This window comes from Carcharhinus amblyrhynchos, chromosome 15 (assembly GCF_965287045.1).
Source record: "Carcharhinus amblyrhynchos chromosome 15, sCarAmb.v2.hapA, whole genome shotgun sequence".
Lineage (NCBI taxonomy): Eukaryota > Metazoa > Chordata > Chondrichthyes > Carcharhiniformes > Carcharhinidae > Carcharhinus > Carcharhinus amblyrhynchos.
In genome coordinates this window covers 66,927,893-67,047,144 of record NC_137338.1, presented here as the reverse complement: position 1 = coordinate 67,047,144, position 119,252 = coordinate 66,927,893, and the positions used below count along the sequence as shown (strand labels likewise).

General features: G+C 43.2%; 2 protein-coding genes and 1 non-coding gene across 7 annotated transcripts; 2 read left to right on the top strand and 1 right to left on the bottom strand.

Annotated features, from left to right (window-relative positions):
- The first annotated feature begins 2,264 nt into the window (after positions 1–2,264).
- trnar-ccg (transfer RNA arginine (anticodon CCG)) lies at positions 2,265–2,337 on the top strand. Its single transcript has one exon. It is a non-coding gene; the product is annotated as a tRNA-Arg (tRNA).
- Positions 2,338–6,353: 4,016 nt separating this feature from the next.
- Positions 6,354–57,727, top strand: LOC145353385 (AP-1 complex subunit sigma-2). Of its 5 annotated transcripts, XR_013888693.1 has the most exons (7): positions 6,354–6,434; positions 12,140–12,318; positions 14,378–14,486; positions 15,409–15,546; positions 36,023–36,123; positions 45,644–47,477; positions 56,337–57,727. XR_013888693.1 is itself a non-coding variant. In XM_080204112.1 (6 exons), the coding sequence occupies exons 1-5, from the start codon at positions 6,375–6,377 to the stop codon at positions 47,433–47,435; spliced, it is 495 nt and encodes a 164-aa protein (XP_080060238.1). In that variant the 5' UTR covers positions 6,354–6,374; the 3' UTR covers positions 47,436–47,477; positions 56,337–57,727. The 5 variants fall into 5 exon arrangements, 3 of the variants coding, with proteins under 3 accessions (XP_080060238.1, XP_080060236.1, XP_080060237.1); XR_013888692.1 differs by lacking the exon at positions 45,644–47,477; XM_080204112.1 differs by lacking the exon at positions 36,023–36,123 and having other exon boundaries at positions 47,427–47,477.
- A 2,904-nt stretch (positions 57,728–60,631) lies between these two features.
- On the bottom strand, positions 60,632–91,745 carry zrsr2 (zinc finger (CCCH type), RNA-binding motif and serine/arginine rich 2). Its single transcript, XM_080204109.1, has 12 exons — positions 91,664–91,745; positions 91,425–91,504; positions 86,637–86,703; positions 85,929–86,037; positions 84,191–84,277; positions 81,945–81,983; positions 78,769–78,884; positions 74,393–74,606; positions 66,163–66,218; positions 65,188–65,297; positions 62,285–63,206; positions 60,632–60,901 (listed from the first exon to the last, which is right to left on the bottom strand). The coding sequence occupies exons 1-11, from the start codon at positions 91,705–91,707 to the stop codon at positions 62,287–62,289; spliced, it is 1,842 nt and encodes a 613-aa protein (XP_080060235.1). The 5' UTR covers positions 91,708–91,745; the 3' UTR covers positions 60,632–60,901; positions 62,285–62,286.
- Positions 91,746–119,252: the final 27,507 nt, after the last annotated feature.

The window sequence follows — 119,252 nt, the reverse complement described above, 5'->3', positions numbered from 1 at the left end:
AAAAAAGATTTATTCATCAGAAAAAAAAACTTACGCACAGATAAAACAGTCTTAAAAAACAACCAGCTTCCCCCCACCCCTCCCAGAACTAATTTTGGTCAAAAGTTTTAGTGATAATCCCGTATAGTTTTTAACCATAAAAATCCAGCAAATATTAACCAAGTCAAGGATTTGTCACTTTAATATGGTACACAACTTGTCAGACACTCCTACTTTGATGTGGAATTCCAAAAGGAGGTTCAGAAACAAACAAAGACTCTTCTGGCTTCTCAGGCATCCCACACAAATGAGCTGTACTTCAGGACTCTCCTCCTCAAAGAACAAAGAACAATACAGCGCAGGAAACAGGCCCTCCGGCCCTCCAAGCCTGTGCCACACATTGGTCCAACTAGACCATTCGTTTGTATCCCTCCATTCCCAGGCTGCTCATGTGACTATCCAGGTAATTCTTAAACAATGCCAACGCGTCTGCCTCCACCACTCTACTTGGCTGCGCATTCCAGGCCTCGACCACCCTCTGTGTAAAAAATGTCCCTCAGATTTCGGAGTTATACCTCGCCCCTCTCACCTTGAGCCTGTAACCCCTCGTGATCCACTCCCCCCCCCCTCCCCCACCCCCCAAACATTCCTTTCCTCTTTCACCTTAGGTTTCATTGCCTTTAATCATGGCTTGGAACTCAACTTTTTCAAATATAAAATTTTTCATAGTTTTTGTTTTGCCTCTGCTTTTGGGTCAATAATATTTAAAATACCTTCCTCTGTTTACTCATAGAACCTTGTCATCTCTGAACTCCCCTTTGAAATTCAACACTGAAAGCTAATTTCTCCACTTATCTCACAATAGAAATTTCAAATCCAACCTATTTACTTGTAACTCAAACTCACGATAACCTCTCATTACAAATGCAAAAATCTAACACCTTTAATCTTTCATCTCTTTGATCTCACAGACATTCTCTCGTAAAATTCTCCCTGGTTAATGAACCCTGGTCCATGCAGGCATGCAGACGCACACAAAGTTTTCTTTACCTACCCAGAAAACATAAGAACAAAAATATACAAATATTAATTTTTCATCACAATGGTCAGTCTCTGCCTATTATAAATTGTCAAAGGGATGTGCTATATGATAAATCCAACAATTGTTGAGACATATTTGGCATCACAATGTACTGAAATTCAGACACCACATTACTCATTTGTGTGGGAGGTAGAATACCTTTTTGCTTTGACATCAGCGCCCTAATGGTGGAAAATACCACTGGTGTTACTACTACATAGTAGCATGAAAAGGTTAGCTTCGCTTCTGCTTGAATTTTCGGAATACCATACCCCTCCTGGGAATTTGAATGATGTGCTTGATGAGGATGGGCATCATTGCTGTATATTTTTCAACTCTTACAAATGAACAAGCAGCTGTGATGCAGTCTCAAGATAGAACAATTGTGAATCAAAAATCATGATTCATTATAAATCAGAGCACATAACCTGCAATAGAAAACTTATCAACAGAGCAGTGCTTCTCAAGATGATAGACTTCATGATTAAGGAAAGCTTTCTCAATATTCTTCCTGATGATAGCTCGTGACACTTCCAAAAATAATATCATTGGACAAGCAGCTTGAGGAAATCAAGTGTGTTCATGGCTGCTTGTTCAATATGATTTTTGGAAAATAATATCATTGAACATTTGGAAAACCAGTTTGTGGAACTGGTAGAAACAGTGATCGTCATAAGGAGGAGATATTCAGAGTCAACATAAAGTATTGATCAAGCGTATCGCCATTATACATATCTATAGTTCAATTAGAGTAATTTAGAATGTGTTGATTTCTCTTGTGTCATCAAATCCGACATAAGATGATTCAATAGCCTTTGTTTTGACAAGGATCATCTTTAATCTTTATTGCTGAAATACACAGAAATCAATTAGCTTCAGTCAGGCAACTGCCTTCTAAAATCAGCACAATTTAAGAACTGCAAGGAATCAACTGTACCAATTGTTTTTGCACACGAGCCTGTCAGATCCAATCACACGTTAACTCTATTTCTCCACAGATGCTGCCAGAACTAATAAGTATTTCCAACATTTTCACTTTTATTATAAAGGAGTGAATCAGATCCAATCACACAATCATTATTGGGACCTTTGGAATTGATCCACTGAGTTCTGTGTGAAAAGAATGGGCTGATTCACAAACACATCAAATCTTCCACTGGAGACAAAGGAGCAAATTGCAAGCTCCAAGCTTCCACCTTGTACAGCCCTAGTGGCCTAATGGATAAGGCACTGGCCTCCGGAGCCAGGGATTGTGGGTTCAAGTCCCATCTGGGGTGTAAATTTTAGGCCAATTTCCAAGCATCTTCTACAAACATTGTCACAGTTACTTCCTATGAAACTGAGTGACTACGATGCCTTCTGATTCCCATATGATATAAAGTCATTTTTAGATTCATAATGCTGGAGCTTCATTAGGTGTATTTCTTACAGCTCTTCATGTGATGTTTAGATGGGCATTTGAAATGCCACAGCATACAAGGCTACGGACCAAGTGCTGGAAAATGGGATTACAATAGATCGCTGTTTGATGGTCAGCACTGACATGATGGGCCAAATGGCCTCTTTCTGTGCTGTAAAAGTCTATGACTTTATGGCTGATGGACTGATTAACGGATTGTTACTGAGCACATGGCAGCAGCGCAACAGTGAATATAGCACCCCGAGTTCATATTCACATACCAATTAGCTTCTAACTCTTCATATATTGTAGCATTCCTCCTTCTTTTAAAATCTTTATATCAATACAGCTGTTCCAATCATTGACTGTTTTTATAGCAAGAAAGATAATGGGTGGCACAATGGTTAGTACTGCTACCTCACAATGCCAGGGACCTAGGTTCGATTCCTGGCTTTGGTCACTGTTTATGTGGAGTTTGCACATTTTTCCTGTGTCTGTGCGGGTTTCCTCCAGGTGCTCCAGTTTCATCCAACAGTCCAAAGATGTGTGAACCTGCTCCTGGGCCTGGCGAAACGCGCCATCAACAGGTCCAGGCAGCGGGCGATCGACGGGGCTGTCCGTCCCGACTGCCTGCCCCTCTACCGCGGCTACGTTCGCGGCCGGGTGTCCCTGGAGAGGGAGCACGCGGTGTCCGCAGGTGCAGTCGAGGCCTTCCGTGCCCGTTGGGCACCGCAGGGGCTGAGGTGCCTTATAGACCCCGACAATCACATTTTGATTTGACTTGTTTTAAGTTTCCTTTGTACTTTTTGTTTCTGTTTGGGCCGTTCCCCCTCCTTTTACTACACACACACACTTGATCTTAGCCAAAAGGCGGGGAGCTGCCCCCTTTTTCTTTGTCCGAATGTAATTTAAGTTTGTTTACTTGGTTCGACCCGCAAGAACGTCCAAAGATGTGTGGGTTAGGTGGATTGGCCATGCTAAATTGCTCTTTAGTGTCAAGGGGACTAGCTGGGATTATGGGGATTGGGCTTGTGTGGGATTGCAGTTGGTGCAATCTTGATGGGCCGAATGGTCTCCTTCTGCACTGTATGACTCTATGATAAACAATTGACTTTTATAAATAAAGAGCCACGTGAGTCCTTTATAGTTTTTTTTCATTTCTAACAATATTATTTATGCTTTCATTTAGGAGGTAGAGTATTGTAGATTTGTTATTCATTGCTCAATAGTCGGTTGGCATGCTGCACAGGTGATGTATGTGTTGATCCTGGTGTTGTAGGAGTGGTGCTGTATGTTTTAATGCTCTGTCACCTGCTGGTGACGTTGATAGTGCACCTTTTGTTGGTGATGTTGACAGTGTTGCCTCGCTGGTTAGTCAAGTTGCTGGTATTATTGATGATCTTTCTGGCTTTTCCAGTGAGGGTGTAGGTTGAATATGGACCATGTTCCTTCTCTTTTGCTTTCTTGTTTCAGTTTCAATGATGTATGACTTTGGAGTCTCAGCTTTGCCAACATTTGCTGGGTTCCAGGTTTTCATGATAGGATCCTGTACAGTTTGTCCTGCTAACAACTCAGGCAAGAATTTGGCACACTTATTGAAGTATACTTCCTTCTACTTGTGCCTTAATGATTTGCTGCCTTACTCTCTCCTGATCCCTTAGTGGGAGTATGTTGTTTGGTGGGGTTGTCCTAAACTTTCTTCCATTCAGCAGTTCTTGCAGGCGATTTCAGGTCAGCCTTGAGAGGTGCAATTGCAGTGACAATAAGGTAAGGTTTGATGTTCTTCCTTAGATTCCCTCCAGTGGAGGAGGCCATTCAGTCCATCAAGTCTGCTGTCCAATAGTGCATTCCACCTGGGCCCTATCCTCGTAACCCCACATATTTACCCCATTGAGTCCCCTAACTGACACATCTTTGGACACCAAGGGGAAATTTTAGCATGGCCAATCCACCTAATCTGCACATCTGTGGGAGGAAACCAGAGCACCCAGAGGATACCCATGTGCAAATTCCACATAGACAGTCACCCAAAGCTGGAATTGAACCTTGTCCCTGATGCTATGAGGCAGCAGTGCTAATCACTGTGCCACCATGCCTTTTCTTTTTCTCCCAGAATTTTGTATTTTTGGCCATCTGGTGATGTCTTTTTAGAAACCCTTGTCCCCCTTGGGTAATTTAACACAGCTATATGTGCCAAAGCTTTACACACATTCCCCACAATAACAGGCCCCGTCCTCAGTTCTCCCTGTCATATGCTCCCCACAATCACAGTAATTGGGGAGTTGTGATTGTGGGGAGCATGTGGCTGGAGAAATTGAGGGCTGTGGTTGTGGGGAGCATATAGCTGGGGGAATTGAGGGGGCTGTGTTTGTGGGGAGCATGTGGCTGGGGGAATTGGGGGCTGTGACTATAGGGAGCATGTGGCTGGGACAAATGAAATTTATCATGCAGCCAAATAAAAAACTAGTGAGAGATATAATCAAAAGCTAGATCAACGAGGAAGGCTTTAAGCAATGTCTTAAAGAGGAAGAGAGAGACAACAAGGTTTGGAGAGAGAGGGAATGGAGAGAGTTTAGAGCCCTGGCACCTGAAGGCATGGCCACCAGTGGTAGAGTGATTAAAATCAGGGATATACAATTAGTTATACGTGATGGTGATGGGTGAAATGGGTGAAAATTGCTGCAAGTTAAGACAAGGACTTTTGGATGATCTCAAGTTTATGAAGGGTAGAAAGTGGGAGGGCTGCCAGGAGTGCATTGAAATAGGCAAGCATTGAGGTAACAAAGGTATGGAAGAGGCTTTCAGCAGCAGATGTATAAGACGGATGAATCAGGTGATGCCACGGAGATAGATAGACAGTCTGATTGATGGCTGAATGTAAGATCAGAAGCTTATAGAATCCCTACAGTGCAGCAGGAGGCCATACGTCCATCGGGTCGGCATCAACTCTCCGAAAGAGCATATTACCTAAGTCTACCTACCCCCTCCACCCCATCCCCATCCCATTCTCGTAACCCTGTACATTTAGCATGGACACCTTTGGAGTTTGGAGCAGCTGGAGGAAACACTATGCAGACATGCAAACTCAACACTGACATCTTGTAATCAAATATGCAGAAGATTTCTGAACAGTTCAGCTTAATCTTAGACTATTGCCAGGGAGAGGGCTGGGGTCAGTTATTGGTCAGTGATGGAGTGAGTGGTCAATTATTGGGTGAGTGGCCAGTTATTGGTCAGGGATGGGTATGTGCAGTGAGTTATTGGTCGGGAATAGAGTGGTCAATTATTGGCCAGGGATGGAATGAATGGTCAGTTATTCGTCAGTGATAGAGTGAGTGCACAGTTATGGGTCAAGATGACACATCAAATATCATCTACAGGAGCTACAGCAAGTTTTTCAACCTCCAGAAGGAACTCCAGGACAAGTTTCCTGTTGAAGGAGGACAGAAAGATCCTAAATTGTGCTGTGTCCCTTTCTTGCCTGGCAAAAATAATATTCAGAAGAAGTCATGTCAGAGATGTGGCCATGAAGAGATTGAATCCCACTGATGGAATAAGTGATCAGTTATTGGTCAGGGATGGAGTGACTGGTCAGTTATTGGTCAGAGAGTGAGTGGTCAGTTATTGGCCACTCATGGCCTCTCTCTTACCCACATTCAGTTGAATCTTCTTCACACTAAGCCCCGCCCCGGATATTACGTATGATTGACAGCTTCTCCACCAATCAGTGCTTCAGGAAGGGGCCGGAAACGCTGATGGATAGGGCGAATGTCCAATCAGCTGGCGGAGCGGAAGCCCGCCTGCAGCAGATCATTGATGGACAGGCGGCTGAACCAATGGGTTTTCAGAGCTCCGCGAGCTGTGTCTGTGAGCGCTCCAATGAGGTGAGGGGAGGCGGTGCTGGAGGTGGGTCTAATGAGGAGTCAGGAGCGTGGAGAGAAGCGGCTGTTGAGGAACTGTTATCCGGACAGTACGGTGAGCGGGGGCGGGGGGGACAGAAACCCGCCGGTACGGGAGGCGCGGCCCTGGGTGTGGGGGAAGAAGCAGCCGGAGATGCGCCCCCGGGCGTGGGAGAAGCAGCGACCCGGTTTCCGGGGCCTGTGTGTCTGAGATATGGGACAGAGAGAGTCACAGCGGCGGCGACACAACCTCACCTTCCCTCCTATTATGCGTACCGCCGCCCCCCCCCACCTCAGCCACCTGCCCCCCTCCCCCCAGCCACCCCCGCCCCCGCCCCCCTCCCTCCTCTCTCTCCTCTCTCCTCTCAGTCGCCGCCCCCCCCCGCTTGCCCCTCCCCCCACTTCGCCCCTCCCCCACCCCGTCCCTTGCTTCAACCCACCGCCCCAGTTGACCATCACATGATCCCAAACAAGAATATTCATTCATTCATTTTGCTGTGAAATCATAGACTTGCCAGTGAAAAATTAAAGCTTCATTCTCCCCATGTTTTATTAACAAGTGGGAGTTCCTATGAAATCTAAATGTAATGTAGTGAAATTTATTCATCTTCCTTAGCTGTTTGTTTTCCTGTGTTTCTATTTGATACAAAACTTGTGACTTGTTCATATGCTGCCAGGATTGCTGGGGTTTATAAGTTTTGTTTTAACAGTAAACTGGTGGAAAGCCAAGTTTAAAAATGATCTTGGGTCTGCAAAATGGTTTACATCGGCAGAGTGGATTGTTTAGGGTGGTTTTAAAAGTCTTGTGAGATCTCGTGGACCGTTGTGTCTGATGATTAAATTTATCATCACCCCTGGTGTACCAGCTCAGCTTGTGGCTGACTGAAGAAAAGATTATTTGAGGACCAGGAGGGTCTGAGACTTTTTAAATATTTGGGTGAACAACCCCCTCCATGTTGCTTGCCACTGGTTTGATTTTATTTTGCCTTAACTGCAGCATGGAATTAGTTATACAAGTGAGAATGTTAATTGTGTTTTGTGTCTCAGCAAGAGCACAAGTTCAATAACATGTCGGGGTACTTGTGACTGATTTTTTTTTAAGCAGTGATTTTCTTTCGGCTGGAAGGCGACCTTTGGTAGACAGTATTGAGTCTGGTTGAGATTTTCCTCTTACTGCTGCCCTCCTTTGCTACATTCCATAGACCAAAACGTGAGCTGATATACATGGCTGATGCTCAGGTATGGAGGCTGGGTACCAGGTTCGGTTGCGAATGGGTGTTATCTGTGCCTTCACATGAGTCACTGCCAATAGATGAGGTTTGATAAGGTATGTTTTGATTAATCACGTAGTTCTGGAACTTTATTAGTTATTGTACATGACTTGGAACCAACTAGGGGCCATAAATACAAAATGATCATGTATTAAGGACAAGCTTGTTTACCCAGAGAATGGTTAGAACTTGGTATTATGTCAAACAGCTGAATTAAATGGGACTTCAGGAAACGTAGTGGAGGGCATGCCCGTGTCTACATCATGAGAGCTTTAAGCTCTTAGGTGTTCAGGTCACCAACAACCTGCGCTGGTCCCTCCACACTGACGCTATAGTTAAGAAAGCCCATCAATGCCTCTACTTTCTCAGGAGGCTTGTAAAGCTTGGAAAGGGAGAAAATACAGTTGAACATGTGGATAAAGAGCTGCTGTAGGAGGGATGGTCAGGGAGTGGGGGGCTTTAGATCTGTGGATCAGTGGGTTGTCTTCTGGGGAAGGTGGGACCTATACTAGAATGACAGGTTGCACCTGAACTGGAGGAGTACCAATATCCTGGGCAGGAGGTTTGTCACTGCTTTTTGGGGGATTTAAATTAGTGTGGCAGGGGGTGGGAACTTTAACAGTAGGCCAGTAACTGTAGGGACTGGGGAAGAAAGTGAGACTGTGATAAATGTAGTGTGGAGTAAGAGCAGGCACTGAAAAGCCAGGGGGCTTGGTGGGACTGGAGATTTGGAGTATGTTTGCTTCAATGCAAAAAAGTACAACAGGTAAGACATGAACTGAGAGCCTGGATTACTGCATAGAATTATGATGTTGCAATTACAGAGACATGGTTAAAGGAGGGACAGGACTGGCAGCTTAACATTCTGGGATATTCTTGTTTTAGACAGGACAAGAAGGGGAAACAAAAGGGGTGGGGGAGTTGTCCCAGGAGGTAGAAAGCATGTCACAGCTGTGTTGAGGGAGGACACATTAGAGAGATCTTGTAGCAAGGTATTATGGATGGAGCTCAGGAATAGAAGGGGTGAAATCATAATGTTGGGAGTATACTACAGACCTCCCAGCTGTCCACAGGAGACAGAGGATACTGTACTGATACTGAAAAGGTGTGAAAAAAGCAGGGTAGTTGTGGAGGGTGACTTTAACTTCCCCCATATTGACTGGGACTCTATTTAAAAACCAGGGCTGAGACTATAGAAGTCATTGAGTCCCTACAGTGCAGAAGGAGGCCATTCGGCCCATCGAGTCTGCACCAACAACAATCCCACCCAGGCTCTATCCCTGTAATCCCACGTATTTACCCCACTAATCCCTCTAACCTACGCACCCTGGGACATTACTGGGCAATTTAACAGCACTGCTAACCACTGCCACCATGCCATCCAGGGGAGAAAAAGCTGGGGACTTGACAGATATCTTTGCTGCATATTTGACCACAGATGGAGAGCAATTTGTTAGATGTATCCTTTGTGGGGGGGGGGCGCTGCATTTTGATACAGTATGTTGACAATGCAACGAGAGAGGGGGCAATAGTAGACTTGGTATTGGGGAATAAACCAGGCCAGCTGATGATGATTGTGAGGGAGCATTTTGGACCTAACCATAATTCCATCAGATTTCAAGTGATCATGTTTAAAGACATTGTGGCCCTTGGATGAGGGTGCTTAATTGGGCAATTACATCCAGATGAGATTGGAACTGGGAAGGTGGATTGAGGATAAATGTCCATATAGGACACTTTTAAAGGCCAGTTGATTTAAGTGCAGGGCAGCCATGTCCCTGCAAAAATGAAGGATAGCAATGGCAGGATTCAGGAACCATAGCTGATGAGGGAAATTGTAAGCTTAATCAAAAGGAAAAAGGAAGTCTATGCATCTAAGAACTGACAAAGCCCTTGAGTATCATGAAAGTAGGAAGGAACTTAGACATGGAATTAGGAGGGCTGAAATGGACCATGAAACGTCTTTAGCAAATAGGGTCAAGGAGAATGCCAAGGCTGCTTATGCGTATATATGAGGAGCAAGAAAGTAGCAGGAGAAAGAGTAGGCCCACTCAAGGACAATGGAGGGAAGTTATGCGTGGAGCCACAGGAAGTGGCTGAGATCTTTAATGAGTACTTTGTGTCAGTATTCATCAAGGAGAAGAACATAGAACACTACAGCACAAACAGGCCCTTCGGCCCACAAGTTGCACCGAACACATCTATACCTACTAAGCCATAGACCTATCTATAACCCCCAATCCCATTAGATCCCATATACTCATCCAGAAGTCTTTTAAAAGACCCCAGCGAGTTCGCCTCTACCACCACCGACGGCAGCTGATTCCATTCACTCACCACCCTCTGAGTGAAAAACTTACCCCTAACATCTCCTCTGTACTTGCTTCCCTGCACCTTAAATCTGTGTCCTCTCGTAGCGACCATTTCAGCCCGGGGAAATAGCCTCTGAGAATCCACCCTATCTATTCCTCTCAACATCTTGAAAACCTCTATCAGGTCGCCTCAGATGCACCTAACCCGTGCATCTTTGGACTGTGGGAGGGAATGGGAGCATGCAGAGGAAACCCATGCAGACACGGGGAAAATGTGCAAGCTGCACTCAGACAGTGACCCAAGGCGGGAATCTAATCTGGGTCTCTGAAGATGTGAAGCCTAACCCTAACCAAAACATCCATCAGGACATGATGGATGTTGAGGTCAGGGATAGGTGTGTGAATGCACTAGACAATGTCAATATATCAAAGGAAGAAGTGTTGAGTATCCTAAATTTCATAAAGGTAGACAAGTCCCCGGGGCCGGATCTTTCCCAGGTTATTGTGGGAGGCAAGGGGAGAAATAGCTGGGCCCTGAACAGATATCTCCATATCCTCTCTGACCACAGGTGAGGTTCCAGAGGACTGGAGAATAGCCAATGTTGTTCCCTTGTTTAATAAAGGAAGCAGAGATAATTCAGGAAATTAATGAGCTTGATGTCAGTGTGGGGAAGCTTTTGGAGAAAATACTGAAGGACAAGATGCATGCACATTTGGAAGAAAATGGACTAGTTAGTGACAGCATGGTTTTGTACAGGGAAGGTCATCTCTGACCAACTTGATTGAGGTTTTTGAAGAGATGACAAAGATAATTGAGGGAAGGGCTATGGATGTAGTTTATGCTGGTGTTCTGCAGGGATCAGTGCTGGGACCTCTGTTGTTTGTCATATATATTAATGATCTGGAGGAAAATATATGTGGTCTGATTAGTAAGTTTGCAGATGGCACCATGATTGGTGGAGTTGTTGATAGTGCTGGGCATTGTCAGAGGATACAACAGGATATAGAACATAGAACATTACAGCGCGGAACAGGCCCTTCAGCCCACAATGTTGCGCCGACCAGTCTTATTTTTAAAAAAAAACATTGACCCACTAATCTAAACCAATCCCTTTTCATCCATAAACCTATCCACCAATCTCTTAAACGCCCCCAAACTAGGCGCATTTACAACTGCAGCAGGCAGGGCATTCCAGTCCCTCACCACCCTCTGGGTAAAGAACCTGCCCCTGACATCCGTCCTATAACTACCCCCCCTTAATTTAAAGCCATGCCCCCTCGTGCTAGATTTCTCCATCCGAGGAAACAGAAATAGATTGGAGACTTGGGCACAGGAATGTCAGAAGTTTAATCTGGACAAATGCGAGGTGATGCATTTTGGAGGATCAAAATTTATGTGTGAATTATACTGTAAATGGCAGAACCCTTAGGAACATTCACATACAGAGGGATCTGAGCAAGCGAGTCCATAGATCCCTAGAAGTGGCAACACAGGTAGCCATGGTGATTAAGAATGCATATGGCCTGCTTGCTACTAACCAATTTTTAAAGATGCACTATAGAGAGCATCCTTTCTGGGTGAATCACAGCTTCATATGACTCCTGTTCTGTCTGAGACCGCAAGAAACTACAAAGGGTTGTGAATGAAGCCCAGTTCATGCAAACCAGTCTCCCATCCATTAATTCCATCTACACTTCCTGCTGCCTCAGAATACTCTCTTCCACCTTCCTGTATTGGGGAAAAAGATACAAAAGCCCTTACTTACTAACTGACTTGAGAACAGCTTCTTCCCTGCTGTCATCAGACTTTTGAATGGACCTACCATGTATTAAGCTGATCTTTCTCTATACCCTATCTGTAACTGCAACACTTTATTCTGCACTCTCTCCTTTCTTTCACCCCATACTACTCTATGAAAGGTATGTTCTGTCTGTATAGAGTGCAAGAAACAATACTTGTCGTTGTGTATACTAATACATGTGACAGTAAATCAAATAAGAGGAAGTTATATAAAGCTAAAGGAGAGAGGGATCCTAGACTTTATTGATTGGGTGAGCTGGAATAAAGTGGATGGAGGCTAGTTTTGAGTAAGAACACTGGCTTAGAGTTGGTTCAAATGTCAATATGGTAAATTCAATTTCATAGTGAAAAGAATCAAAGGTACTACCTTTTAACATTTGAATTTTCATTTCAACAGATGCAGTTTATGCTGCTTTTTAGTCGTCAGGGGAAACTTCGACTGCAAAAATGGTATGTTCCCCTATCAGACAAAGAGAAGAAAAAGATTACAAGAGAGCTAGTCCAGACAGTCTTGGCTCGCAAACCCAAGATGTGCAGCTTCCTGGAATGGAGAGACCTGAAGATTGTATATAAAAGGTTGGAATCCATTCTCTTTTAGCTCTCAAGTGTATATTTGGAAGAAAATGGACTAGTTAGTGACAGGCAGCATGGTTTTGTACAGGGAATGTCATGTCTGACCAACTTGATTGAGATTTTTGAAGAGATGACAAAGATAATTGAGGAAGGGGCTATGGATATAGTTTATGCTGGTGTTCTGCAGGGATCAGTGCTGGGACCTCTGTTGTTTGTCATATATATTAATGATCTGGAGGAAAATATGGGTGGTCTGATTAGTAAGTTTACTGTTATTGGAATAATCATTAACACAGGTAATATCAGTGAAGTTGTTGACTGTTAGTGTAACTAAGTGTGTGGACGAAGGTAGAGCAGTTTGATGTCATATACATGGATTTTAGTAAGGCATTTGATAAGGTTCCCCATGGTAGGCTCATGAAGAAGATAAGGAGGTGTGGGACAGAAGGAAATTTGGCCAATTGGATAAGTAACTGGCTGTATCATAGAAGACAGAGGGTGGTGGTGGAGGGAAAATTTTCAGACTGGAGGCCAGTTACCAGCGGTGTAACACAGGGGTCAGTGCTGGGTCCTCTGCTTTTTGTGATTTTTATCAATGACTTGGAAGAAGGGGCTGAAGGGTGCGTTAGTAAATTTGCTGACGACACCAAGATTGGTGGAGTAGTGAATGAGGTGGAGGGCTCTTGCAGGCTGCAAAGAGACACTGATAGGATGCAGAGCTGGGCCAAAAAGTGGCAGATGGAGTTTAACCCTGATAAGTGTGAGATGATTCATTTTGCTAGGACAAACCTGAATGCAGATTACAGGGTCAATGGCAGGGTTCTAAGGAATGTGGAGGAACAGAGAGATCTTGGGGTTCATATCCACAGATCTCTGAAGGTTGCCACTCAAGTGGATAGAGCTGTGAAGAAGGCTTATAGTGTGTTAGTGTTTATTAGCAGGGGGTTTGAGTATGAGCCGTGGGGTTATGCTGCAACTATACTGGACGTTGGTGAGACCACATTTGGGATATTGTGTTCAGTTCAGGTCACCTCACTATAAGAAGGATGTGGAAGCATTGGAAAGAGCGCAGAGGAGATTTACCAGGCTGCTGCCCCGTTTGGAAGGTAGGCCTTATGAGAAAAGGTTGAGGGAGCTGGGGCTTTTCCCTTTGGAATGGAGGAGGATGAGAAGCGACTTAATAGAGGTTCTGTAAGATGATGAGAGGAATTGATAGAGTGGACGTGCAGAGACTATTTCTTCGGGTGGATGTAGCTGTTACTAGGGGGCATAACTATAAAGTTCATGATGGAAGATGTAGGAGGGATGTCCGAGGTAGATTCTTTACTCAGAGGGTGGTTGGAGTGTGGAACAGACTGCCTACTGTGATAGTGGAGTTGGACACTAAGAACTTTCAAGCGGTTATTGGATAGGCACATGGAGCACTCCAGAATTATAGGGAGGGGATAGCTTGATCTTGGGATTGGACATACCTCGGCACAACATTGAGAGCTGAAGGGCCTGTACTGTGCTGTTATGTTCTATAGTGAGGGGTGTGGGGGAGGTGCCTGGATGTGTATGTTAATGATTGGGAGATGGGTCAGGGTGGGACAGGGGTGCAGGGGGAAAGGGGTGCAGGAGCTTGGGGAGGTGGCACAGGGGAATCGGTGGGGAGGGACGCATAGGGGGAAAGCGGGCATGCCGGGGTGATGGGGGGCCGTGCCGAGGTGATGGGGGGGGTGGGTGTTGCACCGGGGGATGGAGGGTGGGTGAGAGGGGCATGCTGGGGGTGCGTGTGGGAGTGGGCAAGAGGGTAGTGAGTGGAAGAGCATTATGATGGCGGTGGGCATGTTGGAGGCATGCCGAAGTGGGTGGGGATGGAGGTCAGGGTGCTGGAGGGTTTGAGGATGAGGAAGGAGCGCTCTGTCGGAGTGGGCAAGGTAAGATGTTGAATCTGTTGGCAAGAGATGAGGGTGTATGTTGGGGAGGCGAGGGGGCGTCAGTCATCAGTCTTTTGGGTTGATGTGTTCAGATAGGTTGTGGTTGTTTTAATAACTTTTGTGACTGAAACATGTTAATGTAGGTATGCAAGTCTTTATTTCTGCTGTGCCATTGAGGACCAGGACAATGAGCTCATAACCCTTGAGATCATCCATCGTTATGTTGAACTTCTTGACAAGTATTTTGGAAGTGTGAGTTAACAAATCTAGATTTATTGCACGTTTCACCTCTGCCTTCGTAAACAGCAAATGTGGCTAATATTTAAAATTGGATGGTGTGATAGATAGATTATGAAGTCGTGCACCATTTAGTCAGTCCATTTCATACACAATTGAACAGATTTATCTGCTTGAGTGCTGTTTATTCTTGTGTATATAAGTCGACCCAATCAGCTATGACCTTATTTAATGGTGGCGTAGTCTCGATGGACCGAATACCCTACTGCCCTTATTTCTGATGTTCCTTTGTAGCAAAATTTTATAATTGATCTGAGATCTTTAGCACATGGTATAAATCGATTCAGAGAAACATTATAACTGATATTCTGTAAAAGGGGTGATATAAATTTAAACCCACTTATTACGAGATTAATTGAAAGGCTGGAATTATTATTGCCATGCAACATTGAACCTTAATTCTCACCTATCCGAATCTGGAAATATGTAGCTATTGCAATTGGCAAAAAAAGGATATAAAATGGTGAGGGAAATGAATCAAAATATACCCTACAATAATTGTAGTTTATAAAGTAAGCTTTAATGTGTACTATACAGTAGCAAATCAGCAACTTGCACAATTATTTAAGTCTCCAAACCTGAGGTTCCATGTCACAATAGCAACATCTGTTAATGTTATGGCAATTGAATACAGATAAACACTTACTAAATATTATATCTGTTAGTGAAGACAAATGCTGACATGAAGCTACTCACTTCATGGTTGGTGTTGGAATTCCTGCATGCCTTGTGTTTGCAGATTAAAAACTTATTGGGCCTATTTGTGACAAAAAAATTAGTTACTCAAGTTACAAAATGTTATTTGTGCTTTTATTTGGTGAGATCTAAACCAAGCGTGTAGTGTAATCACCATATTTTTGTTTTCTTTCTCTTGAAGGTCTGTGAACTTGACATTATCTTTAACTTTGAGAAAGCTTATTTTATTCTGGATGAGTTCTTGTTAGGAGGGGAGGTGCAGGAGACCTCAAAGAAGAATGTACTGAAAGCAATCGAGCAAGCTGATCTGCTGCAGGAGGTATGAGTTGAGAAATGTACTTGCCACAGCATGAGCATGTTTAGTTATGGCAGAAGCAATTATCCTTGTACTAATTTTAACTGGAAAGTTCTGCTTTGATTGCAAAGCAATTTCCTTCCTTCGTGTTTGCGATATGTTGTGTGTACATTGAAGTTGCTTGTTTTGATAGAAGTAGAATTTGTAACTAAAATCATTTGCATAGTTGTAAATTTTTTTTAAAAACGACCTTTGTTCTACCTTTATTGACTTGGTCATTTAAAGCAACCATGATCCCTCAGATATGACCATTTCTGTCTTTTTAACACTCTCCACTTTACCTTTTGTTCTATAATGTGCTACTTTTCCCCTCTTCCTCCATAAATTCTCCTTTTTTTTAAAAGAGTGTTTGGTTTGAAACAGGCTACAGCCATATGAGTTTAGCTCCTTCCTTGTTACTTACCTGTGCTCCTTTACTGTTCCATTGCTGGAACTCAAAAGGTTGACTCACTTTTATGATAATTTTCAGGTATAGTTGTGTGTTACTACAGAGAGCCAAATGTACAGTATTGTGCAAAGTTCAATTGTAGAACAAGCAGCATGTTGGAATAACTTGGTGACTGAGCATTACTGTGTTCTTTGCTCAGAATAACTATACACCGACTCTGCAGAATTGCATCTCACTAAATTTAATTATTACCAGGAGGTATTTGTATAAAAATATTCAAATGGATTGAAGTATGCCATTATTTCTCAGGTTGCACAATTGTGCAGTCTGTTATGTTTCACCCTGGCCTGAGCTTCAAGCTCCATGGCCATCATTTATTCTACCTCTGCAACTTTTTGTTTTTACTGAAACCTTCACTTCCGACTTTGGGCTTGATAACTTTTCCTGACGTCTGCTTACTTTCTTACTGGATTCAATGCAATGTAAAGTCCCAACTTGTTTACAGTCCTCCTGATGGCATCCTCTCCAGCCCTTTGTTCATTGACATATTGATATCTTTCGGATTTCTGCTCTTTATCGATGACTGTCAAGATTCTGTGGTACTGTTCAAAGAAGCAATGTAGAGATCTCCCAGAGTCCTGACCAATATTTATCACCATCCCTTATGTTAAAAATATATCCTATCATGGGTCACCGTGCAGTTTGTGGGACCTTACTGGGAAAATAGGCTGCAGTGCTTTGTCACATCACACCAGTAACTGCACTTTGACTGTAAATGTTTTGGGATGTGCTGAGGATGTAAAAGCTGCTCTAGAAATACCCATCCTTTTGTTTTCATTGTGATCAGTTTGGTAAACTTCTGTCCAAGGAATCAGCTACTTTGTAGGTCATCAATCTGATTTAAATCTGACCAGTAATTACACACCAATATTCTAACATGTTGATTTGCAAAAGTTTATGGAAATTATCATGGTTGAGTACCACTCCAATCTCAAACTATCATCCGTTTATTCATTTGGCTTCATGCTATGTTCATTTCCTTGTGACAGTCTCACTTTCTGAGTCCATGAATGGAGAATTTTGCTGCCAGATGTATGCAAGACTCAAAGTTATTATCAAGGTATTAGCATTGCTACCTCATCAAGGAGCTGACCTCATGTTAGCAAATGCTGAAATAGATGTACAACTTCCTCAGAACACACACGTAAGGTTCATAGAATCGTGGAATCTACAAAGCAGAAGGAGACCATCTGGCCCATCGAGCCTGCACCAACAACAATCCCACCCAGGTCCTATCCCCGTAACCCCACATATTTACCCGCCTAATTTCTGACACTGAGGCAATTTATCATGGCCAGTCAATGATAGTTGGAAGCTCAGTTGAATTACTAACACAAAACTCCTTTTCTTGATGGTTTGCACTGGGACAACTGACAGCAAAATGGCTTGGAGTACTGAAGTCAGAATGGGAATGTGGAAGGCTACCTACCCTTCAATCTGCCACTGCTTGCGTATATACACGATAAGGGAATGTTGAAAGGAAAACTACTTCCAGATTTGTGTATCGAGTCAGCTAGTGGGCTACTTGCCTCTAACAATGCAAACATACCAGAGCACTTCACAAAAACAAAAGGAAATCAAGCAGTGTAGAAGAATGAAGATGATGGATAAAGACATAATCAATGATTCTAAATTATATCCAAGTAAAATAGTAGCCTTTTATGGGACAAGTTGTAACATTCGTGCCACAGAAATGCCAGGCAATGACCATCACCAATAAGAGACACTATAACCACCGCCCTTTGACATTCAATGGTGTGACCATCACTGAATCTCCCACTATCAACATCCTTGGGGTTACCATTGACCAGAAACTCAACTGGACTCACCACAGTGGCTACAAGAGCAAGTCAGAGGCTAGGAATACTATGGCAAGTAACTCAACTCCTGAATCCCCAAAGCCTATCCAGCATCTACAAGGCACAAATCAGGAGTGTAATGGGATACTCCCCACTTGCCTGAATGGCTGCAGCTCCAAGAACGCTTAAGAAGCTTGACACCATCTAGGACAAAGCAACCTGCTTGATTGACACCACATCTACAAACATTCAATCCGTCCACTTCCAATGCTCAGTAGCAGCAGTGTGTACTATCTACAAGGGCACTGCAGCAATTCACCAAAGATCCTTAGACAGCACCTTTCAGACCCACGACCACTTCCATCTGGAAGGACAAGGGCAGCAGATAAATGGGAACACCGGCACCTGCAAGTTCCTCTGCAAGCCACTCACCATCCTGACTTGGAAATATATCAGTGTTCCTTCGCTGTCTCTTGGTCAAAATCCTGGAATTCCCTTCCTAACGGCATTGTGGGTCAACCCACAGAACGTGGACTGCAGTGATTCAAGAAGGCAATTCTCCACCATCACCACCTGAAGGGTAGTTAGGGATGGGCAATAAATGCTGGCCAGCCAGCCAGCGATGCCCATGTCCCTCAAATGAATAAAAGAAAGTTGTGTCTATAGTAGACACTAATTTAGCTTCCCTTTCTCTATTTCCTGGGAGTCAAAATTGTTGGTTGTTTTAGACATTGAGAGATTTAAGTTGATTAAAGGGTTTGATGGAGTAGCAGAAAGAGAGAAGCAATTTCTTTTAGGGTGTGCAGAACAAAGGGGCTCAACATTAAACTTAGAGTAAGATGTTCAGGGTGATGTTAGAAAGCACTTCTTCATAGAAAGTAATAGAAATCTTATGCTGTCCTGCAGACTGCATATGAGGTTTGGGATCAATAGAAAGCTTCAAAACTTGGGCTGGATAAATTTTTGTAAGGTCACTATTGTCTGTGTGGGTTCCCTCTGGGTGCTCCAGTTTCCTCCCACAGTCCAAAGATGTGTGAGGTAGATTGACCATGCTAAATTGCTGCCTTACTGCCAGAAGGATTACTGGGGTTACAGGGATAAGGCTTTGGGTGGGATTGTTGTCAGTGCAGACTTGGTGGGCTGAATAGCCTCCCTCTTCGCTGATTTTATGAGTATTATTGAGGGTGAGTAAAAGGAATTGAGACATAGATCAGCCATCATTGAGTTGAATTGCAGACCAGCAGTAAGGGGCTGAATGGCCTCTGCTTGTTAGAAGTAACTTCAGCTAAAAGAAAATGAAATGGCTTACCAAAAATCTTGTGGCTACCTGGGCTGTATTGTTAAATCTTTGATAACCTTCCAGTGTACAGAAAGAAGAAAATAAAGGAATTACATTTCTGAAAGGTACCCAATTTCAAATCCAAATGGTACAGCAATTCTGATTTTTTTTTTTGCATCTATCTATAATTTTACAAATTCTTTTAGTATAACTTCCTGATGAATGTTACTACACCAGGTTAAAATCCAACAGGTTTATTTGTTAGCACAAGCCACAAGATTTCAGAGCGCTGCCCCTTCATCAGGTGAGTGGGAGTTCTGTTCACAAACAGGGCATATGAAGACACAAACTCAATTTACAGAATAATTTAATTTAATGGGATTGAGGGTTATAGATAGGCCTGGTAGGTAGGGATATGATTGGCGCAACTTGTGGGCCAAAGGGCCTGTTTGTGCTGTCGTGTTCTATGTTTTATGTTCTATGTAATGTTTGGAATGCGAGACTTTACAGCTAATCAAGTCTTAAAGGTACAGACAATGTGAGTGGAAAGAGAGTTAAGCACAGGTTAAAAAGATGTGTATTGTCTCCAGCCACGGCAGTTAGTGAGATTTTGCAAGCCCAGGCAAGTCGTGGGGGTTACAGATAGTGTGACATGAACCCAAAATCCCGGTTGAGATGTGCGGAACTTGGCTATCCATCTCTGCTCAGCGACTCTGCGTTGTGTGTTGTGAAGGCCACCTTGGAGAACGGTTATCCGAAGATCAGAGGCCAAATGCTTGTGACTGCTGAAGTGTTCCCCAACAAGAAGAGAACACTCTTGCCTGGTGATTGTAGAGCTGTGTTCATTCATCCGTTGTCGAAGCATCTGCGTGGTCTCCCCAGTGTACCATGCCTCAAGACATCCTTTCCTGCAGCATATCAGGTAGACAACGTTGTCTGAGTACACGTGTATGTACAGTATACCTAGTGGATGGTGTCCACACGTGAGATGATGGCATCCGTGCCAATGATCTGGCATGTCTTGCAGAATTTGCTTTGGCAGGGTTGTGTGGTGTTGTGGTCACTGTTCTCTGAAGACTGGGTAGTTTGGTGTGGACAATGATCTGTTTGAAGTTATGTGGTTGTTTGAAGACAAGAAGTTGGGGTGTGGGGATGGCCTTGGTGAGATGTTTGTATTCATCGATGACATGTTGAAGGCTCTGGAGAAGATGTCGTAGCTTCTCTGCTCCGGGAAGTACTTGACGATGAAGGGTATTCTGTCTGCCATGTCCCGTGTTTGTCTTCTGAGGAGATCAGTGCGGTTTTTCGCTGTGGCGCATCGGAACTGTCGATCGATGAGTCAAGTGCCATATCCTGTTCTTATGAGGGCAGCTTTCAGCATCTGGAGGTGTCTGTTGTGATCCTCCTCATCTGAGCAAATCCTGTGTTCATAGGGGATGGCTTCTTTAAAGTGTTTAGGGTGGAAGCTGGAGAAGTGGAGCATCATGAGGTTATCCGTGGGCTTGCGGTACAGTGAGGTGCTGAAGTGATAATCCTTGATGGAAATGTGTGTGTCCAAGAATGCAGCTGATTCTGGAGGGCAGTTCAAGGTGAGTTTGATGGTGGGATGAAACTTGTTGATATCATATAGTTGTTTGTGATTGTTCACCATGAGTCCAAAGGAAGAAAATGTCATCGATGTATCGAGCGTGTAGCATGAGTTGAAGGTCCTGTGTGATGAAGAGGTCTTGTTTGAACCTGTGCATGAAGATGTTGGCATATTGAGGTGTGAATTTGGTCCCCGTGGCTGTTCCGTGTGTCTGGATGAAGAACTGGTTGGTGAAGGTGATGACATTGTGGTCCAGGATGAAGCAGATGTGTTGTAAAATTGCATCTGGAGGTTAGCAGTTGTCAGCTTTGAGTACTGACGCAGTTGCAGCAATGCCATCGTCGTGGGGGATGCTGGTGTCAAGTGCCAAGATATCCATTGTGACAAGAACTGCTCTTGGTTCAACTGCTCCACGTGTGCTTAGTTTCTGTAGGTAGTCCATACTGTCACAACAAAAGCTGGGGGTTCCTTGTACAATGGGTTTCAGGGTACCCTCGACGTAGCTGGAGAGATTCCCGCACAGGGTCCCATTGCCTGATACAATGGGACGGCCGGGTGTGTTGGCACTGTGTGTCTTCGGGAGGCAGTCGAGATCTTCAACACAACAGAGACTGATGGCCAAGTTCTGCACACATGAGGATGGCCTCAATTGGGATTTTGGGTTCATGTCACACTATTCTATTTTCAAGAAAGGGAACAGGGATAGTCCGGGAAATTACCGACCAGTTTGTCTGACCTCATTGTTGGTAAGTTGATGGAGAGGATACTGAGGGACAGGATTTATGAATATTTAGAGAAGTTTAATATGATCAAAAGTAGTCAGCACGGCTTTGTCAAGGGCAGGCCGTGCCTTACGAGCCTAGTTGAGTTATTTGAAAATGTGACTAAACACATTGATGAAGGAAGAGCAGTGGATGTGGTTTATATAGACTTCAGCAAGGCGTTTGATAAGGTCCCCCATGCAAGACTTCTTGAAAAAGTGAGAGGGCATGGGATCCAAGGGACTGTTGCCTTGTGGATCCAGAACTGGCTTGCCTGCAGTAGGTAGAGAGTGGTTGTGGATAGGTCTTTTTCTGCATGGAGGTCAGTCACCAGTGGAGTGCCCCAGGGACCTGGAGGGATGTCAATTTGCAGCGAGACATAGATAGGATGCAAGACTGGGCGGAGAAGTGGCAGATGGACTTCAACACGGATAAATGTGTAGTGGTCCGTTTTGACAGGCCCAATGGGATGAAGGTGTATAATATCAAGGGTAGGACAAGGGAATGGGATGCTGGCCTTCATAGCGAGGGGGATAGAATATAAAAGCAGGGAGGTCTTGCTGCAACTGTACAGGGCACTGGTGAGGCCATAGCTGGAGTACTATGTGCAGTTTTGGTTGCCGCACTTGCGCAAGGATATTTTGGCCTTGGAGGGAGTGCAGAGGAGGTTCATAGAACATAGAACATTACAGCACAGAACAGGCCCTTCGGCCCACGATGTTGCGCCGACTAGTTAAAAAACAATGACCCTCTAACCTAAACCAAACGCTTACCATCCATAAACCTATCCACGGATCTCTTAAACGCCCCCAAACTAGGCGCATTTACAACTGCAGCAGGCAGGGCATTCCAATCCCTCACCACCCTCTGGGTAAAGAACCTACCCCTGACATCCGTCCTATAACTACCACCCCTTAATTTAAAGCTATGCCCCCTCGTGCTTGCTTTCTCCATCCGAGGGAAAAGGCTATCACTGTCCACCCTATCTAAACCTCTAATCATCTTATATGTTTCAATAAGGTCCCCTTGTAGCCGCCTTCTTTCTAACGAAAACAACCTCAAATCCCTCAGTCTCTCCTCATAGGACCTCCCCTCCATACCAGGCAACATCCTGGTAAACCTCCTCTGCACCCTCTCCAAAGCCTCCACATCCTTCCTATAATGTGGGGACCAGAACTGCACACAATACTCCAAGTGCGGCCGCACCAGAGTTTTGTACAGTTGCAACATGACGCTGCGGATTGTTGTTATTATTATTATTATTATTATTATTATTATTATTATTATTATTATTATTCACTAGGCTGATAACAGAGATGAGGGGGTTAGACTATGAGGAGAGACTGAATAGACTGGGTCTGTACTCGTTGCAGTTTAGAAGGTTGAGGGGGGATCTTATAGAGACATGTAAGATATTGAAAGGGATGGATAGGGTAGGGGTAGAGAGATTCTTCCCGCTCAGAAAGGGCAGCAGGACTAGAGGGCACAGCCTCAAGATAAGGTGGGGGAGGGGGGGCAGTTTAGAACGGAGTTGAGGAGGAACTTCTTCACTCAAAGGGTGGTGAATCTCTAAAATTCTCTGCCTGTTGAAGTGGTGGAGGCTACCTCACTAAATATATTTAAGTTACGGTTAGATAGGTTTTTGACAGACAAAAGAATTAAGGGTTATGGGGAGAAAGCGGGAAAGTGGAACTGATCCACTTCAGATCAGCCATGATCTTATTGAATGGCAGGGCAGGCTCGAAGGGCTAGCTGGCCTACTCCTGCTTCTATTTCTTATGTTCTTATTTCTTATGACTCAGCAGTGTAGAAGATCAGAAGGACCTTGGGGTCCGGGTCCACAGGACTCTTAAATTGGCCTCGCAGGTGGAGGATGTGGTCAAGAAGGCGTATGGTGTACTGGCCTTCATGAATCGAGGGATTGAGTTTAGGAGCCGGGAGGTAATGCTGCAACTTTATAAGACCCTTGTCAGACCCCACTTGGAGTACTGTGCAGCAGTTATGGTCACCTCACTACAAGAAGGATGTGGAAGCTATTGAAAGGGTGCAAAGGAGATTAACGAGGATGTTATGTGGATTGGGTAGCATGCCTTGTGAGGATAGGTTGAGGGAGCTAGGTCTTTTCTCCCTGGAGAGACGAAGGATAAGAGGCGACCTGATAGAGGTTTATAAGATGTTGAGAGGTATAGATAAGGTGGATTCTCGGAGGCTATTTCCCAGGGCTGAAATGGTTGCTATGAGAGGACACAGGTTTCAGGTGCTGGGGAGTAGGTACAGAGGAGATGTCAGGGGTACGTTTTTCACTCAGAGGATGGTGTGAGTGGAATCGGCTGCCGTCGGTGGTGGTGGAGGCGAACTCGTTGGGGTCTTTTAAGAGACTTCTGGATGAGTATATGGGATTTAATGGGATTGAGGGTTATAGATGGACCTGGTAGGTAGAGATATGATCACGCACCTTGTGGGCCGAAGGGCCTGTTTGTGCTGTAGTGTTCTATGTTCTATCCCACGACTTGCCTGGGCTTGTAAAATCTCACTAACTGTCCTGGCTGGAGACAATACACATCTCTTTAAGCTGTGCTTAACGCTGTCTCCACTCACATTGTCTGTAACTTTAAGACTTGATTACCTGTTAAAAACTCGCATTCCAACCATTATTTTGTAAATTGAGTCTGTGTCTCCCACTCACCTGATGAAGGGGCAGTGTTCTGAAAGCTTATGCTACCAATAAACCTGTTGGACTTTAACCTGGTGTTGTGAGACTTCTTACTGTGCTTACCCCAGTCCAATGCAGGCATCTGCACATCATGAATATTACTACCACATAGACTGCAACAGTTCAAGAAGGAAGCTCACCATCACCTTCTTGAGGGCAATTAGGGATGGACGGTAAATGTTGGTCTTGTCAGTGATGTGCTCATTCTGTGAACGTTTTTTGTAAACCTCTTTTAATGGTTTCTGCTGGAACCTCTCTTGGCTTTTGACTCTCCTAACATTATATACTTTGGTTATGTAAAAATACTCAAATCCCTGGATTGTATGAAACAGCTTTCTGGCCATTGAATTTAGTTTCTGCGCAATTGTCATCTTGTGTGTTAATCTGAATATGCCATTTTGGTGGCTTCTGTTGAGTGTTTTAATGGAATTTATTCTGAATAGACATTTGAAACTACTCATGTTTCATGTTGAATGTCTTCTGTAATAGAATATATGCAAGCCTGATTACTCACTTCTGGAGAGTCTGATCCATACTGCAGCTATTATGATCTCTACTGCCTATTGCTGTACATTTGGATGCTGTGTAGTTAAAAATAAAATGACAGTTTAATTTTTTGATATTTCTGTATCATTGATATAGTTCCCTGTCGATTTGCTTTCTTTCCCCCTCTCTTCCTCTCCCCCCCGCCCCCCACCACCCCACAACCACCCGCTGCACATTCCTGCTAACATGCTACTATTCATAAGGTGGCCTATTCATGTGCCTGTAATCAGTGTGCTAGATGTGTTTAAGAGTGTCCTTGGCCTGTGTAGATTACTTTGGCTGCTGGCTTAAAGTTAGATGAGGAAGCTGCTGTGTGGTTTCTGGGTTGTCACCCGGTACATGATGTATCTGTGCACTGGCAAACCCCCCACCAGCCCCCTCCTGAACCAAATGTCATGTTCATCTGGTAGGTTTTGATAATCCTCTGGACTTTTGAATATGCATTTGTGTTGTATCAAAATGAGAGTCTAGCTCTTTAACTGTGACTGATAAATACTTCATCCACACAGCTATTTATTTGCAGATTTCTATTACAGGAACCTGCTTCATGTTACAGATGTGCTGATTAAAATGATTATTTAACCTTTTTAACAGTTATGGCAATTTTCAAAAATGTATGGTGTACCTTGTAGCCTCCAATTTGATGCTAGTATTCATACAGATGGACAACCTCAGAATCCAAATTGCCAACTATTGGTGTAATGTATATAAATCAAGGCTGTGTAGGCTATACACAGGTGAGTGTGAATGATAATGAGCATATTGCACTGCAGCTGCCCAAACGTAGGACATTTTGATCTGTTTTTATAGAAATTATGATGTGGGCAGTTGGAGGAATTAATGTATGGTGGGGCGGAAGAGTTTAGATAGTGAAGTGAATGTTACCTGTCTAATTTACCTAACTTATCCTGTCACCATCTGCATTAGTGTCGAGTTCATTTGACTGGAATAGATCAGTGGATCAAATGTAATTAATTTCCTTGTGTTTTAAAATCTCTTACCTAGCCAAATAATTCCAACTTTCATTTTATGGATCATTTCTGTTCTAACAAATACAGTTAATATGTAGTTTCATATTTCTTGATAATCACAATGCATCTTCCCTAGAGTAGATGAATAATCAATGTTTTTAACACAAGCCTAATTACCTTTAGTGTTTGCTGTGAATTCCAGGGCTCGAAAAAATGTAATCACGGTTATCAATCTTAATGAACTGAAACCTTGTGTGTACACGTGGGGACCAATGTAGTGGACCTTTTCGTGATGAATGCCATCTTGTGGTCTGTCTTGGAATAAACTCAAAAGATCACTGCTAGCTTTGTCAGTAGGGTAAATTATCTCAGTTGACATTTCAATCACTGTCACTTCAAAGGGCAGCTCAGAGATGAGAAATGATAAAGGAAACAAAAGGTAAGATGAAATTTGTGCTTTATGAAGAATTTGGTGGATAAACACACTGCCCTAATGTAACAGTGAACATCATAAGTTACCTGTCTAATTTACCTAACTTATCCTGTGACCAGTTGCTGATCTTATCTGAGCTCCTGGGAAATGGCTGGTCCTTGTTTTGGCCGACGTGAGGTTTACAGGTCACCTCTTCTAGCTCCCTTTTGTGAGGCTTCTGAACCAGTTCTAGTTTTCAATACATTTGAATTGTCAATAACTCTAAAGTAATTTTCTCCACACATTCCTATATGTTTTTTAAGAGGGGTGAACTGAGATGGGCTGAATCAGTTTTTTGTGGTAGCACAAATCCATTCGCTTTGAGCACAAGCACACCAGCAGTGTGTGAATAGACACCAGGCTGTGATTATGTAGAGAGAGAGATAGAAAGCAAGAAAACAAACAAAGGGATTAGATTCAGTTCTTTCCCCATGTTGCTTTCTTCCTGGCTTATCCTGAGATTGAGCTAAGAGAACCTCTCCAGACAGTTAATAATTACGGGCCTCCCGTGGGTTCTATTCACGTTGGCTTTCTAAAAGCAACCTGCCTTCCTTTCAGTAACTTCCTATGACAGTGTAGTTGGTAAGTGATTCACAATACGGAGCTTTACAGCTGTCGGGCTGCATCTCTTCACTATGTCACTACTCACTTCAACACCCCAGGGGTGATGACAGAGTATTTGTGAGATATAGGGCAGAGTGGGTGTGTTCAAAACTAAATTTAGACGATAATCCCTCAATCAGTGACCACTTCTGTTATTGACACACAGCAGAATTTTTTGATGATGTTTGTCTAATTTGCTTAGTGGTGCAATGGTTAACAACCTTTCCACCATTTTCACATATAGTAATTTTGAAAAACCTAACTTAGATATCTGAATCATGGCTAATTATCCCAATTCTGTATCTTCTTATGCCACCATGTGTGTCTGAACCATTCAACACAATGGAATGTTTGTTCAGGTTAAATTTGTCTTGACAATATATTTACTGAGAACTGGCAAGACATAATCACCTGAAATTTACATTAATTTCAGCATTGGTTTTTTATTTGTATGCTTTCACATTTAGCCCTATTCAAATTCCTGGTGAAGATGAATATTGATTGTGATACTTCCCAAAAATAGCACTATAATTTAGTAATTTTTTTCTCACTGCTTGCTTACAAAATAGCTGTAGAATCATAGAATGGTTACAGTACAGAGGAGGCCAATTGATTCATTATGTCTGTGCTGGCTCTCTGTAGGTATGATGGGCCGAATAGCCTTCTGTACTATAACCATTGTATCTATGATTCAGTTGTAGATCTCCTTGCTATTGAGAGCATAGAATATTCAGTCCAGGAGTCCAGTATATGCAATCAACATTAAATGCTCATAGGCCATGTGTCGTGATGGCATACAACTGCCTAGCCTCTAGTTACCTTGTTTCCTTTGAGCTTCATAGTAACATTGGGGAATTTTTGTGCCAGGAGCTCTTGACTCTTAAGCCTGCACAGGCCTAGATGTGCAGCATAGACTGCTTTCTGAAAGGTTCAGTTAAACCAATGAATCAATTAGAAAACAGCCTCAAAATGGCAGAAGTGGTCACTGCAGCTCCAATAGCACAAGCAACAGGGAATGAATGAATGGTTTGCCAGGCAGGCCACCAAGGAAGGAAAGGATAGTAGGGCAGCTAAACAAATGAAAGCATCCACAAGGTACAGTCTTGGGAAAACAGGATGTGAAAGAATTCCATTGTACAGTATGTGTGGATTTTTAGTTTGAGAGTTTATGATTTAATCCTGTGTGGATCTGGTCCCCTTCTCCAAAAGGGTACATACAGCCTGCTGGTTGAAAGCATGGTTACATGAAGAATGAATCTCTGCACTTTTGTTTCAACGTCATAGTTCTATGCCTATTTCTACTTCCACATCCAGTTTGTGCCATCTCTGGCAGAACCTCCCAATTTCTCAGTTCATTCATTTAACAGTTACAACTGATTTCTGTGTGGGTTGGAGGGTTCTATCACAGAGGGGTGATCTTTGACAAGGTTCCGCATGTTAGATTGTTGCATAACGTTAAATCCCTCAGAATTCAGGATAAGGTAGCCAATTGGATACAAAATTGGATTGATGATTGAAGACAGGGTGGTTATAGCAGATTTTTTTTTTAAACTGGAGGCCTGTGATCTGCAGTGTGCCTCATAGATCAGTGCTGGGCCCACTGCTGTTTGTCACTGATAGTAATGATTTGGGTGGAATTTAGGAGGCGTGGTTATTAAGTTTGCAGATGGCACCAAGACTGGTGGCATATGGACAGTGAAGATGATTATCTAGGATTGCAACGGGATCTTGATCAATTGGGCCAGTGAACTGATGAATGGCAGATGGAGTTTAATTTAGATAAATGTGAAATGATGCATTTTGGTAGATTGAACTAGGGCAGGACTTAGTTAATGGTAGGACGTTGGGGAGAGTCAGAGAACTAAGAAATCTAGGGATACAGGTTTATAGCTCCTTGGAAGTGGAGTCACAGGTGGACAGAGTGGTGAAGAAGGCATTCAGCATGCTTGGTTTCGTTGGTCAGAACATTGAATGCAGGAGCTGGGACGTCTTGTTAAAGCTGTACAAAACATTAGTATGGCTACACTTGGAGTACTGTGTACAGTTCTGGTCATCTTATTATAGAAAGGATATTATTAAACTGGAAAGAGTGCAAAAAGGTTTCTGACAGAGTAGTTAGAACATAGAAAAACTACAGCACAAACAGGCCCTTTGGCCCACAAGTTGCGCCGAACATATCTCTACCTGCTAGGCTACCTACAACCCTCAATCTTATTAAGTCCCATGTACTCATCCAGAAGTCTCTTAAAAGACCCTATCGAATCCACCTCCACTACCACTGCCGGCAGCCGATTCCATGCACCAACCACTCTGAGTGAAAAACTTACCCCTGACATCTCCTCTGTACCTACTCCCCTAAACCTGTGTCCTCTTGTGGCAGCCCTTTCAGCCCTGGGAAAAAACCTCTGAGAATCTACCTGATCAATACCTGTCAACATCTTATACATCTAGTCAGTCAAAAGCTTTTTCCCAGGGTGAAAGAGTCAATTACTAGGTGGCATGTAGGTTTAAGGGGCAAGGTTTAAATGAGATATATGAAGCAAGGTTTTTACAGAGTGATGACTCGGTGCCTGGAACTCAGTGTCAAGGAAAGTAGTGGAAGCAGATATAAGACTGACTTTTAAGGGATGTCTTGACAAATACATGAGTGGGATGGGAATAGTGAGATATGGTCCCCAGAAGGTTAGGGAATTTTAATTCAGATGGGCAACGTGGTCAGTGCAGGCTTGGAGGGCCGAAGACCCTGTTCTTGTGTTGTAATTTTCTTTTGTTCTTTGTTCTGAAAGATTTACTAGGATGCTAACGGGACTTGATGGTTTGAATTAAAAGGAGAAGGTGGATAGACTTGGACTTTTTTCCCTGCAGCATAGGAGGTTTATAGAGGTCTATAAAATGGGGGTATAGATCAGATAGAAAGTCAACATCTTTTTCTGAAGGTGTAGAGGAGTCCAGAACTAGAGGGCATAGGTTTAAGATGCGATGGGAGAGATGCAAAAGGGTCCAGAGGGGCAATTATTTCTCACAGGGTGGTGAACGTCTGGAATGAGCTGCCAGAGGTAATAATAGAGATCTTTTTGTCAATTTTGTCTTTTAAAAGGCATTTAAACAGTTACATGGGTAAGGTGGTTATAGAGGGATATGTGCCAAACGTGGGCAATTGGAAATAGCTTAGTGGTTAAAAACTGGGTGGCATGGACAAAGTGAGCCATCAGAGACTCTTACTAATGCAACATGCAGAAAGCTAGAGCTAGTACAATTTATGGACCAACTGATATTGCCTGGACACCACCATCTAGCTCTTATCCTATTGATTAAAGAACAAAGAAAATTACAGCATAGGAACAGGCCCTTTGGCCCTCCAAGCCTGTACCGACCAAGCTGTCTGAATTAACTAAAACTCTCTACCCTTCCAAGGACAATATCCCCCTCTTCCCATCCTATTCGTGGATTTGTCAAGACACTCCTTAAAAGTCACTAGCTTATCTGCTTCCATTACCTCCCCTAACAATGAGTTCCAGCACCCGCCACCCTCTGTTTTAAAAAATAATCTGCCTCGTAGATCTCATTTAAACCTTGACCCTCGCACTTTAAACCTGTGCCCCTTAGTAATTGACTCTTCCACCCTGGGAAAAAGCTTCTGACCCTCCACTCTGTCCATGCCTCTCATAATCTTGTAGACTTCTATCAGGTTGCCCCTCAACCTCCGTCGTTCCAGTGAGGACAAACCAAGTTTCTCCAACCTCTCCACATAGCTAATGCCCTCCATACCAGGCAACATCCTGATAAATATTTTCTGTACCCTCTCCAAAACCTCCACATCCTGATGGTAGTGTGGCGACCAGAATTGAACACGATGTTCCAAGTGTGGCCTAACTAAAGTTCTATAAAGCTGCAACATGACTTGCCAATTTTTAAACTGAGTGCCCTGGCCAGTGAAGGCAAGCATGCCATATGCTTTCTTGACTACCTTCTCCACCTGCGTTGTCACTTTGTGACCTGTGTACATAGAACACTACAGCACAAACAGGCCCTTCGGCCCACGAGTTGCGCCGATCACATCAACACCTACCAATCTATAGACCTATCTATAACCCCCAATCCCATTAAACCCCATATACTCATCCAGAAGTCTTTTAAAAGACCCCAGCGAGTTCGCCTCCACCACCACTGACGGCAGCCTATTCCATTCACTCACCACCCTCTGAGTGAAAAACTTACCCCTAACATCGCTTCTGTACTTTCCTCCCCGCACCTTAAATCTGTGTCCTCTCGTAGCGACCATTTCAACCCGGGGAAATAGCCTCTGAGAATCCATCCTATCTATTCCTCTCAACATTTTATAAACTTCTATCAGGTCGCCTCTCAACCTTCGTCTCTCCAGGGAGAAGAGTCCCAGCTCCCTCAACCTAACTTCATAAGGCATGCCTCCCAGTCCAGGCAACATCCTTGTAAATCTCCTCTGTACCCTTTCAATAGCTTCTACGTCTTTCCTATAGTGAGGCGACCAGAACTGCGCACAGTACTCCAAATGAGGCCTGACTAGGGTCATATAAAGTTGCAGCATTACCTCCCTATTCCTAAACTCAATCCCTCGATTAATGAAGGCCAGTACACCATACGCCTTCTTGACCACATCCTCCACCTGCGAGGCCAATTTAAGAGTCCTGTGGACCCGGACCCCAAGATCCTTCTGCTCTTCAACACTACTAAGACTCCTGCCCTTGATAGTGTACTCGTTCATCCCGTTGGTTCTGCCAAAATGGACGACTACACATTTATCCGCGTTGAAGTCCATCTGCCACTTCTCCGCCCAGTCCTGCATCCTATTTATGTCCTGCTGCAACTTTTGACATCCTTCCAGACCATCCACAACACCACTGACCTTCGTGTCATCAGCGAACTTACTTACCCATCCCTCCACTTCCTCATCCAGGTCATTTATGAAAATGACAAACAGCAAGGGTCCTAGAACAGATCCCTGGGGCACTTCACTGGTGACTGACCTCCATGCTGAAAAAGACCCATCCACAACCACTCTCTGCCTTCTGCAGGCAAGCCAGTTCTGGATCCACAAGGCCAAAGGCCCTTGGATCCCATGCCCTCTCACCTTCTCAAGAAGTCTTGCATGGGGGACCTTATCAAACGCCTTGCTGAAGTCCATGTACACCACGTCCACTGCACTTCCTTCGTCAATGTGTTCAGTCACATTATCGAAGAACTCAACTAGGCTCGTAAGGCACGACCTGCCCTTGACAAATCCATGCTGACTATTCCTGATCATGTCAAACCTCTCCAAATGCTCGTAAATCTTGTCCCTCAGTAGCGTCTCCATCAGCTTACCAACCACTGAGGTCAGACTCACCGGTCGGTAATTTCCCGGGCTATCTCTGTTCCCTTTCTTGAAAATAGGAACTACTGGGTGTACCTGTACACCCAGATCCCTTTGCTTATCAGTACTCTTAAAGGTTCAGCCATTTACTGTGTACTTCCTATCTGTATTAGACCTTCAAAATGCATTACCTCACATTTGTCCATCTGCTATTTCTCTGCCCAAGTCTGATCTATATCCTGCTGTATCCTGTGATGGTCCTCACCACTACCAGCAAATTCACCAATCTTTGAGGAAAATGTAACTGGTTTGATTAGTAAGTTTGTGGACAACACAAGCATGTTTAGATATGTATAAAGAAACAAATGCACTTCAGTCCCAGACCCTCTTTGATCAACAACCTCACTCTGCTTGCTTTTTGAATTTTATTGGCCCTACTCTGGTTCCCCGTCAGCTAATCCACCTTTGCATTGGTTCGCACTCCTCTGCCAAACTAGTTTAAATCCTCCCGTGTGACACCAGCAAACCTCCCAGCCGGAATATTTATGCCCTTCCAGTTTAGATGCAATCTGTTCTTCTTGTTCTTCAGGTCCCACCTGCTCCGGAAGAGATCCCAGTGGTCCAGATATCTGAAACCCTCCCTCCTACACCAGCTGTTTAGCCACGTGTTGAGCTGCACTATGTTCCTATTCCTAGCCTCACTAACATGTGGCACAAGGAGTAATCCTGAGATTATAACCCTAGAGGTCCTGCTTTTTAACTTTCTACTTAACTCCCTAAACTGCTGCTGCAGGACCTCATCACTCTTCTTATCTATATTGTTAGCACCGATATGTACCACAACCTCTGGCTATTCACCCTCTTTCTTCAGAATACTTTCTGCTGTTCGGAGACATCCTGGACCCTGGCACCAGGGAAACAACATACCATTTTAGTTTTTCACGTCCACAGAAGCACCTATCTGCACCCCTAACTATAGAGTCCCCTATAACTATTGCTCTAGATCTCTTTGTCCCTCAGTGCTTAACAACAGAGCCAACCGTGGTGCAACTGCTTTGACTGCTGCTGCTGTTATTCTCTGATAGTCCATTTCCCCTATCCAAAACAGTATACTTGTTAGAGAGGGGGGTGACCACAGGGGGTTCCTACACTGACTGCCTGCTCTTTCTAGAAGTCACCCATCTATCTGCCTGCACCATGAGTGTGACCATGTCTCGAAAGCTTCTTTCTATGACGCTTTCTGTCACCTTCATGTTCCTAAGTGCACCTAACTGCTGCTCCAACCTATCTATGCAGTCTGTAAAGGAGCTGCAATTGGGTACACTTCCCGCAGAAGTAATTGTCCGAGTCATAAGAACATAAGAAATAGGATGATGAAAAGAAATGGCTGATCTGTCGTGGCTCAGTTCCACATTCCCGCCCTCTCCCCATAACCCTTAATCCCCTCGCTTATCAAAAACCCATCAACCCGCGTCTTAAAAATATTTAGCGAGGCAGCCTCCACCACTTCAACGGGCAGAGAATTCCAGAGATTCACCACCCTTTGAGTGAAGGAGTTCCTCCTCAACTCCGTTCTAAACCGCCCCCTCTTTATCTTGAGGCTGTGGCCCCTAGTCCTACTGTCCTTTCTGAGCGGGAAGAGTCTCTCCGCCTCTATCCTATCCATCCCATTCATCATCTTATATGTCTCAATGAGATCTCCCCTCATTCTTCTAAACTCTTAACGAGTACAAGCCTAGTTTATTCAGCCTCTCCTCATAGCTCAACCCCCTCAACTCCGGTATCAGCCTAGTAAACCTCCTCTGCACTCCCTCCAAGGCCAGAATATCCTTGCGTAAGTGCGGCGACCAAAACTGCACACAGTACTCCAGCTGCGGCCTCACCAATGCCCTATACAGCTGCAGCAAGACCTCCCTACTTTTATATTCAATCCCCCTCGCTATGAAGGCCAGCATCCCATTCGCCTTCCTGACCACCTGCTGCACCTGCAAGCTGGGTTTTTGCGACTCATGCACAAGGACCCCGAGGTCCCTCCTGCACCGTCGCCTGCTGCAGTTTTTTGCCACGTAAGTAATAGTCCTTCCTACCAAAGTGGACCACCTCGCACTTGCCAACATTGAATTCCATTTGCCAGTTCCTGGCCCATTCGCCCAGCCTATCTAGATCCTTCTGCAGACTCTCCACACCCTCCGCGCAATTTGCCATTCCACCAATCTTGGTGTCATCAGCAAATTTCGACACCATACACTCATTTCCCTCCTCCAGATCTTCTGTATAAATGGTAAATAGCTGAGGCCCCAGCACCGACCCCTGGGGCACTCCACTAGTCACCAACCGCCAATCCGAATAGCACCCATTAACCCCCACTCTCTGCCTCAAGTCGCTGGAACACGGATCTCCCACATCTCAGATGCAGCACTTAACCTCACTGACATTTCGAGCACCAAGTAAATTATTTAAGAAAATTTTATAAAACGCTTACCTTCTCTTTTACCTTCTCACTGTGGCCTATGTTTTGGTCAGAGGAGGAGGAGGAAGGAGGGAGGGATACACTAATGTAGTGTTTTGGGCTTACTGCTCCTTGACACCAGATCTTCTGCTTCCCTCCTCTTGGTAGATATTGGTCCGACTTCTCCCAGAATGCACCAATGAGTCCCTCAGCCACCTCTACAGGATTAGTTATGAAAGATGATTAAGCTGTCACTTTTGGTTGTATTTGCCAGATGAGTGTATTACAAATGAGCCTATTCATTTCTGGGGGTTTTATTTGTATTTTTAATGTACAAAATCAAAAATGTTAGTTTCTGATCTTTTTCATGGCAAAGCTGTATTTGGTTTAAATATTTAGTAGCAAAGCTTTCATCTCATGTTAACTCCAGTTTAGTATTTTATTCTTTCATTATCGACAATTCCTTGGGAATCAGGATGGTGGCACAGTGATTAGCACTGCTACCTTGCAGTGCCAGGTTCCTGGGTTCGGTTCCCGGCTTGGATCATTGTCTGTGTGGAGTCAGTATGTTCTCACCGTGTCTGCTTATTTTCTTCTGGGTGCTCCAATTTCCTCCCACAGTCCAAAGATGAGGGTTAGGTTGATTGGCCATGGTAAATTGCCTCTTAGTGTCAGGGTAAGATACAGCAGGGTAAATACTGGAGGTTGAGGGGTTGGGTCTGAGTGAGATTGAGTCTGCATCGACCACAATGAGTCAAATGGCCGCCTTCTATGCTGTTGGGATTCTATGATCTTTATATCATTGACAAGTCTCATCAAAATTTTAATAGTTTTAAAGTTTGTGCTTTCTGAATATGTGATGATATCTGCATGCGTAAAACCAAAATTGATGTTCCAACAGGTGCTATTTTGTTGGCCTAGAGTTTTAGCTGGCAGGATGCAAATATATAATATTTATGGTTATGGATCCTGTCCCAGTCATTTATGTGCTTGACTTGGGTCTGTCCACAAATAATTATTGATTTATGGAGTATTTGTGCTCAGACCTGAGATTCAATTTTTTCGAGCCCAGATTTTAATTCATTATTGCTGTAGCATACACAGGTCATGAAATAGGAATCCACCAACTAACAGTTTCAAAATAAGAATCTACTGACTAACGATTTTGAAGCTTTATGCATCGCACTGAATTCAGCAGCCATTTTCAATTATGTTGCAAGATTTTAAATTTGAATGATGTAATGGCTTTATACAGTAGAACTTCAGCTGTTATATTGCTGTGTTCTCCGTCGTGTCCTGCTGTTTCTTCCTTGCACTAACCTCTGTTCGTGACCACTGTGCAGGATTGCTTCTAGAGAAACCGCGTTGCATGATATTTAATTGTATGAGTTTGTTCTTTCATGTTGTAACGATGCTCCTGTTCCGGCTAAACCCTGGAGGAAAACCAACAATTCTCACGTGCTGCTTAATTTTGTGTTTTAGAACCAAAATGAAGACTGGGGAAGTTTGTCAGCTGACGATATCTTATGATTGAAAGAAATCTTAGGCTATTGGCCTGTTATGGCTTCCCATCCAGACCATTGGTAACTATTTTCCCATTTGAGTGGCATGGGTATAATTTGGGAGCATAATGAATGATGCACGTTTGCAGAATTTCTGTGGCACTAATTGCTAAATTTGCCTGATGTGATAGGAAAAGATTGGGGAATAAAAAATTCTTTGAAACAAAGTAGGTTGGTGATGGTGTTGGTCCTAATTGGAATTTGCATGATTGCAATGACTTGGTGCCTTGTTGCCGCTCCTGTTGTTTAAAGCTAACATTGTAAAACAGCAATGCTTAACTTGCAGCAGGCTTCTTTCTTTTGAAAACTCTATTTCATCTTCTGTTTAACATAATGATAAAATAACAGTGCATCAAAATCAAGGATCTGAAGCAGGTAACAAACATCTCTGTAGATATTCAAGAAGATCTGTCATCTCTTTGAATGTTGGTGTTTCAGGTGAGGCTATGCTGTTGTGATTAAAACGTTTTAAGCCTGTTGGCATTTTGTCAAGTGCCGAAGGGAAAAGTATCCCATCAAAATAGAGTTGAGGAGTGACATCCAACTCCATAGGTTTACATATTACTGTTAAATGGTGACAAATAATTTCTAAATCTTTTATCAATTTCTTGTTCTTTTTATAAAAGAGATTTTAGGTTTTCTCTATTATAATGTACACAGACAAGTGTACAGAACATATATTTTAAATTATTTACAAACATTTTCCAGACAAGTTCAGATTCAGGCGTTGCTTTGTGCAGTAGAAATAAGTGTGGTGGGACATATGTAGTGGAATTCCTCTTTGTTCAATGAATCATTGCGGCTAAGGCTTGTGGACAATTAGTATGTGGCTATAGCATGATGAGACGTCGGAAGGCACAAAATCTATAAAAAGAAACCCGTTGAGCCCAAAGTCTGTTTCTTCGGGTACTCGTGCAACAGTCATTTCATGTATAATCCTTTAGGTGTTTATTGTACCTTCTCCAGCACTTTTATATCATCAAGACCAAAGAATCTTATGCAAGCCACATTTGAATAACAACTATGTCAGTTTAATTTTTCAATCCCAATCTTTTGGCACTTGGGTCCAAGTCCAAGTCCAAGTCCAAGTCCCTGTCTGTGTGGAGTTTGCACATTCTCCCCATGTCTCCGGGTGCTCTGGTTTCCTCCCACAGTCCAAAGATGTGCGGGTTAGGTTGATTGGCCATGATAAATTGCTCCTTAGTGTCAGAGGGAGTAGCAGGGTAAATACGTGGAATTCTGGGTATAGGGCCTAGGTGGGATTGTTGTTGGTGCAGGCTTGATGGGCTGAATGGCCTCCTCTGCACTCTAGGTATTCTATGATTCAACAGTAATAAAAGTGCACCCCAATGTTCGTTTTGCCTTTTTTAATGAACTTGTTAACCTGTTACTGCTTTCAGTGAATTGTGAGTCTGTATCCTTAAGTCCCTATGTTCCTCAATAATAACTTGCGTACAGTGAGCATAACATTTTTAAATAATCCAAACCATTTTGTAGGAACATTATAGAAGACAACTTGACAGAGTCACATAAGGAGGTATTAGGACAGATGACCAAAAGCTCGGTCAAAGAGGTGTCTTAATGGAGGAAAGGGAAGTGAGGGAGTTCCAAGTGTAGGGTCTAGCAGGTGAGGTCACGGTCATCAGTAGTGGAACGATGAAAATCGGGGATGCTCAAGAGACCAGAATTAGAGGCCAAAACACAGATATGTCAGAGTAATGGGGCAGGAGGAGATTAAAAAGACAGGGAGGGTGCGGCCATGGAGTGATCTGAAAATAAGGGGGAGTGAGAATTTTGAAAGTGAGGATTGCTTCACTGGGAGCCAGTGTAGATTAGTGAGCACAGGAGTAATGGGTGAATAGGATCTAGTTAGGACAAAGATCTCAAATTTACAGAGCATAGAACACGGGAGAGCAGCTAGGAGAGCAATAAAGTAGTCATGTCTAGGTGGACAAGGATTCCAGCTATCGATGAATTGGGGCAGGATGAAGTTGGGGAATGAAATTGAAATTAGTGGTCACGGCGATATGGTAGCAATCTCATCTCGGTGTTAAATATTTTTACCAGGGTTTCAAACAACCCAGTTCACCACAGATAAAGGTGTGGCAGCAGGAAGTGATACCACTGCAGGCAATTCTATAAATGGAAGCAGGTGAGAGCAGCCTCACTCGGCTGGACAACAGTGGAGAGAGGGTGTTGGAGGAGTTTGGTGTGGTCAAACAGTGTGAGAGGCTGCAGATGGCTCAAGAAGGATGAGGAGGGAAGGTTTCTTTTTGTCACAGTCACATAGGATGTTACTTGCGACTTTAAGAGCTGTGGTAAGGGCAGAAACCTGAGTTCAGGGGAAGATTATAGAATCATAGAAACCCTACAGTGCAGAAAGAGGCCATTTGGCCCATCAAATCCGCACTGACCACAATCCTATCCAAGCCCTACCCCCATATCCCTACACATTTACCCGCTAATCCCTCTAACCAATGCATCGCAGGACTTTAAGGGGCAATTTTTAGCATGGCCAATCAACCTAACCCACACATCTTTGGACATATCTGAGAGATGACAACACATTTGAGAACTTTGAAGAGGAAAGGAAAGTTGGAGATAGCTCACTGGTTTGCAAGGATGGTGGTATCAAAGGTGTTTTTGAAGAGAATAGTGATGACGGCAAATTTGAAGGAATTGACAGCACCTGAGGGGGAGAGCTGTTAAAATTTGCAGTGACCATGGGAGCCAGTAGGAGAAGTTGGATGGTCAATATTTTAGTGGGAATAGTCTTAAGAGGACAGGAGGTGGGTCTCCTAGACATGATGGGCTTGGAGAAGGCATGAGAGATATGAGACTTGGAGAACAATGTAAGTTCAGGGCAGGGGGAGACTTAAAAAGAAGCTTCTCCTGATGATCGAGAAGGGAGGTAAGTGGCAGAGGCAGCCGATTGGATGGTCAGTCTTACAAGTCGATTGTTGGAATTGAGAGGGAAGGAGTTTGAGACAATTTTCAGTAAAGAAATTGGGAGTTATCTTTGCATTCCAGTATGATCCTGAAATAGTGAGTCAGTTTTACCAGATGAGAGTAGCAGCTCCGATAGTGCTTTATGTGGGAGGCAATGCTTGGGTGACAGCGAGTATTGGTTTTAATTGGGATTAGGACAATGAAAATGGAGTCACTGCAGAAATGTGGCCAATGGAGGGCCAAAGGCTCAGCATTTGGAATTTGGGATTGTATTTTTAAGTGGATTGGGAGAGCGATTTTGAGGGGCTGATGCAGAAGGAAGAAGGGGGGGGAAGATGAGTGGGTGGACAGAAATATGAGAAAGCTATTAGTACTGACTTTATCTGTGATTAACACAACAGGAATAGCAAGGCCATGTGAGAGTCAAAGGGTGACCATTGACTTTACATGAGGGAAGAGGAGGTAGTCAATGAACTTTGAGAAGAGTATATATAGAAAGGATATTATTAAACTGGAAAGAGTGCAGAAAAGATTTACTAGGATGCTACCGGGCTTTGATAGTTTGTGTTATAAGGGGAGGCTGGATAGACCAGGACGACTTTCCCTGGAGCATAGGAGGCTTAGGGGTGATCTTATAGAGGTCTATAAAATAATGAGGGGTATCGATCAGCTCGATAGTCAATATCTTTCCCTAAAGATAGGGGAGTCTAAAACTAGAAGGCATAGGTTTAAGATGAGAGGGGACAGATACAAAAGGGTCCAGAAGCACAATTCTTTCACACAGGTGGTGGTGAGTATCTGGAATGACCTACCAGAGTTAGTAGTGGAGGCGGGTGCAATTTTGTCTTTTTAAAAAGCGTTTAGACAGTTACATAGGTAAGATAGCTATAGAGGGAAATAGGCCAAATGCGAGCAGTTGGGACTAGCTTAGTGGTTTACAAAACGGGGTGTCATGCACAAGTTGGGCCAAAGTGTCTGTTTCCATGCTGTAAACCCCAATGACTTTGAGAGGGTATAATGAGTTGTGATGGAGATTTAAATCACTGAGAATGAGTTCAGTGCTGAGGGAGGTAAGCAGTGTCAATACCTCGGTAACAACATTTTTAGCTTGTTTGGAAAGGCAGTAGAGCTGAAAGAAGGAAAAAGCGCCAAAGGAGAAAGGAACAGATCAAAGGTAAGTAAGTGGTTGAAGATGTAGCCAATTGGGAGGGAATGTGAATGACATTCTGGTGGGAGATGTGGGGAGGGGTTGATGAGGGTGATCATCTAGCAGAATCCACATCAGCATTGGGATGGGTGAGTTGAATGGAAAGAAAATTGGCAATTGCTGCAAGGGAGCAGGAAGGTTGAGGTAGGTATTTGAAAGGTATGCGAGAAGGTGAGAAATGGAATGGGGTATGATGACGATAGAGAGACAGAGAGAAGATTGCAGGGCCTGTGTCCTGAACAGCAACTCTCATTTCAACTCTTTTTTAATTGTTCGCAGCATCTCTGTTACTCCTATGCAAATGCATCATTTCCATTTGTTTCTAGTGAAATTGATTTGCAATTTGCACAACATTCTGCAAATCCCATTCTATTTTGTTGCAACCAGTTGATGGAGTTGCTTCCCTTAAAGCATGACAACCGAAACATGTTGTCTCAACAGTGAAATGTGTGGAGTTAATGAGACAGCCCACTTCAGTTATGGACTAGAGCTTTAGCAGTCAGTCCTGTGACTTGGTCAAATTAATTAAGTATAGTTTCATGTTAACTTGAATCGCTTGTGAATAATTTCTAAACCCTTTTCCACAGTAAGTGTTAGACACGGCTCAGTGAGTAGCACTGTGCCTCTGAGTCACAAAGTCCCAGTCCCAGGGCTTGAACAGAAGACAAATAACAAAATTGAATTCTGAGGTTCAGCACTTTTAGCAAATTGAGAGTGTCGTGGACACTCCAAGGAAAAATGATATGGAATTGCAGAGTGGTGCTGTTTTTTCTGATAAATGTTTGTCTACAAAGGTTGGTGTGATAAATCTTGCCATTCCTTCTTTACAACAATGACTACACATCAAAGGTACTTTGTTAGCTGTAAAGTGTTTTAGGATACGCAGATAGGGTGAAAAGTATGTTATGTTAATGTTTCCAGTTCTGCAACAGTTATAAGTGAAAACTGAAGCCTCTGGTTAATGTTTTCACCAAGCCAGGCAAACTATGATGCAGTAAACGTTGGCTGATTGTTCTGTTTTGGATCAGATTATTTTAAAGCAAAACAGACACAGCTTCCAACAAAGAAGTGCACATTAACTAACAGCCATTTCCCACGGGAATCTGATAAATTACAAAATATTCTGGAATATATCCATACACACATACAAATATATATATATTAGGAATATTGTACATTAATAAAAATGTCTTTTTGATGAGATTGCATCAATAGCATCTTTAAGCAACGATTGAGATGCACAAAATTGAGAGGGGCCTGGATTGTGTCTGGAGAGGTCAGTCACTCGGACATTTAAAGTGATTGGTAGAAAGATTGTGTGTCTAAAGCTCACTGCTGAAAGAACAGACCAGACAGAAACGCTGATCTTATTTAAAAAATCTGTTATGCATCCCAAGCATCGTACCAAATGCTGGAAAGTGCCATTAGGCTGGGTGGTTCGTGTTTCAGCCAGCACAGGCATGATGGGCAGACTGGCCTCTCTGTACTGTAAACATTCTAGGATCTATGAATATATAAATATTCCAAGGACCTTTTCAAAGCTTTGTTTCTCACTCCTCTGCCCTCTCTCTCAGCCTTCCCCTGAAACCAGTTTGCTCCGCAGACTGATCTGCTCCGAAAGCTCTCCAGCACCCTCTCATCCTTCCTAAAGTGTGATGACCAGACTTGGACGCAATACTCAAGTTATCATAGCCAGAGCTTTATAAAAGTCCAGCATAACTTCCCTGCTTTTGTACTCAGTATCTCAGTTACGAAGCAGAGAAGATAATGGTGGTACTGTCACTGGACTAGTAATCCGAGTCATGATGTGGAGATGCCAGCGTTGGACTGGGGTAAAAACAGAAAGAAGTCTCAACACCAGCTTAAAGTCCAACAGGTTTATTTGTAGCAAATGCCACAAGCTTTCGGAATAGGCTGTCTTCATCAGGTGGTTGGGAGTTCTGATCACAAACAGTGCTCCACATGGACTACTCTTCGGAATCGGTTACATTCTTGGACACGTGCATCTCCATTAAGGACAGTCACCTCAGCACCTGAGGTACCGCAAGCCCACGGATAACCTCACGATGCTCCACTTATACAGCTTCCATCCTAAACACGTTAAAAGAAGCTATCCCCTATGGACAAGCCCTCCGTATACACAGGATCTGCTCAGATGAGGAGGATTGCAATAGACACTTCCAGACACTGAAAGGTGCCCTCATAAGAACTGGATATGGCGTTCAACTCATTGATCGACTATTCCGATGCACCACAGCCAAAAACCGCACCGACCTTCTCAGAAGACAAACACGGGACATGGTGGACAGAATACCCTTCGTTGTCCAGTACTTACCTGGAGTGGCGAAGCTACGACATCTCTGGAGCCTTCAACGTGTCATTGATGAAGACTAACATCTCGCCAAGGCCATCCCCATACCCCCACTCCCTGCCTTCAAACAACTGCACAACCTCAAACAGACCATTGTCCGCAGCAAACTACGGAGCCTTCAGGTGAATAGTGATCATGACACCACACAACCCTGCCACAGCAACCTCTAAGACATGCTGGATCATCAACACGGATGCCATCATCTCACATGAGAACAGCATCCACCAGGTACACGGTACATACTCTTGCAACTTGGCCAACGTTGTCTGCCTGATACACTGCAGGAAAGGATGTCCCGAGGCTTGGTACACTGGGGAGACCATGCAGATGCTATGATATGAACACTGTTTGCCAATCACCAGGCAAGACTGTTCTCTCCCTGATGGGGAACACTTCAGCGGTCACGGGCATTTGGCCTCTGATCTTCAGGTAAGTGTTCGCCAAGGCGGCTTTCAGGATGCATGACAACGCAGAGTCGCTGAGCAGAGACTGATAGCCAAGTTTCGCTCACATGAGGACGGCCTCAACTGGGATCTTGGGTTCATGTCACACTATCGGTAACCCCCAATACTTGCCTGGACTTGCAAAATTTCACCTAACTTTCCTGTCTGGAAACAATACACATCCTTTTAACCTGTGCTTAAAGCTCTCTCCACTCACATTGTCTGTACCTTTAAGACTTGATTAGCTGTAAAGACTCACATTCCAATCATTATTCATGTAAATTGAGTTTGTGTCTTTTGTGCCCTGTTTGTGATCAGAACTCCCACCCATCTGATGAAGGGACAGCCTGTTCTGAAAGCTTGTGGCGTTTGCTACAAATAAACCTGTTGGACTTTAAGCTGGTGTTGTGAGACTTCTTTCTAGTAATCCAAGTCTTTCTAGTAATCCAATGGTCTGGGGACCTGGGTTCAAATCCCATCATGACAGATAAAGAATAAAACAGCCCGGGAAACAGGCGCCTCGGCCCAACGAGCCCGCGCCGCCATTTTAACATTGAGTCCCCCCTCCACCCATGACCCTTTATCTATGCTTATGGCATTCCACATTGAGGGAAAACTAATTTAGGGACAATTTATTGGTGGTGAAACTTGAATGCAACAGAAATCTAGAAATTCCAGAAATCTGGAATTATAAGTCTAATGATGACCATTGTTGATTGTTGTGAAAGCCCACCTGTTCACTAATGTCCTTTAGGGAAGGGAATCTGCCATCCTACCCAGTCTGGCCTACACGTGACTCCAGATCACAGTAGTGTGGTTGACTCTTAACTGCCTTCTGAATTGGCTCAGCAAGTCAGCTCAGTTCAAGGGCAATTAGGGCTGGGCAATAAATGACGACGATGCCCATGATTTTAAAAGAAGCCCAAAATCCCCTATGTTGGATGAAGAGCCAGGGGAACTTGAAATGTTATCTCTCTTTTCTCCCTACAGATGCTGCCAGACTTGCTGAGCTTTTTTCCAGCAGCCTCTGTTCTTATGCCACATGCTTTTTCTCATTAAGTCTTGCCACCTTCCAAGATCAATGCACACACACCCCCAGGCTCTCTTTAGAACAGTGCATTGAATCTATATTGTCTCACCTCGCATTTCCTAGTATAAAATTCTGTCTGCTATTTGCCTGCCCATTCTGCTGATCAAGCTATCTGTCATCTACACTGTTTGCCACATCAAGAAGTCTGGTATCATCAGCAAATATTATAATTTTATTTTGAATTTCTGTATTCAAGACATTTATATGCATCAAAAAAGCAGTGGTCACAACACTAACCCTTGGGGAATGCCAGTGACCCCCAGTGAAGGAAACAACCATTTACCAATATTTCAGCCAAGTTGACACGGACCCTCCTATTCCAGGAACCTTAATTGCCTGGTTTTAATGTGGCACTTTGTCAAACGCTTTCTTAAGATCTGTGCAACAACCATAGAGGTGGATATACTGAAGGATGAAAATTGTGTAGGGAACTTGTATTGAAAATTAGTATAATTTTACCTTCAAAAATTAGTATAATTTTACCTTCTAAAATTGAATCTGAGACTAGAAGTGAAAACTCTAGCCAGTATAAAATGTATGTTTCAAAAATCTGTACAAAATGCTGGGACTTGTTTCTCATTTTTGTCCTTTATCCATAACTTAAAACTTTTGCTGTATTTGAAATTGGGCTTTTTGTGAAATTATCCATTTTACCGGAACTGACCTGGAAGCTAATATAAAAACAGGACATGCTGGAAATACATACACATTTGTAGAGAGAGGAAAGGGTATTTAGATTCAACTGTGCAGGTAATTTCTTGCCAAAGATTTTGGTAGTTGTGTGTATTTTGTGTCTCCAGAATGTTGTTCTTGCGTGAAGAGAATAGATGGTGCAACATTTTCTGTATCGACCTTCTGATGGAGCAACTTTCTAGTGTTGTGTGTTGTTAAATTGATTTTCTTTGCTTCTGAGAGGTTAGTAAGAAATTTCACCTCTGCTTCTCATCTTGAATTGACAAGTGGGTAATTCAATTTGTAACAAGACTATTTGAAAGAGTTTGATGCAATCCTGCTATGCTGAAAGATATTAAGATATCGTTTTCCCCCTTCCCCAGTCTTCCTTTTGCCATTCAAACACATTGTACTCTTCATCAATGTTTTTGATGTGAATGTAGCCATTAACTGCTTAAGCAATCCTATCTGTTGGTGATTGCTATTCATTAACCAATATAATCTGTGTCTGTAGAATACATTTTTGAGAAGTTGTCTTTCTAATGAAGCAGCATCCTTGTTTCAGCATGCTGTATTTGTTGCCTCTTGTTAACCTTCTGCATTTTGCTTTCTGATTTGATATCATGGTGACAGGCTTCAGCATTTATGAATTCATTCTGCATGGGTGGACCAGGAGTTTAACATCCATACGTGTTATCTTTTTATACTGACCCTGAATTTCATTCCACAGTTGTCAAAGTGTTAATATGACCTGCATGCTCTTTTACACGAGACAATGTTGGCATTTTATTTCTTTTGTTCCCCTGTAGCCGCGCCACGAATATTTTAATGTTCCTGTGTACTAATGCCTTGGCTCAACTTGCCTGGTGGTGACTCAGAGGAGGTGACGATGGCCTGCTTTGCTGTTGCTGGAATGCTGTCCTGGGCTGTATGAAGCTGTTCAGTTGAACATAATGCAAATAACTTAATGTAACATGAACATCAATGCTTTGCTCTTTGTTGTGTTCTAACATTCTAGTGTGCATAGGTTTTGAAAGGTGCCACATAAATGCAAGTTTTTTTTATATGCAATTTAACTCTGTGCTCTGTTCATTGCAATTTTGTTCTTTGTAATCTTTGTTCTAGTCATAAAGCTACAACATTAATTATGTTGGATTTACTTGCATTGGGCCTGTTTATTTGGGTTACTGCTGTTTTAATATGCATCAAGCAGGTTTGGTACCCAGGCCTCTGGAGATCCTCAAGCTTTGTTTCACTTGACATCTATGGGGTTAATACAACTGAATTTCCACAAACTTGTCGAGCAAGAAGTCCTTTTAAAAGCTTTTGATGGATGCAACATCTTTAAGATGAAATTGTATTTGCAATAGTCTGCAGAATGTGGTAACCAATGAAAACAAAATCTAGAATCAACTTTAGTCTTGGAACATATAGCAATGGGTAAAATGGAATTGGAACTGATTGATGATCTGGAGCACAGAAAAATAACTAGTTGCTGCTTTGCTCTTAATTTGTGCAATTTTGGTTAATCAATTCTCTCTCCCCTTTTCTGGGTTTTGGCCTAGTTTGCTAGCTGAAGAAAATTAGCTCAAATTGTAAGTTTTAAATCAGTTTTACTACTGTAAACTGAAGTACTCAGATTAATTGCAATTTGACTGACGTTCATAGCTGTAGCTTGTGCCTCTATATTTAGTTATGTTGAAAGAGAGCTTGCTGATTCACTGAAGTTCCTTTTGTGGTTTGTAATGGTTATGTCTTTTATACACTATGGTGCCTTGGTTCGTTGTGTCTTCCCCCTGCAGTGATGCTGAGGAACTTTGAGAGTTAATGCATGCAATGCTGATCTAATTCCTAAGGTTCAGAATATCAGAGGGAAAGCTTAATTTTACCACCAAACTATGACCCTCCTTGTTTTGTTTAGTCATAGTAGGATCACTTTTTTTAAATTCCAGTGCCATTGTAGCATGACCAAAGAGACTTTCAATTTATCTGGAATTCTTCCCTCTGCTGTCCATCGCGTGCAAGGTAGCTTCATACCTTCTGTGCCAATGCCAAGTGTTTATGTTCAGTGCTTCACCTGGTAATTATGAGACCAAACTGTGTTTATTGTCATTACAGTATTAGATTTTTGAAATAATTTCTTCAGCATAGTTGAGCAGTTGGTGATAATTTGGTTCCTCCAAACTCTTGACTGCTGTGGAGTATGTGTATTAGGTGTCCATGTAGATAGTTGTGTCCTGTTAGAGAATAAATTGAAATTACCCATGTGTAGGTATGCTGTCGTTGGACTGAGACCACGTTGGAGATGTATTCTACACCATTAGGAGCCCTATTAGTCCAATAGGTTATGTAAGTTTGAAGAGTGTAACCTGATGCTGTGAATTTGCCTTTCACAACAATAGCAATTTGATATGTTTATTGGACCATGTATAGAGTGGAGTATTTTGTTTGGATGGAGGGATTGATATATTTTACTACCCCTCAGTCTCGTGTACTTTTTCAGTGTGTTTTATTCATGTTCTTATTTGTTCCTGATGGGTTTTATGTGTATTTTCCTCTTTATATTCTCCACTTCAACATTCTGGTCAGCAGAGAAAGTGAATACTTCTGGATGCACGGTGGAAATGGCAAAGAATGCAATCAGTGAGTGACCATAGGGGGATTTGTTCACACAGTGGTGTGAATAAATCATTAGCAGTGCAGATAAATGAGTAAGCATGAGGTACTGGCATTTGAGATATACATGCGGCAAAGGGACCAATGTTAAAGTAGTGTGGACTAGTGAAAATATGTCAGTGCAGTAGTGGTAATCTCATCTTGCTTGGGGCATATTCTATCTTGCTGCGTCTCTTCTGAATAAAACTGTACCAGCGTTGACTATTTCTACTTGTGAAAGGATCCTTGAAGAAAGTAGTTGGAAGATGAGACCTGTCTTCTGTAAAAAGCTTGTGTGCTTTGTACAAAATGTTGCTAAAAATAGGCCTGACCAGGGAAAGAGGTATGAATTCCAAATTTCCCCGAAAGGGGATCACTTGTGTCTGAGCAGAAGGTTTACAGTACAGAGGCCAAATGCACTTATCTGCTTCTGGTTTTTATACAAATTAACTGATGCCTTTGGTACCCAACAATGTTTATTGCAGATTTGATTTTTCTCGCAATCAAGTTTGATTGCATTTCTTTTTCCTTTTGGTTTGAAGTAAGGCCATCTCACTCTCATGGATGTAGACTTGACAATTAACCTACTTTACTAGAAGCTGCAATGTCCATTAAACAAGTCAAACCTACATACATCTTTTGAAGTTGCTACCCAAGGGTAGAAATCATCTGGACAGCTATTTGACCCAACTGAATTAAGTGTGTTTGCCAAAGCAGGATACATTACCTTTTTAAATACTGCCGGAATCGGTTGCTCCCCTCCTCCCTCACCCAGCCTCATGAGAGAGTAGTTTGCTTTGATCCTTAACGATAAGCAAGTGGTTTACTCTACAATACTGCTTTCATTGTGCAATACCAAATATTTGAACAAAGTACAATACAGCACAGGAACAGGCCCATTGGCCCTCCAAGCCTGCACCAATCATGTGTTCCTAACTAAACCATGCGCTTGTATCCCTCCATTCCCAGTCTGTTCATGTTGCTATCTAAATAAGTCTTAAATGATCTTAGCATGTCTGCCTCAACCATCTTACTTGGTAGTCCATTCCAGGCCCCCATCACCCTCTGTGTAAAATATGTCCCCTGCATATCCGTATTGAACCATGCCCCCCTTACCTTGAACTTGTGACTCCTTGTGTTTGTCATTTCTGACCTGGGAAAAAGCTTCCAACTGTTCACCCTATCTGTGCCCTTCATAATTTTATAAACTTCTATAGGGTCGCCCCTCAACCTCTGTCTTTCCACGGAGAACAACCCTAGTTTATTCAATCTCATCTCCAAGCTAATACCTGCCATACCAGGCAACATCCTGGTAAATCTTTTTTGCACCCTCTCCAAAGCCTCCACGTCTTTCCGGTAGTGTGGCGACCAGAACTGGACGCAGTATTTCAGATGTGGCCTAACCAACGTTCTATATAAGGGCAACATCACATGCCAATTTTTATACTCTGTGCCCTGCCCAACAAAGGCAAGCATGCCATATGCCTCCTTCACCACCTTTTCCAGCTGTGCTGACACCTTTTAAGGATCTGTAGACACACCCAGATCCCTCTGTGCGTCTATACTCTTGATGGTTCTGCCATTTATTGTATAGCTCTCCCTGCATTAGATCTACCAAAATGCATCACTTCGCGTTTATCTGGATTAAATTCCATCTACTATTTCTCCGCCCAATTTTCCAGCCTATCTATATCCTACTGTATTCTCTGACAATGTTCATCACTATCCGCAACTCCAGCAATCTTTGTGTCGTCTGCAAACTGACTAATCAGACCAGCTACATCTTCCAAGTCATTTATATATATCACAAACAGCAGAGGTCCCAGTACAGAGCCCTGCGGAACACCACTAGTCACAGACCTCCAATCAGAAAAAGACCTCTCCACTGCTACCCTCTGTCTTCTATGGCCGAGCCAGTTCTGTACCCATCTAGCTAGTTCACCTTTGATCCCGTGAGATGTAACCTTTTGCACCAATCTGCCATGAGGGACCTTGTCAAATGCTTTGCTAAAATCCATGTAGACAACATCCACGGCCCTTTCTTCGTCAATCATTTTTGTCACCTCTTCAAAAAACTCAACCAAATTTGTGAGGCATGACCTCCCTCGTACAAAACCATGTTATCTATTGCTAATGAGACTATTCAGTTCTAAATGTGTATAGATCCTATCTCTAAGTATCTTCTTCAACAATTTCCCCACCACGGATGTCAAGCTCACCAGCCTATAATTACCCAGGTTATCCTTGCTACACTTCTTAAATAATGGGACCACATTTGCTATCCTCCAATCCTCTGGGATCTCACCTGTGTTCAATGAAGAAACAAAGATTTTTGTTAGAGGCCCAACAATTTTATTCTTGTCTCTCTCAGTAATCTAGGACAGATGCCATCTGGCCCTGGGGATTTGTCTGCCTTAATGTTTCCTAAAACACCTAACACCACCTCCTTTGTAATTGCGATTTTTTTTTTCTAACGGGTCTACACATCCCTCTGAGACACTAGCAATCAACATGTCCCTCTCCTTTGTGAATACTGATGCAAAGTATTCATTTAGGATCTCACCTACTTCCTCGGGTTCTAAGCATAATTCCCCTCCTTTGTTCTTGAGAGGTCTGATTCTTTGACAATCCTCTTGTTCCAAACGTATGTATAAAAAGTACATTTCATGACCCTTTTTGCCCTTCTAACTCCCTGATTTGAGTTCTTTTCTACTCTGTATTCCTTTGTTGCTTCATCTGTTTTTAGCTGCCTGGACCCTTTTTTCTTTTTGATTAGACCTACAATTTCCCTGGTTATCCACGGCTCTCGAGTCCTACCTTTCCTGTCCTTCCTTTTCACAGGCACATGCCTGTCCTGCACTCCTATCAATTGTTCCTTAAAAGACTCCCACATGCCAGATGTGGATTTATCCTCGAACAGCCTCTCCCAATCAACAGCCACCAAATCCTGTCTAACCCGGCTGTAGTTAGCCTTCCCCCAATTCAGCACCGTACCCACAGGACAACAATCATCCTTTGCCTGTTTGCCTTTCACAGACAAGTTATTACATATCAACCCTCCCTAAGCTGTGAGGTTAAAACTGCTGAGCCTTTTATCCCATGGGATAAAAAGCTTTGCTCTATCTATAACAGATGATTATGCGTAAGCATATTAGAGAGTTGAACTGAATCAGCTTGCCATGAGTCTGAAAGTATGGATTTCTGGAACAGCCTCTTTGTTCATATTTCAATCCACCAATGTGAAGGTGAATCATGAAGTGAATCTGGAAACTGTAGATTGCACCACTTCAATTTTCACTGATAGAAGTTAGAAACCATACCAAACAATGAGTTGATGTTATTGAAAGCAAGTCTGTTAATTATCACAGACTATCTAAAGAAGGCTGTTTTGTCGTCAAATACTGCGATTATTCCCAGTATATATTTGTTTTAACTCCGCTTTGTAGCACAATGAATTATATTTAGCAGTATATTTCTGCATTATATTTCTGCATTATCAGCCTTAGATTAATGCTGTTTTATCTGAGTCCCAAGTAGAGCTCTTTGTTTTGTTTTTTTGGAGGGAGGTGGGGTTGGTGTATGGCGCTAGTCAGGAGAGAGAGGGAAAGAAGTGGACCTTAAACAAGGTAATATTAGTGTCACATACAAAGATACATTTCGGGGATCAATTCTTGCTTTCAAAGTTCAACGTTTTTTTAGAACTGATGTTTGCTTCCAAGTTCTGCTATGATTGTTTTTGGCTTCTGTTTGTGCATTGAGCTGACTGAAATTGTTTATGTTTTTTTTCAGTAATTGTAAGTAATTTTAGTAATTGCTTTATGCTTATGTTCTATAAAGTGCACGCTTCTCTGGCATGTTATAAATAAAAGCCTTCCTGCATGCATCAAATGCTGTTTTCTGTGGCTATGTTTTATAAGCATCTAAACTTCTAACTGCTAATCTATTTTGTATTTAAGATTTGCAACTGATTAAAAATGATGTTGCTGAATGAGCACGCTCATAATGTACAGCATCAGCACCTGAAAGGTCTATGAATAAAAAACATAACCTTAGTTTCATAACTCACTTACCAATTTCCATATCTGCTTCCATCCTGCAAGTTCACAGCCACCTGTGAATAGGCTTTCAAATAATGTTATTGAGTATTATTACTCCAGTTAAACTAATCGCTAGCAACTAAAATAGACTTGTTTTTCTGGGAGAGAGTTTTGAAAACTGATTCCAGATACCACACTTATGTTTTAACGATTTTTTTCAGCAACGATCTGATGTATGTGAAGAAACACTTGCTTTTATGTATTGGTTTTAAATACTGGCATCGATCTTTTTAATATGAACTGTGTTCAATTATAATCCAACTTTTATAATTGAAACTTATGTCTGGGTGATGTCTCTTCTGTTTGAATTGTCTGAATGCATTTTCATCAAAGATACGAGATCTTGAGAGTGATGCCACATATTTTCACTTAAGTTAACCTCGGAGTTTAATCATTGGGATAATCCCTTCCAAAGAGGTATATATTTAATAAGCAGAGTTTTCCTTTTTTTACCTAAAGTGGTCAAATTGTCAAATGGAACTATCAACCCATTTAAAACAATCCTAAAGCTTTTTCATGTCCCGAATTCTAGATGTTAAATAGGTTACTGTCCCTATGGTCTGAATTTCCTGAAGATCAGATGGGTATCTTCATACGTAGCTGCATGCAGGCAGCCTGTATAGTTAGAAAAGGCCTTGTGCAAGTCTCTTGTCCAAGGTGTCTACTTTTTAATTATCTCACAGCATGAGGGTGTCATTGGCTAAATCAGTATTTACGGCCCATTCCTAATTGCCCTTGAGAAGGTGGTGGTGATTTGAACCACTGCACTCCACTTAGTGTAGGTACACCCACTGTGATGTTTGGAAGGAAATTCCAGGATTTTGACCCAGTGACAGTGAAGGAACGGGGATATATTTCCAAGTAAGGATGGTGAATGATTTGGAGGGGAACTTGCAGGTGTGGTGTTCCTGCTGCTGTTTTTCTTTTAAGTGGTCGTGCTTGAAAGTTGCTGCTAAGGAAATATGATTATGTATTGTGCCAGATGTTTATTTCTTCAGCCTATTTAAAAAAAAAGACAAGTTTTGTGAATCCTATTAAATTGGAGGGTCATGTGCAGAAGTGGCAGGCTCACTTTGTGACCATAAGTCCAGTTATTAAGTTGCCATTAATTTAGTGCCACAAGAGGACGCAGGTTTAAGGTGCTGGGGAGCAGGTACAGAGGAGATGTTGGCTAAGTTTTTCACTGAGGGTGGTGGGTGAGTGGAATCGGCTGCCGTCGATGGTGGTGGAGGAGGCAAATTTGTTGGGTTCTTTAAAGAGACTTCTGGATGAGTACATGGGACTTAATAGGAATGAGGGTTATAGGTAAGCCTAGTAGAGATAAGATTGGCGCAACTTGTGGGCCGAAGGGCCTGTTTGTGCTGTAGTTTTTCTATGATTAATTTATTTCAGAAAAGACAGATTCTCAAATTGAGTCTAAAATTAGTAAATTACAACTTTGAGACTGTAATTTAAAAAAATATATGCTCCAACTGCATTGTGCTGATTCTTGCTGGATTGGGTGTGCACGTGAATAAATTCAATCTCTTGCACAGAATGGGTCACAGAAACCATTCAGCCCTTTGAGCCTGCTCTGTTATTCATTTTGATCATGGCTGATCATTGAATGCAATATCCTGATTCCATTGTCGTTCCCCCCCCCCCACCCCCCAACCCCTGCCGGAGGAGCTAATTTCTTCTTGAAATAGGACATTTTGGCCTCAGCTACATTCTGTGGTATATTCGCCACACTCTGGGTAAAGAAATTTCTCCTCACAGTTCTAAAACAATCTTCAAGCTATGGCACCTAGTTCTGGACTTTTCCACCATTGGGATCATTCTTTCTGAATCTACCCTGTCTAACCCTGTTAGAATTTTAAGTTTCTGAGATCTCCTGTCACTCATCAAAACTCCAGTAAACATAATCCTGCCCAACTTAGTCTCTCCTCATCTGACAAACCAGGAATCAGCCTTGTAAACTTTCGCTGCACTCCCTCAATATCAAGGATATCCTTCCTCAGATAAAGACGACAACAACTCCGCACACTAGAGTCATAAAGGTTTACAGCATGGAAACAGGCCCTTCGGCCCAACTTGCCCATGCCGCCCTTTTTTTAAAAACCCCTAGTCATAATTGCCCATATTTGGCCCATATCCCTCTACACCCATCCTATCCATGTAACTGTCTAACTTTTTTAAAAGACAGAATTGTACCCATCTCCACTACTACCTCTGGTAGCTTGATCCAGACACTCACCACCCTCTGGACCCTTTTATATCTCTCCCCTCTCACCTTAAACTTATGCCTTCTACTCCAGATGTGACCTCAGCAATGCCCTGTACAATTGCAGCAAAACATCACTATCCCTATACTCAAATCCTCTCGCTATGAAGGCCAACATACCATTTGCCTTTTTACTGCCTGCTGTACTTGCACGCTTACTTTCAGCAACTAATGCATGAGCTGTCCAAGGTCTCGTTGAGGGTCCATTCACACATTCTAGCCATGTTCAAAGGCAAGCCCTGTAATCCATTTGATCCCTACTTTAGGACTGATTAATGACACTTGGAAATTGCGCTAAAGTTTGAAAATTAATAACCTCACAGCTTGCTCTGCCTATTTCTTACTGGCCGTGTGTCAGATGGAACTATGCAAGAGTTAAGCACCTAGAATCTGATAATGGCATTAAAAAAAAATCAGCTTGCTCCTATTCCACTTTAGGTTCTGTATTCAGATTATAGCTATAGAAGCATTAGCTGAGCTTGTATCGCAAGAATTATTTATCAGGAAAAAAATTGTTTAAATGAATAAAGAACATTTATAAATAGCTCATTTAACCTACTTATAAAGCAGATCACTGTTCATAGTGTATTTAATTTTCAACTTTTACTGCAGAATTTAAACTTGATAAAAGTCTTGGACAATTCACTTCTCAAGGAGATTTATATCCAATGTAGTCATCATTGTGGATTTGGTTATGCTTTAAACATTTCTGACGCTTTTCACTGGATCCTTATTTACAATGGTGCCCAGCATTGGATGTATTATGAACTACTCAGCACTTCAGATTTTATTTGCACTCTTCCACACCCATCTTTAACTTCCAAATTATCATATTCATGGCTCACCTATGTCATCAGAGGGTGGCACAGTGACACTGTGGTTAGCACTGCTGACTCTCAACATCAGGGTCCCGGTTTCAAATCCCAGTTTGGGTCACTGTCTGTGTAGAGTTTGCACATTTTCCCTGTGACTGTGTGGGTTTCCTCCAAGTGTGTGGTTTGGGTGGATTGCCATGCTAAATTACCCAGGTGTCGGGGGGCTAGCTAGGGTAAATGTATGGCGTTATAGGGATAGGAACTGGTGGAATTTTGGTCAGTGCAGACTCAATAGACCAAATGGCCGCTTCCTGCACTGTAGGTTTCTATGAAAGAATCAGCCAACTGAAAGGTAAAATGTTCTCATTTCAGCTGCACAACACTGTTCACTAACTGGGTAAATGGGCAGTTTATTGTTTGGCAAACCTTTCTGTCTGGAGGCATGAGAGAGCAACTTGCAGTAACTCTGTCCTCTGCAGCAATACTTAGAAGCTGCTTGATATCTCGTCACCGGCAACCCAGCTGAGATTGGGCATTCTGTGGATTCTCAGCAATGAGAGCTTATGCTCAGTTGTGACATATTAGTATGTTAACATATTTGCTCATGCTCTTTTGTTGCATTATTTCTGGAGAGCTTTAAGTATAATGGAAAACATTAGCAGTTATTATTTGACACAAAAATTGCATCACTGTCCTAAAGTGTGCTCCCTTGAGGTTATTTTTAAGGATGAATTGCAATTATCATTTTTTGAAATTATTAAATTTTTGTGAAAAGTTCAGAAGTTTAAAAGGAAGTGTAATTATTTGAGTTGGCAAAAATATTGTAGCATCTTGTAAAATACAGAATTATTTTTGTGATTTTTAACCTCCATCCCACCACCAATCTTTGTTCACCACATCCTTTCCCTCCCCTCAAACTGTGGGCATGATATAAATGATTTCAGCTGAGAGATATTAATCCGTGTAGATAACTGGATAACAATGCTTTCCATCTTTCTTCAGCATGCTTATATTTTTTCTTTCTTGTCCCTTTTGCCACACCCCTAATTAGGATGCCAAAGTAAGTTGTAATAATGTTGCCTGTGAATTCCAAACTTGTTACCCCTTCTGAATAATACCCACTTATTCTGTTTGTGGAATGTTACCGCTTTTGAAAAGTTTTGGTCTCTTAGCGCATTTATCTGCACTCATAATGCAGTGTGCTGGTATTTTGTTAGGTGTAATTGTGTAATCTGGGTTGAGCTTTGAGTTAGTGATTGGAAGGATTGACCTTGGTCAGTTCATTGGGGGTGGTGGGGAATGCAAAGTCAAGGGCAGATCCTGTCTCAGTGGAGGGAGACTAATAGGGCATGTCACTGCAGGCTGCTCGTTCAAACCTCCTGAGTGACTGATTCCATTTATAGAAAGTACTTCCTTGTCTATCATCTTTACCAGGCATTGCTGCAGCATTGCATTAACGGAGGGGTTTAAGAAAATAAATGTTTAAATTGGAAAAGGCAGGGATTTTAAAAACTTTTATACACGGCACCCACAAACACAGCATCTTTTTCTCGTGATTCTCCTTTATTTTCCCTTTTTATATTTTTCCATTTTTTGCGCATGCAATTTGACTACAACATGAGTTCATTGTGTTTAAATTTGATTACCAAAATGTTTAATTTTGCCTCCACAGGAAGCTGAGACCCCTCGTAGCGTGCTGGAAGAAATTGGACTCACATAAGTCTTTCGTTAAAGTGAATGTTACCCTAAATATCCCAATCTAGATTTCACTGCTTTAATTGTAATGTATGGCTACTATTGCAGTATGCTTTCTCTTTTTTATTTTGGTGTCTTGATTAGAAGTTGAACTTGCCAATATTCTTCACTGTTTAACAAGAAGGGAAATAAGATATTTTTTAGTTCAAAATTTGAGTTAAGTGGAGGCTTCAAATGTTTGATAGCATTCCTTTTTCCAAAATGCAATGAAAATAAAAGAATATTTGAGCAGTGCGACCACTCGCAGTAGGTGACAGGAGCTGAAAAGTAACTTGCCTATACAAACAGAGAGATCCCCATGTTGAAGTCGTTTAGTTAGCTCGAAGAATTGGACATGATGTTTATTATTTTTAGTTGAATGCAAGGTGCCCTACTTTTGTTGCTGGAGAGTAAACCCCTCTTCAAATATGGCAAGGTGCCATCTTTTTCTTTTGTGTCACTCGTATTTTCCAGCCGCAGTTTGTGCTTGAAATCAAAAGTTCACAATATACCAAAGCAACCAGTGTTGACAACTATTTTTTATGTTTTGAAAACTAATTTATTTTTTAAATGCAGTTTTGCAACCTACATCTGTGGGCTTGTATTTTTTAATAAAATCAGATTCATTTTGAAAAAGGGTCACTCATCAGTGGAGCTTGATGCAATATAAAGGGATGAGGAAAGGGATTTAGTTCAGTGGTGTGCACTAATCATGTGAGAAAAATCAATTTTCATGACTTAGAGTAAGATTTGATATTGGTGTGGCATCTGTAAATCTTGGGAAAGCTTCACATCTGGCATTTACTGCCCCTTAGAAGTAAAATTGCTGAAGCTTCATTTGACACTAATTAGTTTACAATTTAAACAGGTTTGAATCTGTTATGACCACAGTATGTAGTTTAGCAATTCCAAATATATGTAAAAAGAGATCAAAGTATTTTCAGTTTACAAAACAAATGATTGTAGTTTTCAATAGTGGGGACTAAATTTGACTGTTTCTCGGAAACATTTTTGTATGTTTTCAGCTGAGCTTGATCTTATGGTGACGATTTATTTAACATTGTTTCTTGTTTCACAAACAGTCTTGTCCAGGTCAAATCAGGTTGTCCAACTTGATTTGCAGGTGTTTATATTTTATTTTTGGTCAATTATTCAATAGCTTAACTAATTTGTGTTCTGCAAAAATGTAGCAAGCTTGTCTGTTTAAATGCTGCTGACCAGCTGCGTGATCGTTCAGTGGTTTAATGTCTTCGTTTTTCATGAACACAGGAGTGAAAGTATTACATAAAAGTACAAGACAAAGTAATAAACATTCTTTCTACTATTAAAGTCTGGTTATCCTTTTAGAAGGTTGATTCATTTTTAAAGTAAATCTCATACTAGAGGACCAGTTCAACTGATTTGTAATTGACATTTCACTACAATACAGACAGAAAATACCTTTTAAACACATGACTTGTAGATGTTTCATGTATTTATTGTTCCCTTCAGAAAGGATGGGGTTCGAAGACATTCTTCTGGCTCTGCAGCTTATGTGAGCACAGATTAATTTTAAAAATGTCAAAAATGATTGCAGTGTAGATTCATCCAGTTCTAGCTATCACTATTCTTCAAAGGGGACAACAAGGATGAGAGAATATCAGTTTATCAATAGTGCAGTGATACTTACTAGGGTACCAAAACACACATCTGCTTAAATGCTGCTGTTACAAATGGAATTGGCAACTTTTGTGCCCTCAGTTAACTCAGATCCATGGCTATACTCCTTCACAATGATTTCAGATGGAAACTAGCCATCTGAACTAGTGGAAGAAAAGGGAACTGAAAGAGTGGATATGATGGAGCCAGAATGAGAGGAGACACAAGTAGCACATATACCCTGAAGATGTTTTGATCTACGTAGAATTCATCTGCACTCTCTTTAGGGGTCAGCCATGCCTCTGGTGGTGGTCCTTCTGCCTCAAGTGAGAAGAACAACGAAAGTTACAGTACAGGAACAGGCCCTTCAGCCCTGCACCAACCATGCTGCCTGACTTAAAATCCCTTATCCTTCCAGGGAAACCAAATCCCTCTATTCCCATCCTATTCATCTTTATCTAGACACCCCTTAAAAGTCACTAGCGTATCTACTTCCATGAGTTCCAGGCACCCACTACTGTGTAAAACATCTACTTTGTACATTTCCTTTAAACCTATGCCCCCTCATAGTTGACCCTTCCATCCTGGGAATAAGTTTCTGACCATCCATTCTGTCCATACCTCTCAATCTTGTAGAATTCTATTGTTCCAGTAAGAACAAACCTTTGTGTCATCTGCAAACTTACTAATCAAACCAGTTGCATTTTCCTCCAAATTATTTATACATTTTACAAACAAAGTTCCCATCCCTGAAGCTCACCACCTGTCAAAACCCTCCATTCAGAAACACACCCTTCCAACTGCTACCCTCTGTCTTCTTTGACTGAGCCAGTTTTATATCCACCTTGCCAGATCACCTCCCATGCGACTTCACCTTCTGCACCAGTCTGCCATGAGGGACTTTGTCAAAAGCCTTACTGAAGTCCACGTAGACAATATCCACTGCCCTTCCCTCAATAATCATATTTGTACTTCCTCAAAAACTTGATCATGTTAGGGCAACATGATCACCCCGTTCACAAAACCATGTTGCCTTTCACTAATACATCCACTTATTTCCAAGTGGGAATAAATCCTGTCCTGCAGAATCTTCTCCAATAATTTCCCTCCCACTGCTGTAAGGCTCAGGAGCCTGTAATTACCTAGAAGATGATGGATTTTGGTTTCATTCCCACAACAAAGCACAAAAATCTAAGCTGACACTGCAGTACTGAGATATGAAACCAATGCTGTGATTTGATTGGGGGGGCAGGGTTATTGCCTGGTGTCCCAGTCAATATTCATCCCTCAATCTGCTTTTGCAATGTTGATTATCTGTTTATTATTGAATGGGTGTGCAAAAATTTCCATTGACTGCCAGTTGCTTTGGGATTTCTGGTGGCTTACAAAACAAATGATTTTAGCTTTTATATAAATGCAATTCTGTTTCTGGATATCATTCTCTTCCACAAAATGAACTCACCAAATTAATGGTTATTGCATTTGATGCCATATTTTGCTTCCTTTTTGTATGCACAACCACAATATTAAAAACCTCTCAGTTGAGTTTTGAGATGGTAACCTGGTCTTGCTGTTGTAATATGTAGATACCAACAACAAGAGACCAGAAAAATTCCCACAAAGCAGGTACATTAACCTGGTATTGTGAGACTTCTTAAAGTCCAACAGGTTTACCTGATGAAGGGGCAGTGCTCCGAAAGCTCATGATTCCAAATAATCCTGTTGGGAGTTTAACCTGCTGTCCACATCTCCACCTCATCACACAGTACGTAGCTGAACACTAAATAAAACTGCATTTTTATTCTGATTGCTCAATAAGGAGTGATGATCAACTCCTTCCATTCACCTCATGGAGATGTCACATTACTAGTCAGCATCTCTGCCTCAGTCCTCTTCCTGTGGATTGAGCAGACCTCGACCATGATGGTGGCAATTAGCTCTGGAGATGCTGGGCTGCCAGTTCCCCAAAGCCTGTCCATCTACCAGGCACAAGTCAGGAGGGTGGTAGAACATTCTCCACTTGCCTGGATGAGTGCAGAACTAGCAACACAAGCAGCTCAACACCATCCAGGACAAAGCAGCCCACTTGACTGGCACCCTATCCACTCCATCCACCATTGGTGCATAGTGATCAACAAGGCTGCTAAATGTGGAAAGACAACAAGCACAGGTAACCTCATCTTCAAGTCACATACCACCTGATATGAAAACACTATCATGGATGCAAACCTTGGCACTCTCTCCCAACTGCATTGTGGGTGTACCCAGACCATATGGACTGCAGTGACTCAAGGTGAGCTCAGCGCCACCATCTCAAGGGTAATTAGAGATGAATACCAGCTTTGTCGGCAATACACATTCAATGAAGAACTAAATAAAACTTTGTTTTCAGCCACCAGGTTAATGTAATACTCCAGATCCTTTTGTGTTAAGCAAGGTTTGAGAAGAGTGCAATGAAATTTGCAAAATTCATAAAATACTTACAAAATAAAAACTCAGTGTATTTGGCTTTACAAAAATATACAGTATGACTCATTAGCAAAAATCTCATATTGGTTAAGATGCATAATGCAAAATATTATACAGATATCCAGATCAGTATACAGCCAACATTTAATTTAAAATACTGTTTGACTACATCAGGAACTAGGCCATAAAGAACTTGGGAAATTTTAAATACATGTTGTCTAGAATATCAACTGTTTTATAATTGTTTGGATAATGGTGTTGAACAATGTTCATGAAGGATGGGAGCTTATTACAAATAGAGCTTGTGCATTGTCCTTGTACTCATTTTCTTGATTCCTTAGTTGATCCATGTAGTTTCATTTTTCATAAGCTTTTAGATTGTGACAAACTGTGACACTGAAAAATAGATTTTAAAGATTACCTTCCAGATACCACAGGACCTTTGCCTTTATTACAAGATTTAGCATGAACAATCAGAACTGCTCCAGATGATGTCTGAAATATTTAACAACCTGGTTTTATATTCCAAGCCTTTAGTTATTAACCCAAATAATTTTTGCAAACAAGCATATCAATTGCTGTCACCTTAAGGGTTTTATAAACTGACAGTGAGGTAATTCTGCTCATCTACAATATCCCACCATTTATAGTGTACTGTCTTTCCGTGTAAATTCATTCCCCCTACCCAAAGTGCAACCCTTCACAAAGAACGAAGAAGAACAACAAAATCAGCCCAGGAAACAGGCCCTTTGGCCCAACGAGCCCGCGCCGCCATCTCAACACCACCGGTCCACCTCTCTACCTCACCACCTTGAACTCCAAGCTCCTGGCCATTTCATCATCCTGTCAAAATTTTTCTGAAGACAGCTATGCAGAAGATGAAAAACTATTCAAATTATGCTTTTGAAATAGTACCTAGTGTTCAACATTTAAAAGTGAAAGTACGGAGGAACGAGATCACTTCAAAAAATGGTTACAAACGCTACTTAAAAAACCATTCTGACCCTCAGGATATTTGGTCTGGAGTCCCCATAAATCCCAGGATTCAATCTTGCTTCTCATTAAGTGCTGGGCTTGGCTTGGATGCTGAGCACAGATGGGCTGATGAGGCTGGGAATTTTTTGAAGGGGTTTGTAGCCCAGAGAGAGGTCCTGAGGAATGGAGTCACCCACCCTGCTGTGAACTATTGGGAGCTTGTGGTGTGAAACAACACGAGAATCACTGATCCAATACACTTGTAATTAACCTGCTGACCAAAGAATAAAGAAAATTACAGCACAGGAACAGGCCCTTCAGCCCTCCAAGCCTGCACCGACCATGCTGTCCGTCTGAACAAAACCCCTGCAATCCAATCGGGGACCAAAACCCCTGCAATCCAATCCTATTCATTTATTTGTCCAGACGTGCCTCAAAACTCACTATCGTATCTGCTCCACTATCATCTCCAGTAGCAAATTCCAAGCACCCATTACCCTGTGTAAAAAACTTGCCTCATACATCTTTAAACTTTGCCCCTCGCACCTTAAACTTATGCCCACTAGTAATTAACTCTTACACCCTGGAAAAAAGCTTCTATCGGCGACAGCTTTTCATTGCTTCCTCAAAGTCCTACTCTCTTTACTGGCTACCAGTATCGTTACCTGACCTCTACATCAGTTAACATCTTCTGTTTCCTGGATCTTCTACCTTCCTTGCCAGAGTTCCAGTCTCCTGATTCCCCTTGTCCCCAAGATGAATGGTACTGGAGCATTTCACCTAACAATGCAAAAGAACAGTTACCTTCACTCATCTACAGCTTCTGTTTCAGTTGTGTCTTCCAGTTTGACAGGTACCGTTGAATCACTTGCTGAGCTCTTTGTACTTGGAGAAGTGGAAAGGCTTCTGGCTTCAGGATTATCCATGGAAACTTGTGTGTCCTTCTCTGTTGAACTAGCTGGAGAGTTTTTGGGCTCACTTTCTGATCTTTTTGTTTTGGAGTCTTTAGATTTGCTTTCAGACTTGCTTTTGGCTTTCTTCTCTTTCTTTGCTTTCTTTTTGCTTCTTCTGTCTTTATTTTCAAAGTCTCTCTTTCTTTTCCTGTTCCATCCATGAGGACTTCTACTTCTGGATCGTGGCTTACTTTTACTTCTGCTTCGTGATTTCTCTGTCCCCAGTCCCCTGCTACTAGATCGATCTTGGCTTCGTCCTCTACTTCTGCTCCTGGATCTAGATTTGCTCCTGCTCCGTGACTGCTCTTCACTTCTGCTCCTTGATCTGCATGTGCTTCCACCTCTGCTTCTTGATCTTCTTCTCTCTTCACTTCTGCTTCGAGACCTCTGTGATCTGCGCATTTCTTTACTCCGGCTTCTGTGATATCTCTCTCTGCTTCGTGACCTTTTCCTGTCCTGACTTCTACTCCTAGACCTCTGTGACCGTCTCCTCTCTCTGCTCCTGCTTCTCTTTCTTTTCCTTTCAGACTCGCCACATCTTCTCTGTGTTCTGTCTGGACTACAGCTGTACCGCCTCCTAGATCGAATGTGGTAATCATGACGATAACTTGCTCTTTCACGTCTCTCATAGTATTTATTAGAATAGGATTTGGTTCTGTCGGGTGAGATGTAAAGGTCTCGGTCAGCCTCCCAGAATTCACTATTAGGATTCCTGAACACATGGAGGAAATTGCAGTGTTTCCCTCTGGGGCATTTGCGTCTTTCATAAAGTCCTGTTAAGCAAATTAATAAAATCTTTACAAAATGTCACTGGTTCCTAACATTCAAGTAGCAATAATCACTTTCACTGCTTCACCTTATTCTCTATCCCTGTTATCCAGGCAACTCAGATTTTGGTTACTTTTCCCTTAGCGCGAGTGTCACTGAACCATCACCTCTCTAACGCAAGCCCAATGGTCGGTTGCATCTTTGTTAGCCCGTCTTTCATTCAGATTTACCCAAGGGAGGTGATGGTCTAGTGGTATTATTGCTAGACTATTAATCCAGAAACTCAGCTAATGTTTTGGAGACAAGGGTTCGAATCCTGCCATGGCTGATGGTGGAATTTGAATTTTTAAAAAATCTGGAGTTAAGAATCTAGTGATGACGTGAAACCATTGTCAGTTTGTTGGAAAAACCCAACTGATTCACTAATGTTCTTTAGGGAAGGAAATCTGACATCCTTACCTGGTCTGGCCTACATGTGACTCCACAGCCATAGCAATGTGGTTGACTCTCAACTGCTCTCCAAGAGGAATTAGGGATGGGCAATAAACGCTAGCCAGCCAGTGATGCCCATGTCCCAAGAATGAATAAAAACAAAGGACAGATCTATCCTTAGTCCACTGAAATCGGCTCTCCAATTAAGTAGTTTTGATTCTGGGCTGCTCTTTATCTTTTTCCAAAACCAATCTAAATGTTATAGTAATATGATCACTACTTCCTAAATGTTACTCATTCTCCAGAACCAGATGCAACATCTGGAGGCATGCCTTATGAAGTTAGGTTGAGGGAGCTGGGACTCTTTTCCCTGGAGAGACGAAGGTTGAGAGGCGACCTGATAGAAGTTTACAAAATGTTGAGAGGAATAGATAGGGTGGACTCTCAGAGGCTATTTCCCCGGGTTGAAATGGTTGCTACGAGAGGACACAGATTTAAGGTGCAGGGAGGGAAGTTCAGAAGTGATGTTAGGGGTAAGTTTTTCACTCAGAGGGTGGTGAGTGAATGGAATCGGCTGCCGTCAGTGGTGGTGGAGGCGAACTCGCTGGGGTCTTTTAAAAGACTTCTGGATGAGTATATGGGGTTTAATGAGATTGAGGGTTATAGATAGGTCTGTAGGTTGGTAGGTGTTGATGTGATCGGCGCAACTCGTGGGCCGAAGGGCCTGTTTGTGCTGTAGTGTTCTATCTTCTATCTCCTTCCTTGTTGGGTTTGAAATGTGCTTGAGAAAAAATTCCTGAATTTCACTTCTCCCTCTGCTCTGTACATTTTGCTATACTAGTCTATATTAGAATAATTCAAGCCCCCATGATCGCTACTGGAGTTCTTGCGCCTCTAATTTTCCTGCAGATCTGCTCCTCTATTTTTCCTACTAGTTTGTGGTCAATCACAATGTAGTAGTACTTCTACTGTTTCCTAATTCTAACTAATAGCTTATTTCCTTGACTCCCTCTAGGATACCCCTCTTCTTTCCAGCACTGTAATGATTTTAATACTGCCATCCTACTTTTCCTTCCAGGATACCACAATTCCAAGAATATTTAGTACTCAGTTCTGGCCCCATTATCACCACAACATCATATTCCAATGTAGTTATTGGCACCTACAGCTCACCAACCTTATTTATCGTTCCATGCATTTAAGTACTTGCTCTATAAACGTTGTATTTTCTTGTCTGATCCCATGTAATATTTTGCAATTTCTTACTCTAGTGCCATCTGTCACTTGTAATCCTTTCTACTTATTTATTCTTTCTAATGTTATATCCAGGTTCACATCCCACTGTCAAGTTAATTTAAACCTTGGTCAAGAGCACTGGCAAATTGCCCACAAGGACACTGGTTCCAGCAGCCTGTATTAATACATTATAATGTAATCATTTTCATTAAGATAAGACTGATCATTATAAATTTCCAATTATCAAAAACCCAATTAACTGAAGCAATAAATGCATTGATATACTGAAAATGCAAAATGAGAAAATAGAGAACAAACCACATATCGCTGTTTTCCATCGAGTTACAGGTGAGAATTCACATTGCAACTGTTTCCCTGCGTACCAACGGCCATTGAAAAGTGCAAAGGCCTGCTGACACTCCTCCTCCCTACAGTAAACCACAAGCAATCAGCTGTTAGGAAAGCAGCAGCAAAGAATGATTAATTTCCTAAAAAAATCAACTTTACACTGAAGGTTACACTCTAGCAGAATCTTAGGGACACATTGTAGAAACACAGAATATGCAGTTTCATATGCCCAAGATGCCCCATATCCCAACGTATTACACCCACTAATCCCTCTAACCTCCGCTACCCTGGACACTAAGGGGCAATTTCTTAGCATGGCCAATCAACCTAACTCGCACACCTTTGGACTGTGGGAGGAAACCCACGCAGACACGAGGAGAATGTGCAAACTCCACAGAGTGACCCGAGCCGAGAATCGAACCCAGGACCCTGGACATGTGTGACCCGAGCTGAGAATCAAACCCAGGACCCCGGACGTGTTAAGCAGTAGTGCTAACCACTGTGTTACCGTGCCACCCAGGGGATGGTGCAGGAACATGCCTGCTGCTAATTGCTGAGAAGTACTGGAAAAGGCTGAGGTGGGGAGAGCAAAATGAAGGACTGGGACATGACAAAGGGAGGGATATACACACAATTCACAAAACTTAAGACATGTTTTAGAAAAGCAGTTTATCCCCAGCCACCCAGGCCAAGCCCCATTTCAGGTACCAGAGGCTCAAAGTTTAGCTCATACCCCCAGTGCAGTAATGAGAAAATGCTATATGGTTTGAAGTGACATTCTTTGGACAAAACATTAAACCAAGATCCCATCTGCCGCCCACATGATGTCCACAATCCTATGGCATCACATATAAACAGGGCAAAGGAGATCTTCCAACATCAAGCGTTTGTAAATCCAAATTTTTTAACTCAATGAAAAATAATGCAGAAAATACAAAAACTTACTTTTGATATTGAACATACACATTTCCTCTGAGATGTGGCTCATAATTGCAACTAACCTGGAAAATAAATATTGAGAATTAATACTGTAGTTTCGTGCATTTAAAATTTGGTATTGGATTATATGGGCGGCGTGGTGACACAATGGTTAGCACTGCTGCCTCACAGCAGCAGGGACCTAGGTTCAATTCCTGGCCTGGGTCATTGTGTGAAGTCTTACGTTCTTTGCGTCTGCATGGGTTTCCTCCGGGTGCTCCGATTTCCTCCCACAGTCCAAAAGACCATGCTGGTTAGGTGCATTAGCCATGCTAAATTCTCCTTCACAGTACCTGAACAGGTGCTAGAACGTGGCAACTAGGGGATTTTCACAGTAACTTCACTGTGGTGTTAATGTAAGTCTACTTGTGATACTAATAAATAAATTTAAATTTTTCAAGTACAGTATATTGGCTTTTCAAAAAGTTTTTCTCGATTCACCCATCTTAGCTTTGGAACTCAAAGTTAATGGCTGTGCGGAAGAAAACCCTTATTAAGGCTCAGAACAAGATGCGTTCCTCAAACCAGTATATTTTGAAAGCTGTGTGTTGTTACTTCCACGCTGGTTACTTTTGTATGGACATAGAATTTACATTAGATCAATACTGTTACTTGAAGTAAACTGCAATTCAAGGTGCGCAATTTCAAACGGCAGTGGAAATGTCTATAGTGTTATGAAGCTGGACCTCATGACAGGTCATCTAGACTCGAAATAAGAACATAAGAAATAGGAGCAGGAGTAGGCCATCTAGCCCTTCGAGCCTGCCCCGCCACTCAATAAGATCATGGCTGATCTGTCTTGGCTCAGTTCCACATTCCCGCCCTCTCCCCATAACCCTTAATCCCCTCTCTTATCAAAAACCCATCAACCCTTGCAGGTGCAGCAGGTGGTCAGGAAGGCGAATGGGATGCTGGCCTTCATCGCAAGGGGGATTGAATATAAAAGTAGGGAGGTCTTGCTGCGGCTGTATAGGGCATTGGTGAGGCCGCAGCTGGAGTACCGTGTGCAGTTTTGGGCGCCGTACTTACGCAAGGATATTTTAGCCTTGGAGGGAGTGCAGAGGAGGTTTACTAGGCTGATGCCTGAGTTGAGGGGGTTGAGCTATGAGGAGAGGCTGAATAGATTAGGCTTGTACTCGTTAGAGTTTAGAAGAATGAGGGGAGATATCATTGAGATGTATAAGATGATGAATGGGATGGATAGGATAGAGGTGGAGAAACTCTTCCCGCTCAGAAAGGATAGTAGGACTAGGGGGCATAGCCTCAAGATAAGGGGGGGGGGGGGGGGGTGCGGTTTAGAACAGAGTTGAGGAGGAACTTCTTCAAAGGGTGGTGAATCTCTGGAATTCTCTGCCCGTTGAAGTGGTGGAGGCTGCCTCGCTAAATATTTTTAAGACGCGGGTTGATGGGTTTTTGATGAGAGAGGGGATTAAGGGTTATGGGGAGAGGGCGGGAATGTGGAACTGAGCCACGACAGATCAGCCATGATCTTATTGAATGGCGGGGCAGGCTCAAAGGGCTAGTTGGCCTACTCCTGCTCCTATTTCTTATGTTCTAACCCGCGTCTTAAAAATATTTAGTGAGGTAGCCTCCACCACTTCAACGGGCAGAGAATTCCAGAGATTCACCACCCTTTGAGTGAAGAAGTTCCTCCTCAACTCTGTTCTAAACCGCCCCCCCTTTATCTTGAGGCTGTGCCCCCTAGTCCTACTGTCCTTTCTGAGCGGGATGAGTCTCTCCACCTCTATCCTATCCATCCCATTCATCATCTTATACGTCTCAATGAGATCTCCCCTCATTCTTCTAAACTCTAACGAGTACAAGCCTAATTTATTCAGCCTCTCCTCATAGCTCAACCCCCTCAGCTCCGGCATCAGCCTAGTAAACCTCCTCTGCACTCCCTCCAAGGCCAAAATATCCTTGCGTAAGTACGGTGCCCAAAACTGCACACAGTACTCCAGCTGCGGCCTCACCAATGCCCTATACAGCCGCAGCAAGACCTCCCTACTTTTATATTCAATCCCCCTTGCTATGAAGGCCAGCATCCCATTCGCCTTCCTGACCACCTGCTGCACCTGCAAGCTGAGTTTTTGTGACTCATGCACAAGGACCCCGAGGTCCCTCTGCACCGTCGCCTGCTGCAGTTTTTCGCCACTTAAGTAATAACCCTTCCTACCATTATTCCTACCAAAGTGGACCACCTCGCACTTGCCAACATTAAATTCTATTTGCCATTTCCTGGCCCATTCGCCCAGCCTATCTAGATCCTTCTGCAGACTCTCCACACCCTCCGCACAATTTGCCGTTCCACCAATCTTGGTGTCATCAGCAAATTTCGACACCCTACACTCGGTTCCCTCCTCCAGATCATCTATATAAATGGTAAATAGCTGAGGCCCCAGCACCGACCCCTGGGGCACTCCACTAGTCACCATCCGCCAATCCGAATAGCACCCATTGACCCCCACTCTCTGCTTCCTATTTGACAACCAATCCTCTATCCACGCTAACACCCTACCCCCAACTCCATGTCCCCGACCTTCTGCAATAACCTCTTGTGAGGTACCTTGTCAAACACCTTCTGAAAATCAAGAAAGACCACATCCACCGGTTCTCCTCTATCCACCGCCCTAGACACATCCTCATAGAGCTCTAGTAAATTTGTCAGACACGACTTCCCTTTAACGAAACCGTGCTGCGTCTGCTCTATCAAGCACTTTCTCTCAAGATGCCTCGCTATTTCCTCCTTGATGACGGATTCTAACATTTTACCTACAACAGACGTTAAACTAACCGGCCTATAATTCCCTGCCTTTTGCCTGGCACCCTTCTTAAACAACGGCGTAACATTAGCCGTTTTCCAATCTTCCGGCACTTCCCCGGAATCCAGCGACGTCTGGAAAATAACCATCAAGGCATCCACTATCACCTCCGCCATTTCTTTCAGAACCCTCGGATGCATTCCATCCGGTCCTGGGGACTTGCCTCAATCAGCCCCTCCAGTCTGTCGAGCACCACCTCTCTAGTAACAGTAATGTCATGAAGACCCTCCAGTCCTACCACCTTTCCATCTCTAACACCCGGCAAATTATTCACGTCCTCCTCCGTGAAGACAGAAACAAAAAAGTTATTCAAGACCTCAGCCATATCCCCATCCCCTACCACTAAGTCCCCCTTCTCATCCTCTAAGGGTCCAACGTTCACCCTAGCCAGCCTCTTCCTTTTTATATATTTATAAAAACTCTTGCTATCCTTTTTTATATTAAGCGCTAGCCCAGCTTCATAGTTTCTCCTACCCTTCTTTATCAACTTCTTTGTCAATCTTTGTTGACATTTAAACCTCCCCCAATCCTCTTCTCGCCCACTACTCTTAGCTACTCTAAATTCCTCCGCTTTTAATTTAACACTTTCCTTCACCTCCTTCGTTATCCACGGCTTATTACCTCTCCTCCTATGGTCCTTTTTGACCATCGGAATAAATTTCTGCTGAGCACCAAGAAAGATCTCCTTAAAGATCCTCCACTGCTCCTCAGCAGACCTACCTTCCAAAGCGCTCCCCCAGTCCACATTCGCCAATTCTTCTCTCATCCTACCGTACTCCCCTCTGTTCAAACAAAGGACACGCGTCCGGGAACCCACTTTCTCCTCCTCCATCTGCACCAGAAACTCCACCATACAATGATCGCTCTCCCCAAGAGGATCCTTCACCGCAAGGTCCCTAATTCTACCCACCTCATTACATAACACCAGATCCAAGATAGCTCGCTCCCTCGTCGGCTCCAACACACACTGTTCCAGAAAACTATCCCGGCAGCATTCCAAGAACTCCTCCTCGAGCCCACCGCGTCCAACATGGGTCGACCAATCTATATGTAGATTGAAATCCCCCATAACTACGGCCGTCCCATTCCTGCACGCCGCACTTATTTGCGCGTTAACAGCCTGCCCCACCTCCAGATCATTATTCGGGGGCCTATAGACGACACCCACCAGCGTCTTCCTCCCTTTGCTGTTCCTAATCTCTACCCACAACGATTCCACTTTCTGCTCCTTGGCTCCAATATCATCCCTTGCTACCACCCTGATGCTGTCCTTAATCAGCAGAGCTACGCCACCCTCCCTTTTTCCTCCCGCCTATCCTTCCTAAACACTTGATACCCCTGGACATTCAGCTCCCAGTCCCTGTCACCTTGCAGCCACGTCTCTGCAATGGCCACCAGATCATATCCATTTGTGCCGATCTGCGCCACCAGCTCATCTACTTTATTCCGAATGCTTCGTGCATTCATCCCAACCTTCACCTATTTGCCAACCTATTTGCCGTAACGCCACCAACCATACTCACGCCCCCTACTCCCTCTATTATTGGGACATCCTCGGCCTCTTCCCTTACCTGTACCCTCTCCTTAACTTTCGACCCCGTAATGTCACCTACCCTCGCACCCTCCCGCCCCCCTAATTAGTTTAAAGCCCTGTCTACAGTCCTCTTTACTCTATTTGCCAGCACTCTGGTCCCAGCACGGTTCAGACCCAACCCATCTCGCCCGAACAGGTCCCACCTACCCCAATACTGATGCCAATGCCCCATAAATGCAAACCCATTCCTCCCACACCAATCCCTGAGCCACCCATTCACTTCCTTAATCCTATCAACCCTACGCCCATCTGCACTTGGTTCAGACAGTAGCCCAGAGATAACCACCTTGTTGGTTCTACTTTTTAATTCCATTCCCAGCTTTTCATACTCCCTCCCCAGATCCTCAGTTCGCATTTTGCCTACGTCGTTGGCACCCACATGTACCACAACGACCGGATTCGCACCCTCCCACTCCAGGTTCCTCTGCAGCCCAGATGCGACATCCCGGACCTGAGCACCAGGCAGACAACACACCCTTCTGTGCACTTTGTCATTGTGACAAAGGACATGTCAATACCCTTCACCCCACTATCCCCAATCACTACTACGTTCCTTTTCACCTCTTTGTCCTGCTGCATCACTGTACCATGTGCAGTTTGCTCACCGACCTCACCTCCCTCGTCCTCGTCCAGACTGGAAGCAAGAACCTCAAACCTGTTATGCAGATTGAGAGGCTGAGGCATCTGCTCCCCACCCTCCTTCCTCCGCTCCCCACCCCCCTTCCTCCTCTCAGCAGCCCCCTCTTGTTCCTGACCCTTAGAGTTAGCCAGTTTAGGGGGGGGGGGGGGGGGTGGATGGATGTCACTTGCACCCCATTGACAGTGGCACCCTCTCTCCCCCTGATGAGCCTGTGTCTGTAGCTCAGAGGCCAGCTCATCTACCTTGAGCTGGAGCTCCTCCAGCAACCTGCACTTACTGCAGACATGGTCACTGGGAAGGACCCTGGGGTTCACCAGTTCCCACATCACACAGAAACAACACATCACATGCCCCTCCATTATTCGCTGTAATAGTATTGAAAATTTCCACATGAACTTACCTGGCCCTTTTTCTCCCCAGCCCTTTTGATATTAAGCCCTAGTAGCTCACTCTGCTTCCCTCTCACTCCACTGCCCGCTCCGACGCTGCCCGCTGTCTACACCAGGCCTCTTTTTAAACCTGACGCTGATTTAAAGCTTGCTGGGCCACAACTCCCTTCTAACCACTCCCTTAGAATTCTTAAAGTGGTAAATACAAAAAGCCCGCAAAAATGCTTTTACATGATTTAAACAGTTCTACAAGGAACAAAGTGCTTTAAACTTATTTAAACAGGTTTTTAACAGGTAAATTCTTATCTCTCTCTCTGCTCCTTCACTCCTCTGCTCCAGCAAACAATGGAAGGCTTCACCGTGTGACCATGTGACCACCTGAAATTCCATCCCATTCATCATCTTATACGTCTCAAATGAGATCTCCCCTCATTCTTCTAAACTCTAACGAGTACAAGCCTAGTTTATTCAGCCTCTCCTCATAGCTCAACCCCCTCAACTCCAGTATCAGCCTAGTAAACCTCCTCTGCACTCCCTCCAAGGCCAAAATAACCTTGCGTAAGTACGGCAACCAAAACTGCACACAGTACTCCAGCTGCGGCCTCACCAATGCCCTATACAGCCGCAGCAAGACCTCCCTACTTTTATATTCAATCCCCCTGGCTATGAAAGCCAGCATCCCATTAGCCTTCCTGACCTCCTGCTGCACCTGCAGGCTGGGTTTTTGCGACTCATGCACAAGGACCCCGAGGTCCCTCTGCACCGTCGCCTGCTGCAGTTTTTCGCCACGTAAGTAATAGTCCTTCCTACCATTATTCCTACCAAAGTGGACCACCTCGCACTTGCCAACATTAAATTCTATTTGCCAGTTCCTGGCCCATTCGCCCAGCCTATCTAGATCCTTCTGCAGACTCTCCACACCCTCCGCACAATTTGCCGTTCCACCAATCTTGGTGTCATCAGCAAATTTTGACACCATACACTCGGTTCCCTCCTCCAGATCATCTATATAAATGGTAAATAGCTGAGGGCCCAGCACCGACCCCTGGGGCACTCCACTAGTCACCATCCGCCAATCCGAATAGCACCCATTAACCCCCACTCTCTGCCTCCTATTTGACAACCAATCCTCTATCCACGCTAACACCCTACCCCAACTCCATGCCCCCTGACCTTCTGCAATAACCTCTTGTGAGGTACCTTGTCAAACACCTTCTGAAAATCAAGAAAGACCACATCCACCGGCTCTCCTCTATCCACCGCCCTAGACACATCCTCATAGAACTCCAATAAATTTGTCAGACATGACTTCCCCTTAACGAAACCGTGCTGCATCTGCTCTATCAAGCAATTCCCCTCAAGATGCCTCGCTATTTCCTCCTTGATGACAGATTCTAACATTTTACCTACAACAGACGTTAAACTAACCGGCCTATAATTCCCTGCCTTTTGCCTAGCACCCTTCTTAAACAACAGCGTAACATTAGCCACTTTCCAGTCTTCTGGCACTTCCCCAGAATCCAGCGATATATTGGCTCTATTCTCTCCCGACAGATGCTGTCAAACCTGCTGAAATTTTCTAGCGTTTTCTGTTTTTGAGTCATTGATTTTCACCAACAAGGTTCACCTCAATCTGGAAGACTCAGGCTCAGTACAATGATTCCCAGAGGACACGGGAAGTTTTGATCTAGGGTGGCAAGAAAAAGCAAAGTTTGTAGATAAGTGGGAGTCAGAGAAGGACTGCTCCTGTAATGTTATTCTTCTGCCAGTAGCATAGCGCACAAAAGGTGTTGTAAAATGCATCTTGATTGCATTAGCTAATGTAAGAGTATCTATTCTTTAGTTTAGTAGTGGCCTGTTAAGTAACATTTAATCTTTGTTGATTTTAGTTTCATTGTTATTGTGAAAATCCTAAAACATGAAATCTTAACCTTTGATATTTCTATCAGTTGCTGGGAAACTTATCGCTTTTTAAAAGTTGCTGGTCTCTGTGGAGGTAACAATAAATCAATCATAAATCTGGGAAGAACACTTGCAAACTTAAAACATGCTAAAATAAACAAGAGTTGTTCAAATACCTGACTGGCCTCACGTATCATAATGATTCTGTGACACAATCATGTCAAACACATAGGGCAGGATTTTCCAGCCGCAGTCACCCCAAGTCCAGAAAATCCCACCTGAAATCAATGGATCTTTGCATGGTCCAAGTCCCACCCACTACAATTCCTGTGGTGGTTGGGACTGAAAAATTCTGCCTAGAGTCTCTTGGTCGGATGACAGGTAGAAGTTCTCACAGTTCTAGTCTCAACGTGCCATAAAGTACAAAAATTATTTAGAAGGATGATACCAGAACTGGGGGTTGTAACCATAAAGACTGATCAAGCTGGGGTGTTTTTCTCTAGGAGAGAAATTTGAGTAAAAGAGGTCTTTAAAATTATGAAGGGGTTCAGTAGATTATAAGTGGAAATAATGCTTCCACCAGTGTGAGGAGTCTAAAACTAGGGGCCATAAAAATAAGATGGTCACTGATAAAAAGTTCAACATAATGCCACAAAGGAATATTTGAAGCAAAAGCTCAGATATATTTGAGGAGAAGCCAGGTTAATGTGATGGAGAAGAAATGAAGGATGTACTGATACGGTTACATAGAGGGTGGGAAGAAGGCTCATTAGGAGCAGATGCAGCTTAATGGCCAGTTTCTACATTGTATACAGCATTAAATTGCTGATTAAATGAATATATAAAATACCTTAAATTGTACAACTTTTCCAATGTTCTTAAATTCAGGTAGTACATCCTCATAGAATTCTACAAACTGCTGGTAAATGTCCTCTTCACTGTGCTCCAGCCCAGAATCAGTATCATAATCATCTCGCCTACTTTCCTCCATTCCAAAGGTAATAAACATGGCTCGGATAAGAAGAGTTTGACTTGATGCTGGGTAAACGTGTTTACGAGAACACCTGTATGAAAGAAATTTGCAATCATTCCGTCGCACATATATTTGATTCTCTTGCCTAACAAGAATCTATTTACTTCTGCCTTAAAAATATCCAGTGACACCACTTCCAAACAGTTCCCCCCAAGTTCCAGACTCACCACTAGAGGGAACATCCTTCCCATGTCCACTTTGTTGGGACTATTCAGGATCTTATATACTTCAATCAAGTCACCCCTCACTCTTCTAAACCACAAATTAAACAAGCCCACCCTTTCCTCAAGGCAACCTGCTTATTCCAGGTATCAATCTAGTAAACCTTCTCTGAACCACCTCCAATGCATTTACTTCCTTCCTTAATTGCACACAGTATTTTGAGATGCCAATGTCATATATAACTGAAGCATAATATCCTTACTTTTACATTCAATAATCAGTAAGCTTCTGAACCCTTGCAGGTATCTTATATGGAGGTTACAGGGATTAAGTTACAAAATAAACACAAATATAGATAACAACAGGAGTTCATTCAGCCTCTCAAGGCTGTTCATCATATAACGATATCACGGCTGATTTGTATTTAACTCCCTTGGCCAGTCTTTGCGCCACATCCCTTGATTCCCTATCCTAATAACCAGTAATCTGGGCCTGAAAGCTTCAATTGACCCATATCCACAGCCTATTGGGAGAGAGAATTCCAGATTTCCACTGTGAAAAAGCATTTTGTGATTTCACTTCCAAATGGTCTAGTTCTCCTTTTAAGATTGTTCCTCATGTTCTAGATTCCCTTTCCCAGAACAAATCACTTCTATACATCCCCTCTGTCTAACTCTTATCATCCAGTTTATCTTTCAAAGTGAAAGTGACAACATTCATCATCTGGGTGCTGAGCAGGGTTCCAGTGGATAAGTAGATGACTACTAAGGGCAACCTGTGTCCGGAAGGCCCTGCTGCAAATAGAACACTACAGCACAGAAACAGGCCCTTTGTCTCTTCTTAGCTGTGCCAAACCATTTCTCTGCCTAGTCTCACTGACCTGCACCTGGACCATATCCCTCCATGCCCCTCTCATTCATGTAAATAGGACAGGATACTGCAGATGACTGAGCTTTGGATGAGTTGCTGGCTCAGGGTTTCCCCTCCTTGCATTTTCTCTGTGATTTGCTTTTGAAGGAGGCTGCACCATTTCATTTTGTTACACCATATGTAAGCAATCCCTCTCTGCTGTCTTAAATATTAGTGACAATTACAATTTCCAAATTCAAGGTAACAATCATAAAATAAATTAGAGTAGACCACTCGACTCCTCAAACCTACTTGGCTATTCAATAACACCGTGGTTGATCTGACTGTGGCCTCAATCCTCCATTCCAGTCTGCCCCACATAACTCTTGACTCCCTTGTAGATCGAGGATCTCTCTAACTTGGCCTGAATAGATTCAATGGCCCAGTCCCTACTGCTCTATGGATAGAGAATCTCATAGATGAACGCAAAAGAAATTCTTCATTTCAAATGCAGGACCCCAAATTTTGAGCCTATGCCCACTAGTTCTAGTTTGCTGCATAATGGAGAACATCCTCTCAGCATCTAATCTTGTCAAGGTTCAAATCTAGAGAGCATTCAAAAATAATTACACACACATCCACAACTTCCCACTTGTTTCTCCCGTGAGCCTGAGGTGAATATACCAATTAGGATCAGCAGTAGGCCACTTAGTCTCTCAAACCTGTTCCACCATTCAAGAAGAACATGCCTTGCAGAATGATCTATCCCAGGTCATATGATCTTTCCATACAAAAAATGAAACTAATCAATTTTTTTCCATAAAATCCCTCAAGTGCCATTCAGCCCATTGAACCTGCATTGACAACAATCTCACCCAGGCTCTAGCCCTCTAACACATATATTGATCTCGCAAGTCCCTCTGACACTAAGGGGCAATTTAGCATGGGCAATCTTGCATGGCCAATCAACCTAACGTACACATCTTTGCAGCATGGGAGGAAACTGGAACATCTGAAGGAAACCCATGCCAACATGGGGAGATGGCGGATGGAGTTTAATGCGGAGAAGTGTGAGGTAATCCATTTCGGTAGGAATAACAGATGTGTTGAGTATAGGGCTAACGGGAGGACTTTGAATAGAGTGGAGGAGCAGAGGGATCTAGGTGTATGTGTACATAGATCCCTGAAAGTTGGGAATCAAGTAGATAAGGTTGTTAAGAAGGCGTACGGTGTCTTGGCGTTTATTGGTAGGGGGATTGAATTTAGGAGTCGCAGCATCATGTTGCAACTGTACACAACTCTGGTGCGGCCGCACTTGGAGTACTGTGTGCAGTTCTGGTCCCCACATTACAGGAAGGATGTGGAGGCTTTGGAGAGGGTGCAGAGGAGGTTTACCAGGATGTTGCCTGGTATGCAGGGGAGGTCCTATGAGGAGAGACTGAGGGATTTGGGGTTGTTTTCACTGGAAAGAAGGCGGCTAAGAGGGGATCTTATAGAAACATATAAGATGATTAGAGGTTTAGATAGGGTGGATGGTGATAGCCTGTTTCCTCGGATGGAGAAATCTAGCACGAGGGGGCATGGCTTTAAATTAAGGGGGGGTAGTTATAGGACGGATGTCAGGGGCAGGTTCTTTACCCAGAGGGTGGTGAGGGACTGGAATGCCCTGCCTGCTGCAGTTGTAAATGCGCCTAGTTTGGGGGCGTTTAAGAGATTGGTGGATAGGTTTATGGACAAAAAGGGATTGGTTTAGATTAGTGGGTCAATGTTTTTTTTTAAAAATAAGACTGGTCGGCGCAACATTGTGGGCCGAAGGGCCTGTTCCGCGCTGTAATGTTCTATGTTCTATGTTCCACACAGTGACCCAAGCTGGGAATTGAACTTGGGTCCCTAGTGTTGTGAGGCAGCAGTGCTAACCACTGCGCCGCCTGGTACGGCATCTCCAAGGCATCCGCTTTGATAGAATCTTTACTGAGATAATTTCAGCTTTAAAGCAGTTCCAATATTACCAGCACTAAGCTATTAAAACAAATTGAAGAGACAAAGCACTGGTACTGTGATTATTCAAGAAACAAGGGAAGTTAATTCATCCAGAAAGTCTTTCTAAAAAACTTCGATCAAACAAGAATCACAGACCACTTGCTGAGTTTTTATAACACTAAACTGAATCATGTTTAGACTTTAATAGACAATATTTTCTGCCATCTAACACAACCAACTTTATTGCTCAATACTAACCTTTTACTGACCTTCCCACAAATAGCAACAGCTCAGCTAAAATTATGTTATAGCATAACATAATTATGTTATGCTATAACATACAAACCTACAAACATTTGACACCAGCTTTCTCTAGATCTAAACTGTGAAACACATTCCAGAACTATTCTATGAGATGGAAATATCTCAGGTGAGGAAAAGAGATGGATTTGGCGGGGGGGGGGGGGGGGGGGGGGGTGGACATTTCTTACTTATGCCGCCCCCCAACACTAATGTAGAAAAATATAGGTGCTGCTACATTAGCAGCATATAGATGTGCAGGTTAGATTGATTGGCTATGCTAAAATTGCCCCTTAGTGTCCAGAGATGCGTAGGTAGATCAGCACACATAGATCACCACAGTGCAGAGAGAGACCCTTCGGCCCATCGAGTTTGCACCGAACACAATCCCATCCAGGCCCTACCCCCATATCCCCTACATTAGAGGATTAGAGGGGTTAGCGGGTACATATGCAGGGATATGAGGATAGGGCCTGGGTGGGATTGTGGTCGGTGCAGACTCAATGTAGGGTTTCTGTGATAAAGCTAAAACCATTTCTTAACAGAAAAATGCTGCCATTTCTGGTGTTCAATGGTTGTCATTAACAGGGACATTAACAGAACAAGTTTCTATCACAGACTGGTTTAATCTGGAGCCACCTGGTGTACCAGCAAACTCTGCAGCAGACAAAGCAATAGGAATCCCCACCAGAGTGGCAGCAGTCCCAGATTAATTCCCAAGTTGATCCCGACTCCAATCAAATCAAGTAACAGTACTTCAGGACTGACATCAGCGCATCTGGGCAACAAAACATTTCTTTAACAGGCAGTTGGTGTGCTTTGAACAAAGGTTACACTATTAAAAGTTGTACTTTGTCCAATTATATTTCGAATTGATCATTTATTCAAAATATTTTACTCACCTATCACCAAATCTGCAGGATCCAGTCTTTAGAAAGAATGGACAATATGATTTATCCTTTTCAGTCCCATAATCCTCTGGTGCTTCTGGATTATGCCAAGTGCCACCATTCTCCAACTGTTGGCAAAATAAATTACAACGGAATTACTCCAATCGTGAACATCAAGCTACTGTTTCCAGGGCTGTCACCTCCTCTCCTCTGGAGATCTTCCCTCTGCAGCCTCCAACCTCAGCCCCTACTTCTACCACCTTCCCAAAATTCACGAACAGGACTGTTCTGGTACACATCTCATTTCAGCCTGTTCCTGCCCCATGGAACTTATTCCTTCCTATCTTGACTCTACTTTCTTTCCATTGTCCACTTTCTTCCCAACTACATTTGTGAATGTTTTGGTACTCCATGTCATTTCAACAATTTCCAGGCCCTACCAGTTTTTTTACACTCTGGAAATCCAATACCTTGACACCTCTGTTTTTGTTCTTTATTTTTGCTAAACGCCAGTCTCAGATTCTTTTCAGTACAGAAGGTGGCCATCGGCCCACTGAGGAGTCTGCACTGGTTCTCAAACAGTAGATGACGTCCTTGTCCATGAATTAAAAATGTTAGTATACAGTTACATAGCAAGTCATTAGAACAGCTAATAGAATGTTACACTTATTGCGAGGAGAATGGATTATAACAGTAGGGAGATTATGCTTCTGTTGAATGATACACTGTTGCGAACGCATCTGGAACACTACCAACAGTATTCATAGAATCTTACAGTGCAGGAGGCGGCCATTTGGCCCATCTAGTCTGCACCAACCACAATCCCATCCATTCCCTATCCCCATGAATTTACCCTAGCTATTCACCTAACACTAGGGTCAATTTTGCATGGCCAATTCACCTAACCTGCGCATCTTTGGACTGTGGGAGGAAACCATGCAGACATGGGGAGAAAGTGCAAGCTCCACACAGTCACCCGAGGCTGGAATCGAACCTGGGTCCCTAGCTCTGTGAGGCAGCAGTGGTAACCACTGTGCCACCCAAATATTCCTTATTTAATGAAAGAGATAAATGCATTAGCAGTTCAGAAAACAGTTTATCAGACTAATACCAGGAAGGGACAGGTTGCCCTTTGAGTGATGATTGGACAAGTTAGGTTTGTACTCAATTTAAGAGGAAGAGGTGACTTGATTGAAACCTTTAAGATCATGAGGGGTCTTGACAGGGCGGATGTGGAGAGGATATTTCCTCTTATGGGTGAATCTAGAAATAGGGGTCATGGTTTAAAAAAATAAGGGGTCACCCATTTAAGATAGCAATGAGAAACTTTTTCTCTGAGGGTCACGAGTCTCTGGAATTCTCTTCCTTAAAAGGCAGTGGCAGTAAAGTCTCTGAATATTTTTAAGACAGAACTAGATAGATTCTTGATTAACAAGGGGATAAAAGGTTACCAGGGATAGGCAAGAATACAGGTTGAGGTTATATGATCATTTTTAATGGGAGAGCAGGTTAGAAGGGGTAAGTGATCTACTCATGCTCCTAATTCATGTTTGTATGTATAGACAGCAGAGGCAGCATCCTATAGACAGAGCTAAGAGATCACAAAACTGACAGATTAAATTAAATCATACCCAATCATGAATGATGGTGGACTATTAAATAATCAAAGATGAGGACATTCTATAGACACACCCATCTTCTTTGATAGGGGAGCCAAGATGTCAGTGCAAAAGACAAGTATAACAACCCCTCCTTAGCTAGAAGTACTGAGTCTATTATTGATGTCTCACGGGATATCAAGAAACAATTGAAGATACTGGATACTATGGCCCGATAACATCCTGGCAGTTGTACGAAACATCGGTGCTTCGGAACTAGCCACATCTATCAGGATGTTCAAGTATAGCTACAACACTGGCATCTACCCCACAAAATGGAAAACTTCCCATCTGGCCAATTACCGCCCCATCAGGCTACTCTCGATCCTCAAGAGAGATGGATAGGTCAACAGGAGTGCCATCAAGCTACACTTAATACAGCAGTAATCTGCTTACCGACACACAGTTTGGGTTCTGCCAGGGCAGTAGGCTCCAGATCTCATTACAACTTTGTTTCAAAATGACACAAAAGAGCTGAACAAGAGGTGAGATGAGAATGACTTTGCCATCAAGGCAGCATTTGACCGTGTGGATCTCTGAGCCCCATTAAGACCAAAGTGAATGGGAATCAGAGGAAAAGAAACATATTGTGCGCATATAGCATCTTTCAGGGTATCTCAAAACAACCTGTTAAGTGCAAGAAGTTTTGAAGAATTGCAAAAGCAAAATTATATTTGTTTTGTTGGCATGTTTAACATAATTATCAAATATGTGATAGAATCCTAAGAAAATTAGATCACCTTGCCAATTTGCATAAAGCATGACCCACAAAATTAAATGATCAGATAATCTGTTTTGAGTGATATTATTTGTGGGTGAATATCCATCAGGATCTCACAGTCCCCATTCTTCAAGAAAATCCTTTTCCATCACGTGACTCATGGAAGGTAACATCTCCAGCAGTGCAGCACTTCCTCAGTTCTTCACTGACGTGCCAGCTGTGGTTTTGTTCTCTAATCTGCGCAGTGGAGTTTCAGCCTATGATTTTCTGTCTCACAAATGAGTGCGCAAACCTCAATGGATACTTGTTAGTTTTCTCTGACGAGTAAGCTAACCCCTAAGCCCTCCAATGTTTTTTTTAAAATCAATGTCACCACTTGCCATCACGGGAAGATATGACAGAATTCCAATCTAATAGTTCCTCTTATTGAACAGTAGGACATGGATCACTGGATTCTCCACTTCCTTCTGCTCTGAAGAATTACACTGACTCAAAGCACTAACCCTGTTTCTCTCATCACAGATGCTGTCAGATCTGAGGAGTTTTCCAGCATTTTCTGCTTTTTATTCCAGATTTCCAGCAGCTGTAGCATTTTGTTTGTAATGTACAAGTGGATTCTCCTCCCTCCCTATTACAGAATGGTATGAACCCTTTAAAACAAGAACACTCCTTGGCATTTAAAGTTCAATGCTGAACAGACACCTTATAACTGTTCAATCTAGAACAATATTTTACTAAATACATTTTCCATTAAGTATAATTCAAATTAAATTCAATTTTACTCAAAGGATTCAAAGACCATACAGTACCTGATTTTCTGCCTGATCCAGCATTTTCTGAACAGCTTCCTACAAATGGTGTAAAGATAGGACTGGTAAAAACCCTGTAGTACTTATCTGGTACACATCTGATTCTACTTGTTAAGAATGAGAAATTAGACAGTGGATTCATGACAGGGGACTTAAGTTATTTAAAAACTTACTTACAGACAAGTAAATTCAAAATTAAACAAATGAGCCCCATTACAAACTAAGTTGCAAAAACATTAAATACACTGAGATGTACAAATTTAAATTGAAAAAAATACTATAATCCAGCATTCGTGGTGAAAATAGCTGTCAAATCAAAATACTGCTCATTCATTTGGGCTTAATTTTTTTTCTCTTCCCTCCCAACATTTAGTGCATTAGCTGGCAATTAAACCTAGAAAAAAGTAACAAAATTGTAATTTTTAAAATCAATAATGTACACAGCCAGGTATGTATCAGCATCTGGAACATGACTAGCTCTGTCCCTTTATGCTGACATCCAAGACATAAATTAATTTACAAAGTATCTGACTACACCCAGGGGCTTTCTTTTAACAGAACTAGCTGAAAGGTATCAAGTCAGTGTGCAAGCAGTGTTTGAATTGTTTGCAAGACTGACATGAATGATAAACTATTTGTAGTTAATAAGTTCCCAATACAAAAATGATTCTGCTCGTAAGTCTTTACATTTACACAGAATGGAGGGATATCAAATTAAAACGACTCCGATAATTCAAATCACGTTTGCTAAGCATAATGAAAAAGATACATCTCGATGTATTAGTCAGTAAGGACGAGCGGTGGAAACTCTTTAGTGCAGGACTGTTAAGGAATATCACTTGTGCAGATCCAGATAATTTTCATGAACACATGTAAATACAATGCTCTTACAAAATAAAGTGTTACATTATCAAGGTAAGCAAGATTACATTAAAAAGAAATTCAGTTTGTAGGATTAACTGTTGAGTTCCTCTACTTTCAGTCTGAGACATAGTTTAATCTGGATGAACTTTAACACCTTTCAATATACTCTCGAATAGGATTGTAACTGAGCAAAACATTTAAAACTCTCGTTCCAGCTGTCTGATGAAAACTTCAGACTACTGAAGCATTTCTACATACATTACTTAGACAACTTTGCAGAGAGCAAGTTTTATTTGATTAGAATTTGAACGTGCTCCCAACACATTTCCACAACTTCACATGAAAATAAATTACCTACTCAATGAGGAAGTACTGATCAACAGGATTTCATTACATTTTGATCATAAATAAGCTATTTGATTTAAAATTTTAAACAGTAAAGTACCAATAATAGAGAAAAATCCTTCTTAATAATGTATATATTTCTGTATTACATTGGAGACTGCTGCCCAAATCATGTCATTCCATAGTCTTCAACCAATACTTAAAATCTGGGTTTTTTGACTGAGAACCATCAATTTTAACTGCATTTCTACCACTGATGTCTATTGCATTTGATGAAGTTACTCTTTTTAGCTAGTTTGACCAAGTTCCTTTGGTACATTTTGATATGAGTTCAGTTTATTACACCAACAGATCTTTGGTGCGCAACTTTTCAAAAATGCGGCAGTCAGGGAATGTACCTTAGCAAAATGGAAATTTGAAGCATTTCTTCAGCTATGCCATTTAAAGATAAAATAGTTGGGAGTCAAATAAGCCACAGTACATTAAGCATGGCTTTTTATTTCCCTCAACTACATTGGAAATCCATTCAGACAGGTGGCAAGTGATGATCTGCTGAAATCTTGTGCCCGCACACCCACGGTACAAAACTGTTCCTAAATTTGCAGATTTTCACTCAGACAGGACTCAAAATAGAAGGGGAAAGGTGCAGCTGCAAGGTTCTGGAAATTTATTCCACATGGAAATATGCTCTAACTGATCAGGGAGTACTTAATGCTGCCTTTAGGTGTCTGCAACATAGAATATTCCATTCTTAAGTCTTCAGCTTGATAACTGAACACAAAGATTTGGAGGTGAATTTTCCCGTTCCACCCGACAGAGGAATCGCAGCGGACAAGGGGCAGACTATGGAAAGGTCTGCTGATCTTGGGCAGGATTTTCCAGTTTTGGCATTTAGCTCCATCAGTCTTCTGCCCTAAGTTCTCTGATCAGTTGTCCCACTTCCAAACACAAATGCAGAATTAATTGCAGAAATATATTTGTTGTGCCTTTTAAAGAGGATATATGTTGTGAATTTATCCTCCTAGAGCTGGAATCACCTCTCGTTCTCTCCGTTCCTGACGTTTGTGTTCTACTTCCTCTTTCTCTTTCATCTGTTGCTGTTCCCATTCTTCTCGGATTTTTCTCTAGGGGCACAAAAGGAACAGGATCCCACCAGTCAAATTTCGTTGTACAAACTTATCTCAGCATTGAAAATACCTCTAATTTAAGGTTGATCTCACTTTTCACGTTTCAATGAAAATATATATTTTGTCAAATCTTTTCATCTTGCACTCATCAGGTCAATCGCAAGAATGGTGCGTTCTCCATGACAACATCTCTACAAGAGTCCATTTGCCAATCAATCAACACCCTTCTCTTATACAATATAAAGCGGCTGTTTCCCCAACATTTCTATTTTTGAGACTGCTCAGATGAGTGCAAGATGAAAACTTTGACAAATGTCTTTTTTTAAGCACTCACATTCTTTACTACCAATTATTTTCAAGTTTCAGATAAAAATTTAAGCGTTTTCAGTTTGACTGGAGGGAGACTAAAACAATATTTTAGTGTATGTGATATAAACAACTTGTAAAATATGCCACACAGTGATGAAAATATTAGCTCTCAATTCAAACCATTCTAGAAGATTCTTGCCTACAAGCTGATTAACACTTGAACTGGAGTTGATATTCCAAAGAGATATCCATGCAGTGGAGGCAGAGCTCAATCGCTAAAGATAAACCACTTTGATTTGACTTTTCTCCAAGAACAGAAATACTTTTTGCGCTGTAAAGCATGTTGCAATTTTCTTCTATTCAGTTTAACATTGCAAGACTCCTCCATATTCACGATATTACACCTCCTCCCAGGAAAGCAAGTTGTTTTGTGAACTTAAGAATTCAAGGTGAGAATCATTGCTTTTCGAAGCACCAAATTAAAGTTGCTGAGATATTCTTAAGTTACTATAATGCACTGGTTTTTCATCGCTTTGCTGCTGTTAAACAGCAACTAGTACAATTGAGATTTGTTCAGATTCCCTTCTTCCAACTATTTGTACAATACTTGCAAAAATACAAATTTAAATTATAAACCAAATAATATTTCAATTATTAACTGCACATCCTATTTCTAGACTACTAGAACCAGGATAGTTCCAGGTACCACACTTTAGGAAGGATGTGAAAGCATTGCATTGGACAAAGTGCAGAATATTCACAAGAATTGTTCCAGGAATGAGGAACTTCAGTTATGAAGATAGGTTGAGAAGTTGGGACAATTTTTTTTTGGAGAAAAGAGATTAGATAGAGGTATTCAAAATCATGAGGAGTCTGGAAAAGTAAATAGGGAGAAACTGTCCCTACCATGAAAGGATTGAGGACGAGAGCATACAAATTTAAAGTAATCAGCAAAAGTAGTAAACAAAAGGAAAATCTTTTTCCCTCGGCAAGTGGTCAAGGTCTGAAGTGCACTGCCCAAGAGAGTGGTAGAGGTAGGTTCAACTGAAGCAAAGAGACAACAAAGTGCTATTTAAAAAGAATGTGTAGAGTTACAGGGAGAAGACTAGAGAATGGCAATAAGTGAACTACTCAAAGAGCAGGGGTAGACATGATGGGCTGAATGGCCTCCTCCTGATTTGAAACAATTCTGATTTGAGAGATCCATCAAGCCTCAACAGCTACTCAGATTAATTTAAATAGAATTAGGGGGAAACAGTCCAAATTCACTTTCCCAATTGCTCTGCCATAAAATGGGAGCGTGATGAAAGGGAAAGAATTAGGAAATCAAATTGTTTACCTCCTCTTCTTCCAGCTTTTTTCGTGCTGCTTCTTCTCTTTCCTTCTTCAGCTGGAACTCCTCTTGTGCCCGCTGCTCTTTTTCCAACCATTCTACATGTAGGCGCTGTCTAAAAAAAAGAGAAAAAGCTGCTATAACCATCTACTGCAGGAATCAAAGTTTCAAAAACAGTGCTCTTTTGGAATCCAACAGCCAGCCCACTGTTTGCTCATTTCAATTTTAGTACATTTCATTTTTCATTCAATGTACTTTTAGCAAGGAAGTGCAGTTCATCCTGAAAAAAGAAAATCCTTTCGTATGAACTAGGAGCAGGAGTAGGCCATCTGGACCCTCGAGCCAGTTCCATCATTCAATAAAATCATGGCTGATCTTTTTGCAGACTCAGCTCCACTTGCCTGCCTGCATAACCCTCAATTCCTTTACTGTTCAAAAATTTATCTATCCTTGCCTTAATAACATTCAATGAGGTAGCCTCAACTGCTTCACTAGGCAAGGAATTCCACAGATTCACAACCCTTTGTGTGAAGAAGTTTTTCCGCAACTCAGCCCGAAAGCTGCTCAAAGAGAGGTGGGGATGATAACCATCACTTAAAATATCATTGCTTTATTCAATGCTTTAACCAGTTGACTTCTCTTTGAATGTAATTTGTAAACTATTTCGTGTATTACAAATGAAAGCCATCCTATTGGTCTCAAGAAGTCACTGACCTTTCAGCCTCTAATTCTCTTTCTTCTAGATCATCCACCTCTTCAACCTCCTCTTCATGAGCTATTTCTGTAAATTAATGAAAATCATTTTGTATTTATAGCTGTCATGTATAAAATCCAAGTACATTATTGGGTGCCATTTTTAATGTAACGCGTATTAAGTAAAAAAAAACAATATATTTTTCAAAGTGAATCGTCACATTTCACCTAATCTTCAAAGGACAGCCTGGGCAAAGGACTGAATTGCTAGTGAGCCTATAATCTCAACACTTTATCATTGTACTCTAACAGCATTAAGACACTGGGACCTTCAAGCAGCAGATAATCACTCACTGAGTAACTAAGATTTTGATAAAGACCCTATCACAATCATTCAAAACAGCAGATACATAATTTTTCCCCCCACAAATACTTCTTTGCGCATTTCAGTACTAAAATAACGTTTAATCCATTACAAGCTTAATCACTGAATGATGCAGCACAGGAGGTGGCCATTTGGCCCATTGTGGCTGCAGTGAAGACACAAGGCCTGGTTTACAGGGGAAATGGTCACTGCCCCAGCACTCATGTGGCATGAATATTACTTGCCACTTCTTAGCCCTAGCCTGGATGTTGTTCAGTTCTTGCTGCATATGGACCATATCTGAGGAATCACGAATAGTTCTGAACACTGCAATTATTGGAACAAGTTCCACCTCTGATGTTATGATGGCGGGATGGTTGTTGACAAAGTAGCTCAAGATGGGTTGGCCCTAGGACATTTCTTTAGTTGTCTGCCCAAAAGCAGGTCTGTCTATCACATCGCCACCAGAGGTCAGGAAGCAGGTACCAAATCCAACACTATTGGCAACAATCTTATCCACACTGGTTAAAGGAGTCCACATTGCTATGGTAACGAACACATTTGCATGCATTCTGTGATGTGGAGCAATGGAAAGTGATGCTGGAGGCTCCAATTTTCTTTCCATCACATGGCTGACCAGGAATCTCTTCCACTCTTACTGCTTGCTGTTGACTTGTATTTGAAAAATTTACATATTCGAACAAAGAACAACCCAGCATGCGAAACAGGCCCTTCGGCCCAACGAGCCCACACCGCCGCATCACCCTACACCTATTCTACCCTGCGTGTCTACGAACGGAATCCCTAACTTAGCCAGATTCAGGGGAGAATAGTGTCAATTTGGTAAACCAATCAGCCTAAGAGCACATCTTTGGGGTGTGGGAGGAAACTAGTCAACTAGTTTGGCATTGTTATGAAGGCACCTTCCTTGACCATTGAGTCCTGGAGTGGGACTTGGACATAGAGCTTTTGGCTCGGAGGCAAGGGATGTTGCCCCTGCAAGACCTCCTCCTAACACACCACCCTGAGGAGTTCTTGCAGTGATGTCCTGGATACCTCCAGCAACTACAAATAGTGTGTGTGCTTGGTACGACTCCAACAGCACAGCGTTCTCCCCCTCATTCCCACTGCCTTCAGTTTTGCTAGAACTCGTATTTGCCACTCGGTCAAATACTGGTAATCACTCACCTCAAGTTTAGTTCACGTGTCCATGTTTGGACCAAGGCTGCAATGAGGTCTAGAACTGAGTGGCCTTAGCGGAACCTGAACTAAGCATCAGTGAGCTGAGTAAATACCACTTGATAGAGCTATTGGGGATACCTTCCATCACTCTGCTAAAGATTGAGAGTAGACTGATAGGAAGGTAATTGGCTAGATTGCACTCAGCATGCTTTTTGCAGACAGGACATACTCGGACATTGCCAGGTGAATGCCAGTGTTGTAGCTAAACTGGGAGAGCTTGGTTAGGATGTGGCTAATTCCACAGCACAAGTAGGGATGTTGTCAGGTCCTACAGTCTGCAGTACCCAGTGCCTTCAGCCATTTCTTAATGTCACACGGAATGAATCAAATTAGCTGAAGACGGCATCTGTGATGCTGGGGGCCTCAGGAGGCAGAAATGGATCATCCATGGGGCAGGAGAGAGGGCTTTAGATTCCTGAGGCACGAGGGCCGGCTCTGGGGCCAATGGTGGACAGAATCAATTTGCTTAGAGCTAAGGAACAAAAAGGATGCAATTACAGTGCACTCTATAGATCACCAACTGTGAGAAAGATGTAAAAGAACAAATCTGCAGGGAAATTACAGAGATGCAAACATTATAAAGTAGCCAAAATGGGGGACTCTATTTAACCAAATGTATACTGGGACAGTGATAGCATAAAGGACAGAAAGGGACAAAAGCTCCTAGACTATGTTCAGGAATATCGTCCACAGCTGTGTGTCCTGTTCAATAAGAAAGAATGCACTGTTAGACCTGGTTCTTAGAAATGAGATGGGTCAAGTGTTAGTGGGGGAATATTTAGGAGACAGTGATTAAGGTTTAGAACAATGATAGGAAAGGAAAATAGATAATCCAGAGTAAAAATAATTGACTGGGAGACAGCCAACTTCAGTGGGGCAAGAAGACAGCTGGTTAAACTGGAATACAAGGTTGGAGGAGAAACTGTAGCTTAAAAGAGAAAGTTGAGGCAAACAAATCCAGGGCTTCCTAGTTGAAAAATGAATTAGAAATGAAGGTGAAGAAGAAAAAGTGTGTTCATGACAGGTGTCAGTAGAAAATACAACTGAGAACCAAGAGGAATACAGAAGATTCACAGAGGAGGTGAAAAAGCACATGAGAAGCAAAGAGGAATCATGAGAAAAGACTGGCAGCCAACAAGGAGGAATCCCAAAGTCTTCCATAGGCGTAGAAATAGTACAAAAGTGATAAAAAGGAGTAGAGTTGATTACCATAAAGCAGATTTTCACATGGGGATGGGAGGCATGGCTGAGATATAAAATGAATACTTTGCATCCATCTTTACCAAGGAAGTGGATGCTACTGAGTAATAATAGTGATAGACGGGAAAAAATGGACCCTAGAAAGGTTCAAAATTGATGAGAAGGAAGTGCTGAAGAGACTGTTAGTACATTAAAGGATGTTGAAGGAACAAGAGTGGAAATTGCAGATGCACTGACCATAACCTTCCAGTCTTCTTCAGACTCAGGGGAGATACCAGAGGACTGGAGATCTGCGAACGTAATGACCTTGTTCAAACAAGGTTGTAATGACAGGCCCAGCAATTTCACATCAGTCGATTAATATCAGTGGTGGTCAAGCTTTTGGAAACAATTATTCAGAAGGACAGTGTAGAATTTCAAAAAGGACGTAGACAAGTTGTTGGATAGGTGGCAGATGAAGTGTAAGGTGACGCATTTCGGTGGAACAACATGGAGAGACAATAGAAAATAAGGAATAAAACATGGGTTGATAGGAAAAACCAGCATGGATCTCTAAAGGTGAAACTATGTTTAACTAACTTGCTAGTTTTTTGAGGAGGTAACAGAAAGAGTCAATGATGGTAATGGTGTTGATGTGAACTTTCAAAAGGCATATAATGCCATCAACAAATGTGTGTGAAAAGTTATAGCTGATGGAATAAAAGGAATAATAGCAACATGGATACAAAATTAGCTGAATAATAGGAAGCAGAGAGTAATGGTTAATGGATATTGTTTGGGTTGGGAGGAAGGTTTGTAGTGGTGTTCCCCAGGGGTCAGTATTAGGACCCTTGTTTTTTTCTGATGTAAATGATCTAAATCTTGGTGTGTAGGAGACAATATCAAAGTTTGTAGATGACACAAAATTTGAAATATTGTAAACCATTAAGAGGACAGTGTAGAAATTCAAAAACACAGACAACTTGGTAGAGTGGGCAATTAGGTGGCAGATGAAGTTCAATGCAGAAAAGTACAATGTGATGCCTCCCACCACCCAACTGTACCCAGCACTCTCCCTGCAGTGTCCAGCAAACCCCCAAAGCAGTGCCCAGGGCACCACCCATCCCACAGGGCCTGGCACACCACCCTCTTCCCAGTATGACAACCACTCCAAAGCACCCAGCACAGCCCCCCACACCACCCCATCCCTCAGTGCCCAGCAGGGCCCTCCATCCTTCAGAACCCAGCATACCCTCCCACCCCACAACTCCTCAGCACCTGACATACACACCCCCCACGAGCTCCACAGTTCATGGCACACCTCCACCCACTCCACAGTTCCTGATGCAGCCTGCCACCACTCCGCAGTGTCTGGCACATTCCCCACCCACATGCTCTCCCCAATGACCTCTGCAGTGCCCAGCACACCCCCACCAATGAGCTCTCGGCCCAGCAAACACCACACACTGCCTGGCACACCCCTCCCACCCACCCCTCCGTGCCCCCGCATACTGCATCCATCCACCACACCCTGCCCCAACACACCCCTTCCCCCCTCCCCAGCATCCACCCCACCCTCTCAGTGTACGGCACCCAACCGACCACCCCCCACCAGCACCAGGCACCCACCACCCCACCCTCAATGTGCAGCACCCACCCAAGCAGCCCCCACCCCCCCCAGCACCTGGCACCCAGCACCACCCCCCCCAGCACCTGGCACCCAGCAACCCCCCCCCAAGGCACCCAGCACCCCCCCCAGGCACCCAGCACCCCCCCCAGCGCCTGGCACCCAGCACCCCCCCCAGCGCCTGGCACCCAGCAGCCCCCCCTCAGCACCTGGCACCCAGCACCCCCCCCCCAGCGCCTGGCACCCAGCACCCCCCCCCCAGCGCCTGGCACCCCCCCTCCCGCCTCTACACCCCCAGCGCCCGGCACTCGCCCTCAGGACCAAACATACGGCACCCCCCCTCAGCACCAAACATACGGCACCCCATCACCAAACAAACACTCAGTCTTGCACCTACCTGCCTGTCGCTGTCTGGCGCTTTCCTGCCGCCTTTTCCTCCGTTTCTCCTTCTTCAGCAGGGCCCGCTGCTTCTTGTGGCTGTGGAGAGACACACACAGAGAGGGAGTGAAACCCGGGACACACACACACAGCCTCGGCCAGCAAGCCCCCCTCTATCCCGCTCCGGACAATCTAGCGGTATGAGCTCCCGGTGCTGACCCCACACTGTCTCCCTCTCTCTCTCTCTCCCTCACACACCTCAGCTTCTGAACCGGAGGTTCTGCCGCCATCACCAGCGCCATCTTTGGGCCGCCGAGGGTCACGTGGGGATCGCGGCGACGTCGGCCGCCGAGTGTCACGTGGGGATCGCGGCGACGTCGGCCGCCGAGTGTCACGTGGGGATCGCGGCGACGTCGGCCGCCGAGTGTCACGTGGGGGTCGCGGTGACGTCGGCCGCCGAGATCACGTGGGCCCACGGTGACGGCGGCCGCTCAGGTCACGTGACTCACCCAGCTGTCAGGAGTGTTCTGAGAACCTGTACTCTCAGGGATTGTTTGGGTGCAAAGGAGCGGCCATTCAGCCCATCAACCCATTCAGTTAGACTATGCCTGATAGCCACCTAACCACCACTTTCCCTATACTATCTCCATATCCCTCAATGCCTATCAGTTATGGTAGACATCTATCAATTATGCAATATATCAATTTCTTTGCTTTGACCATGCTCAAAACATGGAGCTTCCACAGCCTCTGGGGCTAGAGAATTCCAAAGACTCACCACCCGCAAGAGTGAAAAATGTCTCCCCATCTCAGTCCTAAATGGCCTAACCCTGTATCCTGCGATTTACCAGTCAGGGAAACAAAACATAACCTGTCAAGGGTGTTCTGTGGGAACCTTATAAGTTTCAATGAGGTCACACTTCATTCTTCCAAACTCTACAGAATACAGGCCTAGTCTCCTCAGTCTTTCTTAAATACAATCCCATCACCCCAGGTATTAGTCTGGTGCACACCCCCTGGCAAGTATATCCCCTTCTTGCATAAGGGGATAAAAACTGTAAACAGTATTCCAGGTGAGTCTCGCTAAGGCTTTATAATTGCTTTATTCCTGTGCTCAAGTCCCCAAGTGAGGAAGGTCAACCTACCATTTGCCTTCCATTAATTGCTTGCTGCACTTGCATGTAGCTTTCAATGACTCATGAACAAGGACACCCTTTGGACAACAGCTTTTCCCAACCTTTAGGATATAATCTGCCTTTCTTTCTACCAAAGTAAATTTTTACAACATTCACAGTGTACAGATGTATGATTAACTTCCAAACTTTCTTTTATAACCTATTTTGTGAGAGGTTACGAATCCAAGTTGCCATTTTGGTATTTTTTTTGTGTACCAGCCAAATAAAATCAAATTAACACAGGGACAACTCAAAAAGGGCAATTCCATAAAAGGAGGGGGAATCGCCTGAACCAAAAAAACAAAGCAGATAGGAAACTTATAATGGCAAATTAAAATGTGATTATCTGGGAGATTATCATTTTGGTACTACCAAGGTGACTAAGAAATCTGAATCAGATCAAATGTCCCAAATTCTAATTCACAACATTAAACAAAAAAAATCAAATGTGTCGATTGTCAATGTTAAATGAATGGGTCATATATCCAAAATTTAAGGCTAACTGGGGAGTAAGTGACTAAGGCGTATTTTAGTCCTAAGGTTTAAGAAGAATACTAAGGGTGGGAAAGAAAAGAGCTGATGTTTCGAGTCCAGATGACCCTTTGTCAAAACTTAGCTCACCCTAATACCAAAATCAAATGGAAAGGTTGGAGTCTAGGCAAACGGTATAATCTACCTTGGAGTTTCTGACCCCTAAAAATGAAATTGAACTGTCCTGTGAAAGTTTACTCTTTGTCCTCATTATGAAACACACAGAGGTAGCTTCAGACAGATTACTGTCTTGTAAATAACTGAAACTGAGCCAGAGCAAGCAAAGAAACCCTTGTAAAACCACGTGCTTTTCACATTCAGTCAACATTTATCCCAATATTCAAATGTACCAATCACTGATAGACAACAAGAAGTAACTGGGATCTTTGGAATTAATACAATGTGATGTGGGATAAAGAAGAGCCCACAAAAAAAGATTCAAATTAGCAGCGATTACAGACAAAAATATTAGAGGCAAGCTGCAAACCAAATAGCTCACAGGCCCAGTGGCGTAATGGATAAGACACTGGCCTCCTGAAGCCAGGGTTTGTGGGTTTATGTCCCACCTGGGGTGAAGTAAATTTTGCCCTGAAATGCTTTCTGTATTTTGTGGCAGGAAAGAATCTTTTTAATTGCCAAACTAATCTCAACAGTTCCTTTTTCACATCTTTCTCATTATGTTACTTAGTTTCCAATTTCGAAAATCCATGTAATACCTCTACCAAATGTTCTACTATCACAGGACTCTGGCATAATGTCACCTTCATTTTCCAGGCAAATACTGTCAGTTTAATCCTATCATAGAGTCATAGAGGTTTACAGAATGGGAATAGGCCCTTCAGCCCAACTTACCCATGCCACCCATGTTTTACCATTAAGCTAGTCCCATTTGCCCATGTTTGGCCCATATCTCTCTATATCAATCTTACCCATGTAACTGTCTAAATGCTTTTTAATAGACAAAATTGTACCTGCTAATACCTCTGGCAACTCGTTCCAGACATTCACCACCCTTGTGAGTGAAAAGAATTGCCCCTTTGGACCCTTTTGTATCTCTCTCATCTTAAACCTATGCCCTCTAGATTTAGACTTCCCTACCTTTGGGAAAAGTTGTTGATTACCTACCTTATCTATGCCCTTCATTATTTTATCATCCTCTATAAGATCACCCCTAAGCCTATCTTCAGTTTAAATGCCCCAGTCAGACTTGCTACCTTGAAATACAAATATGAATTACAATTCATGTACAATCACACCAGCAGATTCACAGATGAAATGTGGAGTACACTCTTTCTCCAGCTGGAAATAATTCTTGTTTCATAAGAACATAAGAAATAGGAGCAGTAGGAGGCCATCTAGCCCTTCGAGCCTGCCCCGCCATTCAAAAAGATCATGGCTGATCTGAAGTGGATCAGTTCCACTTTCCTGCTTTCTCCCCAAAACCCTTAATTCCCCTGTCTATCAGAAACCTATCTACCCGTGACTTAAATATATTTAGCAAGGTAGCCTCCACCATTTCAACGGGCAGAGAATTCCAGAGATTCACCACCCTTTGAGTGAAGAAATTCCTCCTCAACTCCGATCTAAACTACTCCCCCCCCCTTATCTTGAGGCTGTGTCCTCTAGTCCTGCTATCCTTTCTAAGCGGGAAGAATCTCTCTACCTCTGCCCTATCTATCCCCTTCATTATCTTATACTTCTCTATAAGATCCCCCCTCACCCTTCTAAACTCCAATGAGTACTATTTAGTCTCTCTTCATAGGCCAACCCCCTCATCTCTGGTATCAGCCTAGTGAACCTCCTCTGCACTCCCTCCAAGGCCAATATATCCTTCCGCAAGTGCGGCGACCAAAACTGCACACAGTACTCCAGCTGCGGCCTCACCAGTGCCCTGTACAGTTGCAGCAAGACCTCCCTGCTTTTATATTCTATCCCCCTCGCGATAAAGGCCAATATTCCATTCGCCTTCTGGATCACCTGCAGACTGGGTTTTTGCACAAGGACCCCCAGGTCCCTCTGCACCGTAGCATGTTGCAGCTTTTTGCCTTTTAAATAATAATCCCTCCTACTATTATTTCTGCCGAAGTGGATAACCTCACACTTGCTAACATTATACTCCATCTGCCAGGTCCTTGCCCACTCGCTTAGCCTATCCAGATCCCTCTGCAGACTTTCCGCGCCCTCCACGCAATTTGCTTTTCCACTCATCTTCGTGTCATCAGCAAATTTCGTCACCCTACACTCAGCCCCCTCCTCCAGATCATCTATATAAATGGTAAACAGTTGAGGCCCCAGCACTGATCCCTGCGGCACTCCATGAGTCACCAACCGCCAACCAGAATAGCACCCATTGATACCAACTCTCTGCTTCCTATTAGACAGCCAATCCTCTATCCATGCTAACACCTTACCCCCAACTCCGTGCACCCTAACCTTTTGTAGCAACCTTTTGTGAGGCACCTTATCAAATGCCTTTTGGAAATCTAAAAACACCACATCCACCGGTTCCCCTCTGTCTACCGCACTAGTCACATCCTCATAGAAATCCAATAAATTCGTCAAACACAACTTCCCCTTAACGAATCCGTGCTGTATCTGCTCAATCAAACCATTCTTTTCTAGGTGCCTCGCTATTTCTTCTTTGAGAAATTTCTATTTTTCCAATTACGAAAAAGTTTAAAAATTGGCAAGTCATGTTGCAGCTTTATAGAACCTTTGGCCGCACTTGGAATATAGTTTTCAATTCAGGTTGCAAGACTACAGAAGGATGTGGAGGCTTTGGAGAGGCTACAGAAAAGATTTACCAGGAAGTTGCCTGGTATGGAGGACATTGGCTATGAGGAGAGGTTGGAGAAACTTGGTTTGTTTTCAATGGAAAGACAGAGGTTGAGGGGCAACCTGATAGAAGATTACAAGATTATGAGGGTCATGGATAGAGTGGATAGTCAGAAGCTTTTTCCCAGGGTGGAAGAGTCAAATACTAGAGGTCATATGGTTAGAATGCAAGGGGTAAAGTTTAAAGGAGATGTACGAGGCAAATCTTTTTCACAGAAAGTGGCGGGTGCCTGGAACTCACTGGGGAAGGTAGTGGAAGCAGATATGATAGTGACTTTTAAAGGGCATCTTGACAAGTACATAATAGGATGGGAATAGAGGGATATGGCCCCCAAGAAGGTAGGGGGTTTTAGTTCAGTCAGGCAGCATGGTCAGTGCAGGCTTGGAGGGCCGAAGGGCCTGTTCCTGTGCTGTAATTTTCTTTGTTCTTTGTTCTGATTGGAATATCAAAGTATGAAAACATTCAGCAGACAGATGTACAGCCTGTCGGGACTCTGAGCTGCACAGGCCAGCAAATTGCCAGGATCAGTCGATTTTTTTTATTCATTACGTAGGATGTGGGCAAAATAAGAATTTATTACTCACCCCTAATTGCCCTTCAAAATGTTCTGACCAACCTTCTAGAACCACACTGCAGCTCATATGGAGTGAACACATTCACAATGCTGTTAGGGAGGGGGTTCCAGGTGTTTGACCGAGTGACAGTAAAGGAATGGTGACATAGTCCCAAGCCACAATGGTATGATTTGGATGGGAATGTGAAAGAAGTGCTGTTCCCATGTACCAGCTCTCCTTGGCTTTCTAGGTGTTTGAGGTCACAGATGCCTTGTTAGTTGCTGCATCTTGTGGATGATATACACTGCAGTTATTGTGTACCAGTTGTGAAGGGTAATGGTCTGAGCTTCATTCCTGACCCTTTGTAGTTTCTTGCAGTACCAAGTTTTGATACAACCAAAAATAATGCTTTCTATGATGCATCTGCAGAAGTTGGTGAGAGTTACAGCGAACACGCCAAATTTCCTTATTCTCCTGAGAAAGTAGTAAATGTTTAACAAAATGGATTTGCTGCCAGTGAAGATGACAGTTTTTTCCTGAATTGCACCAAACGTCTTGAATGTTGTTGAAGCTGTCTCTTTCAGGCAAGTGCAGAGCATTCCACCACACCTAAAAGGACAAGGGCACCTGCAAGCTCTAAACAGCTCACCCTCCTGACTTGGAAATATATATCTGTCCCTTCACTGTCACTGTGTCCAAATTCTGAGAATTCCTTCCCTCACTGTACTGTGTACCAACACCACGTGGGCTGCAGCAGTTTGAGAAGCGGCTCACAATCACCTTTTCAAAGGCAATTTAAGGATGGGCAATAAATGTTGGCCTAGCCAGTAACATCCAAATCCCATGAAAAAATAAATCTAAAAAAAAAATCACACTTATGATTTATGCTTTGTAGTTAATTCTCCTCCAACTTGATTTTCAAGTTTGCTGATGACACCACCATTGTGGGTCGGATCTTAAACAATCTTAGTTAGGCCGCACATTGAATATAGTTTTCAATTCAGGTCACAAGACTTTCAGAAGGATGTGGAGGCTTTGGAGAGTGTACAGAAAAGATTTACAGGATGGTGCCCAGCAGGGAGGAGATACAGTACAGGAAAGAGGTAGGGAATCTAGTGAACTTGTGCGATGACTATAATCTCTACCTCAATGTTAACAAAATGAAGGAGATCGTTATCAAATTCAGAAAGCACGGTGGAGGGCATAGCCCTGTCTACATCAACAGCGACGAAGTAGAAATGGTCGAAAGCTTCGAGTTTTTAGGTGTCCAGATCACCGACAAACAACCTGTCCTGGTCCCTCCATGCGGACGTTATAATTAAGAAAGTCCACCAATGCCTCTATTTTCTCAAGAGGCTAAGAAAATTTGGCATTTTCACTACAACTCTCACCAACTTTTACTGATGCACTATAGAAAGCATTCTTTTTGGTTGTATCAAAGCTTGGAATGGCTCCTGCTCTGTCCAAGACCGCAAGAAACTAGAAAGGGGTGTGAATGAAGACCAGGCCATCATCCAAACCAGCCTCCCATCCATTGACTCTGTCTACACTTCCTGCTGCCTCAAAAAACTAGCCAGCATAATCAAGGACCCCCATGCACTCAAACATTCTCTCTTTCATCTTCTTCTGTCAGGAAAAGAATACAAAAGTCTGAGATCACATGCCAACAGACTCGAACAGCTTCTTCCCTGCTGCCATCAGATTTTTGAATGCACTTAAGTTGATCTTTCTCTACACCTTAGCTATGGCTGTAACATTACATTCTGTACTCTCTCCTTTCATAGAAACCCTACAGTACAGAAAGAGGCCATTCGACCCATCGAGTCTGCACTGACCACAATCCCACCCAGGCCCTACCCCCATATCCCTACATATTTACCCACTAATCCCTCTCACATTTTAGGACGCCAAGGGCAATTTTTTTAAAGCATGGCCAATCAACCTAACCCACACAGGAACTGTGGGAGGAAACCAGAGCACCCAGAGGAAACCCGCGCAAACGCAAGGAGAATGTGCAAACTCCACAAAGACAGTGACCCAAGCCAGCAATTGAACCCAGGTTCCTGGAGCTGTAAAGCAGCAGTGCTAACCAGTGTGCTACCTTGCTGCCCCGTTTCCTTCTTTATGAATGGTATGCTTTTGTCCATATAGCGCACAAGAAACAATACTTTTCACTATATACTAATATAGGTGACAATAATAAATCAAATCAAAAATGGACAGACTTTGAGTAGAATTCCCAGTCTCTGATCTGTCCTTAAAGCTACTGTATTCATATAACTGGTTCCATTTTCTCTTCAGTGGTCACCCCAGGATGTTATAGTAGGGGATTCAGCAATGGTAATGCCAATGATTAGATTCATCTTCCCGCAGCTGATTAATCACTACCATGTTGAACAGCCTCTCGAAGTGCCAGGGGCTTAGAATGTACTCCGTCAACCCTTCAATGTCCATTAACATGAGTGATTTAGTACTACAGAGAGAACTGGCTGAGTCCTGAAGGACATATCTGCTAGATTGAGCCTGAAGGAGGTGATGAGAGAACAAATAAGATGGGAAAAGTTGTAAGGAATTGCTTCGACTTTCTTGAAGATAGAACATAGAACATAGAACACTACAGCACAAACAGGCCCTTTGGCCCACAAGTTGCGCCGATCACATCATCACCTACCAACCTACAGACCTATCTATAACCCTCAATCTCATTAAACCCCATATACTCATCCAGAAGTCTTTTAAAAGACCCCAGCGAGTTCGCCTCCACCACCACTGACGGCAGCCGATTCCATTCACTCACCACCCTCTGAGTGAAAAACTTACCCCTAACATCACTTCTGAACCTCCCTCCCCGCACCTTAAATCTGTGTCCTCTCATAGCGACCATTTCAAACCGGGGAAATAGCCTCTGAGAGTCCACCCTATCTATTCCTCTCAACATTTTGTAAACTTCTATCAGGTCGCCTCTCAACCTTCGTCTCTCCAGGGAAAAGAGTCCCAGCTCCCTCAACCTAACTTCATAAGGCATGCCTCCCAGTCCAGGCAACATCCTTGTAAATCTCCTCTGCACCATTTCAATAGCTTCTACATCCTTCCTATAGTGAGGCGACCAGAACTGCGCACAATACTCCAAATGAGGCCTGACAAGGGTCTTATAAAGTTGCAGCATTACCTCCCGACTCCTAAACTCAATCCCTCGATTAATGAAGGCCAGTACACCATACGCCTTCTTGACCACCTCCTCCACCTGCGAGGCCGATTTAAGAGTCCTGTGGACCCGGACCCCAAGATCCTTCTGCTCCTCAACACTACTCAGACTTCTGCCCTTGATAGTGTACTCGTTCATCCCGTTGGTTCTGCCAAAATGGACGACTACACATTTATCTGCGTTGAAGTCCATCTGCCACTTCTCCGCCCAGTCCTGCATCCTATCTATGTCCTGCTGCAACTTTTGCCATCCTTCCAGATCATCCACAACACCACCGACCTTCGTGTCATCAGCGAACTTACTTACCCATCCCTCCACTTCCTCATCCAGGTCATTTATGAAAATGACAAACAACAAGGGTCCCAGAACAGATCCTTGAGGCACTCCGCTGGTGACTGACCTCCATTCAGAAAAAGCCCCATCCACAACCAAGATGATCATTACCTGGCACTAAAATGCACAATGTTACTTGTCACTTATCAGTTGAAGTCGAAATGTTGTTGAGCCAGCAGGCATGAACTGAGAACATAAGAACATAAGAACATAAGAAATAGGAGCAGGAGTAGGCCATCTGGCCCTTCGAGCCTGCCCCGCCATTCAATAAGATCATGGCTGATCTGTCGTGGCTCAGTTCCACTTTCCCGCCCTCTCCCCATAACCCTTAATCCCCTCTCTTATCAAAAACCCATCAACCCGCTTCTTAAAAATATTTAGTGAGGCAGCCTCCACCACTTCAACGGGCAGAGAATTCCAGAGATTCACCACCCTTTGAGTGAAGAAGTTCCTCCTCAACTCCGTTCTGAACCGCCCCCCCCTTTATCTTGAGGCTGTGCCCCCTAGTCCTACTGTCTTTTTTGAGCGGGAAGAGTCTTTCCACCTCTATCCTATCCATCCCATTCATCATCTTATACGTCTCAATGAGATCTCCCCTCATTCTTCTAAACTCTAACGAGTACAAGCCTAGTTTATTCAGCCTCTCCTCATAGCTCAACCCCCTCAACTCCGGTATCAGCCTAGTAAACCTCCTCTGCACTCCCTCCAAGGCCAAAATATCCTTGCGCAGGTGCGGCGCCCAAAACTGCACACAGTACTCCAGCTGCGGCCTCACCAATGCCCTATACAGCTGCAGCAAGACCTCCCTACTTTTATATTCAATCCCCCTCGCTATGAAGGCCAGCATCCCATTCGCCTTCCTGACCACCTGCTGCACCTGCAGGCTGGGTTTTTGCGACTCATGCACAAGGACCCCGAGGTCCCTCTGCACCGTCGCCTGCTGCAGTTTTTCGCCCCGTAAGTAATAGTCCTTCCTACCATTCTTCCTACCAAAGTGGACCACCTCACACTTGCCAACATTAAATTCCATTTGCCATTTCCTGGCCCATTCGCCCAGCCTATCTAGATCCTTCTGCAGACTCTCCACACCCTCCGCACAATTTGCCTTTCCCCCAATCTTGGTGTCATCAGCAAATTTCGACACCCTACACTCGGTTCCCTCCTCCAGATCATCTATATAAATGGTAAATAGCTGAGGCCCCAGCACCGACCCCTGGGGCACCCCACTAGTCACCAACCGCCAATCCGAATAGCACCCATTGACCCCCACTCTCTGCCTCCTATTTGACAACCAATCCTCTATCCACGCTAACACCCTACCCCCAACTCCATGTCCTCTGACCTTCTGCAGTAACCTAGAAGTTCTAACCGAGAAGTTCTACATGGTACTGAAAAATGTGCAATCACCAGCGAACATCCCTAGTTCACACCTTATGATGGAGTGAAGGTCATTGATGATGTGCCGTATAACCTTGAGGAACTCCTGCAGCAATGTCCTGTGGCTGAGAAGATTGCCCTCCAACAATCACAACTATCCTCCTTTGTTCTAAGCTTGACTTCAGCCAGTGGAGCATTTTCTCCGATTCCTGTAGACTTCAATTCCACTCTGGGTTAATTGTCACTTTGATGCTCAAGGCAATCTCTCTCACCTCCCCTTTAGAATTCAGTTCTTTTAACCTTGTTTGCACCAAAGCTGCAATCGGGTTCGGAGTTGAGTGATTCTGGCGGAACCCATACTGAGTATAATCTGAGTTATTCATTAGCAAATCCACTTGTTAGCAATGTCAACATCACTTCTATAACCTTGTTGATGATCGAGAGTAGAGAATGGCAGTAACTAGCCAGATTGGGTTTAACCCGCTGTTTGTGAACAGGACATACCTGGGCAATTTTCCACTGGTTGGGTTGATGCCAGTGTTGTAGAATCACTAGCCTGGCTAGAGGTGTGACTCGTTCTAAAGCAGAAGTCTCCAGCGCCATAGCTGAGATATCCTTGGCACCTGCAGCCTTTCCTGTATAATGGAGTGAATCAAATTTGCTGAAGTTGCGTTTCTATGATGCTGGGGAGGCTGAGATCAATTACTCACTCTGTACTTCTGGTTTAAGATACTTGGAAACACTTGTTTCTTGCACTGATGTTTGGGGCTCCCCCATTATTGTGGATGGGGATATTTGCGGAGACTCCTTCTCCTACTGTCAGCTGTTTAATACACAACTGGTATGGTAGGACTACAAACTTTTGAGCTGTTAGTTGTGAGGTCTCTATAGCATGCTGCATCTGCAGTTTATCATACATACAGCCCTGTGCTGTAGCACCACAGTTTCTTGTATTCCTGGTGCTGCTTTTTGACCTGCTTTCCAACACTCCTTATTTGAACCAGGGTTAGTCTCCTCGCTTGATGGTAGAGTGAGTTATGCTGGGCCATGAGGTTACAGAATGTGGTGGAGTAAATTTTTGCAGCTGATGGTTCATGGTGCCTTATGAATGTCTCAATTTGAGCTGTTCGATCTCTTGTGTTTAGCACAGTGGTGGTGCTGTACAAAACCATGGGGCATGGCCTCAGTGTGCTGGGAGAATTTTGTCTCCACAGGGTCTGTGTAGTGTTCACTGCAACCAATACCATCAGGAACAGATGGATCGGTAAAGGGTGGATTGGAGAGAATGAGATCCAGTGGGTTTTTCCCATCTTATTCATTCTCTCACCATCTCCTTCAGGCTCAATCTAGCAGATATGTCCTTCAGGACTCAGCCAGTTCGCCCTGTGACACTGAGTCACTCTTGTTAATAGACATTGAGATTCCACCTCCCAGAGTACATTCTAAACCCCTGGCACTTCAAGGTGCTGTTCAACATGGTATTGATTCATCAACTGTGGGAAGTCAATGTGCAGCAGTCAACATAAAGTTTCTTTGTCCGTGTTTGGTCTGATGCCATGAAGTTTCATGGAGTTCAGAATCAGCGTTGAGGATTCTCAGTGCCACTCCCTCCCTCATTTCCACCACCTCTGGTGAGTCTGCCCTCCTGTGTACTGAGGTTAGGTTATTACAGCAAGAACATATAGAACATAGAACATAGAACATTACAGCGCAGAACAGGCCCTTCGGCCCACGATGTTGTGCCGACCAGTTAAAAAACAATGACCCTCTAACCTAAACCAATCCCTTTCCATCCATAAACCTATCCACGGATCTCTTAAACACCCCCAAACTAGGCACATTTACAACTGCAGCAGGCAGGGCATTCCAATCCCTCACCACCCTCTGGGTAAAGAACCTACCCCTGACATCCCTGCTATAACTACCCCCCCTTAATTTAAAGCCATGCCCCCTCATGCTAGCTTTCTCCATCCGAGGAAAAAGGCTATCACTGTCCACCCTATCTAAACCTCTAATCATCTTATATGTTTCAGAAAGATCCCCTCTTAGCCGCCTTCTTTCTAACGAAAAATGGCTGAGAGATAGGAATATCGAAAATAATGTATCTGTCAGGATCGTGACAGTACTTCAGATGTGTCTTACTAGAACTTTGTAAAACTGTAGAAAATTTACCTCCTCTTTTACCCACAGTGAAATCTGTCTGCCACAGTCTTGCCCACTCCATCAGTCAATGTGGCTTTGTGGTTTTATGTTCCTCGATTGGCTGCTTGGACAGCTTTATCCCATTACTGCAGCTCCACATTGGAAATTTACATTAAAGAATATGACAATCGTTTGTGCAGCGAGAGAGGTATTCTCACCATAGAGATTGCTGGATCTCTCAGGGAGGCTTTCTTTTAAACTCATTGGCCAGTGCCCTTATTTTGTGACTGACCACAGTGTTCAGGCAAATTTGTGTAAAAAGAAAAAGCCAGTTAACAAAAAGACATCAAATATGGCAATGATTACATAGAGATCATTCACAAGCACAAAACCACCACCACAAGTAGATCCAGTGGTCTAATGGATAAGGTACTGGTCTCTGGGGTCAGGGGTTGTGGGTTCAAGTCCCACCTGAGGTGAAGCAGGTTTAGTCCTGTAAGTACCTCTGAACACCTTGCTTCATTCTTCACTGCTCTTTTCTCTATACTTTGTAAAATGTTTACTATAAGCACTTATCCAATTCCCATTGGAATGTTATTATTGAATATGATCCCAGCAGGCATATTCCAGATAATAAGAACTCATTGCTTCAATAAACTGTTTCCACTTGTTGACTGGTAGTTTTTTTCAATCCCTTAAATACGCTTCCTCTGTTTACTCAAATTCTGTCACCGGAAACAGTTTTGCTTAACTTACTTTTTCAAAACATTCCTGATTTGGAACTCCTTGATCAGAGCTCCCTCTAACCTACTCTGCTCTAAGGAAGACAGATCCAGCTTCTAAAGTCTCTCCGCATGCAGCCCCTTATTTGTGGTATCATCCTGGTCATTCTTTTCTGCACCCTGTCCAACATGTTGACATCCTTCCTAAAGTCTGCTGCCCAGAGCTGAACACAATAGCTGAGATCTAACCAGTTTATTATGAAGATTTAGCATAACTTGCTTACTTCTGGAACCTATAACATAGTTATTAACAGGGGCCATTCACACAGGCGGTGAGTTTTAGACAGGAAAGCTGGAAGTTCAAGTTTCCCAACAAATACTGGAGTTTTAACTTCAAAGTCTGTGTATTTTGACCCTCACCAATTCTCCATCTGGAAGTCAATGTGACAGGCAGGCTCCGTTTCCAGTCTGGCTGAGAACATTCCGAGATGGAGGAACATCACTTCAGGCATTGTTCAGCATTCTGAACTCAACATTGACTTCAAGAACTTCTCACCATGAACTCTATCCTCCATTCTGATCTTTTTTTCCCTCATGTTCCCTTCATCATGTTCTCAAGTTTTTGCTTTCAGACAATGCTGAAGGTTGGCGAGGTGTTGCTGAGGCTTCTTATCTAGGAACCTGTCAGTGCCAAGATTCCGAGTTCCTACTTCTAGCGTACATTTGAAGCTTATCTACTGATCCAATTGGTCTTTACATTGTTATCACTCTGGGAAATGTGCACAAAGGGTTAGTACAGGATTGATTAGTGTCACTTTTTGGAATTAGTCTTGCTTCATTGCTTAATTCTCCTGATTCATTGCACTCTCATTGAAAGGCTCCTAATGTGTTTCATCTGTGCACGTCTCTCATTTGGGAATATAGTGTTCAGTTGGGTGCCCAGTGAGTGCACCACTCATCCAATTGGCCTCAAAACCCTCAGGAGTTGTGTTTCTGTTCATTTTAATTTTGTTCTGTGCCATCACTTCAAGTTGGAAGCTGGTGGTACTGAAGTTTTGCTGCCAGACCGGCTACAACACTCTCTGTGTGAATATCCCTCCCTTCATCCCAGAGGCGCATAATATCAAAGTTTCCCTCCCTTCAAGACCTCTCCATCCTCTCCCCCTGTAATCCATAATCCCATTGTGATAGTGATGCATATATCCCTTTGTTACCCTCTGAACTTTTTGAGTTAGATGTGCCTATGCCCCATGTGGACATTTCTCTTCCCCAACTTGAGTCAATTGATGGTGCCTTGGAGGGGTTTGTAATTCCCATTAGAACAAGTCATTATTACATGGGAGGAGTTGTTAGGTGAATTAAAAAGCATTAAGATACACAAATGCCCAGAACCAAATGGCATCTATCCCAGATTACTGAGCGAGTCAAAAGATGAAACTGCTGAGCCTCTAACAGAAATCTTTGTTTCTTCTGAGGCCCCAGAGAATTGGAGGAGAGCCAATGTTGTTCCATTCTTTAAGAAGAGTAGCAAGGATAACTCAGCTAATTATAGACCAGCGAGCTTCTTGCCAGTAGTAGTGAAATTGTTGGAGAGGAGTCTTAGGAATAGGATCTATACACATTTGGAACTGAATGGTCTTGTTAGCAATAGACAGGATGGTTTTGTATGTAGGAGGTTCTGTCTCACTAAGTTAATTGAGTTTTTTGAGGAGGTGACAAAAATGTTTGACAAGGGAAGGGCCGTGGATGTTGTCTACTTGGACTTTGGTAAAGCATTTGACAAGGTTCGTCATGGTAGGCTGGTGCAAAAGGTTAAATCTCATGGGATCGGGGTGAACTAGCTAGATGAATTCAGAACTGGCTGACCATAGAAGACAGAAGGTAGTGGTGGAAGGGTGTTTATCTGAATGGAGATCTGTAACTAGTGGTGTTTTGCAGGGATCAGTGCTGGAATCTCTTTGTAATATACATAAATGACTTGGAAGAAAATATAGCTGGTCTGATTAGCAAGTCTGCGGATGATACTAAGATTGGTGGAGTTGCAGATAGTGATGAAGATTGTCACAGAATACAGCAGGACTTGCTAAACTGTAAAATTGGGCAGAGAAATGGCAGATGTAATTTAATCCAGACAAAAGCGAGGTGATGCATTTTGGTAGATCCAATTCAGGTGGGAGCTATAAAACAAATAGTAGAACCATCAGGAGCATAGATACAAAGTGAGATAGAGTCATAGGGTTTTACAGCATGGAACAGGCCCATCAGGCCAACTTATCCGTGCTTTTATTTTAAATCCCTAAGCTAATCCCAACTGCCCACATTTGGCCCATATCCCTCTATACCCATTGTACCCATGGAACTACCTATAGATCCGGGAATATAGGTCCACAGATCCTTAAAAGTGGCAGCACAGCTGGAAACGGTGGTGGAGAAAACTCATGGCATGCTGCCTTCATTGGACAGGGCATCTAGTGTAAAAGTTGGCAAATTAGTTTACAGTTATATAAAACATTGGTTAGGACACTGTCCAATTCTGGTCACCACACTACCAGGAGCATGTGGAGGCTTTGGAGAGAGTACAGAAAATGTTTACCATAATGCTGCCTGGTATGGAGGCTATTAGCTATGAGGAGAGATTGAATAAACTGGGATTGTTCTCTCTTGAAAGACAGAGGCTGAGGGGCGACCTGATAGAAATTTATAAAATTATGAGAGATATAGCTAGGGTGAACAGTTTTTCCCAGGGCACAATTACAAGGGGGCACAAGTTCAAGATAAGAGGGGGAAAGGTTCAGTGAAGATGTGTGGGGGATGTCTTGTTACATAGAGAGAGGTGGAGCCTAGAATGCACTGCCAAGCGAGGTAGTTGAGGCAGTTATGTTAGCTACTTATCTTGATAGACATGTGAACAAATGGAGAACAGAGGGATATAAGCGGTTGGTCTTGATTGTCGCAGGCTTGGTTGGCTAAAGGGCTCATCCTGTGCTGCACTCTTCATTGTCCTTAGCTTGCACAGTGAAATGTATGGTGCTGCCTGCATGGCACTGAGTCTGAGTCATGATGTGGAGATGCCAGCATTGGACTGGGGTAGTCACAGTAAGAAGCCTCACAACACCAGGTTAATGTCTAATAGGTTTATTTGGTAACACAAGCCACAAGCTTTTGGAGCGCTGCTCCTTCATCAGGTGAGTGGGAGTTCTGTTCACAAACAGGGCATATAAAGACACAAACTCAATTTACAAAATAATGGTTGGAATGTGAGTCTTTACAGGTAATCAAATCTTAAAGATACAGACATTGTGAGTGGAGAGAGGGTTAAGCACAGATGTGTATTGTCTCCAGCCAGGACAGTTAGTGAGATTTTGCAATCCCAGGTAAGTTGTGGGGGTTTCAGATAGTGTGACATGAACCCAAGAACCTGGTTGAAGCTGTTTGTGTCGCACTATCTGTGTTACCAGATAAATGTTGGAGTTTAACCTGGTGTTGTAAGACTTCTTACTGTGTTGAGTCTGAGTAAAAAGTCTGACAACACCAGGTTTTAGTCCAACCTATTTATTTGATAATATACTCACAAGCTTTCGGGGTTAGCCCCTTCGTCAGGTGAATGGAGAGTTCTGGCCTCAGACAGAGCATATAAAGCACAGACAGTTTAGAGATTACTGATTAGAATGCGAATCCTTACACCTAACCTGCTGTTCAAGACCTGAAGTGGCTGATAATGTGAGTAGAAGGAGCACTGATCACAGTTTAAAGAGATGTGTATTGTCTCCAGACAGTACAGTAAGTGAGGTTTTGCAAACCCAGGCAAGTCACGGGGGTTACAGATAGTGCGACATGAACCCAAGATCCCTGTTGAGACCGTCCTCATGTGTGCGGAACTTGGCTATCAGTCTCTGTTCAGCGACTCTGCGCTGTCGTGTGTCGTGAAGGCCGCCTTGGAGAATGCTTACCCGAAGGTCAGAGGCTGAATGCCCGTGACCACTGAAGTGTTCGCCGCTGACCTTCGGGTAAGCATTCTCCAAGGCGGCCTTCACGACACACGACAGCGCAGAGTCGCTGAACAGAGACTGATAGCCAAGTTCCGCACACATGAGGACGGTCTCAACAGGGATCTTGGGTTCATGTCGCACTATCTGTGACCCCCGTGACTTGCCTGGGTTTGCAAAACCTCACTTACTGTACTGTCTGGAGACAATACACATCTCTTTAAACTGTGATCAGTGCTCCTTCTACTCACATTATCAGCCACTTCAGGTCTTGAACAGCAGGTTAGGTGTAAGGATTCGCATTCTAATCAGTAATCTCTAAACTGTCTGTGCTTTATATGCTCTGTCTGAGGCCAGAACTCTCCATTCACCTGACGAAGGGGCTAACCCCGAAAGCTTGCGAGTATATTATCAAATAAATAGGTTGGACTAAAACCTGGTGTTGTCAGACTTTTTACTGTGTTTACGCCAGTCCAACGCCGGCATACCCACATCTTGAGTCTGAGTGCCATGACTGCTGCACAATACAAGATAGGCAAAGAAACCTCAAAGTCACCAGTGAAGTACAGGTCGCCAGGTGCGTGTTGCTTTTATATTTTTGTGAATTAATTAATGTAGTTGGATGCCAACCAGCCCTGTTGATCTAACATTGGGATGATTCCAGTGAACAGCCTTTATAATAGTATTGTTATCACCATAGCAAGTGTTAATTGTTGAATATGCTAAATCTCAGACGGGAACTTGTCTTACCAATCATAAATTATATTCTGAAAACAAGCAGAAACCTCCTGATCTCAGGAGCATAGAATTCCATTAACAATTTTGAAATTTTAAAAATTAAAAGTTATATCAACTATAAGAAAATAAAACTTAAGCACACCAGTTAATACAGTCATGAAAAAACTCTCCAAAAGACCACACTTGTGACAAAAGAACACATTAAGGAAACACCTTCTCGGCAATAATCACATGTACATTTTTAATTCTAAATATCCAGCAATACTACTCAAGGCTAAACAGCTGTCACTTTAGTCAGGCATACTCCCTAACTTCTCAACTGCTTCCCCTCTGCTATGAACATTCAGAAACAAGACTGCTTTCTGAAACAAAGACTTTCTGGTTTCTGGATACTTGTTTCAGATTTCACACCTTCTTTCAGCCCAGACTTGGTCTCAGGGTGTTACTGACAACATACCTCAGCTCACCACGTTTCCTCACTCTCTCTTTCAACTTTCATTGTCTTCAGCAAGTTTTTGAACATAACTTTTCCAAAAATATGAAAACCTTTCATGTTTTTCTATTGCTTCCCCTTGCAGGATAACAAAAATAAATAATCTTCCCTTGATTAGTTATGAATCTTTGTAAGTTGGAGGAGTCCCTTACTTCCCTATCTATCTCCCAATGAAAATTTCTAAACTCAACCCCTTTACTTACGGATCCACTTCACCACGGCCTGTTATTACAAATGCATGCATTTAGCACTTTTATGCCTTTTATAACATTCCGAGGCAAGTTGTCTTTATTAACCTTTCCCCAGTTTAATTGCAGTTAAGGCTTCAGGTGCTTCAGGAAGGACAGGGAGGGTGGCAGAAGGGGTGGTGGAGTGGCACTGCTGATCAGGGACAGTGTCATGGCTACAGAGAAAGAGGATGTCGTGGAGGGATTGTCTACAGGATCTCTGTGGGTTGAAGTTAGGAACAGCAAAGGGTCAAAAACTTTGCTGGGTGTATTCTATAGGCCGCCCAATAGTGACAGGGAAGTTGAAGTGCAAATAGGGAAACAGATTCTGGAGAGATGTTTTAATAACAGAGTTGTCGTGATGGGAGACTTCAATTTCCCAAACATCGACTGGAATATCCCTAGGGTAAGGGGCATAGATGGGGAGGAGTTTGTTAGGTGTGTTCAGGAAGGTTTCCTGACGCAGTATGTGGACAAGCCTACGAGGGGAGAGGCTGTACTTGACCTGGTACTGGCGAATGAACCAGGGCAGGTGATGGATCTTTCGGTAGGTGAGCATCTTGGAAATGGTGACCATAATTCTATCTCCTTCACAATTGCGTTGGAACGAGATAGGATCAGGCAGGCTAGGAAGGTGTTTGTCTGGGGTAAGGGGAGATACGAAGAAGTCAGGAAGTTACTTGGACAAATAAACTGGAAGGAGGCGTTCTTAGGGAAAAGTACCGAAGGAAGGTGGCAGATATTCAAGGAATGTGTGTCTGGAGCTCTGAATGACAACGTTCCGATGAGACGAGGGGGTTTTGGTGGGTCGAGGGAACCGTGGTGCACAAAGGATGTGTTGAACCTAGTCAGGAAGAAAAGGAAGGTGTACAAGAGGTTCAGGGAATTAGGAGATGTTAAAGATCTTGAGGAGTATAAGGACTGTAGGAGGGAACTTAAAAGGGAAATTAGGAGAGCCAGAAGGGGTCATGAGAAGTCCTTGGCGGGTAAGATTAAGGAGAATCCCAAGGCCTTCTATAAATATGTGAAAGGTAAAAGGATAAGAAGAGAAGGGATAGGACCTATAAAAGGTGAGGGGGGAAAGGTTTGTGTGGAACCAGAAGAAATGGCGGAGGTGCTTAACGAGTACTTCGCCTCAGTATTCACAGTGGAAGCCGATCTGGGAGATTTTGTTATGGATTTGCAGCAGATGGAAAGGATTGAGTACGTGAATATTAAGGAGGAGGATGTGTTGGAACTTCTGAATTCTATCAAGGTAGATAAGTTGCCTGGACCAGATGGGATGTACCCCGGGATACTGTGGGAGGCGAGGGAAGAGATTGCAGAGCCCCTGGCGATGATCTTTGCATCGTCAATGGAGACAGGAGAGGTTCCAGAGGATTGGAGGATTGCGGATGTAGTTCCTATTTTCAAGAAAGGGAACAGAGATAGCCCGGGAAATTACCGACCGGTGAATCTGACCTCAGTGGTTGGTAAGCTGATGGAGAGGCTTCTGAGGGATAAGATTTACGAACATTTGGAGAGGTTTGACATGATCAGGAATAGTCAGCATGGATTTGTCAAGGGCAGGTCGTGCCTTACAAGCCTAGTTGAGTTCTTCGATAATGTGACTGAACACATTGACGAAGGAAGTGCCGTGGACGTAGTGTACATGGACTTCAGCAAGGCGTTTGATAAGGTCCCCCATGCAAGACTTCTTGAGAAGGTGAGAGGGCATGGGATCCAAGGGCCTTTGGCCTTGTGGATCCAGAACTGGCTTGCCTGCAGAAGGCAGAGAGTGGTTGTGGATGGGGCTTTTTCTGAATGGAGGCCAGTCACCAGCGGAGTGCCTCAAGGATCTGTTCTGGGACCCTTGTTGTTTGTCATTTTCATAAATGACCTGGATGAGGAAGTGGAGGGATGGGTAAGTAAGTTCGCTGATGACACGAAGGTCGGTGGTGTTGTGGATGATCTGGACGGATGGCAAAAGTTGCAGCAGGACATAGATAGGATGCAGGACTGGGCGGAGAAGTGGCAGATGGACTTCAACGTGGATAAATGTGTAGTCGTCCATTTTGGCAGAACCAACGGGATGAACGAGTACACTATCAAGGGCAGAAGTCTGAGTAGTGTTGAGGAGCAGAAGGATCTTGGGGTCCGGGTCCACAGGACTCTTAAATCGGCCTCGCAGGTGGAGGAGGTGGTCAAGAAGGCGTATGGTGTACTGGCCTTCATTAATCGAGGGATTGAGTTTAGGAGTTGGGAGGTAATGCTGGAACTTTATAAGACCCTTGTCAGGCCTCATTTAGAGTATTGTGCGCAGTTCTGGTCGCCTCACTATAGGAAAGATGTAGAAGCTATTGAAAGGGTACAGAGGAGATTTACAAGGATGTTGCCTGGACTGGGAGGCATGCCTTATGAAGTTAGGTTGAGGGAGCTGGGACTCTTTTCCCTGGAGAGACGAAGGTTGAGAGGCGACCTGATAGAAGTTTACAAAATGTTGAGAGGAATAGATAGGGTGGACTCTCAGAGGCTATTTCCCCGGGTTGAAATGGTCGCTACGAGAGGACACAGATTTAAGGTACAGGGAGGGAAGTTCAGAAGTGATGTTAGGGGTAAGTTTTTCACTCAGAGGGTGGTGGGTGAATGGAATCGGCTGCCGTCAGTGGTGGTGGAGGCGAACTCGCTGGGGTCTTTTAAAAGACTCCTGGATGAGTATATGGGGTTTAATGAGATTGAGGGTTATAGATAGGTCTGTAGGTTGGTAGGTGATGATGTGATCGGCGCAACTTGTGGGCCGAAGGGCCTGTTTGTGCTGTAGTGTTCTATGTTCTATGTTCTATGTTCTATTTATACACACACACACAAGTACTGACACACAGCCTTCTTTACAGAATAATATTCCACAAAAATACTTTATAAGACATCCATCCTCACAGTATTCATGACATTCATACTTATTAAAATGATGTGGTGTGGGAAGAAATGCAGTCTGCCATTGAAGCAAACTGTTTTCGTGTTGGCGGGAACCTTTTGTTTGATTGCAAGATATTTTCTGCTCCCACTCACCATCAGTGGGAGCAGAAATCCCAACCGTTGTATAATATTGCCTTTGAAGATTTCAGGATACACGGGAACGAAATAGTTAAAAACACTGTTTAACGTGGAACAGTTTCACCATTTATCAGTAATTAGTAATCTAGTGTCAATATTGATCTCAAAACTCTGCAAGATTTTCCAATGGTCCAGTCAGCCACTCGATCCTGACAGCTTTGACTGACATTTCGTCTTCGGTTATGGAGCTGCTGGTGATATTGTTTTGTGCCTCTTTGTGCATATCAGTTACTGAACAGGCACCGTCGTAAGTAACCATTTTATTAATGCTGGGCACCTTCTGAAGCTTTGGGCACTACCCTAGGTAAATTTCTTGGAAATACACAGGGCAAAGTTACCAGTCCCAGTGCCAGGGAGCAGCCGATGAGGCAAATCGATTGGCAGAAAGAGTAGATTTGAATAGTTTCCTTGCGAGGCTCATGTCCACTGCGACCAGTTTCTCCTGCTGACTGTTCCCAAGCAGGGCAACAGTTACTGGGCACTGCGCAGGGAAATGTACCCCAACCTATTAAACCCCAGATATGTGCTATCCAGGCTTCAACATTAGCCTACTCATTTTATTATATCCTCAAGATCTGTTACAATTTTTTGTGAACAGGGACATTGGGGTGGGATGGCGGTACATGCCAACAAGAAATTTTACTGAAATATTCTTTACTCTAGACATCTGTTCTTGTGCAATAGCAAAGCTTTTACAACCCAGAGTAAACACAAACAGGATCAAGGGAAAATGAGAGCTGGTGATTTATGCTGAACTCTTCGACCAGACTTTGTTTCAAATTTACTGACGGGAAGGATGAACTATTATATTCTAAAGCAAAGCTCCATTGGACCCCATATCTGGTTCAAATGCAGCTCCTGAACCTACAGCACATCACCTGACCACTTTTAACTCACTCAGCCAATTAGTGGTCAGAGAGTGGGTCACTGTCCAATTAAAGAGTGTTGGTGGACTTAAAGTGTGGGTGGGTGGGTGGAGAGGGGGTGGTGGTGGGCAATAGGAGGCTCTCCAGCAAGGTAGGAGCTGCAGCCTGCTGTACTAAGTGAGATGAGGGGCGAGGGAGGGGTGAGGCCTTCTACACTGTGGTGCATTTTCAGCCCCTTAAACAATCTAAAATTGCAAATGGCCACAACTGCCAGGCCACTGTTGTCGGTGGAGGTTCTCATCCATAGAGTGGCCGCTTGCTACAGCATGCTAAGCAGCGAGAGGGTCTTCAACCGGGAAGCAGTCTCCATCTTCTGACACTGTAGCAATGGCAACTGGAAAATCCCATTTGACTTTTAATTTTATTTTTTCAATTGAGTTAGCATGTCTTGCCGGCTTTCCCTCACCTCCTTCTGCCTCCAGGAAAGTGGCTGGGAGTTGGGACCTGGCAGGAAGTTGGAATGGTACGGTGATAATCCCCATGAGGTCCATGGGGAAATCACTGACTGATCTCCCTGTGGGGCTCATTGTGTACGAGTTCCCCTGGTAACAGGCAGTGAATGGCCTGCCAATTGGAACTCATTACCTGAGCCTTTTATAAGGCAGGCCCAGGACTGCGTTTGCTGAATGATAATGCTCGGCGGGGACTAGTGGTGTTACTTTGCATTCTGTAATCAGCTATATTCATTTCCAGTGGGGCTTCCTGAGTCATTACAGGGACCAGTGTTATCAGGGCTGATAGTAGAGAAAACTCAAGGCTGGAAAGGTCAAGCTCATTTGCATTGACTGAAACTTTCTGTACCGCAAAACCTTATTTTAAAAGTAAAATACATGGAAGAGACAGATATAATGTAGTTTATATACATGTCTTTAGCTTAAACATTTTTAACTTCATTGCAGTGTTAATGTAAGCTTACTTGTGACTCTAATAAATAAACTTTAAAGAAAAATTTAAGGGGAACAAAAAACTGGATCTCCACAACAATATCCTTTCTTCCTCTGTCCCAGATCTGTCTTTCTTTAAACTACTCTCAATAGAATTTATTGGACAAAGAGAAAGCCAATGAAAAGAGTGGAAGAGACAGAAATTGTGATTGGAGAAGCTGGAGAAACAGAGGCTGTGATTGGAGGAGCTGAAGAGGTAGAAGCTGTGATTGGAGGAGTTTGAGAGACAGGAGCTGTGATTGAACATAGAACATTACAGCGCAGTACAGGCCCTTCGGCCCTCAATGTTGTGCCGACCGGTGGAACCAATCTAATGACCCTCTAACCTAAACTATTCCAATGTTATCCATATGCCTATCCAATGACCATTCGAACGCCCTTAAAGTTGGCGAGTCCACAACTGCTGCAGGCAGGGCATTCCACGCCCTTACTACCCTCTGAGTAAAGAACCTACTTCTGACATCCGTCCTATAATTACCACCCCTTAATTTAAAGCTATGTCCCCTCATGTTAGCCATCACCATCTGAGGTAAAAGGCTCTCACTGTCCACCCTATCTAACCCTCTGATCATCTTGTACGCCTCAATTAGGTCACCTCGTAACCTTCTTCTCTCTGATGAAAATAACCTCAAGTCCCTCAGCCTTTCCTCATAAGAACTTCCCACCATACCGGGCAACATCCTGGTAAACCTCCTCTGCACCCTTTCCAATGCCTCCACATCTTTCTTATAGTGCGGCGACCAGAACTGTACCCAATACTCCAAGTGCGGCCGCACCAGAGTTTTGTACAGTTGTAATATGACCTCTCGGCTCCGAAACTCAATCCCTCTACCAATCCTAACAACCGTAAAGAAGGCGTATGGTGTGTTGGAGGAGGATTGGAGGAGTTTGAGAGACAGGAGCTGTGATTGGGGGATCTTGAGAGACAGGAGCTGTGATTGGAGGAGCTTGAGAGACAGGAGCTGTGATTGGAGGAGCTTGAGAGACAGGAGCTGTGATTGGAGGAGCTTGAGAGACAGGAGCTGTGATTGGAGGAGCTTGAGCGACAGGAGCTGTGATTGGAGGAGCTTGAGAGACAGGAGCTGTGATTGGAGGAGCTTGAGAGACAGAAGCTGTGATTGGAGGAACTGGAGAGACAGAAGCTGTGATTGGAGGAGCTGCTTGTCCAGTCAAACTCTGGACTGTTTCCCACTCTCAGGAATGCATGCCATGGCTCTCTCTGAACCTTGAAAGCTGAAAAAGCCAAAATCATAGAATCTCTACAGTGCAGAAGGAAGCCATTCAGTCCATCGAGTCTGCACTGACAACAATCCTAGCCAGACCCTATCCCTGTCATTTACCTTGCTAATCCCTATAACCTACACACTAGGGTCAATTTACCTGTCCTGCACATCTTTGGAGTTTGGGAGGAAACCGGAGCACCCAAAGGAAACCCACGCAGACACAGAGAGAATGTGCAAACTCCACACAGGCATTGACCCAAGCTGCGAATCGAACCCAGGTCCCTGGCACTTTGATGCAACAATGCCAACCACTGTGCCACCGTGCTGCGCCGAACCACTGTGCTGCCCCTGTGAAGTAATAGTGTACAGAAGCGACCTTCCTCGAATCTTACACTCCCCTTTTACTTTGTAGCGGGCTGTGATGTTTGTGGATGAATTTCACCTGCTGACACTGTGTGTTTTGAACCCTGCTTTGAACCAAAGGGAGATGTGATAACTGAAACGTGAAGCAAATCAATACTGATTGAGAAACTTCTCCCCACGCTGATGGGAGCAACATTAACAAAAGCAAAGGATTGTTATACAGGCCAGTTCAATCAGTGAATGAGAAAGTGTTGGGTACTCTGTGCAGGGCTGGCTGTAAGAATAACTGGAAAGAATTAAAACAGGTAACTGATGTCTATTAGCCATCTTCCTCCATTATAGCCAGCGTTATCATCAGCGACTTTAATCCCAGGGAGAAGCAGGTCAGAGCCAGGATCTGAGTCCAAGACATAAACAGGGACACAGGAACAGGCAGGCCATTCAACCCATCAGCCAGAATTTTCCCATCCAACTCTGACGGGAATCGTAGTGGTGGGCCAAGGACCATTGACCTCGGGCGGAATTTTCTGGCTTTGAGGAGAACACGGAAGGAAGATCCCACCCATCAAGCCTGTTCTTTCACCGTTCAGTTAGATCCTGGCTGCTCTGTCCCTTAAGTCCATCGACCTGCCGCAGTTCAGAAACTCTGAGTGACCAAATTCTGCCAAACAAACGATCAATCTCAGTTTTGACATTTTTAACTGACTCCCACTCTCAACAATGTGTGCAGAAAGTGCGCTCAGTGCTCCTTATGTGAAGCAAAACTTCCTGACATCTCCCTTGAATAGCCCTGGCTCTAATTTTGAAATTAAGTCGCCTTATTCTGGACTTCCGCACCTTCCTAGAGGAACTAGTTTCTCTCATTCAAAACAGTCAAATCATAATTACGTTTAGGCCTCATCTGGAGACTGTGTCAGTTCTGGGCACCATACTTCAGGAAAGATGTGAAGGCAGTGGAGAGACACAGAGGATATTCGCAATGATCCTAGAGAGAAAGAACCTATGAGGATAGATTGGAGAAGTTGGGACCGTTTTCTTTGGAGAAAAGGAAGATGGAGAGAAGACTTGAGAAAGATATTCAACATCTTGAGGGATATGGACACGACAGACAGTGAGAAGCTGGAAACAAAGAAACTATTGAAATCAAGAACTAGAGAGCACAGAGTTGAAATAATAGTTAAGAAGAGTAAAAGTTATGTGCAAAAAAAGTATTTTCACTCAGAAGATGATTGGAGTCTGGAACAAACTTCGTGAGAGAGTGCTGGGGGCAGATTCAATTGCAGTATCCAGAATGGAATTGGGTTGCTATCTGAAAAGAAATAATGCAAGAATGCAGGGTTAAGGCAGGTGATCGGGTACGATAGAATGTTCTTTCAGAAAGCCAGTGCAAACTTGATGGGCTGAATGGCCTACTTCTGCACGTAAAGATTCTGTGAAATCCTTTAATCATTTTAAACATCTCAATTAGATTAGCGCCATAATCTTTAAAACTCAAGGGACTACAAGTCCAGGCTATGCAAACTGTCCTCTAATTAAACCATTTTAGTCCCAGACCTGGACTCGGAATGACTGTGCAACAATAATGTACCGTTAAGAGATTTTTTTAAAATCATGTTCTCTGCAGCTCACAGCTTAGCTGATGTCATTTGTTGCTGGCTTGTCTGGAAATGTGCTTTTACTGCTGCTTAAACAGGTTTATTTTTACTGGGATGTTTATGACCCTGCATTGTCAGGAGGAAGAATGATTGCAGGTCAGGTAACAAGAGCTCTTCCATTTTCAGTTCTGAGCTGCACCTTAGCTTTTAAAAGGTACAGAAAGCTGAAAAGAAGTGCTTCTCTTTCTCCCTGTTTTATTTGGAAATTCTGCTGGTTAGCTGACAACAAGATCTTGCCTTCCTGGAGTAGAAAATCTGCTGTTGGTGCCTTGACCAGAGTCTACCTGGGTTTTTGGGAAGCTGTTCCGACTTCAAACTGTTCTGGTGTATCAAGAGACTAGAACTTACAAGACCGAAAATTTTCAATTCTCCAATCAAAGCAACTCAATTCCACTATCATGTGAGCTTTAGTCTTTGCTGTGTTGAACCTGTTTAAAGAGATTTGTCTTTGGTTTGATTAGAACATCTTACATATATTTGTTAAAGATTATACATTAACATGGTTATTTTGTTTTTGTTTGTAACTGATAAATGTTATTTCTTATTTTTTCTTCATACATGTTAACTATATTCTTAATTAAACTTTGTTTTATAAAAGCTCCCTAGTGGGTCATTTGAATCATTGAAATGAAAATGCTTATCCTATCTAAATTCAAGTTGCAAAATGTATGATCCAGGCTGACTCCATAGAACCAGTTTTGGAGTTTCTGACCTGAACCACAATAGACTGATTGACTAACTGTTCCATCTGTATTTGCCCAGCTATTTGATAACTGCTCCGAAGATTGTTCGCATCGAAGTGAAGGAAACTGTCACGGTCCAAGTATTTGAGGCCCGTGGGAATGTTGACGCCAACATTTACTTAATGAACCAAAAAAACATGATGGTGTGCTCAGAGATACACAAGGTCAAACTCAACCACACCAACAACTTCACAGATGTAATCCTTGTACAGGTAACTGGCTTTTCATCCTTCTTGAGAACTGCTTGGAATTATTGAAATTGTTCTTTATATTATCCCAAGATTAGATGGTGCTCTTAGTAAATCTGCCTCTTTGTTCCCTCTTGGCTTGACAATCCCAACACTCCTCTCGTGGGCCTCCCACCTACAATCACCTTATCTAACAACCTCCCTCATTTGGTTGCAGGAAGGTTAATTTGAAAAGGATCCTTTCCCTCACGGATATCTTCTGCCAGTCCCAATATTTGTATTAAAATCAGCCAATTTGACCAGGCGTTCCTGAGTTAAAAGAAAAGAGTGAGTTTATTTGTTATTGAAACTCAAGGAAAAACAGGAAAGCACAATATACATGCACACAGATTA

Excerpts from the sequence above, each read along its gene's own strand:
- LOC145353385 (XM_080204110.1), top strand. The coding sequence starts at position 6,375 with ATGAGGAGTCAGGAGCGTGGAGAGAAGCGGCTGTTGAGGAACTGTTAT. Across the intron at positions 6,435-12,139 it reads ACTGTTATCCGGACAGTACG|ATGCAGTTTATGCTGCTTTT; the intron begins GTGAGCGGGGGC and ends TCATTTCAACAG. Across the intron at positions 12,319-14,377 it reads CTGAAGATTGTATATAAAAG|GTATGCAAGTCTTTATTTCT; the intron begins GTTGGAATCCAT and ends ATGTTAATGTAG.
- zrsr2 (XM_080204109.1), bottom strand. The coding sequence starts at position 91,707 with ATGGCGCTGGTGATGGCGGCAGAACCTCCGGTTCAGAAGCTGAG. Across the intron at positions 86,038-86,636 it reads AGAGAATTAGAGGCTGAAAG|ACAGCGCCTACATGTAGAAT; the intron begins GTCAGTGACTTC and ends TCTTTTTTTTAG. Across the intron at positions 81,984-84,190 it reads AGGAACGGAGAGAACGAGAG|GAAGCTGTTCAGAAAATGCT; the intron begins GTGATTCCAGCT and ends CACCATTTGTAG.